General features: G+C 43.5%; 5 protein-coding genes and 1 pseudogene across 7 annotated transcripts in view; 3 read left to right on the plus strand and 3 right to left on the minus strand.

Moving 5' to 3' along the window:
• Nucleotides 1-12,749: 12,749 nt before the first annotated feature.
• Nucleotides 12,750-52,494, minus strand: LOC109252356 (uncharacterized). The gene is made up of 7 exons (XM_053898628.1): nucleotides 52,428-52,494; nucleotides 45,567-46,455; nucleotides 35,008-35,129; nucleotides 34,090-34,152; nucleotides 30,721-30,893; nucleotides 30,191-30,307; nucleotides 12,750-14,263 (listed from the first exon to the last, which is right to left on the minus strand). Exons 1-7 carry the CDS (start codon nucleotides 52,453-52,455, stop codon nucleotides 13,301-13,303), a joined length of 2,355 nt encoding a protein of 784 aa, XP_053754603.1. The 5' UTR covers nucleotides 52,456-52,494; the 3' UTR covers nucleotides 12,750-13,300.
• On the minus strand, nucleotides 29,459-30,993 carry LOC109261583 (GTPase IMAP family member 4-like; annotated as a pseudogene).
• A 21,085-nt stretch (nucleotides 52,495-73,579) lies between the features above and the next one.
• On the plus strand, nucleotides 73,580-82,988 carry GIMAP5 (GTPase, IMAP family member 5). Its single transcript, XM_019424747.2, has 3 exons — nucleotides 73,580-73,712; nucleotides 78,357-78,405; nucleotides 80,533-82,988. The coding sequence occupies exons 2-3, from the start codon at nucleotides 78,363-78,365 to the stop codon at nucleotides 81,417-81,419; spliced, it is 930 nt and encodes a 309-aa protein (XP_019280292.1). The 5' UTR covers nucleotides 73,580-73,712; nucleotides 78,357-78,362; the 3' UTR covers nucleotides 81,420-82,988.
• Nucleotides 82,989-107,901: 24,913 nt separating this feature from the next.
• Nucleotides 107,902-130,227, minus strand: TMEM176B (transmembrane protein 176B). 3 transcript variants are annotated; one of them, XM_019424758.2, is made up of 8 exons: nucleotides 130,034-130,227; nucleotides 120,442-120,548; nucleotides 112,301-112,509; nucleotides 110,466-110,576; nucleotides 110,051-110,107; nucleotides 109,598-109,828; nucleotides 108,574-108,693; nucleotides 107,902-108,239 (listed from the first exon to the last, which is right to left on the minus strand). In XM_019424758.2, the coding sequence occupies exons 3-8, from the start codon at nucleotides 112,502-112,504 to the stop codon at nucleotides 108,147-108,149; spliced, it is 816 nt and encodes a 271-aa protein (XP_019280303.2). In that variant the 5' UTR covers nucleotides 112,505-112,509; nucleotides 120,442-120,548; nucleotides 130,034-130,227; the 3' UTR covers nucleotides 107,902-108,146. The 3 variants fall into 3 exon arrangements, with proteins under 3 accessions (XP_019280303.2, XP_019280302.2, XP_019280301.2); XM_019424757.2 differs by lacking the exons at nucleotides 120,442-120,548; nucleotides 130,034-130,227 and adding an exon at nucleotides 115,514-115,644; XM_019424756.2 differs by lacking the exons at nucleotides 120,442-120,548; nucleotides 130,034-130,227 and adding an exon at nucleotides 115,514-115,641 and having other exon boundaries at nucleotides 112,301-112,512.
• Nucleotides 115,997-120,512, plus strand: TMEM176A (transmembrane protein 176A). Its single transcript, XM_019424751.2, is given in 8 exon segments — nucleotides 115,997-116,125; nucleotides 116,882-117,083; nucleotides 117,546-117,656; nucleotides 118,753-118,794; nucleotides 118,796-118,810; nucleotides 118,982-119,203; nucleotides 119,742-119,849; nucleotides 120,214-120,512. Coding segments are annotated over 7 exon segments (738 nt in total). The 5' UTR covers nucleotides 115,997-116,125; nucleotides 116,882-116,885; the 3' UTR covers nucleotides 120,256-120,512.
• Nucleotides 130,228-143,166: 12,939 nt separating the features above from the next.
• Nucleotides 143,167-144,179, plus strand: part of AOC1 (amine oxidase copper containing 1) — a 16,907-nt gene continuing 15,894 nt past the window's right edge. Inside the window, exon 1 of the mRNA XM_019424761.2 lies at nucleotides 143,167-143,430. The gene's annotated coding sequence lies outside the window, so the exon portion shown is untranslated. The remainder of the gene's footprint in view (nucleotides 143,431-144,179) is intronic.

The raw sequence follows: 144,179 nt of genomic DNA on the forward strand, positions 1-144,179 counted from the left end.
ATAAATGGACCGAGAAATCATGGCATATATACACAATTGGATATTAGTCATCCATTAAAAAAAACCCAAATCTTGCCATTTGCAACAGCATGGATGGATGTCAAGGGAATTATGCTCAGTGAAATAAGTCAGACAGAGAAAAACAAGTACTCCACCATCTCCCTTATATATGGAATGTAAAAAAGAAAAAAACAAGACAAGCTCATAGTTACAGAGAACAGGTTGATGGTTCCCAGGTTGAGGGGATTGGTGAAACCTGGGAAGGGATCAAAAGATAAAAGATAAAATAAAATGAATATATGTTATGACAACATACACATATATAGGCTAGTGGGAAATATCAAGACTTATTGGATATATTTTTCAATTGATGATTAAATCTACTGAAAGGAGATGAATTTTATTTTATGTAAATTAAAATTCAATAAAGCTGAAAAATTGCAGCACTTTAGTACAATTGGATGCATTTAGGATAATCCGTCATGGTAGATTTACATGATTTTTTTTAAGTTTATTCATTTATTTTCAGAGAGAGAGAAAGAGAGCATGAGCAGGAAGGGGCAGAGAGAGGGAGAGAAAGAATCTCAAACAGTCTCCAGGTTGTAGGGTGCAGAGCCCAACACAGGGCTTGAACTCACAACCCATCAGATCATCACCTGGGCCAAAATCAAGAGTTTAAATTTAAAATCAAGACATCTAACGCACTGAGCCACCGGGCGCCCCAACATGATTTACAATCATCTAAAACTGGCTACAAGCTGTCATCCTACCTGTGTCCGTGCCCCGTTACGATATGAATTTGTATCTTTTCTCATCCACAGATGGAGTCTATTTCTGCATCTTTTGGAGCTCAAAGCCTCAAAGGTTTTGCAGTTTGCCTTTTGACAATGTCTGCTTCTTTATGCATTTCTTGTCTCTGTTTTATAATTTGACACTTTTTTTCAACCCATGTCCTCCCTCTCATGAATTTAAAAATATCTGTAACACTTTATTAGAAATGACATAGTAAAGAGAAGAAAGGATGATTCCTATGCACCTCACAGCTCAGTTCCCAGAAAGTCTGTAGTCTACAAACAACATTGGCCCAGATCCCAGAACTTTCTCACAAGAACAAGCACGGTTGTTGTCAGTTTACCGGTGCACAGCCACACTTCTTTCTTGTCTTCACCACAATCATTTCCTGCTGCATCTCCTTCTGTTTTTGTCTTCCGGTGACAAAGGGTTGTGAGCACCTCACAGCACACAAGGCTGAGGTGCAAGGTCCATGCCCCCTACCCAGCCCTGCAGTGGAAGCCTGCAGCATTTTGGTACAATTGGATGCAATTAGCGTGATCAGTTGTAGTAGATTTACATGATTTTTCAAAGTTAATCATTTATTTTGAGAGAGAGAAAGAGGGAGAGATACCGTGAGCAGGAAGAGGCAGAGAGAGCAATCTACAAACTGGGAGAAAATTTTTGTGAGTCACATATCAGATAAAGAAAGAACTTGTGTATATACTTGATACACATCTGGCAAAGAATAGAATGTGTCAAGAACTCTGAAAATTCATTAATACAAAGACAGTCCAATTTAAAATAGAAAATACAAACATTTTCAACATAATTAAAGTATGTATACACCAGTGAAACCATCATAACAAGCAAGATAGCGAATGTACCCGTCAGCCAAAAAAGTTCTTCATGCACCGCTCACCTGCCCCTGTCCCTTAGGCACCATTTATGTGCTCTGCACAATATGCACAGCAAACTGTTCCTCATGTGAACATTTGAGTGGCCCGACCTAGATTCAGAGCTTCAGGTCCTTAAGAAGAAGGTTTTCTTACCATCAATGCCACCTTCTGCAACATGGTAATTGTTGATCCCAAACCCCAGAGAATGCAGTCCACCTTAGGAAGAATTTCAGATAATCAAGATACTTCTTAACAGGAAGAAAGAACTTCAGAACAATTGCCTCAGATATTCCATTTTGTATTTTTGTTCATAAACATAGACGAGGCCGAAAATAAATAAATAAAATAAAATAAACATAGATAGACCACTGTTTTAAAAACATACCAGAAATTATGCAACCTTACATCCACATTCACAAATGATTACAAATTCACTCTGGGTTGTTGTTCATGGACTATGTGCACAGCACTTTGGCAAATGATCGCTGCCTCTGGAACATGCATCTTCAGGGCTCATCACTCGCAACGTCTCTAAACCTCCCTCAGCAGAGTCCTCTTCAGAGTTAAAGGCGACAATGGAAGACAAGTCTCTAAAGTGTAGATTCTTTTTGCTTCCAAACACTAGCATGCTTTGGTCACTCAACCCCAATCTTGAAAGACAGATTCAGTCTTTCAAAAATGAAATTCATTCTCAAAAGGCCAAGTTGTGGTCTCTAAGTGTACTCAGAAATTTAGCCCCAGCCACGCCACAAGCTTGCCAGCAAAATCACCCACACAGATGTAAAGATCATGTCCATTCGCTGCTGTGCTCTTGACCGCCTGTCCTCTCCTCGGACACAAGGATGTGGACACTCCTTGGCACAGATTTTTAGCTGGTCAAGTCTTGGGTCTGATTGACCTTGAATAAGTAAGGCCCAGGGCCCAGAGGGACCCTGACCCACCTGAGATATTGGAGGCCCTACTCCACCTCTCTGAATCTCTAGATTCTCTGTGATTTACACATAAATGTCCCTCCCTGGTGGGATGTGGGAACTTCCTGTCAGTTCTCTGCATGAGCAAAGTGCCTGTCACCTGGATTCCCAGTGATACACTCATAGGAAACACACACCTCAGTTACAGGAATTAGGATCGGCAAGATCTTGGGGTTCTTCTCTACTGGAATCTCCTCTCCATCAAAGTCCTCCTGTGTGCAACTATGTGATTAAATAAGAGGGATGTCACAAGGACAGGGAGAGAAGACACTTATTCTTTCCTCCCATCGGCCCTTCAAAATGGCTCCATCCATGCCACCTGAAGGAAAACTTACACAGGTTCTGCCTTAAGCAAAAAACCTCTCCAATCACTATTGGTCACATTCATGTACTCAAATCATCTAGTGTAATAATCACACTCTCAATTTCACTGAGGGGTGGGGCGCCTGGGTGACTCACTCAGCTGAGCATCTGACTTCAGCTCAGGTCATGATCTCGAGGTCCAAGGGTTTGAGCCCCACGTTGGGCTGTATGCTGACAGTTTGGAGCCTGGAGACTGCTTCAGATTCTGTGTCTCCCTCTCTCTCTGCCCCGACTCTGCTCATGCTCTCTCTCTCACACAAATAAATAAACACTTGAAAAAATTTCAGAAGGAGTTAACATGGCAGAGAAGTAAGGGAATCTGAAGTTCCCTCGTCCCTCAAACACAGAAGTATTGAGGCAAGAAGGCTTGAAATTCCAGGAATCCAGGCTACAGAGTGACAGAAACATCTTCAGGGGCCCATGGGGACAATGTGATGGGCCACAGATGCATGATTTCAAACTGGGAGAGATAAAAAAGGCAGCGTAGGAACGGAGGGGAGGGATCCCCTTCTGCAGAAAGACAAAAGAAAGCGAAAGAGACGTTGCAGAAGTGGAAGGTTGTATTTGGACAAGAGAAAAAACTTGGGTTGGGGAACAGAAAAAAAATGGAGAAAGAACCAATTTTTAACTGCAGGGCTTTCTCCGGCCTCTTTGTGTACCTGGGGAGGAGGGAGCCGGCCCGAGCTCTGTAGCCCGCTCCCAGGCACAGTTGGAGAGAGCAATCCCCTCCCTGAGTGCTGTGGGAAGAAGGCAAATAGCCATTCCAAGGACTAAGGACACTGCAGGACCCCCCGCCACCCAGAGGCCCTTTGTGACCATACCCTGGAGTGACAGTACGCCAGAACTGGGGCACGTGGAGCAGGATCCTTTAAGACATTGGGGTTTGAATCCCAGCCGACTGCCTGGGAGACCCAGGATCCTGAAGCAGAACAGACTGCCCACTCGTGCTCCTTTGGCACTGTGAGGACGACCTGAACAGAGTGGTCTAGGATGCCTGGTCTGGGGAGGAGAGACTGGGGTGTCACCATTTTACTCCCCATCACCAACAAGGTGGGGCTTCAGGGAACAGACAATGGATCCACAGTGGAGGTGGACCTGCTCACACCAAAGCATGCCCCTCTGCACCTGGTAACTGTGTGTCTAACAGAGCAAGACTCAACACTGACTGAACCAGACAGTCCCTCCTCCAGACCAGCACAGGCACTGGTTACAAGGCACCATCAGGTATTGGTCCAGTAGTTTTGCATTCTCTGATTTGATTCTTGGTCAATTTTTATTTTATGTATATATATATATATATATATATATATATATATATATATATATACACACACACACACATATATATATTTCTTCTTCTTCTTCTTCTTCTTCTTCTTCTTCTTCTTCTTCTCTTCTTCTTTCATCTTTCATCGTTCTTCTTCTTCTTCTTCCTCTTATTTCTTCCCTTCTCTAGGTTGGTTATTCTGGTTGTTGGTTTGTTTAAGCAGACATTTTTAATCTATTCTCTTTATGCCTCTTCTGTATCTCCTTTATTTTCCTCTCTATCTCTCTCTATGGAGTAAGCCATAAAGTTTCTCTGATCTCTGGTCAATTTTTTTTTCTTTTCCTTTTCCCTGCCCCTGTCATTTCTCTCTTTGTATGATATAAGGCCTCCTCCACCACCACCCCCATTAAAATTTTTTTTTTTCCAGGCATACTTCAACAAACAAATCAAAGCACTCCTGGTGGAAGGTCGAAACCACCACTACGAATAGGGAGATAAAGTAATCAGAGTCTCAACAACAAAGAGCACAAAGCACACTCCAAAAATACCTCTTGAAGGGCCAGGCCCTGGACAACATTATGACCACCTGTTTTAATATAATAGTCCTCACAGGAGCAAGACCCATAAGAAGCTATACATAAGGGACAGAAAACTAGGCAAAATGATGAAACGGAAGAATTCTCCTCAAAAGAGATTCCAGGAGGAAATGACACCTAGAGAATTGCTCAAAACAGATATAAGCAACATAACTGAGCAAGAATTTAGAATAATAGTCATATTAGTGGGCTTGAAAGAAGCATAGAAGACAGACGAGGATCTATTCCCACAGAGATCAAGGAACTAAGAAATAGTCACAACGAATTAAGAAATGCTGTAATGAGGTGCAAAATAAACTAGATGCAGTGACAGCAAGGATGAAGGAGGCAAAGGGTAGATTAAGTGAAATAGAAGATAAAATTATGGAAAATGATGAAGCCAAGAAAAAGAGAGATAAGAACATACTAGACCCTGAGGGGAGAAATAGACAATGAGAAGATTCAATGAAACATAATAATATTCATAAGAGTTCCAGAAGAAGAAGAAGAAAAGAGAGAGAAAAAGGGAAGAAGGTGTTACTTGAACAAATTATAGCTGTGAACTTCCCTTATCTGGGGAAGGAAATGGACATCCAAATCCAGGAGACAAAGAGAACTCCTTTCAGATTTAACAAGAATAGATCCTCTCCACAGAATATCATAGTGAAACTAGCAAAATACAAACATAAGGAGAAAATTCTGAAAGCATCCAAGGACAAAGGGGCCTTAACTTACAAGAGTAGACACATAAGGGTAGTAGCAGACCTATCCACTGAAACTTGGCAGGCAAGAAGGGAGTGGCAGGAAATATTCAATGTGCTGAATAGGAAAAATATGCAGCCAAGAATCCTTTATCCAGCAAAGCTGTCATTCAGGATAGAAGGAAAGATAAAGGTTATCCCAGACAAACAAAACCTGAAGGAATTCATGAACACTAAACAATTTCTGCAAGAGATCCTTAGGGGGACTCTGTGAGTGGAATGCTGCAAAGACTACAAAGGACCAGAGACATCACCACAAGCATGAAACCTACAGGTAACACAATGACACTAAATCCATATCTTTCAATAATCACTCTGAAGGTAAATGGACTAAATGCCCCAAACAAACACATAACATATCAGAATGGATAAAAAAAAAAACCAAGATCCATCTATATGCTGCTACAAGAAGTCCATTTTAGACCTGAGGACACATTCAGATTGAAAGTGAGGGGATGGAGAACCATCTATCATACTACTGGAAGTCAAAAGAAAGCTGGGGTAGCCATACTTATATCACACGAACTAGATATTAATCTAAAGGCTGCAACAAGACCTGAAGAAGGGCAATATATCATAATTACAGGGTCTATACATCAAGAAGAGCTAACAATTGTAAATGTTTATGCTCCCAACTTGATTGCACCCAAATACATAAATCAGTTAATCACAAACATAAGTGATCTTATCGATAGAAATTCTGTAATTGGAGGAAACTTTAATTCTCCACTTACAACAATGGACAGATCGTCTGGGCAAAAAAAAAATCAATGAAGAAACAATGGCTTTGAATGATACAGTGGACCAGATGGACTTGACAGATATATCCAGAACTTTTCATCCAAAAGCAGCAGAATTCTTTTCGAGTGCACATGGAACATTCTCCAAAATAGATCACATCCTATGTCACAAAACAGCCCTCAACAAAAATAAAAGAACCGAGATCATACCGTGCATATTTTCAGACAACAATGCTATGAAACTTGAAGTCAACCACAAGAAAAAATTTGGAAAGCCTCCAAATGCATGGAGACTAAAGAACATCCTACTAATGAATGAATGGGTCAACCAGGCAATTAAAGAAGAAATTAAAACGTATATGAAAGCAAGTGAAAATGAAAACATGACAGTCCGAATCCTTTGGGATGCCGCAAAGGCAGTTCTAAGAGGAAAATACATTGCAATCCAGGCCTATCTCAAGAAATAAGAAAAATCCCAAATACAAAATCTAATAGCACACCTAAAGGAAGTAGAAGCAGAACAGCAAAGAAACCCCAAACCCAGCAGAACAGCAGAAGAGAAATAATAAAGATTAGAGCAGAAATAAAAAATGTAGAACCCCCCTGCCAAAAAAAAAAAAAATACAGTAGAACAGATCAATGAATCTAATAGCTAGTTTTTTCTTTTCTGGAAAAAAACAAAGAAAATTGATAAACCCCTAGTCGGGCTTCTCAAAAAGAAAAGAGAGAGGACCCAAATAGATAAAAATCACAAATAAAAGTGGACAGAACACAACTAACATCACAGAAATACAATTATCAGGGAATACTATGAAAAATTACATGCCAACAAACTGGGCAGCCTGGAGGAAATGGACAAATTTCTAGACACCCACACCCTACCAAAACTCAAACAGGAAGAAATAGAAAAGTTGAACACACCCATAACCAGTGAAGAAATTGAATCAGTTATCAAATCTAACAACAGATAAGAGTCCTGGGCCACATGGCTTCCTAGGGGAATTCTACCAGACATTTAAAACAGAGTTAATCCTTATCCTTCTCAAGCTGTTCCAAAAAATAGACATGGAAGAAAGCTTCCGGACTCATTCTGTGAAGCTACCATTACCTTGATTCCCAAACCAGACTGAGACCCCCTAAAAAGGAGAATTACAGACCAATATCCCTGATTAACATAAATGCAAAAATTCCCAACAAAATACTAGCAGATAAAATTCAACAGCATCTCAAAAGAATTATTCACCACGATTAAGTGGGATTCATTTCTGGGCTGCATGGCTGGTTCAATATTCTCAAATCAATTAATGTGACAGAAGAAAGGATAAGAACCATATGATCCTGTCAATAGATGCAGAAAAAGCATTTGACAAAATATAGCATCCTTTCTTAATAAAAGCCCTCAAGAAAGTCGGGATAGAAGGAACCTACCTTAACTTCATAAGAGCCATATATTAAAAGCCCACAGCTAATACCATCCTCGTGGAAACAAAGTAAGAGCTTTCCCCCAACATCAGGAACATGGCAGGGATGTCCACTCTCATGGCTGTTGTTTAACATCATATTGGAAGGCCTAGCCTCAGCAAACAGACAACAAAATGAAATAAAATGGACCCAAATTGGCGAAGAAGTCAAACTTTCACTTTCCGCAGATGACATGATACTCTACATGGAAAACCTGAAAGACTCCACCAAAAAGCTGCTAGAACTGATACATGAATTCAGCACAGTCACAGGATACGAAACCAATGTACAGAAATCAGTTGCCTTTCTATATACCAATAATGAAGCAACAGACTACTTTCTTACACCATACACAAAATTAAACTCAAAATTGATGAAAGACATAAATGTGAGAGAGAAAACCATTAAAACCCTAGAGGAGAAAACAGGCCATAACCTCTTTGACCTGAGCCCCAGCAATTTCTTGCTCGACCCGTCTCCAAAGGCAAGGGAAATAAAAGAAAAAATGAACTCTTGGGACCTCATCAAGATAAAAACCTTCTGCACTGCAAAGGAAACAATCAACAAAACAAAAAGGCAACCAATGCAATGGGAGAAGATATTTAAAAGTGACATACCAAATAAAGGGTTAGTATCCAAAATCTATAAAGAACTTACCAACCTCAACACCCAAAAAACAAATAACCCAGTGAAGAAATGGGCAGACAACATAAATAGACACTTTTCCAAAAAAGACATCCAAATGGCCAACAGACACATGAAAAGATGTTCAACGTCACTCATCATCAGGGAAATACAAATCAAAACCACATGGAGATGCCACCTTACACCGGCCAGAGTGGCTAAAATTAACAACTCAGGAAACAAAAGATGTTGGCGAGGATGTGGAGAAACGGTAACTCTCTTGACTGTTGGTGGGAATGCAAACTGGTGCAGCCGCTCTGGAAAACATTATGGAGGTTCCCCCCAAAATTAAAATGGAACATCCCTACAACCCAGCAATAGCACTACTAAGAATTTATCCAAAGGATACAGGAGGGCTGATTCACAGGGGAACATGTACCCCAATATTTATAGTAGCACTTTCAACAATAGCCAAATTATGGAAAGAGCCCAAATGTCCATCAACAGAAGAATGGGTAAAGATGTGATTTATATATACAATGGAATACTACTTGGCAATGAGAAAGAATGAAATCCTGCGTTTTACAACAACATGGATGGAACTGGAGGGTATTATGCTAAGTGAAATAAGTCAGTCAGAGAAAGAAAGATGCCATATGTTTTCTCTCATATGTGGAGCTTAGGAAACTTAACAAAAGACCATGGGGGAAGGGAAGGGAAGAAATAATTTCAACCAGAGAGGGAGGCAAACCATAAGAGACTCTTAAATACAGAGAACGAACTGAGGGTTGATGGGGGGGTGGGGGGTTGGGGAAAATGCGTGATGGGTTTGAGGAGGGCACTTGTTGGGATGAGGACTGGATGCTGTATGTAAGTGACAAATCATAGGAATCTGCCCCCAAAACCAAGAGGACACTGTATACACTGTATGTTAGCTAACTTGACAATTTATTGACAATAAATTGTCAAGTTAGCTATATATATATATGTATATACATATATATATATTTACAAAAACTTTAAAAAAATATTACTGAAGGGTAAATCTTCTACTGTCCCTGGCATCCCTGGCATGTGCCTGCTCCCAGAGAAGAACCTGCAGTGTAGACAGGGCTGCTTAGAGCTCTCCCCACGCTGCCATTCTCCTCCTGCCCTTGCCTTGGCTCTGATTCTTCATGGGCTGGAGGAGAAGAGGCAGAAACACTGAAGATGAGTCAAGTGTAGTCTGGCCCTGGTGGGGGGACAGTGGCAGCATTCTTAGTGGCTCTTTTCCCCATGGAACACTGTTAATAGCCTTCAGCGTCTCCTCTGGGAATCTGAAATCATAAGCCCAACAGAAGGCCACTCTCTCCTCTCCCATCGCTTGCTTCAACGTCTGTTCCTAGTGCCGGACTTCCAGAACTCTGATGCACATACAAGCTGCTGGGATCCCTGCTGGGCCCCTGGGCAAGTCCCCTTCAAACTGGCTTTGGGTGCCTCCCTCCCATGTGGCCCCATTTCATATATGAAGAACACATACTTTTGCCCCCCTGTTAGTGAAAGTTCTGACTGCGTCCAAGACCTCCACCACCATGTGTACGCTGCTCCCTCCACAGAGCAAAGCAACAGCCTTCATGTATCCCATGACCACCAGGCAGCAGAGCCAAACTCCGAAGGACACACAACAAGTCTCTTAATGTACACCGCCCACACCCGTCTGGCAGTATCAAACTCCAGAGGCCGCCTCACTAGGTTTCAGGAGAGAGAGGACCTCCATCTCTCTGGACATGGCACGCAGAGACAACTCCCTGTGGGGCCTCCCTTACATAGTCACACGGTTACACCTGGGCCACCTTCTGCCCTGGGGAGACGATTCTGCCGCAGATGAACTCCAAGAATTGACCAATACTAATTTGTCATTGTCCCTATAAATTAAATGTTCTCGTTTAAAAAGTCCTTTCCTCTTGGGATGCCTGGCTGGATCATTTGGAAGACCATGCGACCCTTGATCTCATAGTCATGAGTTGGAGCCCCATGTTGGGTGTAGAGATTACTTAAATGCTAAAACCTAACAGAAAAGGTCCTTTCCTCTTGACCCCTTCAAATATCTATCAAATTAGTTGAAGGACTAAACCGCACAAAACTGGTTCTTGCTTCTTCCTTTGGACATCCTATATGGATCTTCTAGCATATAGCTTTGGACTGCGGGGTATTGGCAATTAGTAAACATTCAACTGATATTAAGGGAGATATTTATGTTACCCCGAACCTTTCATATAGCTTTCTGACCCAGATTTCAAGTTAATACAGGTCATTTACATTGGACCCTAACTTTGACATTTGATATTGAACTTGTCACAAACCTAACTGAACGCTATTGCCCCTGAATCGATCCTTCCCCTGAAAATCTTACCTGTCACCCTGAACTTTCCTGTTTCTAAATATAAGCATGACCATTGTACCCATCACCCACATGGACACATCCTACACATCCTTCACAGTAGACTTCATACCCTAAATCTTTCCTCAGTTCTTCCTCTATAAATCCTAGTGTAAATTCCCCATCATGAGTCGTGACTATCACATATTTCAACAACAGAGATCATGCACACATTAAACGCTGGAAATTCCACAGTCTTCACCACTGAAATAGAACCACATTCAGAGAAAACTGGAATATAAAATACGGTAAGAGGAGTGAGCAATATTTCGATTGTCAAGTGAAGAGATAATGATTTATTTGATTTACTCGTTTTTTCTCTGGTTATCTCTTACCTTCTGAAATGGAATCTAAGGTTGGGAGAAAAGAAATCAGCTTACATAAGCTGCACATTCAAGTGGCCTGAACACAGGTTAATTGTATTAAGAATGCTTCTACATATCTCTGGGGGAAAATATCTTTTAAACGGTTCTGAAATGAAAAAGGACAGGGTGCGAATACTTTGCTCTCTAATCATACTAGAGTCACTTACAAGGAAGTAGTTTTGAACATGAGAAGTGCATGATGGCAGAGAGTACTTTGGTCTCACTTTGTCATTTGACACATGTTTTCTCATGAGAGGATTTTTTCTTCCGTGTTTTTACTGCATTCTGAATACTTATGATGAATCTTAAAATGAGCGGGTATTTAGAATCTTAAATTTTCCAGACTTAATCTCTAATCCGTCTCCCGAAAAGTCACTGATATGGTAAATACTCTCAGTCATGTTCACAGACAAAACAAAGGACAAATAAAAATTCTAATAATTTGGATTTGGGATGGCTGCAATCCTTGTGAGTGACTGAGAGTCACCCATCTAACTTTGAAGTTTCTCTATTATTTTAGCAAGACAGAACCTTTCATCTACTTACTGCAAATGTCACAGCAGGGAAGGGTAAGGAGAGATTTTTCTGGTGTCAGGAAACGAGCACTAGAGGGAATGAAAAACCATCAACAACAATAAAGATGCTCTGAAAGAGAACTGGGTACCATAAGATTTTTCAATCAGATTCTCACAGGAAAAAGATAGTCTGCTCTCATTAGGTACTTGGAGAAAGTTTAGAGAAGGGGCCTCTTACACACTGTGGACACAGGGAATTTGGAAACCACAGGGACGTTGATAGTATTGATAAGAAAATTGAGTCCCACCTGAAGGGGTGAACAAAGACTGGAATGCAGAAAAAGAGTTGGGTAGAAAGGCCACCAAGGGAGGAGCTGTGACCTTTGGCGTAGGGTTGCAGCTAGTCAGAGATGGCCCTGCAGAGATAGAGGTGGGGGAATGGACACCCCAGGCTTGCTTTTCTACTTCCACAGGGCCTCTGACTTGGACTTCCCATTGGCCAGCCAGGCAGAAGTCAGAGAGCAAGAGATCCCACCAATGTAGTGCAACTAGATCAGCCTCAGGGGGCAAAGAGCTAGGGTGAAGTGTGATTCTGCAGAGGCAAATGAAGACTATGTGGCCCAGATGGGATTTTTCAGATACAAGTGGAGACATTTTAAGTTAGGATGGTCCCTAAAAAAGAAAAGAGAGAAACACAATAAGAGAATCCTGTGACTTTCAGATCTTCATGAACCACAGAACAATCTTTCCAGAGAAACCCGATACCTCCCTAACATACTACTTGTGGCCATGCGGTGCAACGACGCATGTGACCAGTGGTTCAGACACTTAACATGTGCAGGATTTCTGATTTGAATTTTTCTGAGTCTTTGAACTCTATATGCCATTGCCTGATTATGCCAACTTTGTGTGAAGAGGGACAGGTGGCAAGGGAGGGGGCGGTGGGGACTGAGAGCTGGGAAGAGGTTTCATTCTGGTTAGTTCTCGCTGCATAACAAACCATTCTGAAGCTCAGTGGTTAAAAACAAAAGCCATCATTTATTTGTTCTCATAAAGCTGCAATTTGGGCAGGACTCAGCGGGAATGGATCATCTTTGCTTTCTGCAACTTCGTCTGAGATGGCGGGGCAGCCGGAGGGCCCGCTTCTGTGTTGCCTCACTTGCATGGCGGGCAAGTTGGTCTGAGTCATAAATGAAAGGTGAGCTGGGAAGTGGGCCAGTGACTTCAGGCCCTCTGCATGGGGGCCTCTCAAGAGGCAGCCTGGGCTTCCTCACAACATGACAGTCAAGTTCCAAGGGCAAGAACCCCAACAGGGCAAGGAAGCATTGTCCACATGTAACCTTAGAGTCACAAGGTGTTGCTTCAACCATCTGCTATTAATTGAAATGGTCCCAGATCTGCCCAGTTCCAAGGTAGAGGACACAGGCCCCGCAACTCAGTGGCAGGAGTAACAGGGTCAGGTTATAGGAAGAATGAGTAGAAGCTACTGTCACAGCTATCTATGGAAACTACAATCTACCACTATCACAAATCATCGTAAATTCAAAAGAAAAAATGAAATGGTCTTTACTACCAGAACATATGCCATATTTGTGAAAGCACCCTCATAATCCCATTTGAACCATCTCTAAATAATCCCATCTCAGCTTCTTTCCTGATGTTTTTTATTTGTTCAGCATACTTCATCTTTAGCCATTTTATTTTTTCCTCCCGTTCTTCCTGTGATTTATGAGCATATTCCTTTTCTACTAGTTTAATTTCATTATTTAATTGATCGGTGTAGATCTTCTTCAGGTCTTCTTCCCGTTGCTTCAGCCTCTTCTCCGTGTCCTCGTAAATGGCACTGGTAAAGTAAGCCCCTCCGTTGCTCTGCACCATCTTCTCTATCAGCTCCACCAGCTCCTGCACTTGAGCTTCCTTCTCGGCCTCTGAGGCTCTGTTGTTGAAGGCACAGTAGCGGTTCCCACACTCGCTGATGATGTTTCTTAGCTTCACATCTGAATGTGCCAAGAAGTCACTCAGGCTCTTCTCCTCCAAGTTTTCTTTGTGAGTGAACAACACGATCATGTGCTTCAACGCTGGCTTCCCAAAGGCAGCCTTGATCAATGCCACGGTCTTCTGCTCTTCATCCGTGTAGCGGCCCACCTGGAGGACCAAGACGATGGCGTGGGGCCCAGGACAGGAGTAGAGGACACACCGGCTGAATTCCCCACATGTGGTATCCAGCATCTCCTTGTTGTCAAAGAGCCCTGGGGTGTCAACAACAACAAGTTTCCTCCCCTTCCATTCCTTGGATGCTTTTTGACACTTGGGAGTGACAGCATGGGGAGCAATTTTAGACTCAAAGACTCTACTCCCCAGGATGGTGTTGGCCGTTGCGCTCTTCCCACTTCCAGTTTTCCCCACCAGAATAATCCTCAGAGTGTTGTCCTGAGGGTCGGCCATTTCACTACCAGGAGTCTCTGTGGTGTAAAGCAAAGGAAGGAGAAGAAAAAGAGTCAAAGAAGGTAAATGGAAACCATCACCTCGCTCCTATGACCTATGTGTTCCTCCATGAAATCCTGCAGTAGTCTACTATCCATGTTGGTCCCATAAAGACAGAAAGATGAGACAATTCAATCACCATGGAAAAACAACAAAGTAGTTAAACAGTTCCCCTACAAAAGAGTACCAGGTCCACATGGTTTCATGGGGATCTCACTTAACCTTTCTTAAACTATTCCTGATGACTTAAAACAGAAGGAAATCTTTCCAGTTCTTTCTATGACATAAGTATGATATTGATCCCAAAAGCCAACAAAGATTTCACCAATAAATAAAGCTACAGACATGTCTCATTTGCGAATACTAATGCCAAAATCCCAAATAAATTGTCAGACCCTAAAAAGTAATACCCCACAATTAAAGGTGATTTATTTCAGAAATACTAGGGTGGTTCAATATGAGAAAATGGATTCTTAAAACACATTCCATTTAGTAGATTTAAGAAGAAAAATACCTTGATGCAGAACAGACATTTGCCCAAATTCAACACTGTTTTAATAGATACTTCTTTAATGTGATTTTATAGAAATATAAATTTTAAAAAATTTGTCACCAATTTTTTCTCTGCAGCTAAATAGTTGACTATAAATTTCATTTGGATGAATGAAGAAAGGAAATTAGCCTGTACAGTCAAAAAAGAGAAGAACGATGAGGGAGGGCCAGCTCTACCAGATAGTAAAATATTTTAGCCCCTATAATTAAGGCAATAGGACGTGTGTGTAAACAGAGACAGATCAGAAAACAAAAACAGACAATTCAGAAATAGACCAAATTGGTCGACTATATTCATGAGTATCCAGTTCAATTGTATCATGTTACATTTATCGTCCATAAGGCAGCATCTCACAGCAACGGGAGAAAGGTGGACTAATAACCAGCATTGGGATAACTACAAAACCACACAGAAAAAGACAAAACTGCACCCTCATCTTCATGCCATTCACATGCTAAATACGTTAGAAATGTAAACACTAAAAATCAATCCACATAAATACTAGAAGAAACTCAGACATATCCTTTGTAACCTAGGGGCAGGGCAACCCTTTCTAAGATTTGAAAGATTGTAAGGAAAAGGATTCATACATCTGACTAGGTAAAGATCCAAAAGACAATGGGAGACAAGGAACACCACAGACAATTAAAATACGAATGTCAGACTATATCAAAGAGGGTTAATTCTCCTCTTATACAAAGAATACCTAAAAATAGAGAGACAAATATCCAACAGCTTGATAGAAAATGGAGCAAGAGATATGAATAAACAGTTCAAAGAAAAAAAAGAAATGTCAATGCTCCTCAACTATGTAAAAATATATGAACACTCACGTAAAGTAGAGAAAAATAAATCCAACATAGGAAAAGAAAAAAACTAAATATAACAAATTAAAATTACACTGAGATACTATTTCTCCACTTATGGATTTGGGAAAAATCGAAAAATTTGCTGGTATAATCTATCAATAAAAGTTTAGAGGAAACAAGTTCTCTTCTCCGTGGCTAATGAGAATAGAAAAACAGTCTAAAACCTTCAGAAGAGAAATTAGCAATATCATATAAATTACATATACATTTATTCTTGGATTGTGAGTCCAGTTTTAGGATTTATGCCTGTAGTGGTCAAGGGAAGATCACCCCTAAACCTGCAACTTTGGCATACTGACTATTTCAGATAAAAGTACCTTAAGATACAGTCTGTGTGGGAAGATTACTAAGACCCTAGTCTGTCCCCCTGCAAGCAGGAAACAAATCTCCCGTGTAAAAGGTGCCCTTCCTGTCCCAGGAGGTAAAGAGACACTCTCATGACCAGGGATGGGAGATTTAGAGCCAAGAAGACTGTATAAACAGCCCACTACTTTCTACTAATTTACTACGCCAGCCCAAAGTCTCTTTAGAATTCCTCCCTAACAGATGCTCCCAAAGTTAAGTTTTCCTTGTCTTGTCAATCCCTCACAGATCCATCATCTCTTTGCCTAAAAAGTATAAAAACTGCCTACCTTGGTCATTTCTCTTGGTTTTAGTTTCATTACTGAGCATCTGTGCACACTGCTTTTTTTTTCTCTTATTAATCTGCCTCAAGTGAATGTAATTCGTAGGGCAGCTGGAAGACCTTGAAGGGTAGAGGAAGAAGTTCCCCTTCCTTATGTCCCAGAGCTACACTGACAAAAACATAGGAAAAGATTAGGCATATGTTTATTCTCTGCGTCACTATTTGTAATAATTAAAGACCAGAATCTACCAAATGCCCACTAGTAGAGGTCTGATTGAATGAACCAAGGTACATACACACAGCGATGTATTATCCAACTGTAGAAAGGTATAAGAAATACCTCTCTATGCTGTGATTCAGAGATCTCCAGGATATTTCATAAAGCAAAAAAATAAAAGGCAAAGTGAAGAAAATAACATTTACTTTACTGTCATTTCTCTAGTGGGGAGGAACATGAACTGCAGGTACAAAATACAACATATATTTCATGCACATGAAAAAGCAATGGCAGATCATCTGAACCATCACCAAAGAAGTTACTGACAGAGGGATGGGAGGAATAAGGCGGGGGACAGGGTAGAAGCTGGGAACTACTTTGAGTATACTTAGATTTCATAGATTTGTCTTGAAAGCATGTATTTCCATCTTTTAGAGAGTTTGAATTACAGCTCTTTTCCTTTATGAAAGACCTACATGTGTACCTGCTGTTGCTGGCTGACATAAATTCAAAGAGGATTTTTCATTTGTACAAAAAAAAAGCTGAACACGAATACAGTGTTCCGCATTTGTTTCACAGCCAGTTGAGCTAACAGAGAGGCCGAGTGGGCCGTTGTCCACGCCAGCTGCCAATCACCTTCCCCGGGAACCTCACACAGGGGTTCACCATCCATCCACCAGAACTGTGAGCCAGATGAGCACGTGGGCTTTCTCTCAATTGAATTTGTGCATCTGTTAACAAGTTGTGTCTAAAAGTATCAGAAACACATAAGGGAGGTTATTTGGGGGAGATCTGGGAATGCGCACCCTTTTTCCATGTACATTGATGGTAATTGCTTCTCTCCTTTATGTCATTTTGTTTCATAAAAGATTTCATAGGAACATTCTGCTTGTGGATAGTGAGGAACATCTGTAAATAGCTTACATAATTATACAACAAAAACTATATTTTCAGATAACTAGTAAAAATCAAAAGCAAATGCAATACATAGTATTTGGTGTAATAGACAAACCACACAAAGAATTGGTCCAAGAAACTTGAAAATGCAGTTGCTTCATTGGCTATTGTCCTAATGGGATACAGTGTAAGGCCAAATAGGGGGAAAAAACGTCAAGAAAATCTTAAATTGTTTTCAGGAATCCTGTCCTATTCTTAGCTTTTTGTGCACATGTGTAGTTTTGAAGCCCAAGGACAAGCCCAGTGGCAATGAACACTCTTAGTGCCCATACTGTGCCCTTCAAATGCCATTTCCCACCAAACATTAAGAATCTTAGGAGAACGTACCGATTCCAGATCTGGGCCAAGAAACATGCAAGTGGATCCTAGACTATCTAGTCATACTAGTAATCGAGGATTCTATCAAAAACTATTCAGACCGTGGGATGCCTGGCTAGCTCTGTCAATACAGCATGCATCTCTTGATCCCACGTTCATGAGTTCTAGCCCCACATTGGGTGCAGAGATCACTTTCAAAACAAATGTTTGAGGGGAGCCTGGGTGGCTCAGTTGGTTAAGCAGCTGACTTCGGCTTAGGTCATGATCTCACAGTTCGTGAGTTCGAGCCCCACGTCGGGCTCTGTGCTGACAGCTCAGAGCCTGGACCCTGTTTCAGATCCTGTGTCTCCCTCTCTCTGAGCCTCCCTTGTTCATGCTCGGTCTCTCTCTGTCTCAAAAATAAATAAGTGTTAAAAAAAATTTAAAAAAAAATGTTTGGATCTTACCGAAAGGACTACAGGGCCAACTTGAAGAGGCAAGATGGACAGAGATGGGGTAATTTGAGTATCAATGAGAATAATAATTTCAATGGATTAAAATTCATCAAATATGTTGAAGTTCATGAATTCATAACAATACCAACATTCCGAAAGAAGTGAAGTGTTCTCTTTGGGGTATGCTAGGAAATGAAGTCATCGGTCTAAACATGGACAAAAAAGAATCAAGCATTCCTTTTGTCTTATTAACTACACCTTATGGAAATGAAAGTATGATTCAGGGGAACTTTCTTTTTAAAGGATTATGCCATCCAATCAATGAAGAAAGAATGATAGAATTATAATATTATAATTTGCCACCATTAATGAAACAAAGTTAGTCTAGGCTATCATTACTGTCTGCTACATTACAGAAAGAGACAGAAGAATATATAAGGTGCCTTCTCATGGACGTTTACAACTGCACCTATGAAATATTGCCACCCAAATAACCAGGCAAGCCTTCATATGATCAAGCCTCTCCTTAAATTTAAACTTATACAAAACACGGAAACTGGAAGAACATGTCATATGACGTCTTGAGAATTTAATGAGCAAAAAGTACACTGTCAATTCTCTTGGAAAAAGGACCAACCATTTCTTAACCAAAAACATTTTACAAAAAGAAACTGGAAGGTGAAAACTTATTTATCAAATTAAACTTAAGAGATATGAAAGAATCGAAATTTATGAACCGTATTTGGAGCTGATTTCAGTTTTAAATTCTAGGAGACGATCTGGGAATTGGACTACACCTGGTAATTTTTTTAAAATTCTAATTGCTTTTTGAACTCTGATTATGGTATATTTTAATGACCTTTATCTTCCAGACATACATATGTAAATGATTACTGATGAAGTGATAAAATTTTTAGTATTCTACTAAATTAATAGTTTTTAGTATTCTAATGTTTAAAGTGTATGTATGTATGTATGTACGTATGTATGTATTTAATCTCTACACCCAGCATGAGGCTCAAACTCACAACCCTGAGATCAAGAGTCCCATGCTCTTCCCACTGAGCCAGATAGGCGCCGCCACTCTAATTTTTGAAATGAGGAGATTGATGTGGCTCGGAAATGCTGAGAAAGTTGCCCAAGGTCACTGCGCTAATGGGCTTTGGGCAGAGAAGGGATCCAATGCAAATTATGTCTACCGTACCCTCATGCATAACCCTTGCACACTCTGGTCTCTTCTTGGTTCCTTCTCAGGCCCTTGATTCTACATTTCTCTTTACATTGGATCAGAAATAGATCATGGGAGGCCAGGAGAGGTAGATCACTCTCTGTCCAGAAACATGAACTGGTAGCAACCCTGGAATTAGGGAAGGCAACCAAAGGGCTTCACACACATTTGTTTTCTACAGAATAGTTCATTCTCTCCCCATGGCACCCCTTCCTTACCTCCTCTGTTACACTGTCGATCACACCATTTCTCTCTTACATGTTGGAAAGGACACAGCCAGCTGAATTCTAGACTTCTTGTCCCATTTGTGACCTGGGTATCCCGGGGAATTTCATAAAACCACACACACACCATCTGGGATTCAGATTTTCTTTCAGGAAAAGAGAGGGATTGGGACAGACTGGTCTCTAAATTGCCTTCCAGCTCTAAAGACCTGCCTTGAGGACACTAGTTTCCCACTAAGGGAAATGGATGGGGTGTCAGGCACCACTCACTCTGTCATGACAGCAACTGATGGAAGATATGCTGTTCAGCAAGTTTGTCCTGTTAAATAGGAGACAGGTGGACATAGGCCACTCTCTTTCCTTAGCCCCACCCTACCTTCTACTGAGACTCCTGTGGCAGCATCCTCATTGCTGGGCTGCTGGTACAGTACCTGCTCCCTTCTAGGAGCAGAACCCACACCCATGCACACCCCTATTTCCTGCTGCCCCTCATGGCTCCATTGCTCTCAGGCCAGGCTCACCTTCTTTTGAAGGAGCTGAGTTCCCCATTGTTCTCCAAAGAATCTGTTTGAGCTGCTGCTTTTGCTTTCACTGTGAGGAAAATGTGTTTCACCCTTTAAACCTCTGAGGCAGGAAGCTCAGATTGGGTGGAGCTAGTGAAGGAACTATTTGGCTTTAAAGAGACAGAAATATTGCCCCATACTTGGAGGAGTGCTTGAGTTTTACCAAGGTGTAAGCTTTTTCTCCATGTGCCTGCACTCACACCAAATTTTCCAAACCTATATTTGTTGTTTGGGGTTATACTGGTGGATCCCAAAGGCCCTTATTACATGACACAAATCATGCACACAGAGCCAGGCATGGTGTTGGGTCATCTTCCCTGCATGGAGTGGGTGACTCTGGCGTGATTCTAGGAAGAAGAAACTCAAATAGGTGGCTAGATGTGTCCAAATTTAGAGCCTGAGATACTTCCCAGTGATTCTATCATATGGGTTTTCATGATAGTCTTTCATGAAGGTCTCAAGTTACTCATTAAAAATTTACCAGCCTTGAGGTACAAAGCCAAGAGTCTAAACCATTGGGAGCCAAGAGAAAAAAAAGGAAGATGTGGCCTGGAAAAAGTCTTCCAATGACCATACACCTTCTCTAGTTTTCTTCATATGGTTCTTTCAAGCCCTAAAATATGCATGACCTGACAACAAAAGATGCACCCAGGGTGGAGATCAAACTTTCCCCTACAACTTTCCTACTTTCCTCTACCCCAGACCCAGGCACTGGTAGATTTTCCCAGATTTAGCCAGTGCACCCATTCCAACCTGCTCTGGAAACTTTGAGATGATAGGCAGATGGTCAAACCTCTCATGGTTGACCAGCTGTTCCAATTGTCTCCTGCATCATCATAAAATTATAATGTTTTTGATTATATATTTTTGTTCACTACATTGAGACATGGGATTACTTGATGCTCACACTTGAAGGTGGGTACTAAGAGAACTAAATGTGGCAGGAAGTAGTGGCCAATGGGGAGGCAACCCATGGAGGGAAGCAGCTAGATTTGGAAATTATTGTATTAATACTATATTATTGGTCCATATCATTAGACCAGTTATTGGTGCTAATGACTTGGAGGGCCCCAGGTAACTGTTTTCCAACTTGCAATAAAGACAGAGACCGGGCGGGACCAGCTATGTAATTTGCAAAGTCTGGCACAAAAGGAATATGCCAGGCCCTTTGTCAAAAACAAACAAAAAAAATTAAGAATTTCAAGATGACATCAATAGAACAGTAAACCCTTCTAAGTACAGGGCCCTGTGCAACCGCACAGGTCACATACCCATGAACTTGGTCTTGATGAGGCTGAATACATAAAAGTCTAGAGGAGAGCTAGAATCATATTTCCTGCTCAAAATATCTCTACCATTTCCTAGTTTCATTTCAAGCTACATATTCCTTGAGTGAAACTTGTCCTTGGATGTTTTCATGGTCAGCTAATTGCTTCTCCAGGCATTATGCTCAGGTATGCTGTTAAGTTCCCTAGAGGGAACAGGAGACTAGTTGACACAGAATCCATGGATGCCACAAGAAATCAGATGTGAGTCTCAAATGGTAACAGCCTTGTGATCATTGGTCAAAAAGGAGCATGTGGCCCCCATCAGTCCCATACTGAGCCCTAAGTTAGGAGTGATCTCCTTCTACAAGATTCTGGATAGAAGCAGTGTAGCCCCATATCTGTCTTGTTCAATGAGCCACGCTCCTGATCATTGAGGGCTTCCTTCCACTTGCACCTATGCTGTGAGCCACAGGACTCTCCACCGCTTGTCTCCAACTGCAACCCCGGAAACAGAACTTTCCACCCAGGATCTTGCTCCTTCCACATAGTCAGAAGCAGAATGATAAATGTGGACAAAGCCACAGCTTCCTTTTTTATGTTTTCCTTTCATTCTTTACATTTCACACACACACAGAAATGTGGATATAATGAATTTTCAAAAGGTGTGGGGTCATTAAGAGACATTCTTTGAATTCTATAGGAGTCTTCTTGTGGGGCTCAGGGTGTTTTCTGATGCTCAGATCTAGATAATCTCACAGCTCAACTTATTAAAATAGTGCAGAAATAATAACAGTAGTTTAAAAGAATTGTTCCCCCATTGTCCTGTTTCTTCTACATATCGTCTTTGTAACCTTGGTGGATCCGTCTCCTATTGCCTCCATAACAAATTCCTAAAACATTAGTAGCTTAAAACAATATAAACTTCATCTTCTACAGTTATGGAGGATAAGAGCATGGAATTAGTCTTATGGAGATAAAACCAAGGTCCTGCAGAGCTGGTTCTTTCTGGAGGCTCCAGGAGAGAATCCATCCCTTGCCTCTTACATCTTCTAGAAGCTGCCAGCTGACCTGGGCTTGTGGCCACACCACACCAATCTCTGCTGCCTTCATCACATTGCCTTCTTGCCTCTCCTTAGAAGGACCTTTCTGATTACATCGGGGACCCACCCAGGTAATCTGGAATAATCTCCCCATCTCAAAGTCATTAACTTAATCACACCTGCAAAGATGCTTATGGAATAAGGTAACATTCACAGGCTCTGGGGATTAGAGTGTGGCCTCTCTGCAACTCACTTTTCTAATCTTTAAAATGGAATACTTACTTCAGACGGTCAAGGTGAAACCAGATAAATTTGTACACATGAAGTGGTACTCAAACCATAGCGATCAATAGGTATTAGTTAGAAGTAGTAATAGAACCTTCTATGCTAGTCTCATAGATTACCCTTCTAAGGCTCACCTACACATCAGAGATGCTGTCTTAATCAGCTTGCACAAACATAATACCACAGCCTGGGAGCAGAAACAACAGGAATTCATTTCTCACAGTTCTGGAGACTGGGCAGCCCAAGCCCAATGTGCCAGCCAACTTGTTTCCCTGGGGAGGGCTCACTTCCTGATTTGTGGATGGCGCCATTTCACTGTGTCCATACATGAAGGAGCGAGGAAGCAACTCTCTGCTATCTCTTCTTACAAGGGCACTAATCCTGTCAAGAGGACCCCAGATTCATGAACTGATGGAAACCCACTTACCTTATCCCCAAATACCATCATGTTGAGGGTTAGGGATTCTGGAGCCTTCTCTCCTGGTGCCAAATAAAACTAGTCACTTCTCCTTTGTAACAATCTCTTTTAAGTGGATATCACTCAAGGTTTCCTGGTTTCTCCCCACTCACTCCACCCCCAAAGGGCACTGCATGAAAAGGAAGACTCAGCACTTCCACAGCCTGTCTACCAGGATAAGGGATCTGGATTATCTATACCCCTGCACTCACATGTCTTTAATGAAATTGTCTTCTGGCTCCACGGATGTGCAAGAAGAGCTGCCTCTTACACGATAATGGCAGCCATGTCACAAAAGAGATATAGGTGTTAGGTGTGACAGTGCACTTGGGGCTGAATCCCTCAAAGGAAACATTGACCAACCCTCATGAAATAAGGACCATGCCCCCCAAAGAGCCTTTTACTGACTTCCACGATGTTATATTCGGTTATGAACCACAACCATTCAGTCCTGTTCCCAAATAGGTCTCTGCTTCCTCCTAAGGCTTCTCCAAAGATCTGCCAAAAGTGACCACTCAGAATTTGTGTCTTCACCAGAGGGTCACAGTCTTGGAGCTTCAGGGGAAAAACTGTAGGACGTACTCTGAACTACTGTTGCCTCAAAGAGACTCTTCAGAGCAGGTTTCCAAGATGGCAGCACTGACTCAATGCTCAGACTCTGCCAGTGAGCAAAGCCAGGACTACTGGGACTCTCAGTCTGGAAGCATATGTACCTCAGGAAATCAGACGACTGACTCAATATCCAGCAGAGTGAGAAGTAATGACATAGGACTGAGTGAACGGATTCAAGATGTGCCATTGTGGTTATTTGTTTGCAATATTGATGGCATTCTGTTTGATGTTCTACTTGTATGGCTATTTGTGGAAACCTTATTTCTTTCTCCTTAAACAAATTAGTAGACTGTGTATTTGTAAACTCACAACAACCATTTTTAAACACTGCCTCATCTTCACCTACCCTCAAAATTGAGAAACAAATGCTTCTGCTGAGTTTCATTCACTTTCATGATGATAGAACCATTTGCATAAGTTTAATAAAAATCTGTCCTCTTGTTGACAGATACCATTGGAAAAATCGATTCTGCAGCAAGGCCATATGTACAGGGTGATATCTGAGAGTGATTGTTGTTTAATCAAAGACCATCAGACCACTGCTAAGGAGCAATTGTTGGTGTTACATGTGGAGCTAATGTCTCCAAAACCTTCATAAGAAAACTAATATGATGTCTGGCTTCCAGGATCCCAATCTCTAGGAGTAAGGAAGTCCAATCCCAGGTAGTACAGAAACCCAGGCAAATTTTGGAGACCTCAGGAAGAAGGAAATTCACTGAGATTTAAGGGTACAGCATGCAAAGTTTACTGGAGAAAGTGTTTGGGCCTTGGTTTCCTACTCCTAGGATAGAAGAATGGCAGGGGCTTTGAAAAGTCTGATTCAAAATTCATATTGAAAATTTCCAAAGGAAGTTTATCCTTTGAAATTGATAGTTGCTTAATATGATTAGGCTCTAGATTTCCCGAGCAAACTCAAGGAGGCTTTTCCAGTTAATTAAGATTCTTGCTGCATCTGTATAAATAATCAGGCCATGCATAGCAAAAACAATCTACTAGGATCAACAATACTTGTTGGAGACTGTTTATGATCACAAAGTAGAGAACGCTATGAAAATGTTGCAACTTAGAAATAGGCAAGAGAGATTACTGGAGTGTTCCATTGTTCGGTGTGGTGCTGTGCTTGATGATCCGCTGTGATATTTTACAACACTTTAAGGACAGAGAGGATTTTCGCACATCTCTGCCTTGGAGATACTCAGCGAATTTTCTGTCTGGTGGAATATCCAACTCAAAAATTACATGTTACTACTCTCTTGAACACATCAACCCTTGATTTCAAATGAACTTTGTGCTTCTGTTTGTTTGTGTGTTTTTTTGTTTTATTCTTTGCTTATTTGTTTGTTTTTAACTAGGTTTCACACCCAGCATGGAGCCCAAACTCAAGACCCTAAGGTCAAGCCCTGAGCTGAGATCAAGAGTCAGACGCTAAAGTGATTGAGCCACTCAAAGGAACTTTGATGCAATTATACTATCATACTGGTTCTCTAGTCAAGCCATGAGTTGAGCAAAATCTTTGATGTGTTTATACTTGCCCAAGAGGCATGATTTTGCTTTTTTTCAAAACTGCACTCAGACAAGAAAGAGAGGGAGAAATAGCATGATCCAAGCCTTGGAGGTGGAAATAACATTGGACACAGGCAGAGAACAGCTAACAATTTGGAGTACAGGAATCATTACCAGCCTTTACTGAGGGCCTACTGTGTCCCAGGCACTTGCCTCTCCATCATTATCACCTTCGATCCTTACAAAAGTGTAAACAGATATTAATGGGAACAACGATATCTAGAAGAATCTCATTCTTGGAAGAGAAGTTGAGACTGATTATAATGACTGTTGAATACCAGGCCAAGGAATGTGGATTCTAAGCCCTAGACAGTACAAGATTTCCAAGAAGCAGAGACCTAAGAAAACTATCCCAATGGGCTTAACCTGGTAACTGCAACGAGGACTGGAGAGGAAGAGATCAGGGGTACTGTACCCTCACACTGCACACACTGTCCCTCTCTTACCATCCATCCTAGGTTGAATTGTGTCCTCCTAAAGAAGTGCTAACCCATGGTACCTGAGAATGTGACCCTTTTTGGAGCACGGTCTCTGTGATGTCATGTCATGAAGTTAAGGTTGAGCCCTACTCCGATGCCTGGAATCATTTAATTCACAGTGAGGGAAGTTTACACAGAGATACACAGAGAGAACACCATGTGATAAAAGAGGCAGAGATTGAACTGAAGCACCTAGAAGGCAAAGAACAAAGCAGGCCAGCCAGCACCAGAAGCTAAGAAGCAGCAAAGAAGGATCCTTCCCCAGAGACTTCATGGAGAGTATGGCCCTGGGAACGTCTCGGTTTGGCGCTTGTAGCCTGTGCCAGTGAGACAGAAGCCATAACAATGAGAAAGTAATTTTCTGCCCTTTAAGCAACAGTTTGTGGTCATTTGTTACAGCAGCTCCTGGGGGAATTAATATAGATTTTAAAGCCAAGAAGTAGGGTCCTGCTCTGGTAATTACCTAAAATGTAGGAGTCGTTTTCAAATTGAGTAATGCATGGAGGCTCGAAGAATTCTGAGGTACATGATAAAAAGAAAGGCCTAAGAGGATGTCGGTGGTAAGATGAACATCCAGGTCACTTTCTGGTGAGGTCTCAGAGAGAGGTGGGGACCATGCTGCTGGACATTGGAGGGATGATGGCACTTGCTATAAAATGGCAGGGGGCAGGGGCAGGGAGGCAGCGAAAGGGATTGTATGCTTTTTCAATCCCTGATAATATTTATATTATCCAGACTCTAAATTCTGGTTGAAACATTTTGCTTATTTGTCTGAAGCATTTCCTCCTGTTCTTTCTTTTGGAGTGAATTCCTTCATTTCTTGATTTTGGATGAAAAAGAAATAATAAAAAAATAAAGATTAAAATTTAAAAATTTAAAACAACAAATAAAAAATCAAATGAAGGATGCTAGTTCCTAGGTGTGTTCTGGTCTGGTTGTTGAAAGAAACTCGATAGAATAGAGAAAAAAGGGTAAGAAAGGGGGGAAAAGGGAATAAAAAGAAAATGTTTGATTATTAAAAAACGAATACAATAAAATAGAATAGAGTGAAATGCTGAAAGTAAAATGGAATAAAAAATTTTACAAGAAAGTAGAAAAATACAGTAGATACAATTTGAAGAAAGATATTTTTTATAAAATCAGAAAATAAAAATAAATTTTTTCTCTTTCTATATTCAAGTATAAGAAAAGAAGAAGAAAAAAGAATGAATGGATGGACTAGCGAACAGAATGAAATATGAGTGAAATTATATCCAGTTTCCACTAGAAGTCAAACTATGGAGAAATCTATAGTCTGTAAACTAAGGTGGCGGAGAGACTCATGTTCCTCTAGAGCTTGATTGGCACAGTTGGATAGGGCTTGGTGTGACGACTCCGTTTACACTAGACGGCACTGCTTAGATTACTGGGGTAGATCACTGTGGCGCCTGTATCCATGAATGCACATGGGTGGGAGAGGTGTAAATGGTATCACCTACCTACCCAGTCTCTAGCATCAGAACTCTGTGCTCTCACTGACTGGCAATCATGCACCCCTCCTTTGTCCCTGGCTTCTGTCCACTCCCTGCCTCTACACTATCCAGAACCAAGTCAACAGCCTGCCAGGTGGTACCTCCCTTCTGAATTTTATCTCAGATGAGGCTGTGATTCCAAACCCCTCATTTCTGAGGGCCCTGTGGCTTGGACATACTCTGACCCCTCAGGGAGTGTCTTGCCAAGACTTGCTTGGGTGCTGGCTGCCCTTGCCCCCAGGAAAATTTGCATGACCATGTTGCTGCTGAAGCCCAGAGACTATGGCCAGGTGCCAACATTCCCAGAAAAAATTCACTCAATCTTGTAGCAGCAGCATGTAAGAGATTATGGTAAATCACACCACACATCTGGCATCAGGTTTCACTGCTTCCTAACACCCTTGCTCAACACCAGCAAATGGCTGTTCTCTAGGGTCTGCTGGGACCTTTGCCTGTGGGGAAGCTGCATAGCCTCTACCAAATGTCATCTTATCTGGGGAACCACATCTCCCCATGTGGCCAGAGACCCCTCACCCTTGGACCTTGCTGTCTATTCCTGGGGATTTGCCCTTCCCACCAGAACACCACCAGGCATTGAGCTGTATAACTTCAAACTCTGTGCTCCCATGTTTATAGACTGGCATTGAACTTTCTTCTTTCTCCTTTCTCTCTTTCTTGTTCAGTCCCTTATGTGTGTTTCCACTCTTTCTCTTTCTCTCCAGCTGCTTTCAGGAAGAATTTTTTCCTGTACTCTGCCCCCTGTCTCAATCCTCTTTCCACAAGCAAAAATAGTTCCCTAACATCTGAGCCTTCTCTCTCCACCAGTTCACCTCTCCATGCTGCATACCTGTGAAGTTCTGTGGCTCAAGTTATGAAGATTGTTGTGTTAATCCTCAGATACATTTTCTAGGTGTAAAAATGCTTTGGTGCTGATCTAGTTGAACTTCCGGGATGACAGAAGCAGAAAACTTCCAAAACTCTGCCATCTTGGCCCCTTCTCCTAAGTGACTATTTCTAAAAGGATTGTGAGCTTCTTGGTATTGTGCTTCTCTAATGCTTGAGATTAATTAAAAGTTCAGTCTACACCGGGACTTCTTGGTAGAACATGGAAATGTGCTTTGGGAAACCTTAGAATGGATAATGTGAAAAGTACCCAGGAGAAAAGTAGAAAAGGGGTAGAGACACCTCTTATTGTTATACGTATATTAAAGACAATTTTTGTTCCAGGAAAACCAGAAAGGTCTCTGAAGCCTTGGTTACACATAATATCTATCAGTGAATAATTAATGAATCCAAGGAAAAAGTAGTGTTTAACTGGCAGGGGGTTGAGAATTTGGCTGGGAATTTCCAAGGAAAAGGAGGAGAGATGTGCTGAGGATAAACCAAAACTAGCTCCAAAATCATCTCGAACTTTTACCAAAAAGTAAAACTCAGTGTTCTTAGAAGAAATAACAAAGGGGGTCACCCGAGTGGCTCAGTCCATTGAGCATCTGACTCTTGGTTTCGGCTCAGGTCATGATCTCACAGTTCATAGGTTTGAGCCCTGCATCGGGTTCTGCACTGATGTGTGGAGTCTGCTTGGGATTCTTTCTCTCTCTGCCTCTCCCCTGTTCATGCTCTCTCTCTCTCTTACTCTCAAAGTAAATAATTAACTAATTTTAAATTAAGTAATAAAAAAACAGGAAAGTTATTTCCAAGAAAAAGTGGACTCCAATCTTATAGAAATATGAGAGAAGAGAAAATTTTTATTTTAATAACAAGCAAACAATTCAACTGCGAGGCGGTGTAAGTAATGAAAGTCTGAGGTGATGGAGGTGAAGTGGCAACAGTTAGTTTCACATGAAAAGAAGAGAACTGGTTATTCACAAATATATTGCATTCAGGTCAAACAGTTGCTATCATACATCTGAATACAGCAAACAGTTGTTCTCTTCTGTGTTGAATCTCCGTCTTTCAACTGCTCTTTCTGGCATTTCACTTAGTTGAATTCTTAGAGGTCTATTTTCCAAAAAACTCTTTGTCCTTCAGTAGGCAGCTGATAAGGAACAATTTGAATGCTTCTGTAAAACTCTTACTACATAAATGTCCATTCATCTGGAAAGAATTCTATAAACATCTCCACCGATAGATTACCCAACACGAAGAACAAATCTTTCTAACAAATCATAGGGGGAAGGTGATCACTGTGTCCTAAAGGAAAAATAAGTGAGTAGAAGCAACAGAGGGAGAAGATCCACCAATCTAGAAAGAAACCAGATTTTTCTCGGGATAAATAGACAAAGTTTGGGGCCACCTTTATACCTTCTACTCTGGAGTTCCACAAATTGAGAATTCGTCCCTCCCCTGTTAAGTCAATCAAACATCTACCAATCTCCAACACTGAATCTGATTATACCCCTTAGTCCTGAGAGTCTGAGAGACAGAAGCGAGAGTGCTCCAAGGTTGGTGAATGAGTTCAGGGGTGCGGGGGCTGGGTGGGGGGGTGGCAGACAGTGGGCAGGGCCAGCGGGAAATATGCAGGAAATAGGGAGATCTTTTCATTCAGGTAAATCTTACATAAACAGGTGAGAGAAAACAGGAAAAACTATCTGCAGTGCTTCCATGATCAATTCAAGGTTCCTGCAATGAGTCTCACCTTCATATCTGGCGTTCTGCTGCTTTAGGGCATAGAAAGCCTCTTTCCCTGCCAATTCTCTCCATTTGTTCCTTTCATTTCTGCCGCTCCAGTTTATCCTCCAGCTTCCTGATTTTTTCTCCAAACTCCTCTCTTACCTGCACTCTCTGTCTCTCTAGCTGTGCTCCATAAAATTCTTGCATCTCTTGGATTTGTTTCTGAATCTCCTCTTTGGCCTTTTGGTACATCTTCTTAGTGTAGCATCGTCCTTCATTCTACGCCACAATGCGCTAGACCAGGGCCAGGAGCTGGCTTCTCTGGGCCTCCTGCTCAGCTCCTGTCGCACCATTCTTGTACACGCAGTAGTGATCACGGAACTAGCCCTCCAGCCCTCAAATGCCTTCAGGTGCTTCCTCTAAGTGATCATGGAAATTGATGCCATCCAAGTCATCTTTCCGGGTGAATAAGAGAATCATGTATCTCCTAGCTCTGAGTCCAAATATTTACTGGATCTTTTCCATGGCGTTGTGCTCTTCCTGCATGTACGGGACCAGCTGTCCCATCAGGGGCAGGGTGTGAGGTCCTGGGGAGGTCAGGAAGATGTAGCGAGTAAACTCTTTGCAGGTGTCAGCATCCTGTGCCTCGGTGTCAAAAATGCCTGGTGTATCCACGACTCAATTTCTCTTACCTGCCATCTGCTGCTCCCTTTCTTACAGGTCTTGGTGGCATATGTTGTGGCAGTGCTAGAAGGAAACACTTTCTCTCCAAGGGTGCTGTTGCCCATGGCACTTTTCCCTGCTCCGATCTTACCCACTAAGATGAGTCTCAACTGTGAATCTCTGCCATCTTGGTTTCTAAGCCCTGGGACATCAGGAAACAAAAGCCACAGCATTAGGAGGTAATCCCACTGCTTCCTCTCTACAGCCTCCCATTTCCCCTCACACACAACCCTCCTCTGTTGCCCCAGGGTCCCCTCCCATAAGTGACGGCTGCATTCCCAGGAACTCTATAGAAGACCCTTTTGGAGAAACCTATTCAAAGTCTATAGGAAGCCTGAAGTTCTCTTGCAATACTTGGGGAATGCCCAAGTACTTTCCAGGATTTCCTGGAGCTTCTTACTATTACTTTTTGTACCTAAGTAGCCCACAGAAGAGGAAACAAAATATTGTAGTTTACAAAGAGAATTCTGAGCTGCTGCTGCTGCTGGTAGCTATTCCTCATAAGAGCAATGCAGCAAGTAACACAAAATCTGTCTTTGGGGCATCTCAGTAGGAGATTCCCCTCCCCCATTTATATTCAGAATGGAACTTTTCTTCTCCCATTAAGAAGCCAGCTAGGCAGGTTACACAAGCCAACTCATCCTTGTAGGGTACAAAAGGGTACAAAGGGGTACAAAAGGCTACAAAAGGGTACAAAAGCGATCTGTGTGGAAAGACCAAGTGTCTTTTTCTATTTCGTGTGTGCAACCATCCTGTCAGGGGTTGTGACATGAGAGAGAACAATATAATTTAACTTTAAAGTTTAAAAGCTTAGCCTAGAATCCAGTGAAGTTTTTATATTCTAAAATAAGACATTACAGAATTATAGTCATAAATTACTGACATTTCTCCAAAGTTATTATAAAATCCCTTGATACTAAAAAAAATGAAAGAAAAAGAGTACCTGGGTGGCTCAATTGATTGAGTGTTGGACTCTTGATATTCGCTCTGGTCATGATCCCAGAGTCGTGGGATTGAGTCCCACATAGGCTACACGCTGAGCATGGAGTCTCCTTAAGATTCTCTCTCTCTCCCTCTCTCTCTTAATCTCTCTCCCTCTGTCCCTCTCCCTTTCTATCTCTCTCTTAAAAAAATGAGGGGCTCCTGCGTGGCTCCGTCAGTTGAGCATCCAACTTCACCTCAGGTCATGAACTCACAGTTCATAAGTTCGAGCACCAAATCAGGTTCTGTGCTGACATCTCAGAGCCTGGAGCCTGCTTGGGATTCTGTGTCTCTCTCTTTCTCTACCAAACCCCTGCTCTAGCTCTGTCTCTCTCTGACTCAAAAGTAAATAAGTATTAAAAATTTTATTAAAACCTTTTTTTAAAAAATGATCATATGATTCAGTAATGCCACTTCTGGGTATTTATCCCAAGGAAAAAACACTAACTGGAAAAGTTATCTGCATTCCCATGTTTATTGCAGCATTATCTACAATAGCCAGGATATGGAAACAATCTAAGTGTCCAGTGATGGATAAATGGACCGAGAAATCATGGCATATATACACAATTGGATATTAGTCATCCATTAAAAAAAACCCAAATCTTGCCATTTGCAACAGCATGGATGGATGTCAAGGGAATTATGCTCAGTGAAATAAGTCAGACAGAGAAAAACAAGTACTCCACCATCTCCCTTATATATGGAATGTAAAAAAGAAAAAAACAAGACAAGCTCATAGTTACAGAGAACAGGTTGATGGTTCCCAGGTTGAGGGGATTGGTGAAACCTGGGAAGGGATCAAAAGATAAAAGATAAAATAAAATGAATATATGTTATGACAACATACACATATATAGGCTAGTGGGAAATATCAAGACTTATTGGATATATTTTTCAATTGATGATTAAATCTACTGAAAGGAGATGAATTTTATTTTATGTAAATTAAAATTCAATAAAGCTGAAAAATTGCAGCACTTTAGTACAATTGGATGCATTTAGGATAATCCGTCATGGTAGATTTACATGATTTTTTTTAAGTTTATTCATTTATTTTCAGAGAGAGAGAAAGAGAGCATGAGCAGGAAGGGGCAGAGAGAGGGAGAGAAAGAATCTCAAACAGTCTCCAGGTTGTAGGGTGCAGAGCCCAACACAGGGCTTGAACTCACAACCCATCAGATCATCACCTGGGCCAAAATCAAGAGTTTAAATTTAAAATCAAGACATCTAACGCACTGAGCCACCGGGCGCCCCAACATGATTTACAATCATCTAAAACTGGCTACAAGCTGTCATCCTACCTGTGTCCGTGCCCCGTTACGATATGAATTTGTATCTTTTCTCATCCACAGATGGAGTCTATTTCTGCATCTTTTGGAGCTCAAAGCCTCAAAGGTTTTGCAGTTTGCCTTTTGACAATGTCTGCTTCTTTATGCATTTCTTGTCTCTGTTTTATAATTTGACACTTTTTTTCAACCCATGTCCTCCCTCTCATGAATTTAAAAATATCTGTAACACTTTATTAGAAATGACATAGTAAAGAGAAGAAAGGATGATTCCTATGCACCTCACAGCTCAGTTCCCAGAAAGTCTGTAGTCTACAAACAACATTGGCCCAGATCCCAGAACTTTCTCACAAGAACAAGCACGGTTGTTGTCAGTTTACCGGTGCACAGCCACACTTCTTTCTTGTCTTCACCACAATCATTTCCTGCTGCATCTCCTTCTGTTTTTGTCTTCCGGTGACAAAGGGTTGTGAGCACCTCACAGCACACAAGGCTGAGGTGCAAGGTCCATGCCCCCTACCCAGCCCTGCAGTGGAAGCCTGCAGCATTTTGGTACAATTGGATGCAATTAGCGTGATCAGTTGTAGTAGATTTACATGATTTTTCAAAGTTAATCATTTATTTTGAGAGAGAGAAAGAGGGAGAGATACCGTGAGCAGGAAGAGGCAGAGAGAGCAATCTACAAACTGGGAGAAAATTTTTGTGAGTCACATATCAGATAAAGAAAGAACTTGTGTATATACTTGATACACATCTGGCAAAGAATAGAATGTGTCAAGAACTCTGAAAATTCATTAATACAAAGACAGTCCAATTTAAAATAGAAAATACAAACATTTTCAACATAATTAAAGTATGTATACACCAGTGAAACCATCATAACAAGCAAGATAGCGAATGTACCCGTCAGCCAAAAAAGTTCTTCATGCACCGCTCACCTGCCCCTGTCCCTTAGGCACCATTTATGTGCTCTGCACAATATGCACAGCAAACTGTTCCTCATGTGAACATTTGAGTGGCCCGACCTAGATTCAGAGCTTCAGGTCCTTAAGAAGAAGGTTTTCTTACCATCAATGCCACCTTCTGCAACATGGTAATTGTTGATCCCAAACCCCAGAGAATGCAGTCCACCTTAGGAAGAATTTCAGATAATCAAGATACTTCTTAACAGGAAGAAAGAACTTCAGAACAATTGCCTCAGATATTCCATTTTGTATTTTTGTTCATAAACATAGACGAGGCCGAAAATAAATAAATAAAATAAAATAAACATAGATAGACCACTGTTTTAAAAACATACCAGAAATTATGCAACCTTACATCCACATTCACAAATGATTACAAATTCACTCTGGGTTGTTGTTCATGGACTATGTGCACAGCACTTTGGCAAATGATCGCTGCCTCTGGAACATGCATCTTCAGGGCTCATCACTCGCAACGTCTCTAAACCTCCCTCAGCAGAGTCCTCTTCAGAGTTAAAGGCGACAATGGAAGACAAGTCTCTAAAGTGTAGATTCTTTTTGCTTCCAAACACTAGCATGCTTTGGTCACTCAACCCCAATCTTGAAAGACAGATTCAGTCTTTCAAAAATGAAATTCATTCTCAAAAGGCCAAGTTGTGGTCTCTAAGTGTACTCAGAAATTTAGCCCCAGCCACGCCACAAGCTTGCCAGCAAAATCACCCACACAGATGTAAAGATCATGTCCATTCGCTGCTGTGCTCTTGACCGCCTGTCCTCTCCTCGGACACAAGGATGTGGACACTCCTTGGCACAGATTTTTAGCTGGTCAAGTCTTGGGTCTGATTGACCTTGAATAAGTAAGGCCCAGGGCCCAGAGGGACCCTGACCCACCTGAGATATTGGAGGCCCTACTCCACCTCTCTGAATCTCTAGATTCTCTGTGATTTACACATAAATGTCCCTCCCTGGTGGGATGTGGGAACTTCCTGTCAGTTCTCTGCATGAGCAAAGTGCCTGTCACCTGGATTCCCAGTGATACACTCATAGGAAACACACACCTCAGTTACAGGAATTAGGATCGGCAAGATCTTGGGGTTCTTCTCTACTGGAATCTCCTCTCCATCAAAGTCCTCCTGTGTGCAACTATGTGATTAAATAAGAGGGATGTCACAAGGACAGGGAGAGAAGACACTTATTCTTTCCTCCCATCGGCCCTTCAAAATGGCTCCATCCATGCCACCTGAAGGAAAACTTACACAGGTTCTGCCTTAAGCAAAAAACCTCTCCAATCACTATTGGTCACATTCATGTACTCAAATCATCTAGTGTAATAATCACACTCTCAATTTCACTGAGGGGTGGGGCGCCTGGGTGACTCACTCAGCTGAGCATCTGACTTCAGCTCAGGTCATGATCTCGAGGTCCAAGGGTTTGAGCCCCACGTTGGGCTGTATGCTGACAGTTTGGAGCCTGGAGACTGCTTCAGATTCTGTGTCTCCCTCTCTCTCTGCCCCGACTCTGCTCATGCTCTCTCTCTCACACAAATAAATAAACACTTGAAAAAATTTCAGAAGGAGTTAACATGGCAGAGAAGTAAGGGAATCTGAAGTTCCCTCGTCCCTCAAACACAGAAGTATTGAGGCAAGAAGGCTTGAAATTCCAGGAATCCAGGCTACAGAGTGACAGAAACATCTTCAGGGGCCCATGGGGACAATGTGATGGGCCACAGATGCATGATTTCAAACTGGGAGAGATAAAAAAGGCAGCGTAGGAACGGAGGGGAGGGATCCCCTTCTGCAGAAAGACAAAAGAAAGCGAAAGAGACGTTGCAGAAGTGGAAGGTTGTATTTGGACAAGAGAAAAAACTTGGGTTGGGGAACAGAAAAAAAATGGAGAAAGAACCAATTTTTAACTGCAGGGCTTTCTCCGGCCTCTTTGTGTACCTGGGGAGGAGGGAGCCGGCCCGAGCTCTGTAGCCCGCTCCCAGGCACAGTTGGAGAGAGCAATCCCCTCCCTGAGTGCTGTGGGAAGAAGGCAAATAGCCATTCCAAGGACAAAGGACACTGCAGGACCCCCCGCCACCCAGAGGCCCTTTGTGACCATACCCTGGAGTGACAGTACGCCAGAACTGGGGCACGTGGAGCAGGATCCTTTAAGACATTGGGGTTTGAATCCCAGCCGACTGCCTGGGAGACCCAGGATCCTGAAGCAGAACAGACTGCCCACTCGTGCTCCTTTGGCACTGTGAGGACGACCTGAACAGAGTGGTCTAGGATGCCTGGTCTGGGGAGGAGAGACTGGGGTGTCACCATTTTACTCCCCATCACCAACAAGGTGGGGCTTCAGGGAACAGACAATGGATCCACAGTGGAGGTGGACCTGCTCACACCAAAGCATGCCCCTCTGCACCTGGTAACTGTGTGTCTAACAGAGCAAGACTCAACACTGACTGAACCAGACAGTCCCTCCTCCAGACCAGCACAGGCACTGGTTACAAGGCACCATCAGGTATTGGTCCAGTAGTTTTGCATTCTCTGATTTGATTCTTGGTCAATTTTTATTTTATGTATATATATATATATATATATATATATATATATATACACACACACACACATATATATATTTCTTCTTCTTCTTCTTCTTCTTCTTCTTCTTCTTCTTCTTCTCTTCTTCTTTCATCTTTCATCGTTCTTCTTCTTCTTCTTCCTCTTATTTCTTCCCTTCTCTAGGTTGGTTATTCTGGTTGTTGGTTTGTTTAAGCAGACATTTTTAATCTATTCTCTTTATGCCTCTTCTGTATCTCCTTTATTTTCCTCTCTATCTCTCTCTATGGAGTAAGCCATAAAGTTTCTCTGATCTCTGGTCAATTTTTTTTTCTTTTCCTTTTCCCTGCCCCTGTCATTTCTCTCTTTGTATGATATAAGGCCTCCTCCACCACCACCCCCATTAAAATTTTTTTTTTCCAGGCATACTTCAACAAACAAATCAAAGCACTCCTGGTGGAAGGTCGAAACCACCACTACGAATAGGGAGATAAAGTAATCAGAGTCTCAACAACAAAGAGCACAAAGCACACTCCAAAAATACCTCTTGAAGGGCCAGGCCCTGGACAACATTATGACCACCTGTTTTAATATAATAGTCCTCACAGGAGCAAGACCCATAAGAAGCTATACATAAGGGACAGAAAACTAGGCAAAATGATGAAACGGAAGAATTCTCCTCAAAAGAGATTCCAGGAGGAAATGACACCTAGAGAATTGCTCAAAACAGATATAAGCAACATAACTGAGCAAGAATTTAGAATAATAGTCATATTAGTGGGCTTGAAAGAAGCATAGAAGACAGACGAGGATCTATTCCCACAGAGATCAAGGAACTAAGAAATAGTCACAACGAATTAAGAAATGCTGTAATGAGGTGCAAAATAAACTAGATGCAGTGACAGCAAGGATGAAGGAGGCAAAGGGTAGATTAAGTGAAATAGAAGATAAAATTATGGAAAATGATGAAGCCAAGAAAAAGAGAGATAAGAACATACTAGACCCTGAGGGGAGAAATAGACAATGAGAAGATTCAATGAAACATAATAATATTCATAAGAGTTCCAGAAGAAGAAGAAGAAAAGAGAGAGAAAAAGGGAAGAAGGTGTTACTTGAACAAATTATAGCTGTGAACTTCCCTTATCTGGGGAAGGAAATGGACATCCAAATCCAGGAGACAAAGAGAACTCCTTTCAGATTTAACAAGAATAGATCTTCTCCACAGAATATCATAGTGAAACTAGCAAAATACAAACATAAGGAGAAAATTCTGAAAGCATCCAAGGACAAAGGGGCCTTAACTTACAAGAGTAGACACATAAGGGTAGTAGCAGACCTATCCACTGAAACTTGGCAGGCAAGAAGGGAGTGGCAGGAAATATTCAATGTGCTGAATAGGAAAAATATGCAGCCAAGAATCCTTTATCCAGCAAAGCTGTCATTCAGGATAGAAGGAAAGATAAAGGTTATCCCAGACAAACAAAACCTGAAGGAATTCATGAACACTAAACAATTTCTGCAAGAGATCCTTAGGGGGACTCTGTGAGTGGAATGCTGCAAAGACTACAAAGGACCAGAGACATCACCACAAGCATGAAACCTACAGGTAACACAATGACACTAAATCCATATCTTTCAATAATCACTCTGAAGGTAAATGGACTAAATGCCCCAAACAAACACATAACATATCAGAATGGATAAAAAAAAAAAACCAAGATCCATCTATATGCTGCTACAAGAAGTCCATTTTAGACCTGAGGACACATTCAGATTGAAAGTGAGGGGATGGAGAACCATCTATCATACTACTGGAAGTCAAAAGAAAGCTGGGGTAGCCATACTTATATCACACGAACTAGATATTAATCTAAAGGCTGCAACAAGACCTGAAGAAGGGCAATATATCATAATTACAGGGTCTATACATCAAGAAGAGCTAACAATTGTAAATGTTTATGCTCCCAACTTGATTGCACCCAAATACATAAATCAGTTAATCACAAACATAAGTGATCTTATCGATAGAAATTCTGTAATTGGAGGAAACTTTAATTCTCCACTTACAACAATGGACAGATCGTCTGGGCAAAAAAAAAATCAATGAAGAAACAATGGCTTTGAATGATACAGTGGACCAGATGGACTTGACAGATATATCCAGAACTTTTCATCCAAAAGCAGCAGAATTCTTTTCGAGTGCACATGGAACATTCTCCAAAATAGATCACATCCTACGTCACAAAACAGCCCTCAACAAAAATAAAAGAACCGAGATCATACCGTGCATATTTTCAGACAACAATGCTATGAAACTTGAAGTCAACCACAAGAAAAAATTTGGAAAGCCTCCAAATGCATGGAGACTAAAGAACATCCTACTAATGAATGAATGGGTCAACCAGGCAATTAAAGAAGAAATTAAAACGTATATGAAAGCAAGTGAAAATGAAAACATGACAGTCCGAATCCTTTGGGATGCCGCAAAGGCAGTTCTAAGAGGAAAATACATTGCAATCCAGGCCTATCTCAAGAAATAAGAAAAATCCCAAATACAAAATCTAATAGCACACCTAAAGGAAGTAGAAGCAGAACAGCAAAGAAACCCCAAACCCAGCAGAACAGCAGAAGAGAAATAATAAAGATTAGAGCAGAAATAAAAAATGTAGAACCCCCCTGCCAAAAAAAAAAAAAAATACAGTAGAACAGATCAATGAATCTAATAGCTAGTTTTTTCTTTTCTGGAAAAAACAAAGAAAATTGATAAACCCCTAGTCGGGCTTCTCAAAAAGAAAAGAGAGAGGACCCAAATAGATAAAAATCACAAATAAAAGTGGACAGAACACAACTAACATCACAGAAATACAATTATCAGGGAATACTATGAAAAATTACATGCCAACAAACTGGGCAGCCTGGAGGAAATGGACAAATTTCTAGACACCCACACCCTACCAAAACTCAAACAGGAAGAAATAGAAAAGTTGAACACACCCATAACCAGTGAAGAAATTGAATCAGTTATCAAATCTAACAACAGATAAGAGTCCTGGGCCACATGGCTTCCTAGGGGAATTCTACCAGACATTTAAAACAGAGTTAATCCTTATCCTTCTCAAGCTGTTCCAAAAAATAGACATGGAAGAAAGCTTCCGGACTCATTCTGTGAAGCTACCATTACCTTGATTCCCAAACCAGACTGAGACCCCCTAAAAAGGAGAATTACAGACCAATATCCCTGATTAACATAAATGCAAAAATTCCCAACAAAATACTAGCAGATAAAATTCAACAGCATCTCAAAAGAATTATTCACCACGATTAAGTGGGATTCATTTCTGGGCTGCATGGCTGGTTCAATATTCTCAAATCAATTAATGTGACAGAAGAAAGGATAAGAACCATATGATCCTGTCAATAGATGCAGAAAAAGCATTTGACAAAATATAGCATCCTTTCTTAATAAAAGCCCTCAAGAAAGTCGGGATAGAAGGAACCTACCTTAACTTCATAAGAGCCATATATTAAAAGCCCACAGCTAATACCATCCTCGTGGAAACAAAGTAAGAGCTTTCCCCCAACATCAGGAACATGGCAGGGATGTCCACTCTCATGGCTGTTGTTTAACATCATATTGGAAGGCCTAGCCTCAGCAAACAGACAACAAAATGAAATAAAATGGACCCAAATTGGCGAAGAAGTCAAACTTTCACTTTCCGCAGATGACATGATACTCTACATGGAAAACCTGAAAGACTCCACCAAAAAGCTGCTAGAACTGATACATGAATTCAGCACAGTCACAGGATACGAAACCAATGTACAGAAATCAGTTGCCTTTCTATATACCAATAATGAAGCAACAGACTACTTTCTTACACCATACACAAAATTAAACTCAAAATTGATGAAAGACATAAATGTGAGAGAGAAAACCATTAAAACCCTAGAGGAGAAAACAGGCCATAACCTCTTTGACCTGAGCCCCAGCAATTTCTTGCTCGACCCGTCTCCAAAGGCAAGGGAAATAAAAGAAAAAATGAACTCTTGGGACCTCATCAAGATAAAAACCTTCTGCACTGCAAAGGAAACAATCAACAAAACAAAAAGGCAACCAATGCAATGGGAGAAGATATTTAAAAGTGACATACCAAATAAAGGGTTAGTATCCAAAATCTATAAAGAACTTACCAACCTCAACACCCAAAAAACAAATAACCCAGTGAAGAAATGGGCAGACAACATAAATAGACACTTTTCCAAAAAAGACATCCAAATGGCCAACAGACACATGAAAAGATGTTCAACGTCACTCATCATCAGGGAAATACAAATCAAAACCACATGGAGATGCCACCTTACACCGGCCAGAGTGGCTAAAATTAACAACTCAGGAAACAAAAGATGTTGGCGAGGATGTGGAGAAACGGTAACTCTCTTGACTGTTGGTGGGAATGCAAACTGGTGCAGCCGCTCTGGAAAACATTATGGAGGTTCCCCCCAAAATTAAAATGGAACATCCCTACAACCCAGCAATAGCACTACTAAGAATTTATCCAAAGGATACAGGAGGGCTGATTCACAGGGGAACATGTACCCCAATATTTATAGTAGCACTTTCAACAATAGCCAAATTATGGAAAGAGCCCAAATGTCCATCAACAGAAGAATGGGTAAAGATGTGATTTATATATACAATGGAATACTACTTGGCAATGAGAAAGAATGAAATCCTGCGTTTTACAACAACATGGATGGAACTGGAGGGTATTATGCTAAGTGAAATAAGTCAGTCAGAGAAAGAAAGATGCCATATGTTTTCTCTCATATGTGGAGCTTAGGAAACTTAACAAAAGACCATGGGGGAAGGGAAGGGAAGAAATAATTTCAACCAGAGAGGGAGGCAAACCATAAGAGACTCTTAAATACAGAGAACGAACTGAGGGTTGATGGGGGGGTGGGGGGTTGGGGAAAATGCGTGATGGGTTTGAGGAGGGCACTTGTTGGGATGAGGACTGGATGCTGTATGTAAGTGACAAATCATAGGAATCTGCCCCCAAAACCAAGAGGACACTGTATACACTGTATGTTAGCTAACTTGACAATTTATTGACAATAAATTGTCAAGTTAGCTATATATATATGTATATACATATATATATATATTTACAAAAACTTTTAAAAAATATTACTGAAGGGTAAATCTTCTACTGTCCCTGGCATCCCTGGCATGTGCCTGCTCCCAGAGAAGAACCTGCAGTGTAGACAGGGCTGCTTAGAGCTCTCCCCACGCTGCCATTCTCCTCCTGCCCTTGCCTTGGCTCTGATTCTTCATGGGCTGGAGGAGAAGAGGCAGAAACACTGAAGATGAGTCAAGTGTAGTCTGGCCCTGGTGGGGGGACAGTGGCAGCATTCTTAGTGGCTCTTTTCCCCATGGAACACTGTTAATAGCCTTCAGCGTCTCCTCTGGGAATCTGAAATCATAAGCCCAACAGAAGGCCACTCTCTCCTCTCCCATCACTTGCTTCAACGTCTGTTCCTAGTGCCGGACTTCCAGAACTCTGATGCACATACAAGCTGCTGGGATCCCTGCTGGGCCCCTGGGCAAGTCCCCTTCAAACTGGCTTTGGGTGCCTCCCTCCCATGTGGCCCCATTTCATATATGAAGAACACATACTTTTGCCCCCCTGTTAGTGAAAGTTCTGACTGCGTCCAAGACCTCCACCACCATGTGTACGCTGCTCCCTCCACAGAGCAAAGCAACAGCCTTCATGTATCCCATGACCACCAGGCAGCAGAGCCAAACTCCGAAGGACACACAACAAGTCTCTTAATGTACACCGCCCACACCCGTCTGGCAGTATCAAACTCCAGAGGCCGCCTCACTAGGTTTCAGGAGAGAGAGGACCTCCATCTCTCTGGACATGGCACGCAGAGACAACTCCCTGTGGGGCCTCCCTTACATAGTCACACGGTTACACCTGGGCCACCTTCTGCCCTGGGGAGACGATTCTGCCGCAGATGAACTCCAAGAATTGACCAATACTAATTTGTCATTGTCCCTATAAATTAAATGTTCTCGTTTAAAAAGTCCTTTCCTCTTGGGATGCCTGGCTGGATCATTTGGAAGACCATGCGACCCTTGATCTCATAGTCATGAGTTGGAGCCCCATGTTGGGTGTAGAGATTACTTAAATGCTAAAACCTAACAGAAAAGGTCCTTTCCTCTTGACCCCTTCAAATATCTATCAAATTAGTTGAAGGACTAAACCGCACAAAACTGGTTCTTGCTTCTTCCTTTGGACATCCTATATGGATCTTCTAGCATATAGCTTTGGACTGCGGGGTATTGGCAATTAGTAAACATTCAACTGATATTAAGGGAGATATTTATGTTACCCCGAACCTTTCATATAGCTTTCTGACCCAGATTTCAAGTTAATACAGGTCATTTACATTGGACCCTAACTTTGACATTTGATATTGAACTTGTCACAAACCTAACTGAACGCTATTGCCCCTGAATCGATCCTTCCCCTGAAAATCTTACCTGTCACCCTGAACTTTCCTGTTTCTAAATATAAGCATGACCATTGTACCCATCACCCACATGGACACATCCTACACATCCTTCACAGTAGACTTCATACCCTAAACCTTTCCTCAGTTCTTCCTCTATAAATCCTAGTGTAAATTCCCCATCATGAGTCGTGACTATCACATATTTCAACAACAGAGATCATGCACACATTAAACGCTGGAAATTCCACAGTCTTCACCACTGAAATAGAACCACATTCAGAGAAAACTGGAATATAAAATACGGTAAGAGAAGTGAGTGAGCAATATTTCGATTGTCAAGTGAAGAGATAATGATTTATTTGATTTACTCGTTTTTTCTCTGGTTATCTCTTACCTTCTGAAATGGAATCTAAGGTTGGGAGAAAAGAAATCAGCTTACATAAGCTGCACATTCAAGTGGCCTGAACACAGGTTAATTGTATTAAGAATGCTTCTACATATCTCTGGGGGAAAATATCTTTTAAACGGTTCTGAAATGAAAAAGGACAGGGTGCGAATACTTTGCTCTCTAATCATACTAGAGTCACTTACAAGGAAGTAGTTTTGAACATGAGAAGTGCATGATGGCAGAGAGTACTTTGGTCTCACTTTGTCATTTGACACATGTTTTCTCATGAGAGGATTTTTTCTTCCGTGTTTTTACTGCATTCTGAATACTTATGATGAATCTTAAAATGAGCGGGTATTTAGAATCTTAAATTTTCCAGACTTAATCTCTAATCCGTCTCCCGAAAAGTCACTGATATGGTAAATACTCTCAGTCATGTTCACAGACAAAACAAAGGACAAATAAAAATTCTAATAATTTGGATTTGGGATGGCTGCAATCCTTGTGAGTGACTGAGAGTCACCCATCTAACTTTGAAGTTTCTCTATTATTTTAGCAAGACAGAACCTTTCATCTACTTACTGCAAATGTCACAGCAGGGAAGGGTAAGGAGAGATTTTTCTGGTGTCAGGAAACGAGCACTAGAGGGAATGAAAAACCATCAACAACAATAAAGATGCTCTGAAAGAGAACTGGGTACCATAAGATTTTTCAATCAGATTCTCACAGGAAAAAGATAGTCTGCTCTCATTAGGTACTTGGAGAAAGTTTAGAGAAGGGGCCTCTTACACACTGTGGACACAGGGAATTTGGAAACCACAGGGACGTTGATAGTATTGATAAGAAAATTGAGTCCCACCTGAAGGGGTGAACAAAGACTGGAATGCAGAAAAAGAGTTGGGTAGAAAGGCCACCAAGGGAGGAGCTGTGACCTTTGGCGTAGGGTTGCAGCTAGTCAGAGATGGCCCTGCAGAGATAGAGGTGGGGGAATGGACACCCCAGGCTTGCTTTTCTACTTCCACAGGGCCTCTGACTTGGACTTCCCATTGGCCAGCCAGGCAGAAGTCAGAGAGCAAGAGATCCCACCAATGTAGTGCAACTAGATCAGCCTCAGGGGGCAAAGAGCTAGGGTGAAGTGTGATTCTGCAGAGGCAAATGAAGACTATGTGGCCCAGATGGGATTTTTCAGATACAAGTGGAGACATTTTAAGTTAGGATGGTCCCTAAAAAAGAAAAGAGAGAAACACAATAAGAGAATCCTGTGACTTTCAGATCTTCATGAACCACAGAACAATCTTTCCAGAGAAACCCGATACCTCCCTAACATACTACTTGTGGCCATGCGGTGCAACGACGCATGTGACCAGTGGTTCAGACACTTAACATGTGCAGGATTTCTGATTTGAATTTTCCTGAGTCTTTGAACTCTATATGCCATTGCCTGATTATGCCAACTTTGTGTGAAGAGGGACAGGTGGCAAGGGAGGGAGCGGTGGGGACTGAGAGCTGGGAAGAGGTTTCATTCTGGTTAGTTCTCGCTGCATAACAAACCATTCTGAAGCTCAGTGGTTAAAAACAAAAGCTATCATTTATTTGTTCTCATAAAGCTGCAATTTGGGCAGGACTCAGCGGGAATGGATCATCTTTGCTTTCTGCAACTTCGTCTGAGATGGCGGGGCAGCCGGAGGGCCCGCTTCTGTGTTGCCTCACTTGCATGGCAGGCAAGTTGGTCTGAGTCATAAATGAAAGGTGAGCTGGGAAGTGGGCCAGTGACTTCAGGCCCTCTGCATGGGGGCCTCTCAAGAGGCAGCCTGGGCTTCCTCACAACATGACAGTCAAGTTCCAAGGGCAAGAACCCCAACAGGGCAAGGAAGCATTGTCCACATGTAACCTTAGAGTCACAAGGTGTTGCTTCAACCATCTGCTATTAATTGAAATGGTCCCAGATCTGCCCAGTTCCAAGGTAGAGGACACAGGCCCCGCAACTCAGTGGCAGGAGTAACAGGGTCAGGTTATAGGAAGAATAAGTAGAAGCTACTGTCACAGCTATCTATGGAAACTACAATCTACCACTATGGCAAATCATCGTAAATTCAAAAGAAAAAATGAAATGGTCTTTACTACCAGAACATATGCCATATTTGTGAAAGCACCCTCATAATCCCATTTGAACCATCTCTAAATAATCCCATCTCAGCTTCTTCCCTGATGTTTTTTATTTGTTCAGCATACTTCATCTTTAGCCATTTTATTTTTTCCTCCCGTTCTTCCTGTGATTTATGAGCATATTCCTTTTCTACTAGTTTAATTTCATTATTTAATTGATCGGTGTAGATCTTCTTCAGGTCTTCTTCCCGTTGCTTCAGCCTCTTCTCCGTGTCCTCGTAAATGGCACTGGTAAAGTAAGCCCCTCCGTTGCTCTGCACCATCTTCTCTATCAGCTCCACCAGCTCCTGCACTTGAGCTTCCTTCTCGGCCTCTGAGGCTCTGTTGTTGAAGGCACAGTAGCGGTTCCCACACTCGCTGATGATGTTTCTTAGCTTCACATCTGAATGTGCCAAGAAGTCACTCAGGCTCTTCTCCTCCAAGTTATCTTTGCGAGTGAACAACACAATCATGTGCTTCAAGGCTGGCTTCCCAAAGGCAGCCTTGATCAATGCCACGGTCTTCTGCTCTTCATCCGTGTAGCGGCCCACCTGGAGGACCAAGACGATGGCGTGGGGCCCAGGACAGGAGTAGAGGACACACCGGCTGAATTCCCCACATGTGGTATCCAGCATCTCCTTGTTGTCAAAGAGCCCTGGGGTGTCAACAACAACAAGTTTCCTCCCCTTCCATTCCTTGGATGCTTTTTGACACCTGGAGAAGACACCATGGGAAGCAACTCTAGACTCAAAGACTCTACTCCCCAGGATGGTGTTGGCCGTTGCGCTCTTCCCACTTCCAGTTTTCCCCACCAGAATAATCCTCAGAGTGTTGTCCTGAGGGTCGGCCATTTCACTACCAGGAGTCTCTGTGGTGTAAAGCAAAGGAAGGAGAAGAAAAAGAGTCAAAGAAGGTAAATGGAAACCATCACCTCGCTCCTATGACCTATGTGTTCCTCCATGAAATCCTGCAGTAGTCTACTATCCATGTTGGTCCCATAAAGACAGAAAGATGAGACAATTCAATCACCATGGAAAAACAACAAAGTAGTTAAACAGTTCCCCTACAAAAGAGTACCAGGTCCACATGGTTTCATGGGGATCTCACTTAACCTTTCTTAAACTATTCCTGATGACTTAAAACAGAAGGAAATCTTTCCAGTTCTTTCTATGACATAAGTATGATATTGATCCCAAAAGCCAACAAAGATTTCACCAATAAATAAAGCTACAGACATGTCTCATTTGCGAATACTAATGCCAAAATCCCAAATAAATTGTCAGACCCTAAAAAGTAATACCCCACAATTAAAGGTGATTTATTTCAGAAATACTAGGGTGGTTCAATATGAGAAAATGGATTCTTAAAACACATTCCATTTAGTAGATTTAAGAAGAAAAATACCTTGATGCAGAACAGACATTTGCCCAAATTCAACACTGTTTTAATAGATACTTCTTTAATGTGATTTTATAGAAATATAAATTTTAAAAAATTTGTCACCAATTTTTTCTCTGCAGCTAAATAGTTGACTATAAATTTCATTTGGATGAATGAAGAAAGGAAATTAGCCTGTACAGTCAAAAAAGAGAAGAACGATGAGGGAGGGCCAGCTCTACCAGATAGTAAAATATTTTAGCCCCTATACTTAAGGCAATAGGACGTGTGTGTAAACAGAGACAGATCAGAAAACAAAAACGGACAATTCAGAAATAGACCAAATTGGTCGACTATATTCATGAGTATCCAGTTCAATTGTATCGTGTTACATTTATCTTCCATAAGGCAGCATCTCACAGCAATGGGGAGACAGATGGACTAATAACCAGCATTTGGATAACTACAAAACCACACAGAAAAAGACAAAACTGCATCCACGTCTTCATGCCATTCACATGCTAAATACATTAGAAATATAAACAATAAAAATCAATCCACATAAATACTGGAAGAAACTCAGACATATCCTTTGTAACCTAGGGGCGGGGCAACTCTTTCTAAGATTTGAAAGATTGTAAGGAAAAGGATTCATACATCTGACTACATAAACATCTAAAAGACAGTGGGAGACAACGAACACCACGGACAATTAAAATACGAATGTCAGACTATATCAAAGAGGGTTAATTCTCCTCTTATACAAAGAATACCTAAAGGTACAGAGACAAATGTCCAATAGCTCGATAGAAAATGGAGCAAGATACATGAATAAACAGTTGAAAGAAAAAAAAGAAATGTCAATGCTCCTCAACTATGTAAAAATATATGAACACTCACTTAAAGTAGAGAAAAATAAATTGAACATAGGAAAATAAAAAAACTAAATATAACAAATTAAAATTACACTGAGATACTATTTCTCCACTTACAGATTTATTTGGCAAAAGTGCAAAAATTTGCTGCTATAATCAGTCGGTAAAGGTTTAGAGGAAACAGGTTCTCTTCTCCACGGCTAATGAAATTGAAAAACAGTCTAAAACCTACAGGGGAGAAATTAGCAATATCATACAAATTACATATACATTTATTCTTGGATTGTGAGTCCCAATTTTAGGATTTATGCCTGTAGTGGTCAAGGGCAGGTCACCCCTAAACGTGCAATGTTGGCATACTGACCATTTCATACAAAAGTAACATAAGATACAGCCTGTGTGGGAAGATTGCTAAGACCCTCTTCTGTCCCCCTGCAAGCAGGAAACAAATCTCCCATGTAAAAGGTGCCCTTCCTGTCCCAGGAGGTAAAGAGACACTCTCATGACCAGGGATGGGAGATTTAGAGCCAAGAAGACTGTATAAACAGCCCACTACTTTCTACTAATTTACTACCCCAGCCCAAAGTCTCTTTAGAATTCCTCCCTAACAGATGCTCCCAAAGTTAAGTTTTCCTTGTCTTGTCAATCCCTCACAGATCCATCGTCTCTTTGTCTAAAAACTATAAAAACTGCCTGCCTTGGTCATTTCTCTTGGTTTTAGTTTCATTACTGAGCATCTGTGCACACTGCTTTTTTTTTTCTCTTGTTAATCTGCCTCAAGTGAATGTAACTCTTAGTACAGCTGGAAGACCTTGAAGGGTAGAGGAAGAAGTTCCCCTTCCTTATGTCCCAGAGCTACACTGAGAAAAACACAGGAAAATATTGGCATATATTTATTCTCTGTGTCACTATTTGTAATAATTAAAGACCAAGAATCTACCAAATGCCCACTAGTAGGGGGCTGATTGAATGAACCAAGGTACATACACACAGCGATGTATTATCCAACTGTAGAAAGGAATAAGAAATACCTCTCTATGCCGGGATGGAGAGTTCTCCAGGATATTTCATAAAGCAAAAAAAAAAAAAAAAAAGGCAAAGTGAAGAAAATAATATTTACTTTACTGTCATTTCTCTAGTGGGGAGGAACATGAACTGTAGGTACAAAGTACAACATATATTTCATGCACATGAAAAAGCAATGGCAGATCATCTGAACTGTCACCAAAGAAGTTACTGACAGAAGGATGGGAGGAATAAGGTGGGGGACAGGTTAGAAGTTGGAAACTGCTTTGAATATACTTCGATTTCATAGATTTGTCTTGAAAGCGTGAACTTCCTTCTTTTTGAGAGTTCGAACCACAGCTCTTTTCCTTTATGAAAGACCTACATGTGTACCTGCTGTTGCTGGCTGACATAAATTCAAAGAGGATTTTTCATTTGTACAAAAAAAAAGCTGAACACGAATACAGCGTTCCGCATTTGTTTCACAGCCAGTTGAGCTAACAGAGAGGCCGAGTGGGCCGTTGTCCACGCCAGCTGCCAATCACCTTCCCCGGGAACCTCACACAGGGGTTCACCATCCATCCACCAGAACTGTGAGCCAGATGAGCACGTGGGCTTTCTCTCAATTGAATTTGTGCATCTGTTAACAAGTTGTGTCTAAAAGTATCAGAAACACATAAGGGAGGTTATTTGGGGGAGATCTGGGAATGCGCACCCTTTTTCCATGTACATTGATGGTAATTGCTTCTCTCCTTTATGTCATTTTGTTTCATAAAAGATTTCATAGGAACATTCTGCTTGTGGATAGTGAGGAACATCTGTAAATAGCTTACATAATTATACAACAAAAACTATATTTTCAGATAACTAGTAAAAATCAAAAGCAAATGCAATACATAGTATTTGGTGTAATAGACAAACCACACAAAGAATTGGTCCAAGAAACTTGAAAATGCAGTTGCTTCATTGGCTATTGTCCTAATGGGATACAGTGTAAGGCCAAATAGGGGGAAAAAACGTCAAGAAAATCTTAAATTGTTTTCAGGAATCCTGTCCTATTCTTAGCTTTTTGTGCACATGTGTAGTTTTGAAGCCCAAGGACAAGCCCAGTGGCAATGAACACTCTTAGTGCCCATACTGTGCCCTTCAAATGCCATTTCCCACCAAACATTAAGAATCTTAGGAGAACGTACCGATTCCAGATCTGGGCCAAGAAACATGCAAGTGGATCCTAGACTATCTAGTCATACTAGTAATCGAGGATTCTATCAAAAACTATTCAGACCGTGGGATGCCTGGCTAGCTCTGTCAATACAGCATGCATCTCTTGATCCCACGTTCATGAGTTCTAGCCCCACATTGGGTGCAGAGATCACTTTCAAAACAAATGTTTGAGGGGAGCCTGGGTGGCTCAGTTGGTTAAGCAGCTGACTTCGGCTTAGGTCATGATCTCACAGTTCGTGAGTTCGAGCCCCACGTCGGGCTCTGTGCTGACAGCTCAGAGCCTGGACCCTGTTTCAGATCCTGTGTCTCCCTCTCTCTGAGCCTCCCTTGTTCATGCTCGGTCTCTCTCTGTCTCAAAAATAAATAAGTGTTAAAAAAAATTTAAAAAAAAATGTTTGGATCTTACCGAAAGGACTACAGGGCCAACTTGAAGAGGCAAGATGGACAGAGATGGGGTAATTTGAGTATCAATGAGAATAATAATTTCAATGGATTAAAATTTATCAAATATGTTGAAGTTCATGAATTCATAACAATAATAACATTCCGAAAGAAGTGAAGTGTTCTCTTTGGGGTATGCTAGGAAATGAAGTCATCGGTCTAAACATGGACAAAAAAGAATCAAGCATTCCTTTTGTCTTATTAACTACACCTTATGGAAATGAAAGTATGATTCAGGGGAACTTTCTTTTTAAAGGATTATGCCATCCAATCAATGAAGAAAGAATGATAGAATTATAATATTATGATTTGCCACCTTTAATGAAACAAAGTTAGTCTAGGCTATCATTACTGTCTGCTACATTACAGAAAGAGACAGAAGAATATATAAGGTGCCTTCTCATGGACGTTTACAACTGCACCTATGAAATATTGCCACCCAAATAACCAGGCAAGCCTTCATATGATCAAGCCTCTCCTTAAATTTAAACTTATACAAAACATGGAAACTGGAAGAACATGTCATATGACGTCTTGAGAATTTAATGAGCAAAAAGTACACTGTCAATTCTCTTGGAAAAAGGACCAACCATTTCTTAACCAAAAACATTTTACAAAAAGAAACTGGAAGGTGAAAACTTATTTATCAAATTAAACTTAAGAGATATGAAAGAATCGAAATTTATGAACCGTATTTGGAGCTGATTTCAGTTTTAAATTCTAGGAGACGATCTGGGAATTGGACTACACCTGGTAATTTTTTTAAAATTCTAATTGCTTTTTGAACTCTGATTATGGTATATTTTAATGACCTTTATCTTCCAGACATACATATGTAAATGATTACTGATGAAGTGATAAAATTTTTAGTATTCTACTAAATTAATAGTTTTTAGTATTCTAATGTTTAAAGTGTATGTATGTATGTATGTATATATTTAATCTCTACACCCAGCATGAGGCTCAAACTCACAACCCTGAGATCAAGAGTCCCATGCTCTTCCCACTGAGCCAGATAGGCGCCCCCACTCTAATTTTTGAAATGAGGAGATTGATGTGGCTCAGAAATGCTGAGAAAGTTGCCCAAGGTCACTGCGCTTATGGGCTTTGGGCAGAGAAGGGATCCAATGCAAATTATGTCTACCGTACCCTCATGCATAACCCTTGCACACTCTGGTCTCTTCTTGGTTCCTTCTCAGGCCCTTGATTCTACATTTCTCTTTACATTGGATCAGAAATAGATCATGGGAGGCCAGGAGAGGTAGATCACTCTCTGTCCAGAAACATGAACTGGTAGCAACCCTGGAATTAGGGAAGGCAACCAAAGGGCTTCACACACATTTGTTTTCTACAGAATAGTTCATTCTCTCCCCATGGCACCCCTTCCTTACCTCCTCTGTTACACTGTCGATCACACCATTTCTCTCTTACATGTTGGAAAGGACACAGCCAGCTGAATTCTAGACTTCTTGTCCCATTTGTGACCTGGGTATCCCGGGGAATTTCATAAAACCACACACACACCATCTGGGATTCAGATTTTCTTTCAGGAAAAGAGAGGGATTGGGACAGACTGGTCTCTAAATTGCCTTCCAGCTCTAAAGACCTGCCTTGAGGACACTAGTTTCCCACTAAGGGAAATGGATGGGGTGTCAGGCACCACTCACTCTGTCATGACAGCAACTGATGGAAGATATGCTGTTCAGCAAGTTTGTCCTGTTAAATAGGAGACAGGTGGACATAGGCCACTCTCTTTCCTTAGCCCCACCCTACCTTCTACTGAGACTCCTGTGGCAGCATCCTCATTGCTGGGCTGCTGGTACAGTACCTGCTCCCTTCTAGGAGCAGAACCCACACCCATGCACACCCCTATTTCCAGCTGCCCCTCATGGCTCCATTGCTCTCAGGCCAGGCTCACCTTCTTTTGAAGGAGCTGAGTTCCCCATTGTTCTCCAAAGAATCTGTTTGAGCTGCTGCTTTTGCTTTCACTGTGAGGAAAATGTGTTTCACCCTTTAAACCTCTGAGGCAGGAAGCTCAGATTGGGTGGAGCTAGTGAAGGAACTATTTGGCTTTAAAGAGACAGAAATATTGCCCTATACTTGGAGGAGTGCTTGAGTTTTACCAAGGTGTAAGCTTTTTCTCCATGTGCCTGCTCTCACACGAAATTTTCCAAACCTATATTTGTTGTTTGGGGTTATACTGGTGGATCCCAAAGGCCCTTATTACATGACACAAATCATGCACACAGAGCCAGGCATGGTGTTGGATCATCTTCCCTGCATGGAGTGGGTGACTCTGGCGTGATTCTAGGAAGAAGAAACTCAAATAGGTGGCTAGATGTGTCCAAATTTAGAGCCTGAGATACTTCCCAGTGATTCTATCATATGGGTTTTCATGAGAGTCTTTCATGAAGGTCTCAAGTTACTCATTAAGAATTTACCAGCCTTGAGGTACAAAGCCAAGAGTCTAAACCATTGGGAGCCAAGAGAAAAAAAAGGAAGATGTGGCCTGGAAAAAGTCTTCCAATGACCATACACCTTCTCTAGTTTTCTTCATATGGTTCTTTCAAATCCCAAAATATGCATGACCTGACAAGAAAAGATGCATCCAGGGAAGAGATCAAACTTTCCCCTACAACCTTCCTACTTTCCTCTACCCCAGACCCAGGCACTGGTAGATTTTCCCAGATTTAGCCAGTGCATCCATTCCAACTTGCTCTGGAAACTTTGAGATGATAGGCAGATGGTCAAACCTCTCATGGTTGACCAGCTATTCCAGTTGTCTGTTGCATCATCATAAAATTATAATGTTTTTGATTATATATTTCTGTTCACTACATTGAGACATGGGATTAGTTGATGTTCACACTTGAAGGTGAGTACTAAGAGAACTAAATGTGGCAGGAAGTAGTGGCCAATGGGGTGGCAACCCATGGAGGGAAGCAGCTAGATTTGGAAATTATTGTATTAATACTATATTATTGGTCCATATCATTAGACCAGTTATTGGTGCTAATGACTTGGAGGGCCCCAGGTAACTGTTTTCCAACTTGCAATAAAGACACAGACCAGGAGGCACCAGCTATGTAATTTGCAAAGTCTGGCACAAAAGGAATATGCCAGGCCCTTTGTCAAAAACAAACAAAAACAATTAAGAATTTCAAGATGACATCAATAGAATAGTAAACCCTTCTAAGTACAGGGCCCTGTGCAACCACACAGGTCACATACCCATGAACTTGGTCTTGATGAGGCTGAATACATAAAAGTCTAGAGGAGAGCTAGAATCATATTTCCTGCTCAAAATATCTCTACCATTTCCTAGTTTCATTTCAAGCTACATATTCCTTGAGTGAAACTTGTCCTTGGATGTTTTCATGGTCAGCTAATTGCTTCTCCAGGCATTATGCTCAGGTATGCTGTTATGTTCCCTAGAGGGAACAGGAGACTAGTTGACACAGAATCCATGGATGCCACAAGAAATCAGATGTGAGTCTCAAATGGTAACAGCCTTGTGATCATTGGTCAAAAAGGAGCATGTGGCCCCCATCAGTCCCATACTGAGCCCTAAGTTAGGAGTGATCTCCTTCTACAAGATTCTGGATAGAAGCAGTGTTGCCCCATATCTGTCTTGTTCAATTAGCCACGCTCCTGATCATTGAGGGCTTCCTTCCACTTGCACCTATGCTGTGAGCCACAGGCCTCTCCACCGCTTGTCTCCACCTGCAACCCTGGAAACACAACTTTCCACCCAGGATCTTGCTCCTTCCACATAGTCAGAAGCAGAATGATAAATGTGGACAAAGCCACAGCTTCCTTTTTTATGTTTTCCTTTCATTCTTTACATTTCACACACACACAGAAATGTGGATATAATGAATTTTCAAAAGGTGTGGGGTCATTAAGAGACATTCTTTGAATTCTATAGGAGTCTTCTTGTGGGGCTCAGGGTGTTTTCTGATGCTCAGATCTAGATAATCTCAAAGCTCAACTTATTAAAATAGTGCAGAAATAATAACAGTAGTTTAAAAGAATTGTTCCCCCATTGTCCTGTTTCTTCTACATATCGTCTTTGTAACCTTGGTGGATCCGTCTCCTATTGCCTCCATAACAAATTCCTAAAACATTAGTAGCTTAAAACAATATAAACTTCATCTTCTACAGTTATGGAGGATAAGAGCATGGAATTAGTCTTATGGAGATAAAACCAAGGTCCTGCAGAGCTGGTTCTTTCTGGAGGCTCCAGGAGAGAATCCATCCCTTGCCTCTTACATCTTCTAGAAGCTGCCAGCTGACCTGGGCTTGTGGCCACATCACACCAATCTCTGCTGCCTTCATCACATTGCCTTCTTGCCTCTCCTTAGAAGGACCTTTCTGATTACATCGGGGACCCACCCAGGTAATCTGGAATAATCTCCCCATCTCAAAGTCATTAACTTAATCACACCTGCAAAGATGCTTATGGAATAAGGTAACATTCACAGGCTCTGGGGATTAGAGTGTGGCCTCTCTGCAACTCACTTTTCTAATCTTTAAAATGGAATACTTACTTCAGATGGTCAAGGTGAAACCAGATAAATTTGTACACATGAAGTGGTACTCAAACCATAGTGATCAATAGATATTAGTTAGAAGTAGTAATAGAACCTTCTATGCTAGTCTCATAGATTACCCTTCTAAGGCTCACTTACACATCAGAGATGCTGTCTTAATCAGCTTGCACAAACATAACACCACAGCCTGGGAGCAGAAACAACAGGAATTCATTTCTCACAGTTCTGGAGACTGGGCAGCCCAAGCCCAATGTGCCAGCCAACTTGTTTCCCTGGGGAGGGCTCACTTCCTGATTTGTGGACGGCGCCATCTCACTGTGTCCATACATGATGGAGTGAGGAAGCAACTCTCTGCTATCTCTTCTTACAAGGGCACTAATCCCATCAAGAGGATCCCAGATTCATGAACTCATGGAAACCCACTTACCTTATCCCCAAATACCATCATGTTGGGGGTTAGGGATTCTGGAGCCTTCTCTCCTGGTGCCAAATAAAACTAGTCACTTCTCCTTTGTAACTATCTCTTTTAAGTGGATATCACTCAAGGTTTCCTGGTTTCTCCCCACTCACTCCACCCCCAAAGGGCACTGCATGAAAAGGAAGACTCAGCACTTCCACAGCCTGTCTACCAGGATAAGGGATCTGGATTATCTATACCCCTGCACTCACATGTCTTTAATGAAATGGTCTTCTGGCTCCACGGATGTGCAAGAAGAGCTGCCTCTTACACAATAATGGCAGCCATGTCACAAAAGAGATATAGGTGTTAGGTGTGACAGTGCACTTGGGGCTGAATCCCTCAAAGGAAACATTGACCAAACCCTCATGAAATAAAGACCATGCCCCCCAAAGAGCCTTTTACTGTCTTCCACGATGTTATATTCGGTTATGAACCACAACCTTTCAGTCCTTCTCTCAAACAGGTCTCTGCTTCCTCCGAAGGCTTCTCTGAAGATCTGCCAAAAGTGACCAATCAGAATTTGTGTCTTCACCAGAGGGTCACAGTCTTGGAGCTTCAGGGGAAAAACTGTAGGACGTGCTCTGAACTACTGTTGCCTCAAAGAGACTCTTCAGAGCAGGTTTCCCAGATGGCAGTACTGACTCAATGATCAGACTGTGCCAGTGAGCAAAGCCAGGGCTACTGGGACTCTCAGTCTGGAAGCATATCTACCTCATGAAATCAGACGACTGACTCAAGATCCAGCAGATTGAGAAGTAATGACATAGGACTGAGTGAACGGATTCAAGGTGTGCCATTGTGGTTATTTGTTTGGAATATTGATGGCATTCTGTTTGATGTTCTACTTGTATGGCTATTTGTGGAAACCTTATTTCTTTCTCCTTAAACGAATTAGTAGACTGTGTATTTGTAAACCCACAACAACTGTCTTTAAATATTACCTCATCTTCACCTACCCTCAAAATTGAGAAACAAATGCTTCTACTGACTTTCATTCACTTTCATGATGATAGAACCATTTGCATAGGTTTAATAAAAATCTGTCCTCTTGTTTACAAAGATACCATTGGAAAAATCGATTCTGCAGCAAGGCCATATGTACAGTATGATATCTGAGAGTGACTGTTGTTTAATCAAAGACCATCAGACCACTGCTAAGGAGCAATTGTTGGTGTTACATGTGGAGCTAATGTCTCCAAAACCTTCATAAGAAAACTAATATGATGTCTAGCTTCCAGGATCCCAATCTCTGGAAGTAAGGAAGTCCAGTCCCAGGTAGTCCAGAAACCCAGGCAAATTTTGGAGACCTCAGGAAGAGAGAAATTCACTGAGATTTATGGGTACAGCATGCAAAGTTTACTGGAGAAAGTGTTTGGGCCTTGGTTTCCTACTCCTAGGATAGAAGAATGGCAGGGGCTTTGAAAAGTCTGATTCAAAATTCATGTTGAAATTTTCCAAAGGAAGCTTATGCTTTGGAATTGATACTTGCTTAATATGATTAGGCTCTAGAGTTCCTGAGCAAACTCAAGGAGGCTTTTCCAGTTAATTAAGATTCTTGCTGCATCTGTATAAATAATCAGGCCATGCATAGTAAAAACAATCTTCTAGGATCAACAATACTTGTTGGAGACTGTTTATGATCACAAAGTAGAGAACGCTATGAAAATGATCCAAAACTTAGAAATAGGCAAGAGAGATTACAGGAGTGTTCTATTCTGTGTGGTGCTGTGCTTGATGATCCGCTGTGATATTTTACAACACTTTAAGGACAGAGAGAATTTTTGCACATCTCTGCCTTGGAGATACTCAGCGAATTTTCTGTCTGGTGGAATATCCAACTCAAAAATTACATGTTACTACTCTCTTGAACACATCAACCCTTGATTTCAAATGAACTTTGTGTTTCTGTTTGTTTATGTTTTTTGTTTTATTCTTTGCTTATTTGCTTGTTTTTAACTAGGTTTCACACCCAGCATGGAGCCCAAACTCAAGACCCTAAGGTCAAGACCTGAACTGAGATCATGAGTCAGACGCTTAACTGATTGAGCCACCCAAAGGAACTTTGAACCAATTATAGAATCAAACTGGTTCTCTAGTTAAGCCATGAGTTGAGCCAAATCTTTGATGTGTTTATACTTACCCAGGAGTCATGAGTTTGCTTTTTTTGAAAACTGCAGATAAAAAGAGAGGGAGAAATAACATGATCCAAGCCTTGGAGGTGGAAATAACACTGGACACAGGCAGAGAACAGCTAACCATTTGGAGTGCAGGAATCATTACCAGCCTTTACTGAGGGCCTACTGCGTCCCAGGCACTGACCTCCATATCATTATCACCTTCGTTTCTTACAAAAGTATAAAATGGATATTAACGGGAACAATCATATCTAGAAAAATCTCATTCTTGGAAGAGGAGTTGAGACTGATTATAATGACTGTTGAATACCAGGCCAAGGAATGTGGATTCTAAGCCCTAGGCAGTAGATTTCCAAGAAGCAGAGACCTAAGAAAACTATCCCAATGGGCTTAACCTGGTAACTGCAACGAGGACTGGAGAGGAAGAGATCAGGGGTACTGTACCCTCACACTGCACACACTGTCCCTCTCTTACCATATTGTAGGTTGAATTGTGTCCTTCTAAAGAAGGGCTAACCTCTGGTACCTGAGAATGTGACCCTCTTTGGAGCACGGTCTCTGTGATGTCATGTCTTTAAGTTAAGGTTGAGCCCTACTCCAATGCCTGGAATTGTTTCATTCAGAGTGAGGGAAGTTTACACAGAGATACACACAGAGAACACTGTGTGACAAAAGAGGCAGAGATTGGAGTGAAGCACCTAGAAGGCAAAGAACAAAGCACGACAGCCAGCACCAGAAGCTAAGACACAGCAAAGAAGGATCCTTCCCCAGAGACTTCATGGAGAGTATGGCCCTGGGAACGTCTTGGTTTGGCACTTGTAGCCTGTGCCAGTGAGACAGTAGCCATAACAATGAGACAGTAAGTTTCTGCTCTTTAAGCAACAGTTTGTGGTCATTTGTTACAGCAGCTCCTGGGGGAACTAATATAGATTTTAAGGCCAAGAAGCAGGGTCCTGCTCTGGTAATTACTTAAAATGTAGGAGTCGTTTCAAAATTGAGTAATGCATGGAGGCTCGAAGAATTCTGAGGTACTTGATAAAAAAGGCTTAGATTGCCCTTAGAGGATGTCGGTGGTAGGATGAACATCAAGGTCACTTTCTGGTGAGGTCCCAGAGAGAGGTGGGGACCACGCTGCTGGACATTGGAGGGACGATGGCACTTGCTATAAATGGAAGGGGGCAGGGGGCAGGGGGCAGGGAGGCAGGCTAAACTGAGGTGGGCTGCTGGGTGGAGAGTAGACCATGTAAGTGATGAACTTGAATATTTAGCTGAGGAGAATTCCGAGAACAATGTGGAAGGTGTGGCCTGGTTTCTCCTTGCTGCTTCTAATGAAATGCGTGAGGAAAGAGAGTGGTGGCTTATCGCCAGCCAAAGAGCACCAAGATGGCCAGCTGCCAGCAGAGCCCAGGAAGAAGCAAGCAAGGTCCTCCCCTCAAGGCTTCAGAGAGCGCACGCCTCTGCGGGCATCTTGACTTTGGACTCCAAGAGCTACCACACAATCCATGTCTCAGCTTTTTCAACTGGAGTTTGGACGACCTGTCGTGCAGTGCTAGGCATCCAGTATGTCCCCTCCACCTTGCCCCTGCCTGCTTTCTTGTCCCATCCTCTGAGAAACCCAAAGGTCTCCCCTTCTGTGGCACGGTGTGAACAGGGCAAATCTTCTACACTACGTTCTTCCTCATTCCCGCCACATTTCTGGCCCAGATAGACCCCAGGTCTCCCTGATGAGAGAGAGCTTGGGGCTTTCTCAGAATTTAGATTTCAGTCCTCTAAAGAATTTTCTTTTTGGAAACAATTATACAACACCAAAACAAAAACTAACAATTGTTTCTTTTAAAGAGACACCAGGAATTTAAGGCCTGGGAGTGCGGTTAAGGCCTCCTGAACTCTTAAGGCAAACAGGCAGACTGTCAGGGCGCCACGAGCTGGGGGGTCACAGGTAAAAGCAGACCCCAGTCCCAGCAGCAAGAATCAATTCCTCACTCTTACAGAATACCAACACCGTACAAAAGGACTATTTTGTCTTAATCAGCAAAAATGTCTCCTTAATATATGAAAATCAGTCAGAGGAAAAGTGTGTGGGCCTGATTCTGCCTCGATCAAGATCTATGGCTTGGAGAAAACCCAAACACAAACAGACCCCACAAAACCGCAATCCCCATGTGCCCCAGTATCTTTATGTATAAGAAGTCCCAGATTGTCTCAGTCAATGCCTCCTACAGAACAGCATCATGCGAGACTATCTGGGCCTCTCCCAGTGAGGACGAATCCCAAGACTCTGCGCCCCTCCCCCCCCCGGCATGATTCATGAGCCTGGGCCCACTTACCCACACAACTTCTCAGGTGTTGGTTGGCTGTAGGTATAAATCTCCAGGTGGAACAGGGGCCTGTGGCCCCCAAAGGGAGACCCTGAGGAGGGCCCAGTCCCAAGACTCCCGGCTGGAGGACCCAGGTGTGAATACGAGTATGGACCTTCTTTCCCAGGGCTTTGGTGTCCCTGGGCCATCAGAGTAATGGACACTTACAGATGGTTATGGACATCACCTTTATTTACCAGCCAGCACCAACAGCCATGAACACAAGAAGCAAAGGCACAGGCATGTTTCACCCCGAGTTCTCTGCTACTCTCCACACACACAGCATCCTTCCTCACTCATCCGCCTAGACTTTCCAGTCCCACGCCTCCAAACCCCACAGCCTTTGCTTGGATGGCCCCTGGATTCTTAGCCATTCCTCGGTACCAATGGTGGAAGAGGCGGCTTGGGAGAATGGGGGTCAGGGAAAGAACTCACAGGCTGCCAGGACCAGCTGACAGCATTCAGTGATCTGCCCTCTCTGGGATTTACAACAAAGTTGGCACGGTTTCTGCTGTTACCTTCATTTCTTTCTTTGGGTTTCAACTTGACATCTTTTACTGCTTCACTCATATCTTTGTGGAGTGTCTCGAGTGCTTTATTACAAATGATAAACACGGTAAGTAAATCTTTAACGAGGGATAAAGGAAAGACTGTTATATTTATGGCACCATATCACAGCACAGTTTTTTCTGTTATTGTTTCCCACAGTCCCTTGCATTTTCAAGAAATGGGCAACAGGGTGATTTCTCGTAAATTCACTCATGCACAGAAAAACATACATCTTACTTCAACCCCAGCAATTTCCTGCCTCACCTCTCCCGAGTCTGTCTTCCTCATCAGGCCACAAAGGCAAGGTCACAGGTTCATGTCTTCTCATTTGTGGCTGCTCATGTGCTCAAAAGGGACTGGGGCAGGAAGGCAGGGCCAAGGAGGAACCCCACCATGGAGATCTCACTGGCCTCTGCACAGGATACTTTTCCCATCTCTCCCCAGGCTGGTGCTGGCCTGAGGATGAGGTGGACATCTTCCTGGGGATCTCCAACCAGGACCCATTCAAAGCAAGCACAGCAGCTAGATCTTTTGACCCTGACGTGGGCTGAACAAGTCAGTTCTGCTCTTTATTAGAACAGGTGCACACGGATGCTGCTATCTTCCAAAATTTTGACCAATTTTTCTACTGGTTGTTTGTTCATTGAATGATTGATTGATTGATTGATTGATTAAAGTTTATTTATTAATTTTGAGAGAGAGAGAGTGAGGAGGGGAGGGACAGATAAAGAGGGAGAGAGAGCATCCCAAGCACACTCCCTGCCAGCACAGAGCCCGACACAGGGCTTGAACTCACAAACAGTGAGATCATGACCTGGACTGAAACCAGGAGTCAGATGCTCAAGCAAATGAGCCACCCAGGTCCTCCCAACTTTTAAAAAATTTTTCGCTCAAAACATAAATAACTAACAAACAACCGAGCAGCCTTATTATTTTGACTATTATTTATTTATCAGGAAGATATAGAACGTGAAAGTTGCACTGAAATGACTCATGTCCAAGCTGTGAAAGAATATAAACGACTCTTTGGAAATACAGGGAGAGGCCAGCGTCTCTCTCACCCTCTGCAAGTTCACCATATCTGTAATTAGTAGGACAGCGGACTCCGTTTAAAGACGGCTGTCTGTAAGACGGTGGTAACTGCTGCCTGACTCCCTTTTGACGCTGTTTCGTTTAACTATAATAAGACACCACAAGGGGAAGGCAAAACGAGGCAAACTCCAGGCAGCCAGCAGGAAGGAAGAAGGGGAGTGTTGGCAATGTGGCCAGAGTTTGACCCAAAACTAGGACAGGCTTCCATATGCCCTGGAGGAACCCTACAGACCTAGTACTGGTGGGACAGCCATAAGTGGTGCAACGTACACATTTTTTAAAATATATTAAAGTCTCTTAAAGTTGTTCTAAGATCATTCAGCAAATGAAGAAAGACTATTTCAAAAAAACAAAACGTCTACTAAATAGTAGTAAGAACTGCATTCTGGCAGGTATGGCTAAGAAGCTGGGACTCCCTATTCCCTCAGCCTTCCAGCAAGAGAGCAGTATCTTAGGAGGAATCAGCTGGCGGTCAGTAGGTTTAACCGCTGGGCATAGTATGAACAGACAGAGTGGTTAGGGAAAGACGCACACAGTGGGGCTAAGACTACTGTGCAGACCCAGGCTGCACCCTCTGAGGACAGACACCAGAGGTTTCACCCTGCAGGGGAAGCAGACTTCACCAGGAGAGTCCAGCCAAACACGCAAACCCCCTGCACAAAGTTGCAGTGAAGCGACCAGAGCAGATATCCTTGTCTTATCTCTGATCACTGGGGCAAAGCTCTCAGTCTTTCATCAAGTATGGTACCAGTGGTGGAAGTTTTCACAGACGCCCTTCACTGAGTTATGGGCATTTCTTTCCATTTCTAGTTTGTTGAGGGGTTTTATTATGAAAGGGTGTCAGGTTTGTCAAATGTCATTTTTGAATCAATGGTGATGAGATATTGTCTCTGTAGCCTTTTTTACTTCTCTAAGTGTGATTTCCTTTAGTTCTTTCAATATAGAATTCCTGCTTGGAAGCCCTGTCTTTTAATTCAATATCCAGGGCCTCTGCCAGGCAATTCCTGTGGCCTGAGTTTTTCCAGTATATGGGTCACACCTTCCGGTTTTGTTGTACGTCTTTCAGTTCTTATTAAAAACTGGGCATTTTAGGTAACATGGGTAGTGAATCTGGATACTGATTCCTTTTCTGCCTTTCTAGGCCTTGATTTGCTGCTGTCTGTGTGTCCATAAGAATACAGAAATTGCTTTTTTAAACAACAAAATAGAAATTCTGCAGCTGAAAAATATAATAACAAATGAAAATTTGACTAGTGGGGCTCAACGATAGATTTGAATGGTTAGAACAAAGATTCAGTGAATTTGAAAATGTAATAATTATAAACACACATGAACTTCACAGTTGAGCCCCAAAACACAGGAAGCAAAAAATAACAGACGTCAAGAAGAAATAGACAATTCAACAACAAGCTGTAGACTTCAATGTCCATGTTGAACAATGCGTACCACAGCTAATCAGAAGGTCAAAACAGAAACAGAAGATGTGACCCACAGATAAACCAACTAGACCTAACACTAGAGCACTTTACCCAACGAAATAGAATATGCATTCTTTTCAGGTACACAAAGAACGTTCTCCTAAATATAACCAGTAGGCCATAAAATTAGTCTCAGTAAATCTAAGAGGCTTGAAATCCTAGAGTACCATAGGGGGTAAGCTCCTTTACATCAGTCTTGGCAATACTTTTTTGGATTTGACCCCAAAAGCAAAGGCAATGAAAGACAAAATGAGCAAGTGAGACTACATCAAACTAAAAAGCTTCTGCCTAGCAAAAGAAACCATCAACAATACAAAAAGGCAACCCACTGAATGGGAGAAAATATTTGCAAATCATATATTCGATAAATATCCAAAATATATAAAGAACTCATATAATTCAATAGCAAATAATGATCAATTCAATTAAAAAAGGACAGAGGAACTAAATAGGCATTTTTGCAAAGACATACATATGGCGTATAGGTACATGAAGACATGCTCAGTGTCACCATCATCAGGGGAAATGCAAATCAAAACCACAATGACGTGTCACTTCACACCTGTTAGAATGGCTATCATCAAGAAAACAAGAAGTAACAAGCATTAGGGAGGATGTGGAGAAAAGGGAAGCCTTGTGCACTGTTTATGGGAATGCAAATTGGCACAGCCACTGTGGAAAACAGTAAGGAGGGTCCTTCAAAAATTACAGGTAAAATTACCATGTGATCCAGCAATCCCACTTCTGGGTATTATTCCAAAGGAAAGGGAAGCAGGATCTCAAAGAAATATCTACACTCACAAGCTCCCTGCAGCATTGCTCACAATAGCCAAGATATGTAAACAAGCTAAGTGTCCACCTATGGATGAATGGTTAAAAAAGATATATATATATATGTATATATGCACATATATATGTATATATGCGCATATATACATATATATGATATGCACATATATGTGAACTTGATATGGAACTTGAGGGCATTATCGTAAGCAAAATAGGTAGGACAGAGAGAAGCAAATACTATATGATATCACTTTTACATGGAATTTTATAAAGCCAAACTGATAGAAATGGAGAGAGAAATCAAGAGTAGAATGGTGGTGACCAGGGGCTGGAGGATGGGGGGATGGGGAGACATTGGTCAAAGAGTACAAAGTTCCAGTTATAAGACAAATAAATTCTGAGGATCTAATGTGCAGCACAGTGATTATAGTTCATACCACTGTATCATATATTAATAGTTACTAAGAGAGTAGATGATCTTAAATGTTCTCACTCAAAAAAAGAGTAATGGTAAAGATGTGATGTGATACAGGTGTTAGCTAATAATACTATAGTGGCAATCATTTTGCAATATAGAAGTGAATCAAATCAACACATTGCACCTTTTAAACTTAAACAGTGTTGCATTTCAAGTAAATCTCAATAAATCTGGGTAAGGTAGGGGGTGGGGATAAGGTGAAGGGCCGTGAGTTAGGTATCTTCACTAGAGTGTTTAACTGGCAAGACTGGGTAAAAATCAGACCCCCGAACATTAGCTTTAGATTAAATGAACCCCCTCACTACACACAAGGAGAGTTGACTCCAGAAACTGTAAGTGAGTTAGGCAGATCACAGAGTTGACTACTGACCTAACCAGGTCCAGGGCCCATAGCACCGTACCTTGTTGTAACCTTTTCTCCACATAATATCTAGCTATTTTACTCACCTCTCTCATGACCCTCCAGAGAGGAGAAACAGAAACTTGGGTCAGAGATACCAACTGAGGCTAGACTAAGCCTTGTATGAAAATTTCATCCTCTTCCTGCCATCTAATCTTTAATAGCTGAAAAGACCTCCTTTTCTTTAAGAATGTTAAGACTGGCAGAAGGGCATAATTCTCAGTCATATGGGATCTACCCTCTTGACTGACTCACCTTCCAAAGGCCCCAGCTCCTAAAACCATCCTCTTGGGCACGAAATTTTCAATATATGAAATATGTTGGGGGACACAAACATTCAGACCAAAGCAGACACTGACCCTCCTTAATACTGTCCTAGTTCTTATACCCAGCTAGATCTAGCCCTTTGTGACCCTTGGATGTTTTATTATCACCAGTGAAAGTGATGTCAGGGTCATACATATTAATGTCTACTTCTGATACATCAGTTTATTTCCTTTACAATAATTTACTGCCAAAAAAGAGAAATAACTATAGTGAAAATAACACAGTTCCCAAGTTTCTAGCATTTATTATGGCTGATGTCTTTCCAAAGTGAAGTCGAAATTTGGGTAATGTCTTCATTGTGCTTCTCAAATAGATTACTATGCAAAAAAAACAAAACAAACAAACTAAACAAAACAAAACCCAGAGGTCGTCTCACACAATGGAGAAAGAGGGAGCCACAGGTGCACTGGTGGAAAGCCTCAGACCCCGACATTCCACTGCTATGGTGGTCCCATGGAGTTCAATGGGGGAAGGCCAGCCCATGAAAGTGCTTGACCGCCACATCATTAGAAAATCAGATGCCATCCTTAGGTTGTGTAACCAAACCCAAAGGGTTTCCTTATTGCTCTGTCAGAATGTGACAAAACACTTTCAAGGAAGTTGGCTCCTCTCTTCAAATCAGCCATGCTCTAGTCCGGAGGTGTGGTTGCAACAGGAGGCACCTACTCACCTGGCCCAGGGTTCAGGGGCTGGAAGGAAGGTGGTGTTGGCGGGAAGTGGGGGGCAGCTCCACGTGGAGAAGGTGGGGGACCCCTAGGGCCATCCCAGTTCCACGTGGATTAGAAGGGCCCGCGCACGACTGTGCTTAGATGCCACTAGTTCCTGGGGCGCCAGAGGGGGGGTGGCACGTTGGACTTCGGGGTTGTGGTGAGCTGGGTCAGGAGGTCTGAGGGCCCCGGTGGCCCTTGCAGTGAGCTGGGCTCGGTGAAGTGCCTCTGGGCGGAAGTCCGCCATTAATCTCCGTCTTTAGGGTCCTCAGCAGCCCTGCAGGGCTCACATGGGGGCTCTGAGCCATGCGGGATCCCTTCGGTAACCCGGCAACTCGGGAACCCGCAGGGCAGCAGGGAGGGGGCCGGGGATGGGGGGACGGCCGCTGTCCCCAGCTCTGCCTCCAGGGCTGCGTGTGCATGAGCACTCACTGTGGGGCTGACTTTAACCCGTCATTCTTTCATTTCACGTTGTCTTGTGCACACGTGTCCACACACGCCCTCCAATTGTTGTTTGTTTCTGTCTTGTTTGCATATAGAAATGAGTTTTAAAGTAAATATAAGTATTAATGGCTTTTAAATTCGCATACGGAAATGTATGCTTAAATCAAAGGAAGGCTTCGACACCCACGGGTAAAAAGCCCTACTTGGGACATCGCGAGGGCGTGTTAGAAGGAGTAGCAGAGAGAGCAGGGTGTGGCACGTGGCACCGGACTTGTGTCTGTCTCAGAGCCATCCCTATGCACCTGCTCCAAGAGGTGGGGCCAAAAGGGGTTCCGTTTCTTTATTGACATGATCACATTAATGTTCATCTTGATAGCTTTCGTGTATGATGAAATAATATGATGAAACCACTTTGTAGGTTAAATTCCATAAAACTGTGATACAGAATCATCAAATCCAAGAGGTAACTTTTAGTAATAGTAAATACTCATGAATTAAAAAAAAAGATTTCATAAACAGATACATTTCACACTCATACATACTCCACAGGTATTATTCACAATAATAAATACTGCACATTATTGTGTGTATATTCCTGGGAGCTAGTGGAACTATAAGGTAGGATATGATTAGATGCCAGATACAAAGTGCAAATGTGGAAAGATTTTGATCTATATCTATGGATATCTATATACTAATAGTGTATTGAGGAACCTACAACGTATGTGAAAGTCAGGCATATGACAACACCCAGAAGTTGTAAGTACACTAGTGTAAGTTCCTTAAACGACATGTGAAGTGGTCTAATACTACTTCCATGTAGACTGTGATAAATGGTCTAAACATCCCAGAATAAAAAGCAGGGACTGTAAGATTGGATTAAAAAGCAAGGCCAACACATGCTATTTAAAAGAAACTCACTATAAATATAACAAGTGCATTACTTTTTTATCGGTGCCTAACAAATGACCTCCAACTTAGCAACTTGAAACAACATACGCTTATTGGCTCCGTCTCTGGGGGTCTGGAGTCTAGGCAAGGCCTGACTGGGTCCTGTGCTCAGAGTTGCTCGAAGCTTCAGTCATGGAGTCAACTGCTCAGTGGTGTCCTCTGTGGAGTTCAGGGCCTTTTTCCAAATTCATTCAAGTTGGTGGCAGCATTGAGTTGCTTGTGGTTGTAGGACTGAGTTCCTCCTCCCAGAGGGTCACCCTGGCTGCCCCTCTTGATAGGCAGTTCTCAATATGGATATTCAATATGGATATTCTCTCCAGTGGGAGAATCTCTTGCTTTTGAATATTTTTTGATTAGGCAGGCCCACCTGGTATAATCCCACCCCACCCCCTTTTTTCTAAAGTTTATTTAGAGAGAGACAGAGTGCGAGTGAGGGAGGGCAGAGAGTGAGAGAATCCCAAGAAGACTCTGCACTGTCAACGCTGAGCCGGATGGGAGGCTCCAACTCATGAAACCATGTGATCGTGACCTGAGTTGAAACCAAGAGTCAGACGCTTAACAGACTGAGCCACCCGGGCTCCCCTATAATCCCCCTTTGACTAACCCAAAGCCAACAGATTAGGAACCTTAATCACATGACAGAATGCCTTCACCTCTGCCATGTAAAGTGACATCCGTCCTATTCACAGGTCTGCCCATGCTCAAGGGGAGGGGATAGTCCCGGTCTTGTGCTCCAGTAGCAGGGGCATCTTGGGGCCCATCTTAGAATTCTTTCTACCTCAACAATATAGATGTGTTAAAAGCAAAAGGATGGGGAAAGAAATACCATGAAAACACTAATGAAAAGAAAGCTGAATCACTATATCAATAGAAAGGTAGGCTACAAACAAAGAATACTATTAAAGATAAAGACAGACATTATAGAAGGATAAATATGTCAATTTACCAGGAAGACATAACAGTCCTAAAAACACATGCACCTAAAACTTCAAAATACATGAAGCAAAGGCGACACAAATCAAAAGGACAGACAAATCCAAAAGTATACTTGGAGACTTTAACCTCCTTTCTTACTATTGGGTAAAACACATAGACAGAAAGTCAGTAAGAATACAGAAGGCGAGGGGCGCCTGGGTGGCGCAGTCGGTTAAGCGTCCGACTTCAGCCAGGTCACGATCTCGCGGTCCGTGAGTTCGAGCCCCGCGTCAGGCTCTGGGCTGATGGCTCGGAGCCTGGAGCCTGTTTCCGATTCTGTGTCTCCCTCTCTCTCTGCCCCTCCCCCGTTCATGCTCTGTCTCTCTCTGTCCCAAAAATAAATAAAAAACGTTGAAAAAAAAATTAAAAAAAAAAAAAAAAGAATACAGAAGGCGTAAGACTGGATACTTTCCCATTAAGGTGAGGAAAAGGCCAGTATGTCCCTCCTTATTATTCCAGTTCATCATCATACTGGACATCCAGCCAGTGAACCAAGGCAAGGAAAAGAAATGTGATAAAAACTGGAAGGGAAGTAATAAAGCTCTCTTTCATCAGAGATGATGTGATTATCTATGCAGAAAATCCCAAAGAGGGGAAAAAAAATATTCTAGGACTAATGAATCAGCTTAGCAAGGTATGATAATGCAAGATCAATGTGCAAAGACTGATTATATTTCTGTGTACTAGCAATGAACAATTGGAAATTAGAATTAAATAATCAGTACTATTGTAATAGCATTAGAAACCATGAACTACTTTGGGATAAACCTAAGATTTTTATGCTGAAAACTATGTTGGTGAGAAAAATCACAGAAGACCTAAATAAATGGGGAGATATCTCGTTTGTGGATAAGAAAATTCAGTATCATTAAGATGTCAATTCTCCCCAATTTCATCTATAGAGCAATACAATCCTGATCAAAATCTGAGTGGGATTTTTTTGTTCACGAGCTGCTTCTAAAATTTATATGAAAAAACAAAGAACAAAAACTATTTTGAATAAGAAAAAGTTGGAGGATTCACACTCTCTGATTGCAGGATTTGCTATAAATCTATACGCATCATAACTGCAAGGTATTAGTAAAGGTTACCATACATATGGATCAGTGGGACAGAATAGAGTCCAGAAACAGACCAATGGAAATATGACCAATAAATTCTTGGCAATTTTTACAAAAATTGAGAGAGAAAGAGAAAGAGATAGGATAATCTTTTCAAGACATGGGGATGGATGGCATCGATTTGAAATAAAAAATAATCTTGATGCATACTTTACACTGTATAGTAAAATTAACCATGTGATTTTGTGAGTGGCATTCCTCTACTCTGGGCATCAGTCTCCTTATCTGTAAAATGAAAGGGAAGAAAAGAAGAAGAAAAACTTCTGGATGAGCTCTGAGATCTTTCTAGCTCTCACCTCCCATGGCTGTCTTTCTTGCCTTCTGTCTACACAGAACTTATTCACTGCGTTAAACTTGCAGATGAAAAAATGTATACATGCACGTCTCCCCAAGGCTAATGGCAGCAGAGGCTGTGGGTGTCAGAAATACACAAGCTATGGCCTCTCATGACTTCTTATGTTGTCACTGAACTGTTTCTAGCACCTCTTGTGCAAATCAACCCCCTTTACCACCCCCCACAGAGGAATCGGTTTTGCATTCACTTTTTACCTTACCCAGTGCTGTGCTTCCTATTATCTGAAGGATGGATTGGAGAAGTTTACTTTCCCTTTGGATAAAGGCAATTAGCTAACAGGTGGTCCTCCAAATTACCAGGTGAATTTAGGGTGAACTGTGTCTAACAAATAATACAGTCAAGTCTTCTTACTTGAGGAATAGTTACAGTTTATCCTGACCACATATGCAGTGGGCTGCATCTGCTTGGCTACATAGCAGGCTACAATTTCCTTGTCTTTGCAATCTCTTTGAGGATCGCCTGTGATGCACATCACCTTCTGGTTTAATGCCTGTTCCAAGATAAAACTGTTTTCTTTCTCTTCTCTTTTGATGGAGAGGTTTTCTGAATTAGCAAGAGATTCTTTCAAACTATATTCCCCCCCAAATCTCAGGCAATGATTATTAGGTGACGCTAAGCCTAACTTCAAATATGAGCAGAAAGGAATCTGGAGATTCTCTAGGATAAGACTGGGCTCTGCTTAAACATGTATCATGCTCTGATCTTTCTTTGCAACATAATTGTTTTTGATTGATTGGTTGATTTTAATTTCAGTATAGTTAATATACAGTGTTGTGTTAGTTTCAGGTGTATATACAGCAATTCAACAATTCCATATATCACTCAATGCTCATCATGATAAGTGTACTCTTAATCCCCATCACCTATTTCACCCATTCCCCCCACTTCCCCTCTACTAAACCACCAGTGTGTTCTCTATAGTTAAGAGTCTGTTTCTTGGGTTGTCTCTTTTTCTTTGTTCGTTTGTTTTCTTTCTTAAATTCCACATATGAGTGAAATCATGTTATTTGTCTTTCTCTGACTTCACTTACTGTTATACACCCTAAAGCCATCCATGTTGCAAATAGCAAAATTTTGTTCTTTTTATGGCTGAGTAGTATTCCATTGTATATATACACCACATCGTCTTTATGCATTCATCTATTGATGGACACATAGGTTGCTTTCATAGTTTGGTTATTGTAAATAATGCTGCAATAAACATAAGGATGCAAGTATCCCTTGGAATTAGTGTTTTTTTGTAATTTGGGGGGTAAATACTCAGTAGTGCAATTACCAGATCATGGGGTAGTTCTAGTGTTAATTTCTTGAGGAACCTCCATACTGTTTTCCACAGTGGCTGCACCAGTTTGCATTCCCACCAGTAGCGCACAAGGGTTTCCCTTTTGTTCCACAACCTCACCAACACTTGTTGATTCTTGAGGGTTTTTTTAATGTTTATTTATTTTTGAGAGAGACAGAGCATCAGCGGGAGAAGGGCAGAGAGAGAGCAAGACACAGAATCTGAAGCAGGCTCCAGGCTCTGAGCTGTCAGCACAGAGCCCTATGTGGGGCTCAAACTCACAAACCGTGAGATGATGACCTGAGCCAAAGTCGAATGCTTAGCGGACTGAGCCACCCAGGCACCCTGCTCCTTGAGTTTTTTCCTTTAGCCATTCGGACGGGTGTGAGGTAATATCTCAGTGTGGTTTTGATTTCCATTTCCCTGATGATGAGTAATGTTGAGCATCTTTTCATGTGTCTGTTGGCCATCTGGATGTCTTCTTTGGAGAAATGTCTGCTCCTGTCTTCTGCCCATTTCTTCACTGTGTTATTTGGGTTTTGTTGTTGAGCCATATAAGTTCTTTATGTATTTTGGATACTAACCCTTTATCAGATATGTCATTTGCAAATATCTTCTTCCATTCACTAGGCTGTCTTTTAGTTTTGTTGATTGTTTTCTTTGCTGTACAGAAGCTTTTTATTTTGATATAGCCCCAATAGTTTCCTGAGGCAAGAGAACCAAATGCAAAGTAATTGTTTTATATTCATTACTCTAGTCTGAAATGTGCAATCAGTTGACAAATAGAAGAGCCACAGCCTCCCAAACCTGCCCCAGGAATCAATGGGCACGTAAGCGCCAAACCCCATTAAGCCCCTTAAGACTGGCTTGTCAGAGGACAGGCAAGGGGTAGCCAGCACGCGGGGTCTGGAAAGCCCTTGAAATCACGTCCTTAGAGTTGTTCTTTCAGCCCCTCTGTGGACCAGCACAGCCTTTCCGTCCCTGATAAGCAGAAGCATTCTAGAAACAGGAGTCTGGGTACCATCGGTGCTGAGGGGAATGCCCCACTGGGCCCTTCCTGGGTCACTGGAGGTGTTTCTTAACCTGGGGGTCCTCCACAGTCTTCAGAGCCTCTACCTCCAAATTCCATTTATTCTAACAAGTCCTAAAAAGGAAATGGGAGGATGTCTTCTTTAGAGAAGTGTCTATTCATGTTTTCTGCCCATTTCTTTACTGGATTATTTGTTTTTCAGGTGTGGAGTTTGGTGAGTTCTTTATAGATTTTGGATACTAGCCTTTTGTCTGACATGTCATTTGCAAATATATTTTCCCAGTCTGTCGGTTGCCTTTTAGTTTTGTTGATTGTTTCCTTTGCAGTGCAGAAGCTTTTTATCTTCATGAGGTCCCAAGACATCCTGATGGTCAACAGACACATGAAAACATGCTCAACGTTGCTCCTCATCAGGGAAATACAGATCAAAACCACACTGAGATACGACCTCACGCCGGTCAGAGTGGCTAAAATGAACAAATCAGGAGACTATAGATGCTGAAGAGGATGTGGAGAAACAGGAACCCTCTTGCACTGTTGGTGGGAATGCAAACTGGTGCAGCTGCTCCGGAAAACTGTGGAGGTTCCTCAAAAAATTAAAAATAGAACTACCCTATGACCCAGCAATAGCACTGCTAGGAATTTACCCAAAGGGTACAGGAGTGCCGATACATAGGAGCACTTGTACCCCAATGTTTATAGCAGCACTTTCAACAATAGCCAAATTATGGAAAGAGCCTAAATGTCCATCAGCTGATGAATGGATAAAGAAATTGTGGCTTATATACACAATGGAACACTACTTGGCAATGAGAAAGAATGAAATATGGCCTTTTGTAGCAACGCGGATGGAACTGGAGAGTGTTATGCTAAGTGAAATAAGTCATACAAAGACAGATACCATATGTTTTCACTCCTATGTGGATCCTGAGAAACTTAACAGAAGACCATGGAGGAGGGGAAGGAAAAAACAAAAAAAAAACCTGGAGAGGGAGGGAGCCAAACCATAAGAGACTCTTAAAAACAGAACAAACTGAGGGTTGATGGGGGGTGGGAGGAAGGGGAGGGTGGGTGATGGGCATTGAGGAAGGCACCTGTTGGGGTGAGCACTGGGTGTTGTATGGAAACCAATTTGACAATAAATTTCATATTATAAAATAAAATAAAGTGAAGTGAAATGAAATGAAATAAAATAAAATAAAATAGTAAAATAAAATAAAATAAAATAAAATAAAATAATATTGGGTGGGGAAGGCAATGGGAGGAGGCATGGCGACCCCAGCAGGCTCAAACAGGAATTGTCCCTTTATGGAAGCCACACGGCCACCCACTCGCTCGCCGCTCTCCAGGTGCTGCGGACCCCAAGGGACCGTCCCTGTCTGGGCCGGCGGGGGCCAGGCTCCCTGATCCCCTTTGCCTTCTGGAGCCAAGGCCGAGCCCTGGAGCCCGCGGCCTCCCCCGCGGTTCCTCCCTAAATGCACCCGCCCCGCTTCCTGCTGCGCCCTCATCGCCCTGAGAGCCGCCCACGTCCCCGCCCTCACCCCACCCCCCATCCCCGGGAGCCACCCGCGTCCCCGCCGCCCCGAGAGACGCCCCGAAAGCCGCCCGAGAGCCGCCCCGAAAGCCGCCCGAGAGCCACGGGCCCCCGAGAGCCTCCTGCTGCCGCGTCCCCGCCACCGCGAGAGCCACGTCGAGCACGCAGCCCGCAGCGCCGCTCCTGGTAAGGGGACGGTCCCAAAGTCTTTAGGGGGTCTGAGGGCCCAAGGTTTAGTCCCACCCAGTTCTGGTGTGATCTCACCCAGAGTGCAGGACTTGTGGGTTCGCCCCTCAGTGAACCGGGATGGTGATGGTGGGAGTTACGGGCTCAGGGGATTCGGGGTGGCTGGAAACAGGCTTGGAACCACTCAGCCTGCGCTCACAACCCAGCACATTTCATGGCGCCACAGGCCAGTTGTCCACTTCCTGGCCCCTGTGATCCTCGTGAGCCTCGCAGGGTTTCTTAAAGCAGGACTATTGTCCTCCCCTTTGACAGATGAGAAAACTCAAACGCCCCAGGTACCCTAGCCAGGTAGGGACACACGTCCAGTTTCAATCCCTTAACCTCCCCACCACCCTCAATCCCTGACTTGTGCCAAGGCCCAGAAAGGTCTGGGAGAAGAGGACGCATTCCTAGCGTTGCAAAGGGCAAATGTGGGATTATTATTCCCTCACCCCCACGCACACCAGTCCCATGGGCCAGGTGTTCCAAAAAGACCCCTCAGGGGACATTGTCCCATGACTTTGATCAGAAGCCATTCCATTCTCCCCCAAATACCCCCCCCCCATCTTTTGTATGACACAATATAGGTAGGACTCTATTCTAGGGCAAACATACTATGCTCAGGGCATATGGGAACAATCCTTTTGTCTGCTAACCCTTGGTGGGAGTTGTGTCACAACCTCACAGTGACAGAAGTACAGAACAAGTGAGCCAAACCAGGAAATAAAGGGACTGGGCAGATGAGTGAAGGAGATATTTGTGAACTAGGCAAGAAATATTTTTTATCTTTCCCAGAACAGCATTAGAGAGCCTGCTTTCTCATGGTTTGATAAAATGAAGTAGCATCATGATAAAATCAGGCTCATACAATCTTAAAATCAGAATGTACATTATGTTTGCTTTCGATTCCTACCTAGGCTAGATCCTCCTACCATCCCAGTCTGATTCTGTCATTTCTGCTTACATGCTGCCTGCCACTCTCTCATGATACCTCGTCCCATTTTGGAGGAGGTTAGCAGAATTTTCCTTTTGGAGAAGAAATCTGCCTTAGTTCCCAAATCACTCACTTTTGCCTATGCTGAGGTTGACACGTACCACATTCTTTCAGGTATTCAGTGCTTCCCCAGCCTTTTCCGAGGCTTTATTCCATCCTGTTAATATTTTGTCTGTGACTCATTTTAACATTTCTGTCAATATCCTTCAGACTTGCCTCTGGACCCTTTCTTATTTGTTAATATCTGCCTAAAAATCCATCCCTCAGGGGGAGGTATGTCTCCCCCCGCAGCCTGACCCACTCAGAAGATAGTTCAGAAGAACCACTATACTGCATTTCCACTAATGTAACCTGAGTTGATTGGCCTTTTGAGACAGCCACACTGCACCATTTGGGTCACACTTAATCAAGTCAAGCAAAAACACCAGATTATTTTAAACGAAACTACTTCAATTCAGAGCAACTCCTGCCTCCTGCAAATTTTTTTGAACATATATATATATATATATATATTTTTTTTTTTTTTTTTTTTTAAGAACATGCGCTCAAGATTTTGCAATAGGGGCGCCTGGGTGGCTCAGTCAGTTAAGCATCCAACTTCAGCTCAGGTCATGATCTTGAGGTCCGTGGGTTCAAGCCCCGAGTCGGACTCTGTGCTGACAGCTCAGAGTCTGGATCCTGCTTTGGATTTTGTGTCTCCTCTCTCTGCCCCTCCCCAACTCACATAGTGTCTCATGCTGTCTCTCAAAAATAAATAAATGTAAAAGAAAAATTTTAAAGATTTTACAATACAATTCTCCATGTTGATTCTAAGGCAGACATCCAGCCTGTCAACACCAGTTGATGTTCTGACTGTGGGATGCTAACATTGTATGCAGTGTTCCAAGATGATGGTGGACTTGTTTGGAATAATCTCTTTTACCCCCTGTGGAATCAAGGAGGATATGCAAGCAAAAGGGGCCTTTTTTATATAGCTTAGCTCCATGGCAGTTGGGTGACCTTGGGCAAGTCATCTGATGCTCAATTTCCTAATATTTTAATAGAAATTTCAAGACTATTTGATCACATCACAGGGAATTTATTTCTTTATTTTTTTGTTTTTATTTTGAGAGAGAAAGAGAGAGAGAGGGAGGGAGGGAGGGGCAGAGAGAGAGAGACAGAGAGAGAATCCCAAGCAGACTCCATGCTCAGCATGGAGCCTGACGGGCTCAATCCCACCACCGTGAGATCACAATCTGAGCTGATATCAACAGTTGGACATGTAACCGACAGCCACCCAGGCACCCCTCACATCACAGGGAACTTAGAAGAACAGTTAGAATCGTGGACATGAAAGAATTCTGAAGGTTATAGATGGCTGCACAGAGGATGTTCACAATGATGAAACCCATCATCAACATCCTCACCCCTATCATCATCGTCTTTACCGAATCAGTAGATTGATTCCAGCATGTTTTATGAGGTTCCCAAACCTCAGAAAATGTCATCTAAAAATACGAAAGATGTCAGAGAACTTGAGGAGTTTTAGCAAAAGCTGTAATATAATTTACTAAAAGCAAAGGACAGCATGTGAAAGATGGTGAGGCAAATGGTCTTCTCTGGGCTTAAAGAAGGGAGGGGAGGAAAAGGAAAGAGAAGGAAAGGAAGAAGGGAAAAGCAGGAAATTGTCTTAATATATTCTGATAATGTGGAAGAGGATGGTTTCCCCTAAGGAGGGCCAAACAAAACAAAACAAAACAAAACCAAAAACAAACAAAAAAAACACATCCACTGCATGAGTAGAAAAGCATGCAGAAGTTATTTCCATATGACAGAAGCCACCTGAATAGCCAATGAGCTATGAAAAACACTTTTGATTCTATGGCAATTAGTAAAATTCGAGTTTAAACCAATTAAGATATCCTTATTTATGCCCAGAAGAGCGACAAAAAATTAAGTCTAATATCACCAAATGCCAGTGAAGGTTTGGGAATTCTCATACGTGGCTTGTGCCAATGTGAGTTAGCACAACCATCCTGGGGGCATAATTAGCAATACCTAGTCAGATGGCAGCTGTTTATCCCAGGTAAATTGCTGCACGTGTGCACAAGAGGACATACATGGGGATTCTTTTGCAGCATTGTTGATAGTACAAGCACATAGCTTGAAACAGCTCAAAGTTTGTTGATAATTGATAAAATGTTCCATAAACAAGGTCATCTACATAAAAAGCTTAAAATACAAAACCAGTACTATACATTATCTATAGAGACATGTGTATGCAGAAGTATAAATAGGCAAACGAGAATGATCCACAAAATCCTCAGAATATTGTCTTTCAGAGGACAGAGGGAGGGGCAATAAGACTGGGGAGCCAAACAATGTTAATGAAACTACATGTGTAATGTTTGACTTTTCAAACAGAATAGCTCCAGTAAAAATGCCCAAATATTTACATTTGTTCATTGCAAATGGTAGCTACTTCATGCATTTCTCCACTTAAAAAATGTGTTTCAAAACCGCATAATCTTTAAACCTGGATAAAGACATAGCTCCAGTAAAAATGCCCAAATATTTACATTTGTTCATTGCAAATGGTAGCTACTTCATGCATTTCTCCACTTAAAAAATGTGTTTCAAAACCGCATAATCTTTAAACCTGGATAAAGACAAAGAACCTCAGAGTTCATCTTCATTATATTGCATGTCTCGTGCCTGCCTTATCTAATGCTTACTTACCTTTCCTAATACCAAGAAGAATGACCCAATAATCTGCCTCATTTGAAGGAAACATTTATGCCAATCCTGGTGCCGATTTCTGATTAAATCCGCTGAGATACAAAAATGGAGATTATCTGGGGACCAGGACCTCAGAACCCACCAGGAAAGAAGTTGGATTAAGATCTGAGCAGGCAATGAGTTTATCTTGAATTTGTCCTGAATGTTGATTCTGTCCCTTCAGTCATGGCACCACCTTCTCTCCACCAAACTCCCTGGCGTGGGGCAAGGTGGGGGATGGGGTGGTAAGGAAGGTGCTGGGGCTCGGCCCTCTACAACTACTTCCTCTGCTGTCAGTGCCTGAAGGTAACCTTGTTCCCATCCCGCTCTCCCACTGGAAGGAACATTGTGCTTTCCTCTTTGCCAATGGAGTATCTGACACAGTTTCTGGGAGCAAAAACTCTCAGTACTTCAAACAAATCAGTGTTATTTACAGAAAGGCAGGGTTGTTGTTTTTTTTCTCTGTATCCTAGCAAGTTTGCCTACTTTGATTCCAACTAATAATAATGCCCCACTCCTGGTTCCATAGAAGAATGCTTTCTTCATTTCATGCCTTTTCAAGTTGGAGAAAGAAAAACCAACTGATTCCATTTTAAAAATCTTTCCTAATTTCCTATAAGTTAAAAAAAAAAAAGCAACAGTGCATTGCGTTAACATAACCTAACTTAACTTTGCCTGGCTTGCATAAAGTTATTCATAGATGTTTGGAAGTATAATATGAGTTAGAAAATTAGCAATGGAAATGGCTCATCCTAGGATAATTATTCTTAGTTGTCTGAATTGAAAGTGTTCTCAGGCCTTAGCAACTCCCATATGGACACTTGCTTTCATTCCTTTCCTGTTTTTTATTCCAGAAGAGAATGGAAGGGCTTCAGAGAAGCAGATATGGAACTATGACTGAAGGTAAGAAAGCCTTGGTGTTTGCAGGAGCTCCAGGCACCCAGGAGCATCACTGTTCTGTCTCCACCGACTCTCACCTCAAACACGGGGACAGAAACCCAGTTACTTTAAACTGAGAAGGTGCCTGGGTGGCACTCTTTGGTGTAACACACTGTCCAGAGAATGAAAAAATATAAGCTACAGACTGGGAGAAAATATTGGAAAAATCCATACCTAATTATGGTATATTCAAAAAAGAAATCTTCATGGGGCGCCTGGGTGGCTCAGTCGGTTGAGCGTCCGACTTCAGCCCAGGTCATGATCTCGCGGTCCGTGAGTTCGAGCCCCGCATTGGGCTCTGTGATGATGGCTCGGAGCTTGGAGCCTGCTTTGGATTCTGTGTCTCCCTCTCTCTCTGACCCTCCCCTGTTCATGCTCTGTCTCTCTCTGTCTCAAAAATAAATAGACATTAAAAAAAAAAAAGAAATCTTCAAACTTAATACTAAGACATCAAAAATGAAATAAATAATAAATTAAAAATGGGTGATATGAAGAAACATATCACCAAAGACAATACACATAAAGAAGCACCTGGGTGGCTCAGTCAGGTAAGCATTCAACTCTTGACTTCGGCTCAGGTCATGATCTCATGGTTTGTGAGATCCAGCCCTGCCACAGGCTCTGTACTGACAGAGCGGAGGCTGCTTGGGATTCTCTCTCTCTCTGCCCCTCCCTTGCTCGCGCTTTCTTCCTCTCACAAAATAAGTAAACATAAAAAAAAATAAGCTGAAGAAGAAAGAGACAACTGTCACCTGTTCTTCCCCTTCCCTGTCATCATCATGCCCAGCACACTGTCGCCTGCACATGATTGGTGGGAAATGTGGAGGTGAAACTTCACGTCAGGGTTTGGAGGATTTGGAACCAGGCTGTGAAAACGATTTCTCTTTCCTTGTCTGCTCCCAACTGGAAAGAGGAAGAGTTCCCGTAGAGATTTAGTAACCCTGCATGCTCCAAATGCTTCAGGAGAGGAGGAACCAACACTGAGTAGAAGGAATCAAATAACAGATTTTAGGAGCCTGAAATGGCCTTAATTCATTTGAACTCATAAAGACTCTAAAAAGTCCTCGGGTTCTCACCCCCCTCCAACCCTTGAAGGTTTTAGCTCTTGGCTCGTGTCACCCCACCTCCAACACCTCCCTGTGCAGTTCACTCAGCCAGTTTCCTGTGTAGTTCACTCAGCCAGATATCTCCAACACATGTGCTTCTAATGTCCTTTCTTCCACTTTTCTTCAGCCTCCCATCCAGGGGCATCTCCCAGACTTTGTCCTTGACGTTAACGACCTTCTGTCATCTCAGTTTCAAGCCTCCAACTGCCCACCCACAGAGCAGACATCCAGGGACATTCAGCTAGTCCTTGGCAGGAGGTCACCGAAGCTCTGACAGCTGAGATGCACTTTACGCCTGAGGTTCCTATGTGTGCATTGAGCCTGGGGATTTGTGGGTGGAAAAGAGGTGATAATGTTTTCTCATTCGTGGCTTCTCATCCTCTGCCTCCTTCTCATCTCACATTTATCTAGCATGAAATTGACCAAAGCACCATCTATGGAAAAGCCCTGGGATCACATTCCTTTAAAAAAAAGCTGTATTTTCCCTGCTGTAGATGAAGTGCTTAGAGCATTCTTCTCAGTGGAGTGGTCCCTCCCTTGGCTGTGGGTCCAAGCTTCTAATTTCTAACATAGGCTTTCTATGATCCAAGAACATCCTAAAGGATACGAACTTTCGGGGCGCCTGGGTGGCTTGTCAGTTAAGCGTCCGACTTCAGCTCAGGTCATGATCTCACGGTCCGTGGGTTCGAGCCCCGTGTTGGGCTCTGTGCTGACAGCTCAGAGCCTGGAGCCTGTTTCAGATTCTGTGTCTCCCTCTCTCTCTGACCCTCCCCTGTTCATGCTCTGTCTCTCTCTGTCTCAAAAATAAATAAACGTTAAAAAAAGTATATTTAAAAAAAAGGATACGAACTTTCATATGTATTTAGATGTGACTGTTTTGGCGACAGGAAGGTCCACGAGTTTTCATGCGATTCCATGAAGGTCCCTGCCCTGGAAATCTTAATCGCTAACTTAGTAAGACACACACAAATTGGTTTTTTTATAGGCAGAGGGGAAGATAACTGGTTTGCAACATCGTCCTCACTGAGGATCATCCTGGTGGGCAAGACAGGCAGCGGGAAGAGTGCCACAGGGAACAGCATCCTCTGCCAGCCAGTGTTCGAGTCCAAGCTGAGAAGCCAGCCTGTGACCAGAAAGTGCCAGGCAGAGACAGGGACCTGGGATGGAAGGAACATCCTGGTGGTTGACACACCCCCCATCTTCGAGGCAGGGGCTCAGACCCAGGACACGTACAAGGACATCGGGGATTGCTACCTGCTCTCTGCCCCGGGGCCCCACGTGCTGCTGCTGGTGACCCAGCTGGGGCGCTTCACCGCCCAGGACACGGTGGCGGTGAGGAGGGTGATGGAGATCTTCGGGGAAGAAGCCATGAAATACATGGTGGTCCTCTTCACCCACAAGGAGGACTTGATGGGCGAGTCCTTGGACAATTACGTCGCAAACACGGACAACCATAGCCTGAGGAGCGTGGTCCAGGAGTGCAGCAAGAGGTACTGTGCCTTCAACAACAAGGCCACCGGGGAGGAGCAGGGGGAGCAGCGGGCCCAGCTGATGGCCGTGGTCGAGAGGCTGGAGAGGGAGAACCAGGGCGCCTTCCACACCAACAGCCTCTTCTTTGAAGCCCAGATGCTGCTGCAAGATGGGGGCAGTGCCCACGGGGAAGAGCACAGGCGCTTCCTGACCAAGGTGCAGGAGTATGTGGGAAAGCAACAGCGAGCCCTGAAAGAGAGAGGCAGTAACTGGGCCTCCAGGGTGCTCCTCAGAGTCAAAAACTGGGTGTTTTCTAACCCTGGGATATCTGCCTTCCTTGTTATATGCTTTCTGATTTTTCTTGCCGTTTTAATTAACTTGTGTATTACTCATGCACACTGAGCGTTTTCAGATGACTTCTGCAGTCAGCTATATTATTTTTTGAGTCCCCGTCTCTGTCTGTGTCAGATTCTTTATATGCTTTTTTACATAATTTCACTTCAGTTTCTCCTCCTTGCATTAGACATGCCACCTTTTCTTTTTTTTTTTTTTTTTCAAGTGCTTTTAGGTAAATAAAATCCAAAGGAAAAAAATTTTTTTGTTTTTGTTAAAAATTGTAGCAGTAAGAACAAAAAGGATGAGAAACTAACCGTCACAGGATGTCTGCAGGAAGGAAGGTGGTGGACTGTGAAGCTGTGCGGATGTCCTACCTCTGGGCCCTATTTTGTGCAACGATGCTGTCGAGGGGAGACACGTGTTACATTAAAAGCCGGTGGCAGAATTCTCTATTTTATTCAGAAACATGCTCTGATTTCATTGGAGTTGGTCATAAAAGACGCCCATCCCCATCCCCACACCTTCGAGAGAGGATGATGAGGTTGTTGAGGGGACTTGGGGGGACTTTCCAAGGCAAGAAGAGGTCCGGGACGGAATGCACAAGAGGGGTCTGGCATGATGAAGGAGAGAAAAGGGGTCACCACAGCGGGGTGGGGCTGAGCCTTAGGAAAAGCAGTCGCTGAGAAATTCCAGTGACGGGGAAATGAAGGAACTGTAATGTCTTAAAGCAGGGGTTGGCAGGGCCAGATAGTGAATATTTTAGGCTTAAAAATGGTCTATAGTCTGCTCAGCTCTGCCCTGGCCGCCACAGGCAATGCGAGGCTACATTCCTATAAAACTTAATGAACAGGGACATCTGAATGTCATGTAACTTTCCTATGTGGCCATGAAACATAATTCTTCCTTTTTTTTTTAATTTTTTTAATGTTTTTGTTTATTTTTGAGAAAGAGAGAGATAGAGCATGAGCAGGGGAGGGGCAGAGTGAGAGGGAGACACAGAATCTGAAGCAGGCTCCAGGCTCTGAGCTGTCAGCACAGAGCCCAACACGGGGCTCGAACTCACAGACTGTGAGATCATGACCTGAGCTGAAGTCGGATGCTCAACCGACTGAGCCACCCAGGCGCCCCTAATTCTTCCTTTGATTTCTTCAACCATTTTAAAATGTGAAGGCTTCTCTTCCCTCACAGGACGTATGAAACACACAGCAGGCCAGAGTGGGTCCATCCTATGGTATATTTCCTGTTGCTGGTCGAGCTGTGTTATAATGCAACATCTTAACCTCAAACCCAGGAAAGGCCAGTTCAATCATGTGTGTTGTCCGTGGGACTTTGGGAAAAGGGTCGTGTCCAACTGTTCGATGGTAGTAAAGAGAAGAGGGCAGACACTGGGGTGGAATCTGAGCAGAGGTCATGAATTCAGCAGAAACAGGAAATCAGATGAGGGCGTGTCTGGTGGCCCCTCCCCTGCCATCTTGTTGATAGCTGCCCCTCCTTCTGTGCTCCTTTGTACCTGTGAGGGACCTGCAGTCACCCTGGGCAGCCTGCGACTGGATGTGGGGTGAGTCTCAGGAACTCGATGTGATACCCAAGCATCATTCTCCAAGCCTGTATTGGTAATAAAGGTGCCATATTGAACCTTACAACTGTATCACGTAACTGACTCCAGACATGTTCCACGAGTGTTAAGTTTAAGCTCCTCAAGCCCTGGACACACTAAGGAACTTTGAGTTTTCAGGCCAAGGACCACCTCCTGAAGGCAGTAGTCCCAATTTGGCCAGCCTTACTCGGTCTCTCCTTCCTTGAGTTAATCTGGTCCAGCTCCACATGCGTTTACTACGTGAGTACTGAGTGCCGGGTTCTATGTGGGCACCAGGGATAGAACATAAACGGTACATGGCTCCTGCTTCACGCACGTGACTGCGTGGTGGAAGGATGAAAGGCACATGGAAGTGGGTCTAAGGGAAATTTACTGGAGAAATAAGGTGTCCACCAAAAGGAGAGTACACAGGCTCCCTAGATAGGCTGCCGTGCGCTGTCTAGGAACATGCTGGCCTCTCTGGGCAGTCACTTTGGGTTGGGGGAGGCCACTGTCAAGGACGAAGAGGTGAATCAACATGCGGGAGGCTTGGGGCAGGGAGAGACAGGGCTGAGGGGGGGTCCTGGGCATCACCTCCAGGGCTCCATGGCTGTCTCCTACAGAAAGGAAGTCACTGGAGGCTTTTAAAGAGCTTAGTATATTTTAAGAAGTTCCCGTAGCAGCAACGTGGTGGTTGGATTATATAAATGTAAGCCCGGGGGCAGGGACAACATTTAGAAGAGAAGATTTCCATCTCAGCCGTCAGGGCCTGAGCTGTAGCAAAAGAAATGGATGGAAAGGAGAGGATGTCCATGGGCAACACTGAGGAGGGGCAGAATCAACACCAGGTGGTCCTAGACAGCAACACAGGCTGTCTGCTTTTTCCAAAAGCAGGACATTCCTAGGAAATCCTTTTGAAAGCCAACATGGCATAAAGCAAAGAAACAATTACTGTTAATTTATATGAAAATTTTTTGAGCATTCCCAGACCCACAAAATAACCATTCTTCAGGCACATGTCGCTAACAGGTGCACAAAATCAGTTGAGATAAAGCCCAGAGCTCGGGAGGCTGGATGCTGAGACGCTGTGTGGAGCTCCAGGGGAAAGCACTGACAGGGCCGCCCTCACTGCCTGGGGTGCATCTGCCCCTCCAAAGTCTCATTGCAAAACCAACGCTGAAATCTATTTTCACTTTTTGCTGTTTGTCATAAAAATGAAAATCCTCTTCAGATTTCTTTCACTAAGCAAAACAGGTACTAATGTAAGTCTTTCATAAAAAATCTTTTTAATGTTTATTTACTTTTGAAAGAGACAGAGACAGAATGCAAGTGGGTTGGGGCAGAGAAAGAGGGAGGCACAGAATCTGAAGCAAGCTCCAGGCTCCGAGCTGTCAGCACAGAGCCTGACGTGGGGCTCGAACTCACGAGCTGTGAGATCATGACCTGAGCCGAAGTCAGACACTCAACTGACTGAGCCACCCAGGCGCCCCTGTAAGTCTTTTATAAAAGCAAAGTGGCGTACCATGAACTTTCAAAAGAAGGAGATTCCTGTATCAATCAGGGAGGGAACCAGATTTCTGTCTGGGCCACCCTGTGACATGTAGCTCCCTTCACTGCCCTGCACCTTCAGAGGGAGAGTGGTTTGAGCAGAGCAAGGTGAAGACTTTGGATCTGAATGTGCCAACCTTGAAGCCTTCTGAGACATCAGTACAGATCCAGGAGACAGTGGATGATCTGGCCTCCCTTCAGGAAGGCATCTGGATGAGGCATAAACAGCCCAAGAAAGTGTCGGCTGCAGCAGGGTTACAGGAGAAGAGCCTCCCTCCAGGCGTGCGGCTGGTCCATCCCCAGACTCCCGGTCCAGCCCCCGGGCTCACACAAGGGGTCTGTGTCATTGCCCAGTAATCCAGACTGCATCCCACCTCTGTTGCTCTACAGGGGGAATAAAGCTGGAGAGCTGGCCCAAAGGTATTTTATAGCAGAGATGAAGAAAGGGTTTTGTTAAACATTTACTCACATGGAAATGTTTGCCCAAAGAAATTCCTTGGAAAGTGTTCAAAGGTAAGCTCTGTTTCTCCCAAAAACTGTAAAGGAAACACACAGAAGACTTGCCAAGAGAGGCTCATATTTCCCCTACTCTCTCCCATTTTATCAAAATCATCCAACTAAATGGAGTTTTCACGTTACTCAGGATTCGCTGAATGTCTACTATGGATCAGACACGTTAGTAGTAGAGGGAGGCCTTTCCCAATTCTAGGAATAAGAAAAGAGAAACCAGTTCATCTGTTCTCAGTGCCCTGTCCTCAGAAGAAGCATGGTAACAGGAAAGATCTGAGAGATTTAAAGATTTTTTAAAAAGGAATATGGAGAATTCTTCATTAGTTCAAATATTTCCAAGTGTAGTTCCAAAAGAATTGAAGCATCAGGAAATTTGTAGGTTGACATTTCTGAAATCCAGAGATAGGGTGGGCTTCAGGACTGGCTGGTTCAAGGCTCAGGTTTGTTCCATCTCTCTGTCTGCTTGGAAGTGTTGCCTTCAAGATCAGGATGGATGCAAGATGGCTGCTGGGGTTCCAAGCATCACGCTTACATCCAACAACGCCTAAAAGAAAAGCAGCGATGTTCTGAAGAGGGCTCTGCACTGACAGGCTAACAGCAGTGAGTCCAATGTGGGGCTTGAACTCACACACTGCAAGATCATGATCTGAGCCAAAGTCAGACGCTCAACCGACTGAGCCACCCAGGTGCCCCTGAATGTCCAGTTTGAATAAGAGTTATCCAGATTGAACCACAGTACTGGGTATTCAAGTCAGGCCCTGCTTTTATGTCAAAGCAAGTGTGGGTCTGCTGGATGGAGATCAGCCCCAAGAATTTTCTGTCATCCTGCCATCCATGAAGGGGCCTGTCTAATCAAGTGTGATGGTTAATCTTAGGTGTCAGCTTGGCTAAGCCATAGCACCCAGTGATTTAATCAAACACTGATCTAGGTATTGCTGTGAGAGTATTCTTTGGATGTCCTTAAGATTGCCTGCCAACGTGGGTGGGCCTCGTGCAATCAGTTGAAGGCCTTAAGAACAAAAAGCAAAGTTTCCCAGAGAAGAAAGAATCCTGCCTCAAGACTTTAATTTCCTCTCCTGCCTGAGTTTCCAGATTGCCAACCTGCCCTACAAATTTTGGACCTACCAGCCCCCATAATTACATGAGTCAATTCCTTAAAGTATATGTATTCATATATATGTTCTATTGGTTCTGTCTTCTGGAGAACACTGACTAATACATCAGTCTAGCCCAGTTCCCCCTATTGAAAGTTGGAGAAGGAACAAACCTGAACATAATTCTCATCTTTGTCTGGTTCTTTTCAAGGATGGAGTTTGAAAGATGGAGTTTTTCTTTTGTTTTGTTTTTTTGTTTTTGTTTTTGTTTTTGTTTTTGTTTTTTTGGAAGACGTGATTGCATGGGTGGTGGCAATGCTGGAAGCTGATGTTTTTGAGATAACAGCTTATTTTCGATGTTGAGGATTTTGAAACCAAGGTGCTCTGTTTTCCCACATACTGACTGCCCTTGGATCGTCTTCGGTGGTGGTCTCCAGAGGGGGAGCACGGCCAGGAAGGGGGCTGGTGTGCATAGACTCGCAGAGAGAGAACCTTGGAGTCAGGTGACATCATCAGTTCTTTTACCTGTGGGGGGGGGGGGGAGGAGGGACAATGCACTGCGGGGTCCCTAACACGGCAGAGACATGAAGCCCTCTTTGCCCAGGACCGCAGGATGGAGGGACGGTGGGACTCAAGGGGCTGCACCTGCCTGGACCCCTCGGTGATTCTTGCCCCGTGCGGGGGGTGGGGGGGGGGGCCGCAGAGTGGGGAGGGGGGTGACCGCCCTCGGCCCCTAGCCCGGAAGCCAGACTGAACGGAAGAGAAGTGAAAAAAAGAGTCCCTCTCCAGGCCATCTCAGGCTTTCTCAGCTTCCTCAATTGTTTAGGCGGAGCGGGGGAGGGCGGATTTTTCCTTCCCCAGTCACAGTGCTACTCCTCCAGTCCAGCTGCCATCTGGGGCCACACGGCTGTTGCCTCTCCTCCCCACTCCGTCCCCGCGCGTCGCTGTGCCCTGGGGGCCACTCAGTCCCCTCCAGACATCAGGCTTCCCCCCTGCTCAAAACCGTACTCAGGGCTGCCCATCCAGCCGCCACTCATCTCCAGCCATCCGTCCTCCCATCAATCCGTTAATAAATGTTATTAAGCACCTCATCCGCTTGGTGGACGGCGGGGGGGGGGGGGGGGGGAGTGGGGGGGGTTACACCAGAGCTCCTTCCTGCCAGGAAAGCACCTCTAAGAGAAGGAGAGTGGAAGGGGGTCCCCTGCATCCCCCTTGGGGAGCCCTGCGTCCTGCAACACTCCAGCTAGTGGTCAGAGAGAGCGCAGGGAGAGGAAAGGTGGAGCCACCTCTGGGGGAAGTGCAAAGTGATCTGAAACTCACTGTGGTTTACCCAGAGTAACAGTAATGTCATCCCTCCTTCCCCCACTGGAAGGGCTGGAGACCGTCCGCGCTGATGTGGGAGCAGAAGCAGGTGCATTTGTAGGAAACCGCCAGTGAAAGGGTAGAGGCTGGTCATCTCCCAGGAATAGAACCCTGCTGCTTATAACTACATTCTGGCTAACGATGAGGTTTAAATAAATTTTTAAACAATAGCCTGTGTTTATCAGAAAAAAAAAAAGTTTTACCTGAGCAGATCACTTTGAGCCATACCCCCTGAAATCTTTTTCCCTCGCTTTAGAATGGAAACTGTTTCCACCAAGTTGGGTGGTGTATTCAACAAAAACAAGTGATGGAAAGGAAGATTAAAATCAAAAGACAAGTTTTCAGGGGTGCCTGGGTGGCTCAGTTGATTAAGCATCCAACTCTTGGTTTCTGCTCAGGTCATGATTCCACAATTTGTGGGTTCGAGCCCCACATCAAGTTCTGTGCTGACGGTGCAGAGCCTGCTTGGGATTCTCTCTTCCTCTCTCTCTGTCCCTCCCCCCACTCAAAATAAGTAAATAACCTTTTTTTTAAAAGGCAAGTTTTCAGCCTGTTTTTCAAAGGGCATCCTATGAGTTCCAGGGGAAAAGTAGGGGAGGAAGTTCAAGCATCTTTCCTTGCCCAGCAGCGGGGAGGGCACCCTACATGTGCACCCAGGTATGGGTGCAGCAGGGGCTGTGTGTATATGTGGAAACGCTTTTGCACAAACACAGGAAATAAGCTTGTATCACCAAAGGGCTTTTCATTGCTCTGAGCTCATTCTGTTCAAAATTTTAGGTTCTGAAAAATATAATATCAGTAATATTTTCAGTTTGCTCTTATTGAGGGCTTTAGGGTATATAATCCTTGACCCTAATTATTTAAGAATAAAGATAAGGTTTAGAAAGATCAAATGTCCAGATTGACACAGATGTTACTGGTGGACCTGGGACAAGAGGGACAGGGATAGACAGAGACAGAGGACAGAGATAGAGGGAAATGGGGAGAGACAGAGATAGGGAGAACCCTGTTATCTGGTGGGCCCTGGGATATTTTGCAAGTTCTACAGAGGGTGTCTGAGCAATCTTCCCCTCCCTCCTCTCCTGTGCAGCTCTCTCATTGGCTTCTGGTCTCTTCAAACACACACACACACACACACACACACACACACACACACACATGCACACACACACACGCAGTGAGAGAAGAAAAAACTGGCCGCCACAAATTCTGTCTGGTGAGGGCAGGTGTTAGACCGTGTCCCTGGGAACAGGAAAAGAACAACAGGTGTGTTTCCTCAAAAAGCCATTCTCCAAGTGACCCAGAAGCCCTCGGAGACTCCAGAGGAGAAGAGTTTTCTGTTTTGTTCTGCTTTTAGTAACGGCTGCATTCCTTTCTCCCCACCACAGCTTCACAATGCTTCTGTGCAAAACAAGTTCTCTACCCAAGTTAGTCAGGAGAATGGAGACCCAGAGAAGCCTATCAACCTCTGAGTCACCCCAAACCAAGCCAGCCGCTGCCTTTCACTGGATCCCAAATGTAGTGGTTCTGGGAGAAATAAAACGTTCAGACTGGATATGCATCTCCCTATCCCTGCCACATACCTCTCTGGGATAAAGATAGTTTCTTATACGTAATTCGGGATGGCAGTGAAGGCTGAGCTCAAGGCCAGCATCTTGCTGAGATGGTCTCTGGCTCTGCCCTCTCTCTTATTTCTCTGCCAAATGCCCTGCACTTGGGTTGCTGGTGCTCTGACCTGAGGGGTAAACAAGGTTTAGTAGGTTTCTTCCCACACAGGTGGATTCGTACATGCACAGAAACCAGGGCGACATCCGGTCCCACCCCACGGTGTGATTGAGGCAAAGCGACAAGCACTGAAGGGGTCAGGGGTGCTCTGGGCCCCTCACGCTGCCCTGGGCAATGCTCCACCTCTCCCTGTGCCCACTGGCCCTGCTGCAGAGCACCTGAGTCCTGGGTAGTTTAAACGCCCTTCTGGAGACATCCTTAGGTTGCGTGGGGCAGAGTTCCACTGGTGGCTTGCACGTTTGAGTTCAGACTGCTTCTTGAAGAGCACCTAGAAGCAGGAAAATGAGACACAGGTAACTCTTGGTTCTTGGCTTAGTTTAGAGAGAAGGGCAATCATAATGCAGATAAACACAATTCACATTTTGTGATAAAAGCCATGCGTGACTTACAAAATATTCTCCCATAATAATATTGTAGTCTTCACTTCCCAAATAATAATGGCTATTACACTGAATGGGGTGGGTATTTGCCCTCTTGCTATGGAGGACAGAAAGGCATGTGTCTAATGCATAGAAGATATCATTTTCTTTCACCAGCTAGAAATACCTCTGATATCTCATTTTTGCCAAGATTAAAAAAAAAGAAAAACAAGGCTCCTCCAAAACAAAAATAATTAGTTTTTAAAGGTTTATTTTTTTTAGAGAGAGAGAGAGAGAACAGGGGAGGGGAAGAGAGAGAGGGAGACAGAGGATCCAAAGCGGGCTCCACGTTGATAGCAGAGAGCCCCATGTGGGGCTTGGACTCACAAAACACGAGATCATGACCTGAGCCAGAGTCAGATGCTTAACCGACTGAGCCACCCAGGTGCCCAATAATTATTTTGAATAGAACTTTATCAGCTCTAAACTGCTTTATCACGAATTTTATTTTATTTTTATGACTGAAGCCAACTCATTTAGTTGCCTCAGCATATATTTTGTAAATAGTTAACATGCAAGAAAGGGACCTTGCTCAAAGGTATCAAATGCATGGTTTTCATGGTTGAGGTGAACATGTAAACTACCCAGGCTAATACTCCTGTGTCTCCACCAGAGACAGAAGACTGGATCTCAATCAGCTACTTTCTGTGCCTCAGAGAAAATACAAATTAACCATTGAGGGAAAAAAAGAATCTTGATTCTGTATTTAGGCATTTCCTCAGCTACTCTGTAGACTGAGGTGGGATGGCCTTCTATTTGGGACGGTTTCCTTTTCCTCTACACATTCTCTTCAAAGACTTGGTTGATTTTTTTTTTCTGTTAAATTATATGTATTTTTCTAGTTGATTCAAGAAAGGCCTTTATTTCTGATTCAAGAAAGCAAAATATCAGCCACTCTCTGTTACACCTGCTAAACAATCTTTTTTTGCCCATTTCTTTTCTGCATTCAGAGTTTATAGCCATTCGGTCTCTTCTTTTCTCTCAACATTAATTCATGGAATTGCAGTGACAGCACTTCAAACACTGGTGAGAGAAATGTCAGCAATAAAGAGGGGGGGAAATTGTTCCTTTCCTCCTACAGCTACAGAGAAAAACAGCAAATATTTGGTCCTACAAAGAAGTCTGTGAGCTCGTCATTGTTTGAAAATTGTAGCTCTGTCCTGGGCGTCACCTCCAAAAGTCTGGAGAATTATGGTTGTTCTTCTTAATAATAGTTTCCCTATCAGTGAGATGTATACTGAAATCTAGTGATTCCTGAGAGATCTAAATACTTAACAAAATTTCTTGGAGAGATCCAAAAGAGATCGCTGATATTTCCCTCTTCTATCACAGGCACGCAGGTAATACAATAAAACAAAATAGAATAATCAGAGTTTGGAAATCTTAATGTGGTTTAAATTCACTGTGTGCTAAGTAAAACAGAACTGTCAATGGTTGTCAAATGTCTTGCAAATACCACCCCCTGCTGTTTGTCATAAGTTAGTTATGGTGCATTTTTAACTAAGTCCAGAATACAACTGTTTTCTTTACGGTTTCTGTCACTCTTAGAAAGTCCTCCCACTCCCACTTCCTCCCTTTATTTAAAAATATATTACTGGGCACCCAATGGACTAAACAGGTGATGGGCATTAAGGAGGGCACTTGTTGGGATGAGCACTGGGTGTTATATGTAAGTGATGAATCACTAAATTCTACTGAAATCATTGTTACACCATATGTTAACTGACTGGGATTTAAATAAAATTTTAAAAATAAAAATTAAAAAAAGGATCAGGAAAAAAGAACGAATATAAGCTAAAATAAACAAATAAATAAATAAATAAATAAATAAAATAAAAATATACTACTGGGCACCTGGGTGGCTCAGTCAGTTAAGCGTTCAACTCTTGATTTCAGCTCAGGTCATGATCTCATGGTTCCTGAGATCAAGCCCCCCATTGGGCTCCCCACAGTCAGCTTGGGATTGTCTCTCTCTCTCCCTCTCTCCGTGCCCTTCTCCTGCTCATTGCGCATTTTCTCTCTCTAAATAAATAAATAAATAAACTTTAAAAATATATATATTACTTATGTCCATGTAAAAATCTACATGGACATAAGTAATATATATATATATATATATATATATATATATATATATATGGCATCTTTATATTTATAGCTGCTTTATTCATAATTTCCAAAATGTGGAAAAAAACAAGAGATCTTTCAATAAGTTTCACTTAATACACTGTGGTACATCAGATAATGTAATATTGTTCTGTTTTAAAAAGAAACGAGCTATCAAGCTATGAAAAGACGTGGAGGAAACTTAAACGCAGATTACTAAATGAAAGAAGCCAATATGCAAAGACTACATACCATATGCTTCCAACTTTATGACATTCTGGAAAAGGCAAAACTATGGAGACAGTAAAAATCACTTGGTTGCCAGGGTTTGGGGGATTGGATTAATAGGTGGGGCTAGAGGATTTTTAAGGCAGTGAAACTACCTTGTATGATATGATATGGTGATGGTGGATACGTGTCATTATGCATTTGTCAAAACCTATACAATGTACAACACTAAGAGGAAACCCTCATGTAAACTGTGGACTTTCATTAATAATAATGTATCAACACTGGCTCATCTATTAAAACAAATGTACCACACTAATGATAAGCATATGAATATGTGGGAACACCAGCATTCAGGCCATAGAAAGCATAAATTGCCTCTGTCAGAAAAGAAGAAAGTTCTCAGAAAAGTAATTTTGCATGCACCTTAAGAAACTAGAGGAATGAAAACAAAACAAACCCAAAGCAAGCAAAAAGGCCAAAAAAGGATAAAGATGAGAGCAGAAATCATGAAATTAAAAACAGAAGAAACAATAGGGAAAAATCAATGAACCCAAAAGCTGATTCTTTGAAAAAAGCAATAAATTAATAAAGCTCTAAAAAATATTTGCCAAGGGGAAAAAGGGAGAAGACACAAACTACCAATATCTCCAGTAAAAGAGGAGACATCACTACTGATCCCACCGAAATTAAATAGTCATTAGGGATATACTATGAACACCCCTATACCCATAGATTTGACATCTTAGAAAAAATACACTTTCAACAGTCTTCACTTCTTTGAAAGACACAAACCACCAAAACTCAGTCAAGAAAAAATAGCCTAAATAGTTATATATCTCTCAAGGAAATTAAATCCATACTTTGAAACATTCCGAAAAAGAAAAAGAAAAAGAAACTCCAGGCTCAGATTATTTCACCATCTAATTCTATCAAATACTTAAGGAAAAATAATATCAACTCTACACAACCCTTTCTAGAAGTGGAAAAGAAGGGAATACTCCCCAACTCGTTTAGGAGGCCAGCATTATCTTCATACCAAAATCAAAGAAAGACATTACAAGAAAAGAAAATCCTCATTTATGTCTCATAAACATAGATGCAAAAATCCTAAACAAAATGTTAGCAGGTGAAACCCAGCAATATCTCAAAAGGATGAAAATGTGTTTCATCACAGAAATGCTAGGCTGAATCAATCAGCATTCAAAAATCAATCAATGCAATTCACCATGTATATAGACTGATGAAGAAAAATCATGTCATCATCTCATTAGATGCAGAAAAGAATTTGACAAAATTCAAGAAACATATTAAAACTCTCTTACACTAAGAAAAGAATTTCTACATTCTGATAAAGGGCATCTACCAAAAATATTATATTATAGTACCATGCTAATATATTAATATATTATAATGTATATATTATATTACATTACATTGCATTACATTATATATAATAGTGAAACACTGAATGATTTAGCCCTAAGATGGGAAACTCAGCAATTTTGAAATTGTAGAATACTATGGTCCAACCAATTAGCAAATATACTGCAGCTAACAAGAGCCAAGTTTCTCACTGTCAAAGCAAGAAATTACAAATGAACAAAGGAAGAATGCTAGAATAAACCCTCTTGCTGGACTGGAGTCAGAAATACCAATATGAATTAGTGACTGTTATTTTTTAATAGAGAAACAAATATATGTGTGTGTGTGTGTATGGATCAGTAACACAAACATCCCAGGAGCAACAAGAACAGTCAACACACAGATCTCAGTTTCCAAAACCATTCTCCAGTGAAAAGGAACCAGGACTCCTTAGAGAAGTAGCTGATTCCAGGGCTGGGACAGGGAAAATACAAGATGAGCCTGAAGTGTCTTATAGTGTCAAGAAGTTAAGGAAGTGAGCTATTTTCAGAAAGAGTTGTGTTGTGTAGAGTTGATGTTTTTTCCTTAAATATTTTATAGAACTGAACAGTGAAATAATCTGGGCCTGGAGTTTCCTTTTTTTTGGGAATATTTAAAGTATAGATTTTATTTATTTCCTTGAGAGATATAGGACTCTATGAGGTCATATCAAAAGGATACAACAGGCAACCTGAAGAGTTCCCAGTGGCCAAGGCCTTCTTTTTATAGATAGAGTATAGCTAATAAACACAGAGGCATGATAAAGTATTATTATTTTGCAACACCAATAAATAAATTAATGGATCTAGGCAATGATCATCGATGATTATAGGTATCACTAAAAGAGATACAAGTGGACATCACATGCCTCCAGGAGGAAGTGTACACATTACTCATAAGTTGCAACGCATGGACCTTATGTGGTCCATAGACTATAAACCAAATATATCCTTTGAATATAGATTCAAATAAAATGCAAAATAAAAATCATGACAATTGGGGAAGACTGAACACAGCCTAGAAATTTAATATTCCATATTCGCTTCTTAGATGTGATATTAATAAAAAGAAGAGTCCTACTGCTTTAGAGTGATGTGCTGAAATGTTCACAGATGAAATGATAATATCTAGTATTGGTTTTCAAATAATCAGGAGAGGAAGGGATAGGGTTTAGATGAAACAGGATTGCCATGTATGGTAGTAGTTGACGTTTAATGATGGATACTTGGATGGATACTATTTTTTCAACTTTTCTCTATATAGAATTTTCCACTCAAAATATATTGACAAAGCTTTGTCAAAGTTCACAAAATTTCCATTTACCCAAACATTTTAGATATATTGGGCTAAACAGGATAACTTCCAGTCTCTCAGTGAGAAAGTAAGAGAGACAGTACAGTAATTTGATACATCTTGGTAAAGCTTTTTTGGTATACTTCCCAGAGACTGCGAAATCTCACGTCTCCAATGACTGGCTGATAAATCCTTTTGCAAGTCAAGCAGTTTACACTATTTTGTGCTCAACAAAAAGGAAGGCAGATGTATCCATTAACAGACAATTAAAAATTAATGGCAGATCGCTATTGTAGTTTTGGCATTCATCTTGGAAGGAGTACTAAAATTGAGTGGCATTGCCATAACGAAATTGTTTCCATTCCTATTTATTTATTTATTTATTTATGTGACTGAGGTTTCTCAATGCCTGCATTGGTTAAAACAAAATATTGGAATAGAATTAATCTGAACATTGCCCCCATTCCTGCAAAGAATAATAGTCATGCACATATACATATGAAAGAAATGGGGGGAAATGTCATTCATCCCATTGAGAGATGCATTTCCAAAATAGAATTCTGGGGTTTGTTTTCTATAAATGTGGTACGTTTGTGTTGCTTTGATCAATTGTATACAGATAACAGCTAAGAAATAACCAAATACAGAAGACATACTTCTGTATTTCTAGCTACATAAGCTATTCAAACTTAAAGCTCTATGGTCACATCATTTTCTTCAATTTTCATATATATTTTTATAGCAGAAATGTAGGTGACTAGGGTGATCAGAATTTCCCAGCATAAAAATCTATTATAATGAAATACAGTTCAGTGGGGCAGGTAAGTGAACAGTGAAGGAGAAAAAGGAAGAGTGTAAATTTTCTGACTATTAAAAAAGAGTTTGCACATGTATTATGTATTTTTTATTTTTCTAAATGCTTCTTTCTTTATTAAGAGAGAGAGAGAGAAAGAGTGTGTGTGTGTGTGTGTGTGTGTGTGTGTGTGCGCATGAGTGGGGGAGGAACAGAGAGAGGGGGAGAGAGAATCCCAAGCGAGCTCCACGCTTCACAGAGCCTGACATGGGACTCGATCTCACATATTTTTTCATGTATTTTTTAAATAGTTTATAGGTATTCAATTTCTGTGTTTTTATATTTTTTTAAAGAAGTAGTAATATTATTTTAAAATGTTAATATCCACAATGTGCTAGAAATTGCATTCTTTGCAAGCACTCAGGATGAAAAAATTTTAGAAGTTCAGTTTAAAATGCTCAAGAGAACACTTAGAGTTTTAAAATCCTTTCAGTGAAGGAGCGTCTGGGTGGCTCAGTGGGTTATGTGTCTGACTCTTGATTTCAGCTCAAGTCATGATCTTGCAATTTGTGAGATCCAGCCCCACACTGAGCTCTGTGCTGACTGTGTGGAGCCTGCTTGGGATTTTCTCTCTCTCCCTCTCTGTCCCTCTGCAACTCATGCTGTCTCAGTCCCTCTCAAAAACTTAAATAAATAAATAAATAAATTTCCTTCAATGAATAGAAAAGCAAAAATGTTAGAAGACCATTGCCCTAGATAAACTCTTACATAAACACATGATGATATATTTTTATAAAAAAGCTCATTAAGGTTAGAACCTAGAAGCAACCCAAATATCCATCAACAGTAGACTGGATGAACAAATCACAGAAGACACATACAATGGAAAAATACACAGCAGTAAAAATGAACAAAGTACAGCTATCAGCATCAACCTGAAAAAAATCTCATATACATTATGTTGAACAAAAGAAGCACTTCCCAGAAGAATATGGAGTCTGATTCTATTTTTGTCAAGGTTAAAAATGGACAACGCTAAAAATATGTATTACAGCAACAGACATAAATTTTACAGTAAAACTCTAAATAAAATCAAGGAATGATGGTCACAAAGGACAGGGTAGTGATTACATCAGGGTGAGAGGGAGGAAGAGCTATGTGACCAAGAAGGAAGAAATTGGGATGAAGAGCCTCAAAGTCAATGCTCTATTTCTTACACTGGATTCATTGATATTCTTTACATTATACATACACTCACATACATGACATACTTAACTACAAAAATTCAACCAGATTGAAAAGCACGAAACAAGATCTGAACTAATAGAAAAATGTACTATCTTCTTGAATTAAAATACTATATTATAAAAGTATACATTCTTCAAAATGGATAGATATTTAATGTAATTCCAACTGAAATCCCAACTTTTCGTGTGCAGAATCACACAATACTTTAAGGCCCCCACGGGATGAAAAATGCCTAAGTATAATGAAATCAGTCTGATATTGACATAAGAACAAACAAATAATTCAATATAATAATATACATAGGACAGAGTGAACCCCAGTTAATAATGGAATTTAATATATGACAAAGGCAGGGAAGTAACAGTTTATGTAGTCAGAGTTGCTGACCTGAATGGTTTTCTAACTAGAAGACAATAAAGCTGAGCTCCTACCTCACACTATATATAAATCTAAGAAAGATTAAATTCTCATGTATAAAAAAAAGCAAAAATATTAAAATAAAAACAGGAAACTGTACAATCCAAGTTGGGTATACTTTCTTAACCAAGACATGGAAACAGAAGTTATCCAATAAATAAATAAATAAATAAATAAATAAATAAATAAATAAAAGATAGCTTTAAATATTTTATTATGACAAAAATGCCATAAATAAAGTTAAATGAGAAAAATAAAACCACCATATTTGAAAAAAGATGAAAATCTGGGCTCTGTGCTGACAGCTTAGAGCCTGGAGCCTGCCTTGGATTCTGTGCCTCCCTCTCTCTCTGCCCCTCCCCTGCTCCTGCTCTGTCTCTCTCTCTCTCTCTCAAAAATAAATAAACGTTTTTAAAAAATGAAAATTTAAAATCTGTTCTAAAAAGAGCTCACAAAAATCCAGGAAGTGTGCACCATATGTGTGGGCTGTTCCAAGGCACACAATAAACACCCGATCCACATATGAAAACATACTCAACTTTGTAAACAGTAAAGGAGGTGAAAGTTAAAATATCAACTTGCAAACACTGGAAAGGGTAATAATATCCACGACGGGCACAAATTAGTGGTGAGGTTAAGGAGAAGTACAAAGGATGCTTTAATGGACTGCCAGTGAAATGTAAATTATTACAGCCTTTCTGGAAAGCTTTCTGATGATATTGATTGCATTTTGAAATATTTATGCCCTTCAACGAGCAATCTTATCCAAATACTTCCTCTAAGAGCAATAAAAGCTCTGGTCAGGGCCTTCTAGCAATGCAGCAGTGTTTCCAGAGACAAAAATACAGGATGCGGAGTCAAAGCTCACCAGTGGGGAGATGAGGGGTATATTACGCAGCCATTAAAAAGGATGCTACATATGCTATTTGGATGTTCTTCATTTCCCTTCTGCTTCTCTTAGAGCCTGCTTTTCTCTCAGCTCATTTAGCCTTCTACTTTCCTCAGGTACCTGGTCAACCCTGGGTTTCTCTTTCCAGGGCTTCCTCCCCACAGCAGCAGTCCAGTCAGGGACTCCCAACCCCCAAAACAGCTCAAGAAAGGGGACCACTTGAAATCTCAGCTCTCCCAAGAGACTCAGTCATTCTAGAGAAGGGCTTTTCATGGTTTATGAGTTTTTGTGCTCTTTGGCCAGCCCTCTGGGTCCTTCTCTGTGCACGCTGGGTCAGCCCACAGATTGTAGGATGCCATGCTGTTGTCTCGCTTTAAAGAAGTAAAATGACACAAGCAGATGGGTTTAGTGAGAAAGCCAGATGGCTCGGGGAGCAGAAAGAGGATGTAGGGGAAGTCTTCCTCCAGTTTTTAGAAGCTTTTATAATATTTAATTCAAATTACTTTTTTGATTGGAGAATGTCCAAAACATAGGAACAGGTATACAATAAAAATCTCCCTCCTACATGCTCAGTTTCTCCCCCTTGAGGCAGCCAATGTCACCAGTTTTGGTGTTTCCTCCCCAAACCATCCTGTGCATATGTACATAAATATCCATACATTTACATATATATGCATGTGTATATTTGCCTACATTGTAAAGAATATATACGATCTGTTATGCTACACATATGGTTTTGTAACCCAAATTTGCTCATCAGGGAGTGGTAACTTAGGGGAATGGTGTCAGTATAATGTGACAGTCACGTTGGTGCATATGTGATTTTCTCCCTGGTGTTACATAATGTTTTATCCCACCAAGTAACAACAATCAAGCAAGTGCCCGATTCACTCCCAGAAATAGTACCCAGCTCAGGACTCTTTGAGGGCACCACCCAGCATCTGGGAGCTAGAGACTCCTGGGCACCAACTTAAATGTCAGTTACTTATCTCTGTCTCTCTGCCTATTTTTTTGAAAGTTTATTTATTTATTTTTGAAAGAGAAAGAGGGAGTGCAAGCAGGGAAGGGACAGAGAAAGAGGGAGAGAGAGAATCCCAAGCCCACTTGGCATTATCAGTGCAGAGCCTGACAAAGTGGGGCTTGAAGTCACAAACCGTGAGGTGATGACCTAGCCGAAATCAAGAGTTGGACACTTAACTGACTGATCCACCCAGGCATCCCTATCCACCTGTTAATTGGACCTGTTTCAACAGCAAGTGGCTTTTAGGGAAAAGATTACTTACTTGGTCACATACTAAAATGATCAAGAGTCACTCTGGCTTCAGGCACTGCTGAATTCAGGCCCAAGCAATATCGTCTGGAGTGGGGTTTTTTTCCACCTCAGCTCTGACTCCACAGCTTGTCTTCATTCTTAAGTTCCTAGGGTGGACCGCCCATGGTGACAGTATGGCCACCACAGCTCCAACTCTACATCCTTCCAGGTTCAAGTTCAGCATAAAGAGCAAAAGTCTTTTCTGGTAGCCCTAAGACTTACCCTGATGTGGCCAGTTTAGGTGTGCCCACTCGTGAAACAATCACCATGGTCTCAAGGAAATGATCTGTGGCCTAATTTGGGGTCTAAGTTTGGGTTACATACTTCATCCCTGGAACTGAAGATAAAGCCCCACCATGAACACATAGCCAGACAATGAGGAAAAGGAGGATCCCCAAATGGAAATCCAGGGCCGTCCTTAGGAAAAGGGAGAATGAATGCTGAGGCCACCTGATTCTGAGATTCCATACTAACACTCACCCATTGGTTCCCAAAAAGTATTTTCCCCACCTCAATGTTTCAACCAAGAAAAGGTGGATAATTTGAGAAAGCCTCCAGATGGTTCTGATGTATCTCCTAGTAGGAATGTTCTTCTAACCCCACACTGGAAATCGCAACCCTACTCAATTACCACCCAAACATGTCCCACTAATCCCAATGCAAATTGAATGTAAGTGGCTCAAACAAACTCTATGCACAGCTAGAAAAAATAATCCATTCCATTTATTGATCCATCCAACAAATATTTAGAAGCTGTCCTCCCAACTCTCCCTACTATCACTCTTGTATATACAAAACAGGAAGGTTTGTTTACCGTTACAATTCACTGCTGACTTCCAAATTTACATTTACAGACCAAACTGTCCATCCACAGGAGAGTGGCTGAACTAAATGTGTTATATGCATACAAATGAATATTATTCATGGTCAAACAGGAAGGGAACTCTGACACATGTTACAACATAAATGAACTTTGAAACAAGCAGTCACAAAGAATAAATATTGTGTGATTCCGCTTATATAAGGCACCTAGAGCATAAAATTCATAGAGGCAGAAAGTAGAATGGTGGTTTCCAGGGGCTGGAAACCAGGGGGCAGGGGGTGTGGGGGTTGGGGGGAGTTAGTGGCTCATGGGGACAGAGTTTCCTTTGGGGAAGATGAGACATTCCAGAGACAGAGGGTGGGGATGGTCACACAACAATGTGAATGTACTTAATGCCATCAAACTGTATACACTTAATACTGATTAAAATGGTAAAAAAAAAAAAGTTGTATATAAAAATAAATTAGATATCGTTAGTGAGAGTAGGTTAGGAGAAAACAACAAAGACTTCAAACCTTCAAACTTTGGTATTATTTCCTACAGACAATAAAATAAATAATGCAGTAAGCTTTTAAAGAAATATAAGACATCCTCAGTGGCATGGCTGAGGAACAAGAGAGGATCAGGAGAGCCAGAAGATTTGGGGCACCTGGGTGGCTCAGTCGGTTGACTTCGACTCAGGTCATGATCTCATGGTTCATGAGTTCGAGCCCTGCGTCGGGCTGTCTGCTGTCAGTGCAGAGCCCGCTTCGGATCCTCTGCCCTCCTGCTCTCTCTGCCCCTCCCCAGCTCATTCTCTCTCCCTCTCTCTCTCTCTCTCTCTCTCTCAAAAATAAACATTAAAAAAACAGAAAAGAGGAAGATTTGAAAAAGAAGTGAATATAATGTCTAGAGATATTTAATAAGAATTTTAAATGTAATAGAATAGTTAAAAGCCGATTGTTACAAGGACGCCTGAGTGGCTCAGTAGGTTGAGCAAGACTCTTGATTTCCGCTCAGGTCATGATCTCACAGTTCATGAGATCCAGCTCCCCTCTGTGCTGTCAGAGCAGAGCCTCCTTGGGATTGTCTTTTTCCCTCTCTCTCTCTCTCTGCTCCTCCTCTGTTTTCATGAGTGCGCTCTCTTCCCCCTCCCCCTTTCTCTTTCTCTCAAAAATAAAGCAGACTGTTATAACTTAGGCGGTAATGAGTGAACGTGATAAATAATTATGAAGAATTTATCCGGAATGAAACAAGTAGAAACAAAGAGATGAAAAATGGAAATCAGGAAGGGAACAAGGAGATCAGGGGCTGGAGTGTGAAGGTCTAATGCATGTCTCATTTTGATTTCAGAAGGAATTACAGGGGAGAACCCGAGAAAAGGACTGATCAAAGACATAATTCAGAGGTTCCCAGGTTTTAAAAATAAAAGTGTGGGGGCACCTGGGTGACTCAGGTTAGTTAGTTAAGCATTGGACTTCAGCTCGGGTCATGATCTTACAGTTCAGTTCATGAGTTTGAGCCCTGAGTTGTGCTCTGTGCTGACAGCTGGGAGCCTGGATCCTGCTTCAGAATCTGTGTCTCCCTCTCTCTCTGCCCCTCCCCCCCAAAAAAATAAACATTTAAAAAAGTTAAAATAAAAAAAATAATATAAAAAGAAAAGTGTGAATTCCAAGATTCAGAATTCTTTAAAATAATTCCTCAGGAAGGCTTTTTCAAGGGAAAACAAATTCATATGCACCAACACATTTTGAAGAAAATCTTGAAAACACCAAAGAAAGGGAAAAGATTTTAAGGAGCAACCAGAATCAGTTGCATTTAGCAAAAGCTAGAATTGTATGTCCAGTGAAACTGTTTATCTTGAGCTGGGTATAATAAAGAATATTCTGATAAATACAAACTAAAAAGGTTTACCACCAAGAGACCTTTACTTTTTTTTTCTGTTTTAGTATTTTATGCATCTTTTTTTTTAATTTAAATCCAATTTAGTTAACATATAGTATAATAATGATTTCAGGAATAGAATTTAGTGATTCATCACTTACATATAACACCCAGTGCTCATCCCAAGTGCCCTCCTTAATGCTAATCGCCCATTTAGCCTGCCCCCCCAACACCCTGCCAGCAACCCTCAGTTTGTTCTCTGTATTTAAGAATCTCTTATGGTTTGCCTCCCTCTCTGTTTTTATCTTATTTTTCCTTCCCTTCCCTTCCCCTATGTTCATCTGTTGTGTTTTTAAATTCCATATAGGAGTGAAATCATATGATATTTCTCTTTCTTTGACTGACTTATTTCACTTAGCATATTACACTCTAGTTTCATCCACATAGTTGCAAAGATTTCATTCTTCCTGATCACCGAGAAATACTCCATTGTATGTGTATGTATATATATATATATATATATATATATATATATATATATATCTCACATCTTCTTTACCCATTCATCAGTTAATGGACATTTGGGCTCTTTCCATACTTTGGCTATTGTTTTTTTTTTTGTTTTGTTTTGTTTTTGTGTGTTTTTTTTTTAATTTTTTTTTTAACGTTTATTTATTTTTGAGACAGAGAGAGACAGAGCATGAACGGGGGAGGGGCAGAGACAGAGGGAAACACAGAATCAGAAGCAGGCTCCAGGCTCCGAGCCATCAGCCCAGAGCCCGACGCGGGCCTCGAACTCACCCACCGCGAGATCGTGACCTGAGTCGAAGTCGGACACTTAACCGACTTAGCCACCCAGGCGCCCCTTGGCTATTGTTGGCAGTGCTGCTATAAACAGGAGAGTGCATGGGCCCCTTCAGATCAGCATTTTTGTATCCTTCAGGTAAATACCTAATAGTGCAATTGCTGGGTCGTAGGGTAGCTGTATTTTTAATCTCTGAGAAACCTCCATACTGTTTTCCAGAGTGGCCGCACCAGTTTACATTCCCACCAGCAGTGCAAAAGTGTTCCCTTTCTCATCCTCGCCAATATCTTTTGTTGCATGAGTTGTTAATTTTAGCCATTCTGACAGATGTGAGGTGAGACCTTTACTTTTAAAGAAACTTAGAAAGGATGTAACTTAAGAAGAAAACCAGTATCAGAAAGAAGGCCTGAATTACAAGAAGAAAAGGAGAGCGTTCTGTTCTTAGTAAAAAAATAAGCAAATCTGAACAAACATTGAGCACACCAAAAAAATAAGATATCCAATTTGTGAGATTAAAATAAATCAAGATAGAACTTAAAATTCAAGACAAGAATGGCATGTAGCAAGGAATCCTCTAAAGGCATTGTATTTTTCAGATAGAGGATAGGATATTGATCACCTTTTGGTCAAGTGCGCAAGTTTGTTGTTGTTGTTATTTGGGTTTTTTTTTAAGATGTCAAGGGAATCCACTAAAAACAAAAACAAACAAAAACAAAACATGAAATCCTCATGAATGAGGAGGGGGCGCCTCAAGAGGGGAGAGAGAGAAATAAACTCAGCCAGAAAATACTGACGACGGCCACAGCAGCCCCTAGCGGTGAAAACGAACAGTTGTCATGTCTCCTTCCTACTTTCAGAAGGAATGTTTAAAATAAAGTCCACGGTTTTTCCTAAACTTTCATGGCACATTTCGTGTGTGTGTGTGTGTGTGTGTGTGTGTGTGTGTGTGTGTGTGAGAGAGAGAGAGAGAGAGAGAGAGAGAGAGAGAGAGAGAGAGAGAGAAAGTTCTTTGGACATGAGGCTCCAGGGCTTTCTTTGTGCGATTTGAGACAATGGGGTTTGACCTTGTTCTCAGAAATGTATCTGAAAAGACTGTGTTTTGTAAGGGCCAGAAATAGTTAAGGAAGATTCCCATTGCCAGAAAGACTTCCCCTTCCCACCGTCTCGGCGCTCTGTCTTTTGGACATACTTTTCCAGGAAGTTTTCCCATTTGCAGCAAATGGAGCAGAGGGTGGGGGAATTGCCTGGTGCCTCCCAGAGTGGGGTACAGTTCCTTCCGGTCCCTCCCAGTCTAGCATCCTGGTCTACACTGGAGCAGGGGAGCCAAGCTCTGACCAGTGAAGTTTTAAATAATGGACGGTGGGGAGCCTGGGTGGCTCAGTCGGTTAAGCATCCAACTTCAGCTCAGATCATGAAGTCACCGGTCATGGGTTCCAGCCCCCGTACCCGGCTCTGTGCTAAAAGTGCAGAGCCTCCTTGGGATTCTCTCTCTCTCTCTCTCTCTCTCTCTCTCCCTCACTCTCTGTCCCTCCCTTGCTCAAACTCTCACACACACACTCTCTCTCAAAATAAATAAACATTTAAAAATAAACAATAAATGGGGCGCCTGGGTGGTTCAGTCGGTTAAGCGTCGGACTTCAGCTCAGGCCACGATCTCGCGGTCCGTGAGTTCGAGCCCCGCGTCAGACTCTGGGCTGATGGCTCAGAGCCTGGAGCCTGCTTCCGATTCTGTGTCTCCCTCTCTCTCTGCCCCTCCCTCATTCATGCTCTGTCTCTCTCTGTCCCCAAAATAAATAAATGTTAAAAAAAAAAATTTTTTTAAATAAACAATAAAAAACTAATGAAAATGAATAGGACTGGGTCTTGAACACCAAATGTGAGACCATGTGCAGGTTTTGGAATCTGGAACCTGGCCCTGATGCTGAAGGACCTCATATCCAATGAGGAAATGACGAGTTGACAAAACACAGTTAAAAGCAGTGATTAGGAAATAAAAATAGAACAATTTCCTGTTTATACTCTGGTTTTAAATCCTTCAATAAATGTAAATAAAGCTTAGGATTACTTGCCTCACCCATGTCAGGGTCATGAGGTCATTTCCATCTATATATACAGTTTCACCACCAAGACCAAGCTGTGCAAATAGACGAATAGCTGTTGGTTTTTCTAAGTAAACAAAAGCAAGGGGAGAGGGGTTTCACATCTGATTCCCTACAGAAAAGAAAAAGATTCAGAAACATCCAGGGCTAGTCACAGAGTGAGGAGAGGGAGGGCAGGGGAGGCAGGAATAGAGGAAATGGGGGAGGGGAGAGAGATGAGATGGAGGGAGCTCCACCCTCAGAGACTTAGCAACTTCCGGGGGAAGTTGCCAGACTCCGACAGTAAGAGACCATTTCATGCAACAACATCCAAAAAACCCCCCAAAAAACCGCCTCATCAAGTTGACATTTATTTACCAGAATGAAAAATGAAAACCACTTCTATCTGATCTGGCCATAAATGGACTGGTTTAGAAACACTGATGCACAGAAACTAATAGCATCTGACAAGCTCATACAAAGAACTAAAACAAAAAGATTTAATTCAAGGGGCCATGTTCCGTATCTGAATTCTCCCCAGCAAGGTGTCATTATCTATCCCTATGCTTCTCAAAATGTGTTCAGCACATGAAACACCACCTGTACATCTTGTGAAAATACAAATTTTTATCCAGCAGGTCTGGGGTGGGGCAGGGTTTGTATCTCTAGCAATCTCCCTGAGTTGCCTATGACACAGGCCAGTGCATCTGGGGGCAGATTGACACTTGAGGCAGCAAGAATATAGGCTCCTGGGGCTCCTGGGTGGCTTAGTTGGTTAAGTGTCCGACTTCAGCTCAGGTCATGATCTCACAGTTCATGAGTCCGAGCCCCGCATTGGGCCCTGTGCTGACAGCTCAGAGCTTGGAGCCTGCTTCTGGTTCTGTGACTCCCTCTCTCTCTGGCCCTCTGGCTTGTGCTCTGTCTCTGTCTCTCTCTCTCTCTCTCTCTCTCTCTCTCAAAAATAAATAAAAACATTAAAAAATTAAACAAACCAAAAAAAGAATATAGGCTGCCGTCAATCACCCAGTAGAACTAGCCACTCTCCCCACTGTGGTCCCCTACACCAGGGGATGGCAAACTTTTTCTGTAAAAGGTCTGCTAGTAAATATGTTAGGCTTTGTGGGCCATTCAGTCTCTGTTGAGGCCACTCCACTCTGCCTTTGAAGCAATGTGTAAACAAATGGGTGTGGTTATGTTTCAATAAAACTTTATTGACAAAAACAGGTGACAGATGGGACTTGACCCTCAGGGTGAAATTTGCCAACCCCTGTTCAGTACTCTGAACATATTTCTGTCTCATCTCTGTGACCTTTTCTTCCACAAGCTTATTTACACCCTCTATCAAAGATGAGGTGGTAAGGGGCCCTGGGGTGACAGGCACAGACCTTCCATTCTGAACCCCCATGTGCAGGGCCATCCTTCACTCATGTTAGCAGCTCTACATCTGTTCAGCACAACCCAGTGAGGCAGCACTGTGTGGTGGGTGAAGGTTGAGGCTCTGAGCCAGTCTGCCTGGATTTGAAGACCAGTTCTTCCCGTGGTCTGCTAAGGAGTGATAAATCCCACTTCACAGAGATTTCATAAAGCCACATGGAGGTACAAGGCCGCTGGCTACGTTGGAATCAGATAGCCAGACTCACTATGACTTGTTAACTCTACAGACCATAACCTGCTTTCTTACCCTTCAGAAATGCTTACACCTATATATTTATAACATATTTTTATAGGTGTATAAAGAAAGTGAAAAAAGGGTCTCCTGGGTGGCTCAGTCAGTTGAGCATCTGACTTCGGCTCAGGTCATGACCTCGCGGTCTGTGAGTTCAAGCCCCGCGTCGGGCTCTGTGCTGACAGCTTGGAGCCTGGAGCCTGCTTTGGATTCTGTGTCTCCTTCTCTCTCTGCCCCTCCCTTGCTCATGCTCTGTCTCTCTCTCTCTCTCTCTCTCTCTCTCTGTCAAAAATAAATAAAACATTAAAAAAAATTTTAAGTGAAAAAAAATTTTAGCTATTTTCCTTTCTTTTTATTTTTATTTTTATTTTAGAAAGAGAAAGAAAAAATGCACAAGAGGAGAGAGAGGCAGAGCGAGAGAGAGAGAGAATCTTAAGCGGGCTCCACACTCAGTGAGGAACCCAATGCAGGGCTTAATCCCACAACCCTGAGCTGAAATCAAGAGTCAGATGCTCAACCGACTGAGTCACTCGGGCACCCTGAAAATGAAAAAAGTTGTAAAAATTCCTCATATCATTTAAAATGAAAATGAAAAATAATAGGTATGTGCATGTGTGTGTGTGTGTAAAGGGAAAGAACTAACAAATTACTGCAGAAAGAAGAGAAAGAGAGGCGGAAGGAAGGAAGGAAGGAAGGAAGGAAGGAAGGAAGGAAGGAAGAGGAAGGAAGAAGGAAAGAAGGGAGGGAGGAAAATGTCTTGTTCCAGGGGCACCTGAGTGGCTCAGTCAGAGCTTGGAGCCATCAGTTAAGCATCTGATATAGGCTCAGGTCATTATCTAGCGGTCCGTGGGTTCCAGCCCCAAGTCAGGCTCTGTGCTGGCAGCTCAGAGCCCGGAGCCTGCTTTGGATTCTGTGTCTCCTTCTCTCTCTAACCATCCCCCACTCGTGCTCTGTCTCTCTCTCAAAAATAAATAATAAAAAACATTAAAAAAAAAAGTCTTGCTCCATGCCTCACATAGTCCCATAAATCCCAAAGAAAGTTATAGTCAAAATTACAGATGCTTAAAGACACATTCAATAGGTAAAAAGATTCTAAGTACAGTATATGAGAATTATTTTCACTTTACACTGAATAGAAGGAAATCAAAAAAAGGAAGTTTGCCACTTGGGATATAGAGCAGAACATAATTAAATTTAGTCTTAGTGGGACTTTGTTTCCATGTCACAAACTGGCCCTCATTTAATTCAATATGTATCAACACAGAGTAAGTCGCTTCACAGCACACTGTGTGCATAAACAAAGGGAGACCACATCTTTTCCGGGCAAAATGATTTTTCCTGTTGTTTCTGTTTAATTAGCGCTGGAGAAAATGCGACAACACCTGTTCAATGACTTGAGGCCACTGCAATGGGAACAGTGGGGAGAGGAGGAGGGCCGGGACAGTGGCCTAAAGAGAGGCAAGTGTGAAGGGCAGGTCAGCAAGGAGTCCTGGGGAGTGGGTGCTGTCCTCCCCAGTAGCGCTGGGCTACTCCCATCAGGGACATGTGGGAGCCCAGGCAGGGTCTTTGGCGGCTCACAGGATGATGGCATCCATGGTCTTCTCCTTGGAGGGAGAGGGAGGCACTGAATTCTCTCCCAGTAGCTCCTTCTCTGCCCCTTCCTCATCCTGAAAAAACCAGGGAGAAGTCAATAATTGTGGGAGAAAAGACAGGACCTTGTTCATAGAACTTGAAATTGGGAAAGGAAAGAGGAGGGGAAGGAAAAGATACAGAGGAGGGTGAGCTAGCCAGAGATCTGGGACAGAAAGGGGCAAAGGAGGGCCTGGAGAGGCAGAGGGCAGAGGCCAACCCAGACACGGTGCTGGCACATGCTCCTCACACAGCAAAGGGCTCAGCCAAGTTCCAGAAAGCAGCTGAGCTGTGCTCCCTGATGACCCTCCATGTTCCCAGAGCTTCACCAAATAGACCCATTCTTTCCTCAGTGCATCCTCGAAAACTCACCAGGGGCTGAGAGCTCTGGCCACACAAGCTTCGAAGACCCACGCTCAGGGAAGCCAAGGATACAATGACCTGCAGGACACAGACAGCCAGGAGCAGAGCACGGATTCCTAGGAACAAGTTCTAGAGATGAAGGAAGAAAAAGAGATAGTCAGGAGTCTGCTCCTCTGATTCTGCTCTTACAACCATCTTATCAACCCAGCCAGGTATCAGACTCTGTCCAACCAACTACTTCCCACAAAAACGGAGTGCATTTTCCAACTACTGGACAGCGACAGCTCTACGCCATAGTGGTCTGCAATGTGACCTTACCACACCTTATGAAGAGGCAGGTCTATTTCTCCACCCCTCGAATCTGGAACAGCCTATAATTGTTTTTGAACAATAAAATACAGTGGAGGGTGACACTATGCCTGGCAGTTTCCATTTCCTGCCTCTTAAAATATGCACAGTGAGATACTTCCTGTTGGAACCTAGTTGCCATGCCATGAGAAGCCCAAGCCCAAGCCGCATGCAGGAGCCATTGTAGGCTCTCTGGTTGATGGCTTCAGCTGGGCTCCCAGCCATGTGAGAGCCATCTTGGAGATCCAGCCCAAATGAGCTCTCAGACGACTTCACCCCCAACTGACATCCGACTACAACTGCATGAAAAAAAACCCAAGTGAAGACTGCCTGAGTTCAGCCAACCCACAGAATGTAAAAAGTAATAACAAGTTAGTTTTAAGCCACAACATGTTGGGTGTTGTGTTATACAACAATAGGTAACTGGGACAGGGGCACACCAGGAAAGCTAGAAGGGTATTCCATGATGTCCTCTCTTCAGTGTCTCCTCTTTGCTCCTCATTCCCTTTGATTCAGGGAATTCTCATGCTATGAGGGTCTGAAATATGTCTCCAGCTAAGTTAAAACCTCCTGAACCACAGACCTAGGTCCACGCTCAAAAAGCCTACATCTTTGCCCTCCGGTGCCCTAGCTCCTTGGGAATAGAGCCTTGTGATGGATCTCTGGAAGACTGGACTCTTCTCACCATCAGTATTTGCATGTAGGTTTTACATCTATCCTCTGTCCAATGTGACTTGTGACTTCTTTGCCATGTCTCTTGGTACCCAGTGGTTGTGGCAGCAGGTTCTGGGTAATCACACACATAGTTGATGTCATAGAAGCCATCACTTTGCCAGGTTAAGCTATTCACACAAAGGACAACAGCAGCCATGGCTGTGGCGACACCAGCCAGCATGAGCAGACCTGATATGCAGCCCTAAAAGGGAGAAGTGCAGGGGCTCAGACCCTCCTTATTAAGGATAGAGCCATAAGGTCCTGGCTCCAAACTTGTCTCTTCTTCTTCACTTCCTGGCCCAGAAATCCCTCCCCATCCCCCCAGTAGCAAAGATCCCAAGGTATCAGGGACCAAAGGGAAGAAGACCTAAAACTAGGGCAGAAAAACAGACATAGGAGGGGACAGAGGACACCCAAGACTCACTGAAAGTTTTCCCCGGTGCTTCTCATAGACAATGGCCCCAGCTCCTGCTACAATAGCCTGGAAAGACAAGACACAGGAAAAGGCCTCCAGTTTACCCTCCTGAAATGACCCCTCATTCATTCCCAGGACTGCTGATTTGAAGCAGGATCCGAAGGACTGACAAAGAAAGTAAGCATATGGACACTTGTGATGGGCTCCATTACAGCTGCCCCATCCTTCCCAGCCTGGCCTTAGGGAGGGATGTAGAGAGTAAAAGGGTTTTGCTTGTCCCTTAAGGCACCTTCCTCATGGCAAAGGGCATTTGGATCCGGGTGTTTGGTTTCTTCCCCAAATCCCTGACCCAGATCCAAAGGAACTTTCTCCTCACCCATAACCACTTGCCTCCCACTGAGCTTACAGCCCCTTCCTTACTCACCACAGACCCTGCCCAGAAGGCGCAGCCTGAGGCACACAGCTCTATCCAGGGCCCTAAGCACAGCAACACTCCAAGGGCACAGCTCACAGCCCCCAGCAATATCTGGGTCACCTGAAAGACAAGGTGAAAAGCCAGGTCCCTTTCCACCAGTCCACAGGCCCCAGGAATGGCCACCCAGCTCCTACCTAGCTGTCTTTCCTCTCCTTTTCCTGTCTTGACCTCTCTGCAGCTCTGATTCTAGAAGGTTCTGGCCCCTTTACATCCATGAACCAGCAAGCATATCATGGCTCTTCATCATCCCTATGATGTGAATTCTTATCATTACATTTTCCTAAATATCACACTTTGTCATCCTACCTGATGATTCTCACTTTTTTCTCCTCATTGTCCCTTGGGAATCCCATCATCCCATCCAAGATGGGATGAAAGGACTCCCTTCAAGAGAAAAAAAGAGTTGTGTTGGCTGATAGCTTTCAGTGGTCAGCATTTTCAGGGTCCCCTCATCTTTCAAGCCATGGGCACACTCTTTGGGGATGGCCAACTGGCCACTGGTGAAGCAGGGCAGTGGTATGAGGGCCACTTTCATCCAACATGGCATCCGATAATGGGCAGTCCTTGCTCTGGAGCCCCGTACTGGGCTGGCAGAGACCTTATCGGGACTGCATCATGCTCTGGTGGCTCCCTTTGCCAATCTTGCTCCCTCCTTTTTCATTCCATAGCTGTCACACTGTGACATTGCACATTGAACTCTTGACTCAGCACCTGCTTCCTGGAGAACCCAACAGTCTCTTGGACGTCAACACCTACACATCCCGGCAGCATTTCAGATCTGTCATGTCCAAGTTCCACACCTCACTTGCACCCCCAGTGTCTTATTCTCCTGACTTCCAGGACCTCACTGCCCTGGTCACCCACACTCCAAACCTCAGCATGTTCTTGGATTCCTTTCCTCCTTTGTACCCCAAGCCCACCCACTCCCAAGTAACAGAGACATCATTTACAGATAATGTTGACTCCTCTGTTTCTTTGTCATTTCTACTGTGACCCAGGCAGGTGCAGACCCTCCACCCTTCCTATCTGGACAATTCCCAGCTGTGAGGCAGCCCAGAGTCCAGGTTCCTGCTCAGAAGCCACCCACAGCCTTCCCACCACTGATGCTGATTCAGGACAACTTCTCACCTTGTCACTCAGGGCTCTCAGCAATAGGGCCCTAGGCTGCATTTCCAGTCTGATCTGCCAGAAACCTCATTCTCTTTACTCTGACGGGACTTGCCCGATGCATACTCTCTTCTCCCTCCTTGCTCCTGCCATTCTCCTGACATGGGATTTTTTTTCTTCCATCTTTCACCTCTGTCTACATGCACTCTTCCTCCATTCAAGGTCTGGCTCAGATGCCAACTCCTGCAGGTCAATTCCCAAGGATCTCACCTGCTTTACCTTTAATTCTAGTTATGCGTATAGTGATCTGATCCCCTCTGATGGATGTTGAGCACTTTTAAGTTACAGCCTAGGGATTCTCTGTAATTCTCCCTGAAGTGCTTATCATATTGCCTCACATCTGCAGGCCCTCAGTTCACATGGGTTCCATTCAACTGAGCTAACAGCCCCCAGGGATTCTTCCACGTATCCCCCACCTCCAGCTGGGACAGCCCGTGCTGTACCAAAGAAGAGGCCCATCATTCTTTTCCATCTAAGTGTGTGGGGAACCTGCTAAAACTTTCTTTTCCCAAAAAAGATGGGATACAATTAGTAAGTTCTCAAGAGGAGTCAACCCACTTTTTTTTCCATCCTATGGAAGGAGAGTTACCAACCTCTGCAGTACCTGCCACTCTTACCCCCAGTGCCAGCTGCCCATAGCTCATCCTGGCCTTGAAAGGGCTAGTGTCCAGAGGATGAGAAAAAAGCTCCTTCAGGGAGGCCCCAGCTTTGAACAATTGTGCCAAAGATGATTCCTGGTAGATGTGGATGTTGATGTGAGTGGGCTGAGACAGCGTAGAGGCCACATAGACTCCATTCACAGTCACCATATTTTGGGTCATCCTTCCTGCTGGGAAGAAGATGTATGGAAGTGAGGTCTGGGAACCAAGTAAGATAAAAAGGAATATGTCACCTGAGTGAAAGGAGAGAAAACGGTCCCTTGTCAACATCCAAAGGGTCTTTCCAGAGCAAGTATCAATGTCACCGTGGCCTTAATCTGCGATGCAAATCCAAATCACCTCTAGAGTTCTTCACCACGTATATTCTTGGGTCTCTCCCCAGAATTGTCTGATATGGTTTGTCTGGGTCTTGGGTTGGACAAAGAAAGGAATCTGAATTATTTACTTAGTATACATATTTACACATGACACTTCCATATGGTGAAAAAATTCAAAAGATATAAAAGGGTATACTTTTAAAACCCTCCCTCTCCTCTTGCTCTCCCACCACCTAGTTGCCTTCTAGTCAGAAACTAATATTATCATTTTCTTCTATATCCTACAATGACATTTTTTTGCACACAAAAACATATAAAAATATTCTCTTCCCCCTTTGTCCACAAATGGCAGGATACTACATACACTGTCTGCACAATGATTTGTTCACAGAACTGTATTCAGAAATGATCCTTTCTCACTCATTTGTCCAGCTGCAAAGTATTCTGTTGTAGGAACACATCATGAATTTTAAGCAGTCTTCTATTGATAGACATTTATTTTCTCTTGCAAACAATAATTGTCTCTTACAAACCAGTGAATAATTGGTTACAAACAATTGGCAGGTAAATGGGATAAGCATTTGTCACTTGAATAGATACTGCCCTCTATGGAGCTACCCCATGAAATTCACACTTAGGAGCAAGATGGAAGAAGCTCCACTGCCCCTCTCCATGACCAGAGGAAGGTGTCAGCAAATCTTTAAGTCTTTTTCGAATGCATATCAGGAAAATTACATTTCATTTTAGATTTTAATTAGTTTTATGTAATATACTGCCCCCTTCCAGTGTATATCTCAGCGACATTGGACAAATTCATACATTTGTACAACCCCAACTACAATCAAGATAGAGAACATTTCTATGTTGCAAAAGGTTCTGCAATGTTCCCTGCCCAGTAAGCCCCCCAACCCCTGGCCTGAGGCAACCACTGATCTGCTTTCTGTGACTATTCCAGTATAATTTCAATCCATAATTCTCTTATTATGAATGATATTGGTCATTGTTTCCTATGTCTAAGAGCCATTTTTTTCTCTTCTTCTGTGAGCTCTCTGTTCATATCCTATGTCCTTCTCATTTTTACTGTTTTGTTTTGTGTAGGAGTTCTTTGCGTATTCAAAAAATTGCCATCTGTGATATGATTTCCAAATATTTCTTTACAATTTCACGTTTAAATGTCAATCCATCTGGGATTTATCTTGTAAGTTGGAATGTATGGGTCCAAGTTGTTATGGGGTTTTTTTCCCCAGATGGTTAACTTCTGAAGGATAAGGTCTGTTTGAAGAATATATTATCTTTGTCCTACTGGTTCAAAATGTTCCCTTGAGCAAAAACGAAATTCTCATTGGAATTCAGGGCTATTCTAGTCTTTATACTCCACCCATTGGTGTTTCTGATGAGTCGGGTACCATTGCCACAATTTTACTTATGAGTATAGGGTTTATGGAGTGCCTGGGTGGCTCAGTCAGCTGAGTGTCTGACTCTTGATTTCGGCTCAGGTCATGATCCCAGGGTCATGGGATGGAGCCCTGTGGGCTCCGCGCTGAGCATGGAGATTGCTTGAGATTCTCTCTCTCCCTCTGCCCCCTTCCCTGCTCCTCTCCCTTCTCTCTCCAAAAAAAATTTAAAAAATTTTTAATGAGTATGGAGTAAATTTATTTTAAAAAATTAAATGAGGAGCACCTGGGTGGCTCAGTCGGTTAAGTGTCCGACTTCAGCTCAGGTCATGATCTCACCGTTTGTGGGTGCGAGCCCCACATCGGGCTGTATGCTGAACGCTTGCTCAGAGACTGGAGCCTGCTTCAGATTCTGTGTCTCCTTCTCTCTCTGCCCCTCCTCCACTCGTGCTCTTTCCCACTCTGTCTCTCAAAAAACAAATAAATGTAAGAAATTTTTAATTAAATGAATATGGAGTAAATCTTTAAAAAGAGTATGGAGTAAAAATGAGGATATTTAATTGAGTCATTTCATAACCCTTCATGTTATTTTTTTCTTTCATGGCCATTTTTGCTAGGTTACTTCTCCATATGCACTTTGGAATCAACTTGCCCACCTCCAAAAGCAACCCTCCATAGTAATTCTAATGGGCATCCTACTTCAGCATCAATGATGGAAATCATAATCATATCAGTAACAATTCTAACAACAACAATGATGGCAATCCTAAAGTCTTCCCTTTGTATTCTATGTTCTTTTCAGAGAAGTGCCATACTTGCACCTACCTGGTCTTTTTGGAGGTAAAAAGGACAGGTGTTTGACAGTTCTGCAGACACACAAGGAGGTTCAGACTTATTGATAGACATACATAAGGACGTCCGGCTGGATTCCAGCCAGATCTCCCCTGTGGTCCCAGGAGCCAGCATCACAGAACAGCCCTCTCTGAGCCTCCTGGGAACCACCACTTCCCCCAACACATTACAATCCCAGCTCAGCTGAGCCCCCTGCTCTACCTCTGGACCAGGCCAATCCCATGAGAACTCCCCTCCCACACCACCAGACCCCTGCCACATCAGGGCCCTCCACTTTCCAGCTTCACTCTGAAGGACTTCTCACCACCAAACCACCTGAGTCTCAGCCACTGCACTGGCAATGAAGGTAGGGTGAGGTCTGGTGAGGTGATAGAGAGCCAGGCTGCTGCAGCCAGTACATGTCCCTCCCTTCCCCAGGTCACATTCTGTCTAGGGCATCCCGCCACCCCCAAGCAGGTCCTATAGGAACTGGGAATGGGGGCAAGCAGCATCCTGTGAGATAGGATGGGGGCTTTGGGAACTGGCTTTGGAGACTCTGCAAGAGAAAAATGTCCTGTGGTGAGAGTCTCCAGGGAAGGGGCCACCTGGCATGTGGGGGCCCTGCTCACCTGCTGTCCTCTGGGAGCCCCTGCCAGCGGGTAGGAAGGAGAAGAAGAGCAGAAGCCAGGGGTAGAGGGAGGAGGGCCTGACCTTCAGCACCGCAACTTCCCAGAAAAAGGCTGAGGCAAAGGGGCCCCTCTGGGGGGGGGTCCAGTCTTGAGTAGATAACCAGGCTGGTGAGGGGTGGAGGAAAGAGACTGCGCGCATGGGAGTGCACACACATACACACACACACACACACACACACACACTCACAGCACTGGCAGATCTGTGTTCAGAAAGCACCTGCCCAGGTGGCCATTAGGGAGAGGAAAGCTTCCCAGGGTTTCCCTGGGCTGATCACCTCTATGGACTCCCAGGCCACCCACCTTGCCCCCATGCTCTCCAAGCTGGAGCCCAAGGATGTACTGGCAGCTGGAAACCCCCCACACAGGGGCCCTTCTGCCTGGGCTGTCTTCCAGAGAGGCTGCGGCTAAAATTCAGCCTGCCCCTCCTCCACCCTGCCCCTCTGGTGTTCTATCAACCTCTTCCTCCATCCTCCTGGTGCCCAGCTCCAGCTCAGCCCTCCCTGTTGGCACACTCCCTGCCGTCCCCCATCCGGAAACCCAAAGAGAGAGCAGGTGAGGCAAGCCCACAGCCAGGCAGCCCTTTCCCAGGACCCCTCCCCACCGGACTCCCATCCGCCCCCTCACAAGCCTCCAAAGCCTGGTCCAGAACTTGCTGAGGATGGTGGGAGGGAGAGACCAACTGCTTGTGGAGAATGGACTCCAGGAAGGTGGCAGGAGCAGAAGGCAGGTGTGTCCCTGTTTGATACCAAGTCAGTCTGGCCTTGACCTCCACCTCCACAGGCACACAACTTGGTCCTTCCTTGTGTGTGATGTGTGTGGGAGTGGGGAGCGCACCTTGAAAAGGCTGTGCAGAGCTGAATGGCTGTTGGTAGAGAGGGAGGTGTTTAGGGGCTGAGGGGGGTCCCCGGACCCTCTGTGGAGCACCTGCGGCAACAGAAGTTCACCTGGCAGCCGGTCACTTGGGTTCTTCCCAGGAGCCCAAGGGCTCTGGGTGGGGACCGCGATGGCACATGCAAGTTGGGAAAAGAGTCTGGAGAGGTGAGGAATCCAGGGCACTGCTTGGTCCGGACCTCAAGGCCATGGGAGGATGGGGGGACAGCAGGTTGAGGGTGAAAAGGGAGGCTCCAGCGGGCTCAGCATTTGCCACAGCACCAGGAGAGTTAGGCTCTGCTGACAGGACACCTCTCAAGAAAGGGCCAGGGATGTTGCTCTGTGATCAGGGACCTCCACCAATCCCAAAGGCCAGTGAAATCTTTGGAAACATTCTGCCAATGCTCTCCCTGACACTACCTTCCTCCTCCCTCCCAGAAAGATGTCCACGGGCATGGGGACAGTAGAGAGTGATGAGGTGGCCCCTGGAGCCCTGCAGCCCACCCACATCGATGTGCACATCCACCAGGAGTCAGCTCTGGCCAAACTCCTGATAAGTGGATGCTCCTTGCTTCGTTCCCCCATCTCCAGCGCCGTCTCCCAGACCAGGAGCAGGAGCCGTATACTGGTGGCCTCCTGGGTGAGTAGGGGCCCAGAGGGGTGCCCATGCTCCCCACATCAGGAAAAGAAGAACTTTCTTTTGCTGTGCACACTCCTTACCAGCCTCTCTGAATCAGATGCTGAGCCAGTTTTATCTTATTAGAAATCAAGATCTCCTGTGCTCCATTTCTGACTTTTTTATGTACTTACTGGCCTTCTCCATAAAAGCTGTAGGCAGAGTGGGCTTTGGGCTAAAAGGGTGCGGGAGACATGGCCATTTAAAGTCCCACGTGGTGGAGCCCTGAGCCATCCTCTCCCCTCCTCCAGACCCAGCGTGAGCTGGCTCTCCCTCCTCTCTTCTCCCTTCTCCATTTCTTTTCCATGGGGGGTTCCAACTGTTTATACCTGGAATCCTCAAAGCTGCCTGAGACTTGGGGGCAGAAGGTTGCTCCTGGGCCCAGGCATCTGGCAATCAGCTCTTAGTTCTTCTCTTTTCCTCCAGGTGGTACAGATCGTGCTGGGGGTGTTGAGTGGGGTTCTAGGGAGTTTCCTGTACATCTTCTACTCTTCCCCCTTGTGCAACTCAGGAGCTGCCATCTGGACAGGGGCTGTGGTGAGTGCGGCAAGGGGATGGTTGACAGGCCAAGAAGGGGCAGATTCACCTCCTATCAGAGGTGATAAACCACCACCATCAGCACCAGCAACATCATCCATGGTACTATAAAATGTCAGCAATCAAAAAGTCCCTCAGTTATTCTAGGCTGAGAATGCAGATGAAAAAACAGCCAAGGAAAGTGGTGGTCTGTCCAAAGTCGACTTGCCAGCTATCCTGGTTTCCTGCCCCGGCCTTCTCCCACCAGGTGGGCCACTTCACCCCAATTCAGCAAACATCAACCAAGGCTCTAGGACATAGCTGATTTCCAGACACTTGCATTGAGATGAGGAGGAAGAACATACTAGAGAGTGTATACTCTACAAGATAAAGTCAACTCTTCATCATTTCCTGGTGCCCTGTGCGGGCCCTGTACACAGTGGGAATCCAATAGGGGTCACTGAATGACAGTGATGAATGTCAAGAGATGGGTGTGTGCAACAAGGGCTTGGGGGCAGGTCATGGTAGCACTGAGGGGCCCTTTGGCATGCCCACACTCACAGAGTAATAGCAAAACACACGCATTTATTGAGAGAGGAGCCAAAAGTAATCATCCTCATCTACCCAAAGGCAAAACACTCAGATTAGTTCTAGAATTGCAGGTAGGATTCAAATCCATCTGTCTACCATGATGTACTAGATGTCCTGTTCTATCAGCCCGGGTTGTGGGGTTGCTGAGCACCTGCTGGGACGGGTGCCTGGACTAGAGACCACCCAGAGACTCATCCTGCACTGAGAGCTTCTCCAATATCCTAGGGCATCCACCATCTGGAAATTTCACAAAGCACCATTGCTTTAAAAGGAAGGTTTTGGAGAAGGGAGGGAGGGCTCTCCAATGTCCCTAAAACAGAGGATGCTGCCACCTCGAGAGTTTGATCCTGGCCCAACCATCACCATTAGCTTACTACAGATGACAAAGCTTAGCTCAAAAATTCAGGCCCACCTGCAGTGTGCCAGGGAAGGACCAGCCCATGGCTGGCTCTGTCTGATGGGGTTACTGGCAGCTGAAAGGCTTGTATCTGCTGTGTTAGCCCTGCTCTCATCCATCTCTCCCCAGGCTGTGCTGGCTGGAGCTGTTGCCTTCATTTATGAGAAACGGGGGTGGCATCTACTGGGTGAGTTTGGGGAAGGGCAGGAGTGGGCACCAGGCCCAGAAGCTGGAGGCCACCCAACCAAGCCTTCTGCTCAAACACACATAGGCTACATGGGCCTAACCCTCTCTCCCCAACTGGGCTCCCAGAGACACTGAGTCTCCAAGGTCTCTCTCTGCCTCCTCTGCTCACCAGGCCTTGCTGAGGACCCTGCTCGCCCTGGCAGCTTTCTCCACGGCCATTGCTGCTATCATCATTGGGGCTGATAATTTCTATAAGGGCTACTTTGATTTTGGAGACTTTATCTGTGATGTCTCCTCGAGCACCTGGTACAGGGGCACCCCGCCCCCCAGCACTCCGAGTCCAGAAGAAGTCAGAAGGCTGCACCTGTGTCTCTCCTATCTGAACATGCTGAAGGTAGGGGGGCAAGAGGGAGGGGTGCAGCTGGCAGTGGGCAAGAAAGACCAAGATGGAACACAAGAGTAAGGCTGTGTTACCTGTCCCACACCTAGCGTGACTAGTGTCACCACCAATGTGGCATTAAACAAACTAGAAATAATTCCTGGGATTGTGGGTGTTATAGATTTGTGGAAAATACAAACACTGAAATAATAATAAATGAATTAACCTTGTGAGTGTGCAAAGTACTGCAAAGGCATTAAATGCATGTTCTCCCTTGATCCTCTCAAGCCTTGGGGCTGCTGGGGCACCAAATCATAGCCCAAGCCCTTCACTGTCGGAACAAGGACACTGAGGTCTGATAAGAGGGGTTTCTGGCTGCTCTCTGCATGCTGGACTCGTTTACCCCCCATGCACAGCTCCTTCCTCAGCCCCTCAAGAAGCTACAGACTTGAGGATGAAGGGGTAGAGAGAGACCCTAGGTTGGAAATGCATGACAGCACAGAGCACAGATGGCAGCACTTTGGTGGTGACAGATTTGGTCCTCTGTCCCCAGGTCCTGTTCATAAGTTTTCAGGCCATGCTCTTGGGGGTTTGGGCTCTGCTGCTTCTGGCATCTCTGGTCCCCGTGTGTCTGTACTGCTGGAAAAGGCTCCGATGTAAGGTGAGTCCCTAAAGTATGCTTCTGTGTTTGGGTGGAGAGACTGTCCAGAGGAGACAGAGATGGAGAGCCCATGGCTTGAGGAGGAGAAAAGAGCCCTTACAGCGAGTCCCAAGGGGCATCATGCCTGTCTTTCTACACCATTGGTGGCCCAGTTCAGAGAGCCTCACTCCTTGATCAAGTGGTCCCCACGATAAGGACCCCAGGAAGGCAGGGAAGTCCACATCCATGGTGAGATTCTAGGGGTCTTTGCGTCAGGTACCATGAGGCTAGTGTTGGATCTGGTTGGCTCCAGAACTAAGCTGCCCTGGAGGAAAGGATTTGCACCTTCTCTCCCTGGGCTATCTTGCCCCTCCGCCTCCCTTAGGAAACAGACCAGAAGAAACTGCTTCATGTGAGTGAAATCTAGCCTTGCTTTTCCTGAGTGTTCAAGCCTGGACTCTTTCTGGACTGCATGTTCCTGCCTCTGGCTCCTGGGAGAAGGACAAGATTGGGGAAAAGAGATTCTGCAGCAGCTCCAGCTATCCTGCCTCCACTGCCGTGCCCACTGCCTTGCCCCACTGATCGTGACAGAAGCCTCTTCTGGCTGACTCACCTTCACCATCCCGCTCTGCTTCCCATCCCTCCTGAGCAGTGATGCTAATAAATGTCCTGCTGTTGCTCCCAGCTTCTTGCACAATTCTTCCAGGGAATTTCTCTTGGCTGGGAGAGGTGGAGGAGAATGAGCTGATGCAAACCTAAGATGCTCCTCCCTCTCCCAACCTTCCATCTGGGTCTGGAGTCACTGGCCATGAAAGTAGCCTCTCTTTGAGGATGGTTCTGGAACTGTACATCCAAGTGCCTGTGTACAAAGGATGAGGCAAGCGGGGGCTCTGAGCCCTGCTCCCTACGATTCAGATTTAACAGAGTGAATGCTGGGCAAACTGAGAATTAGTTTTGTTTTTTGGGGGAGGGAGAGGTTGTTGTTTTTTGGTTTTTTGGCTGTTTGGAAAAAGTGAGAAACAGAAGATGTAATCATTTTGGAAATTATTTTCTTTTAAAGACAGTTGAGAAAATAGAAACCCTGAATAGTTGCCCCATGAAAAAAAATACCTAGAGCTTCTGGAAACTATATGAATCATATATTTTTAAATTCATGGCTAACTTGAATAGGCTACAATAGAAGTAGGAGCACGAATTCAGAGAGCTGAGTCTTGATATTATGATCTGCCTGTCTGGGACTTCTATGAGCACCCACACATTCAGTGCTGCCTTGGAAGGATCCATAGAACTTGGCACAAGGTTGTACTCATGGCTGTATTTATTACAGCAAAAGGGTCCACAGCAGTATCAACCAGGGGCAAAGGTGTATCAGGTAGACTCGGGAGGAGTCTGGGTTCAGGCTTCCGATATCCTCCTACCAGTAAGGGAGGGACAATAACACAGTTCAAAGGTGGGGGAAGGATAATCAACTATCCCCCAAACTTGGAAGGCACTTTGAGACTGGAAAATGAAGGAGGCACTCCATAGCATTTACACAGTTTTATTCAGGCTAACATACTTGCAGGGGGTCCACGAAAGCTGCAAAGTTACTCTCCACAAAGTCCAGACCTCAGTCCACAGATTCTGTCGTGAGATCAAAGGGTTCACATGCACCTCAGATGGTTTATATGCCCCTAATTGACAGATACCCTTTTATATTAGGTCTTGAGGCACCACCCGGGCATCAGGAAAGGGAAAAACTATGTTATCTCTAACAGATGTATGGGGGGCCAAAACAAGCCTCCTCCATCCCGACATTGGCTGGCATTTCTAATCTAGCAAACATGAACAAGATGGGGGACCAAAGATGGAGTCACTATTATCAGCACTCCTACAAACACATATGCAGTGTTTCTGCTCAGAGAAGCCCACTGAAGTCTCAGAGCCCAGGGTTTTTCCTGGAGGCTGTTCACGTAGACAGTCTCTCCACTTGCACAATGACCACAGTTCAAGGCTCTCAGAAGAAAAGCAGGTGTCCACCTGAAATCACATTGTACAGTCCGGGAAAGTTGATACAATGCAATTCAGTGCTTCCAGCACACAAAACAACCTTATCAGTATAAGAACATTCCAAAAACCAAATTCTGAGAAGGCAGCCCAGAGCTAGTCCTTCAAACAGGGCCTTGCAAGGAGCAGCCTCTATGTTAATATTTCCTGCTCACTGCTGTGGAGGCATCTATCAAACTCTGTAACCCAAAACTGCAGTTCATAACCATGCTAAAGACAGCCATCAAATCCTAGAGTCACTTAAATTGGGGAGTCAAAGTGAAGAATCCTGTATATAAATCTGCAATTTCAGGGAAGAACTAGGGGGAAAATCCACCCTATCAAAGTATGTGACGAGCAAACTCTTGGTGAAAGAAGTGACTGGAGACCCATGAAAGCAAATCTACTCTAATATAGACTTGGGGCTTGAATTCCTACTGCTTGGGTGATCTGAGACCCTGAGAAAAGAATTCAAAGTCCTCAAGATGGTAGTGACCTTAGACACCTGTCAGAAACCAATTGCAAATTCTGTCAGGAGAAATTCACCTACATCCTTGGACCTCTAAGAATTCCTAAAAACACTGTTTCATGGAGAAAGAAAGGAAGAAAGAAAGAAGAGAGGAAGTAAGGAAGAAGAAAGGAAGAGAAAAGAAAAGAAAAAAGAAACTGAAATTCAGCATAAATTTACAAACATCAAATCAGGAACACAAATCCTTCAGTCATTGCTATTTTCTTATCTAAAAATAGCATGCTTAATATGTTTAAAGAAATTTTAAAAAGGAATTAAAGTATTGGCAAAAATAAGAGCTTGGCAAAAATTATTAGATTTTTTAACCCCAAAGACAACCTCTAGAAATGAAAATTATAGTCATTAGAATAAAAACCCTAGTAAACAAATTAGACATAGCTGCAGAGAGAAATACTAAGCTAGAAGATAGGTCTAAAGGATTTATCTGAAATGCAGCTCAGACAGAAAAAAAGAAATGGAAAATAGAGAACTACTTAAGAGATATTTAGATTTGATGTATGGACAGAATTCCAAGAGGAAGAAAGAGAGAGAAAGAAAGAGAAAAGTAAATAGAGAGAAAATCAGACATAAAGGCTGAGGAATTTTCTGAATTAAGAAAACACAAGAGGGACACCTAGGTGGCTCAGTCACTAAAGCATCCAACTTCCGCTCAGGTCATGATCTCACAGTTTGTGAGTTCAAGCCCCGTGTCAGGCTCTGTGCTGACAGCTCAGAGCCTGGAGTCTGCTTCCAATTCTGTGTCTCCCTCTCTCTCTGCCCCTCCCCCCACTCGCGCTCTGTTTCTCTCTCAAAAATAAAAACATTAAAAAAAATTTTTAAACAATTACACATTTTATATATAATACAAATATTTTGTTATATAAGAATTAAATTGCTCTGGCTCTGTTAAAATCAGACTTTAAGGCAGAGAGCATTCCTACAGAAGAAAAGGCCACTAGTAGTCAATTCAGCAGAACTTGTTCCTTCTCCCATTTTATTCATTCTCTCCCAGAAGCAGGAACCTGTACTTCCAGCTGGAAGAGCTGTCTTATAACGAGGAGGGTACCATCCACAGGCTGGAGACGGTGCAAAGGAAGACCGAAGGAGCCTGTGCCTTCCACAGCATGATTGCATGTGCCAAACCAGCCTTGGATTGCTTACCTTTTAATATCTGTCTATGAAAAAAATTATTTCCTTACTGATTAAAAAAAAGAGAAAATAACTTCTTAAAGAAACCATTTACAATAACAAGGAAACTGTAAGTTACCTAAGATGAAATCTATATATTCAAGACATTAATAAAATTAATGGAAACTGTTTATGAATACCTAAATAAAAAGAAATGCATACACCATGTCAACAAAAGGGAGGACTCCGTTCTGTAAAGATGGCTTCTTGCTCCAAATTGACTCATTAATTCAATGAAATTCCGGGGCGCCTGGGTGGCGCAGTCGGTTAAGCGTCCGACTTCAGCTGGGTCACGATCTCGCGGTCCGTGAGTTCGAGCCCCGCGTCAGGCTCTGGGCTGATGGCTCTGGGCTGATAGCTCGGGGCCTGGAGCCTATTTCCGATTCTGTGTCTCCCTCTCTCTCTGCCCCTCCCCCGTTCATGCTCTGTCTCTCTCTGTCCCAAAAATAAATAAAAAACGTTGAAAAAAATTTAAAAAAAAAAATTCAATGAAATTCCAATCAAAAACTCAACAGCCTTTCTTAGTTCTTGCTTAGCCAATTCTCAAATTGATACACATCAAAAGACCAAGAACAGGGACGTATGGTGGCTCAGTTGGTTAAGTGTCTGACTCTTGGTTTCAGCTAGGTCATGATCTCACAGTTCATGAGATAGAGCCCCGAGTTGGGTGCTGCGCTGAGCATAGATCCTGCTTGGGATTCTCTCTTTCCCTCTCTCTCTATCCCTCCCCTGCTCGTGCATGTGTGGAAGTGCACGTGCTCTGTCTCAAAATAAATAAATAAGCTTTAAAAAAAAAAAGACCAAGATCAGCAGACAATCTCACTGTCCCATGAAACTCAAGGAGTTGGACTAGGGGCGCCTGGGTGGCTCAGTTGGTTAAGCATCTGATTTTGCTCAGGTCATGATCTCATGGTTTGTGAGTTGAAGCCCCACATCGAGCTCTGTGCTGACAGCTCAGAGCCTGGAGCCTGCTTTGAATTCTGTGTGTGTGTGTGTCTCTCTCTCTCTGCCCCTCCCTCTCCCTCTCTCTCAAAAGTAAATAAGCATTTAAAAAAAGGGGGTGGGGGGGGTGGGGGTGGGGAGTTGGACCAGGTAGGCATTCAAACCAGACAGCTCCCTGGCTTGCAGAGTCAAAACAGAGACAACAGGGAGAATAATGCAGGAATGGACAAGTTTTGGGTCAGAAGTAATAAGACCTGAGCACAAATCCCAGCACTGCCACTTACTAGTTCCTCAACATTGAGTCAGTTACAATTACCTCTTGAGCAATATAGTCTTTTCACTTTTAAAATGAGGACAATTGCAGGGCACCTGGGTGGCTCAGTTAGTTAAGCGTCCAACTTCAGCTCAGGTCATGATCTCACGGTTTGTGAGTTTGAACCCCACGTCAGGCTTTGTGCTGACAGCTTGCTCAGAGCCTGGAACCTGCTCCAGATTCTGTCTCCCTTTCTCTCTGCCCCTCCTCTACTTGCACTCTGTCTCTGTCTCTCTCAAAATTAAATAAACATTAAATTTTTTTTTAATGGGGACAATTGGGGCACGTGGGTGGCTCAGTCGGTTGAGGGTCTGACTTCGGCTCAGGTCATGATCTCATAGTTTTGTGAGTTTGAGCCCCGCATCTAGCTCACTGCTGTCAGTGCAGAGCCTGCTTCATATCTTCTGTCCTGCCCCTCTCTCTTCCCCTTCCCCGCTTGCGGTCTCTCTGTCTCTCTCAAAAATAACTAAATCTTTAAAAATTAAAAAATAAAGTAAAACAGAGGCAATTGTACCTAAAATCCATGGTTAATGTAAGGATTGAGTGATAAATATAAATATAACACTGTCTAAAAAATTGGACACCCCACAGTACAAATTTGTCGAAGCAATGTGGATTACTAGAGACAAAATTGGGGAGAACAGAAAGTACTCACCAATCCCCAAATCCTCTCTCCTCTTTCCCTCAAAGGTGGTAAAATAACATCCCCAAATGGAAATACTATCCCCTCCTTTGAACTTCTAGATTTGCATTAGGGAGACCAGAGCTAAGCCATCAGTGGACCTGAACTGTGCAGGCACAGTAGAAGGTGTGGTCTGCTGTGCCTAGAAATAGCAATGGGGTGCCCTTCCTCAGAGATTAGTATTGTTCTCCAGTTTTCATTTTTCCTTTATTCCTTGTAATAGGCCCCCTGGGTGTTAACTGGGCACATAACTTCTCAGAATGCAGACTAGATTTTTCAATCTCTTTTCCAGCAAAGTATGATCAAGTCACTCAATTCTAGGCAATGAGATTTAGGAGAAAGTAGTACATGCAGTTCCCTGCAGCACCCGTTGAGGGGTTGTGTCCTCTTCCCACTGTGCCCTCTTTCATGATGTTTGGAATGCAGGTGTGATAGCTGGGTCCAGAGCAAGCCTTCTTAGACCAGAAGGTGATTTGGGACTGGAGTCCATTCATTGGAGAACAACAGGACAGAAAAAGTGTAACCCATAGTACAACATACTCAATCCTGGGCTGCTCGCCTAAGTGTTTGTGTGAGAAAGAAACTTGGGTTATTTTACATATTCTGTCACTTACGGCCAGATGTTACTCTAATTAATACAATTCCCCTCAAAAGAGTGAGAGCTAAGCCTGTCTAGTCAGCATATTGTGGATAAAATCCTTCATCTAAAGAATGAGTATGTTGGGCACCTGGGTGGCTCAGTAGTTCAACATCCAACCTTTGATTTGGACTCAAGTCACAATCTGACCACAGTTCATGAATTCGAGCCCTGTGTCAGACAGGCTCTGTTCGAACAAAGCAAAGCCTGCTTCTGATTCTCTGTCTCACTCTCTCTGTCCCTCCCCCCACCTTTCAAAATAAATAAATAAACATAAAAAAAAAAGACTGAGTATCTCCCAGAGCAGAAGCTGGAAAGCACAACTTGATTATAGCTAATTGAAAGCTGATTATATATCTTTTTTTATAAGTTTATTTATTTTGAGAGAGAGACAGACAGAGCACAAGGGGGGAAAGAACAGAGAGAGACAGGGAGAGAGAGAATTTCAAGCAGGCTCCACGCTGTCACCACAGAGATCATGAACTGTGAGATCACGACCTGAGCCGAGATCAAGAGTCTGACAATTAACCGACTGAGGCACCCAGGTGCCCCTGGTTATATATATTTAAAGAAGCATTGTTTGGGCCTACGTGGATAACATGAGTCATAGAAGAAAAGTGGGGTATGATCAACCAGAATCAGACCAAAGACTGAAATGGTCAGGTTCTTATTTTACTTGAATTGTCTGGATCCTGTGCATGTCCCCTTAGTATCCTACCACCTGGGTATGCTGAGGACGGTCCTATCACCCCCTAAAGAAGGGCTCTGCTTTGCTCTATTCAAGCCCAGTGAGTGGGAGGTGAGCTATGGTGACCCACTGACCATATTCTTTCTGGCCCATAATACAACCCTGGCAGCAGCCTCAGATCTGGTGACTTCTACATTTCCCTAGACTTGCTCCTAACTCTGTACCGACTTCTGTCAGAAAGGGTTCCCATGACTTGCTGGAGGGCAATCCAGTCTCTGATCTTCATGCAGGGATGGCCGTCTTGACCATTCCTGACACACCCAGCTTCGTACTTGCCCCTCAGTACTTCAAAATAAAAGAATGTGTTATTTATACCTACATATCTCAGAACTAAAAAGGAAAGCAGGGAGATGGACAAGAGGAAAACCAGGGTAGGGGAATCAGGAATGGGGATGGGGAAAGTGTGTCTACAGAGAATTGCATAGAGGTCTGCGGTAGTGGTCATAGTTTCTTCTTAACCTAGGTGGTAGACGCATTATGATCATTATTATTATAAAAATTGCACATAAACATTTTCTTCCCCCTTCTGTTTGAATGATATAATCACAATAAAAAGTACATATCAGGACTTCCTTTGCTTGAGTTAATTTCAAAACAATATGAAATAATGACTAGTGCAAAAGTCATTCATCAAATCTATTGATGTAAAACCTATCAGCAAAAATTGAATGGAACTTTGTTCTTCAGGATGCCCAACTCAGAAAAGTATCAAAACCTGTAGGAACAATGAGAGACAGCTGCCTGCTCAAGGATGATGAGTCCTTAGGAATGATGGGGGTGACAGGCCAACTGTGGTCCCAAAAAACCACTCTTTTTGTCAGGGTCCATGAAAAAAATTGACGGCACACTCGAAGTGGATCATTTGAGAAGTGTTTGATAAAGGGGCTACGTACAAGGGTGCCAGCAAACTGTAGGGAACTGTATGTGATCATGCCCTACTGGGGTCCTTAACCTAGGGGGATCACGGAGGGTATCATTACTTCTCGGCCCGAAAGATGAGGAAAGGAAGCAATTGCTGTGTTTCAGCCAGACACCGAGAAAGTTGACAGAGATGGTACTTGATTTGAGCTGTCCCCTTCCCAGAGAGACACAGCCAGCCTGAGATGAACTTTCAGGGAGGAATCCTGGCAAGTAAATACCCAAAGTACCCCCCTCTGATCTCTTGCTATTGTTTCCTATTGGCCAAACCCAGTGGGAAGTCATAGAACACGAGAGCTTACTGATGTGATCAATACGAGACTCTCCTTTGGGGCACACAGAAGGCTAGAGAAAGGTGGAAAGACTATCTGGGGAGGTAAATGAAAGCTATCCAGAAGAATGACTTTTGCTTGTGTGATAAATATGGTTGAAAACTTCTCAAATTTGGTGAAAGCCATAAAACTCAAGATTCAGGGAGCTCAGTGAACCCTACACAGAACAAACTCCAAGAAGCACAAGCACAGACATATCAGGATCAAACTGCTAAAAACTAAAGACAAAGGAAAAATCTTGAAAACAACCCAACAAAAGTGACCCATTACCTACAAAGAAGAGTGATCCAAATTTCTGTGGTTTCTCATCAGAAAACATGATGGCCAGAGGAAGTGGCACAATATTTTTTTGTAATTGTTGAGTACAGGCACAATGTGGAACAGAAACTGGGACTAAACAAGGTGTAGTGCAAGGGAGTTTTGGGGGTGATGGTGCTATTCTTTATCCAGATCATGGTGTTGATTACATGAATCTATGCGTGCATTAAAACTCACAGAACTGTTCACAGGAAAAAAAAAGTCAGTTTTACTATAATAATAATGAGATAAATTTGAGGTAATTTGCCTATCTCTATCTCAAAGTCTCAGAGTCATTTCCAGATGTATATCTTCATTTTCCCCATCAAAACCGATACCTCAAGGGGCGTCTGGGTGGCTCAGTTGGTTGAGCATCTGACTCTTGATCTTGGATCATGTCCGATCTCATAGTTTGTGAGTTCGACCCTGCATTGGGCTCTGTACTGACAGTGCAGAGCCTGCTTGGGAGTTTCTCTCTCTCCCTCTCTTCCCCTCCCCTGCTTGTGCGCTCTCTCTCTCTCTCTCTCAAAATTAAAATAAAATAATAAAATAAAATAAAATAAAAACCAAATACCTCAAAACTGATCTTAGCTGTATTTTCAAATAAACAAATTGCTTTTGGGTTTTGTTTTGTTTTAAACAAAAAGCAGGAATGACTTGACTTCTGATTTCCTGCAGAAGAGAAATCCAAAGATCCCGGGACTCTGTGAGGCTGTTGGGGCAGAAGAGGGGGGAGTGGGGGGAGGGCTGAGGAAGAGCTGTGGAGGTGACTTGTAAATGGGCCAGGTTTTCCTCAGAGACTCAGATCTGCCAGAAGCAATAAACAAAGGAGGTTGCCAGATTCTGACAGTAAAAGACTTCTGTGCAGGGCAAACTGAGTTGACATTCGTTTATCTGAATAAAGAATGGAAAGAATTTACATCCAGCCAAGCCATAAAAGGACTGATTTAGAAACACTATGGAAGAGAAATTCATACCATTTTTAGCTTGAGGAAGAAAGCAATTCACCAGGGCCTTTATTTCAACTTTGCAGTTGGTTCTTATGACGGTATGCTTTTCAAACTTAATGACTGAGTTCAAAAACAAAATTAAAACAAGATTCAATTTAAATTCAAATCCCCGAAACAGAAATCCCCCTTACAAGCCACACAGATGTGATTAACCTCGCCACCTAGTGGCTACTAAAAGTTCTGTTCAGAAGAAACTAGAAGAGTAAAAAGTAACTTTTTTTCACACAATTCTTTGAAAACTAGGAGTGCACTTTTGAACAAATATCTACTAATATCTCCATGTGGCAGGCACTGTGTATGGTGGAAGTGAAACTAAACAGGTTGGACAGTTCCCTGCCTTGCCCAACCCTGGTGACACTGAGGAATAAGATCCAATAAGTCATGACATTTTCCCCCTCCTCTATCAGGCATGTCCTTACGCCACCTGCTCCTCCTGAGCCAATTGGTCAGAATCATGTTATTACATTCCCAATGCTCCAGATATAGAGGGGGAGGGGTGCTTCCTACTGCTCTACTGTCTCCAGCCAGTTTTTTCCCTGTCCCACCTCATCTGCTCCAGGGACACAATTCAGGAACCAGATATCCCAGTTCTGAGTTGGACTCACCCTGTCACAGCCCACCCCGCCTGAGCATCCACGGAGATGTTAGCTCAGTCCTGCCCCAAATGGCACACAGATCGGCTCATTGAGAAGACCTTCCACACTCATAAGAATGGTGGGGGAGCAGCCTTCTTGGAAAGCTCTTCTTGGAAGATTGGGATCCATGGTAGAAGAACCCCAGGAGTGGTCTCTCTCCTCCACCCAACCCAGCCAAGTCTTAGGTGTCAAAGGAATCTGTCTACCCCACAGTGGAAGCATTGTGACCCAGGCCCCAGAACAGAACGTCCTGGGAACACAGCTCCAAGCCCCCACAGTCTGGTCACCTTCAGCACGAAAGACAAGACGGGTTTCTGAAACAGGACATAAAAAGTATTAGCCATGTAGAGGAAAAACTGAAAATCCAACTACATTAAAATTAGAAACTTCTGACCCTCAAAAAATAAATGAAGAAAACAAAAAGATTATCCATATAGTGTGATAAAATATTTATCAATACATATAATTAACAAAGGTCCAGTATCCAGAATGTATGTGTTCAGTTGGACCATATGAAACCACCTGTTTTGTAAGTCAAAAATGGTCAAATACTAGAGATTTCGTATGGTTTAACCCAACAAAAAGAATTCTTCCCTCTCTCTCTTTCTGTCCTCCTCTCGCCCTGAATACATAAATAAATTCAAAAGCGGGAGGGGGGGGTGGGAATCTGGGTGGCTCAGTCGGTTAACTGTCCAACTCTTGATATTGGCTCAGGTCATGATCTCACCGTTTGTGAGTTCGGGCCCCGCATCGGGCTCTGCCCTGACAGTGAGCAGCCTGCTTGGGATTCTCCCTCCCTCTTGACCCCTTCCCCCCCACACACAAAAACTTTAAAAAAAAGAATTCTTACAAATCATAAGGCAGACAACCCAATTTGAAAAATGGTCAAAGATTTGAGCAGACACACTACATAAGAGGAAATCCAAATGATGAATAAGCTTACAAAATGTGCTCAACTGAGGCGCCTGGGTGGCTCAGTCAGTTAAGCGTCCAACTTCAGCTCAGGTCATGATCTCACAGTTCATGGGTTCAAGACCTGCATCAGGCTCTGTGCTGACAGCTCAGAGCCTGGAGCCTGCTTTGGATTCTGTGTTTCCCTCTGTCTCTGCTCCTCCCCTGCTCACACGCTGTCTTTCTCTCAAAAATAAATAAACATTTTTTTAAAATCTTTTAACAAAAACAAAAGCAAAATGTGCTCAACTTTATCAATATTCAGGGCGAGGTAAATTAAAGCCACAATAACATAACTTAAAATAATCATCCATATTGGGCAAAAATATTAAAGTCTGACAATATTGGTGAGGATGTGTGGGGCAATAAACAGTTTCCCACACCACTGGCAGGAAAGTAAACTGGCACCAACTACCTTGAAAAACATGCATGAACTAGAAAAATTGAGATACATGGCTTATGGGACCACCACTGCATTCTGAGGCATACACTCAGGTACACATATTCACCAGCACCAGACATTTATAGAAACATTGTTCGTAACATTCCCAAACCGAAAAGAAGCCTAGTATCTGTCATATCTAGCGTTGATAAAATGGAGATATAAATTGTTGCAAACTCCCAAAGTAGAAAATGAGATAGCAATGAACAACCCACAACTATATGAAATTGAGCGAAATGTGCAAGATACCAAAAAAAATGCCTTCCGTGAGATTTTATTTATACAAAATTCAAACCAGGCAAAACCAATCTATAACCTCTAGGGACACACACACAGACAGCAGAACACTAGTCTGGAGAAAAGAAGTGGCTTGACAAGAGTCAGCACACATGCCTCTTGTGGAGTGAGGGAGAGGAGGGCACGTCATTATGAGGATATTGGATATGCTTTCGGGGCACTGAGCAATGACTTGATTTAGAGGTATGTAAGTTTGCTTTATAATTAATCACACAACCATATTTATATGTTTAATGTGTATTTATATATATGCTAGATTGTACAATTAAAAAGAAAGACAAAGCGCCTGGGTGGCTCAGTCGGTTAAGCAACCGACTTCGGCTCAGGTCATGATCTCACAGTTCGTGAGTTTGAGCCCCACATCAGGCTCTGTGCTGACACCTCAGAGCCTGGAGCCTGCTTCAGATTCTGTGTCTCCTTCTCTCTCTGCCCTTTCTTCTCTCTCTCTCTCTCTCTCTCTCTCCCTCTCTGTCTCAAAAATAAACATTAAAAAAAAATTTTTAAGAAAGATAAAGAAGTCACAGTTCTGCCAAACTCAAAGCTCTTTCAACAAATCTTAACAGGAATGCACAGTCCATTGAAGTGGTAAGTGACCTGGCTAGAAATCTATAGATTATAATCTGACTTGAAAATAAGAAATGATATGACCCAGATCCAAGAGGGAACGCTAACCGACCACCTCCTTGAAGTTCTAAAATCCCTATTTTGGATGATAAATAAGATTCAGAGTGTCCCATTACTGTGACAGATATGGATGCAGACACATCTAAATCAGGTACTCTAGTTGTTTAGAAGTCTCAGCAAACTGAAAACACACTCCCCACAATTGAGAACCACAATCTTAGAGATGAATTCATACGCGGAGCAGCACTTTCATGGAGAAAAAAGTAAAATCAAATCAGGGATGCCTCAACGTCCCAAAACGTTTAAAGCCAGAAAAAGGAAACGCGGTGAAAGAAGCTGAGGCTAGATGTAAGGACTGAATGAAATGATATGCCACCGTAGCTGGAAACTCCTCATTCCATTGCTGAATTCCTAAAGCGTCGCGTGGTTTGGATGAGATGAGAGGAATTTAGAAGGGTGGTGCTATCCCGAGTAGCATACAAGCCTATCCCTGCCATGTAGGGGAAATCAGCCCCTGGCATAGTGCCTGCCCACGGTGGGCATGCATTCAACATTTGCTGAGCGCAACCAAAACCAGAACAGAAGCATTTCTGAACTCCGCGAAGCCGCGCTACCCGGACACGAGGTGGCGCTGTTCCCCATCACGGGGTGGGAAGGCGGGGCTTAGAGACGGGGTGTGGCCATGTTCTCGTAGCCAATGGACAACCTGCCTGCTGTTCACTCTCTTGACAGCCAATGAGCAGGGAGCTGTGGCCTCGAGAGAGGAAACGCCCCGACGCGCGGTGGGCTTTTACTCTGACCCCGGAAGCAAGGGAGCTTCTGCACTAGCGGAGGCGGGCGCGGTGGGATGTGGCCTTGAAGGACGCCCCCGCCCCTGAGGCCGTACCCGGTCCCCGAGCCCCATCCTCCGCCGCCAGTCCTGACCCGCGGCACCCTGCAGGACGAACCTCCAAGGGCTGCCCCGGGAGCACCCACCCTTTCCGGAGGGCCTGGGATCAGGCGGGGGAGGGACCACCCCGCTGCGCGCCCAGCTCGTATTTGCAATCACTCTGACCCCACTTGCCCCCATCTACGTCTGTCTACAACCCTTTCGCAAGCAGGCGACCCTCCCTCGCTCGGGAAGCCCCCAGCCGACACTTCCACCCTGCGTGTTCTCTGTAGCCCCCCCTACCTCCCCAACTAGCACGTAAACCCTGAAGTCAGGACTGGCTCAGGTGTGTTTGCATCTCCCGGCAGTCCTTACCAGAGGGCGGGGGCTCTTACACATTACCCAACTCAGCCTAACTCCTGGGACAATGCTGGTTCCCTGTGCCTGATCATAATAGAATGAGGCTTTCCTGTCACTCCATTACCAGGGAAGGAAAAGTGGATCGCAGGGGGAACAGAGTGACTCCAACTACTTCTGATTAGTCTTGTCCATGATTCCGAACATGATGTTTTCTGCCTGAAGGCGCATGAACTGAGCCCGCCTGAGGCACATAGGCTGAATTTGGGTGCTCAGAATAGAAGAGGAGGAGACCAACTAGGTTCAACCTTAGAGACTTGGTTTAGGAGCCTCCTTCCTAACAGAGCATGTGGCCAGACCTGAAGTCAAAAATAAAAGTGGGGTACTTAAAGTTTATGCTGAGCGTGCAGTAAAACATGGTCTCACTCCTGACTGCTGTGAGCTACAGAAACTAGCCCCAGGTTCTAATGGTTTCAGAAGAGAACGCTAGCTCACCATAGGAAGGCCTCCACAGAATTCGCTGGGAATGTCCAGGAGAGCCTAGATATCAAGTGTCTGTCTCTAGGAGCCCTGGTGACTGCTGTGCCAGGACTAGGAATGGCTCCAGACTTCCTCACTTGCCACTGTGGTTTTTCTGGTTGAAAAAGGTGAAGCCAGAAGAAGAAAGGAAGTACTGTGCTCTTATGGATGTGAGTGCCTTGCTTCCTCCATGCTCCGTCTCAGGGACCTAGACCCAGTCTGTGGACAGGAGACCGGGATTCCTAAGTGCCTATTTTCTTGATCCTCCAGATGTACTTCCCACCCTTTCCACCCTGCCCTGTACCCTGGCAGGCTGGCCTTTATGGACTGCAGTCATGGACTCCCTTGTGCCATGGATTCAGTCTGCAAGTAGCCCTCACAGGTAAATGAGATCAAGGTATTCGGTCCCCTGGCTTCCTCCGTCCAAGACCCTAGTTTGACATGGCAGTGTCCTTCTACCAAAGGCCACAGATCTTGTCAGGTGGCTCTGTCCTACAAGTCTCCCTCTTTCTAGAACCACTTCTCCCTCCTTCAGGTCTAGGGGTGAACATGGCTTCCAACTGGGGTGCCTGGGTGGCTCAGTTTGTTAAGCATCTGTCTCTGGATTTCAGCTCAGGCCATGATCTCACAGTTGGTGGACTCAAGCCCCACTTTGGGATCTACTCTGACAGCTTAGAGCCTACTTGGGATTCTCTCTCTTCCCCTCTCTCTCTGTCCTTCCCCTGCTCATGCTCTCTGTCTCTCTCTCTCTCTCTCTCTCTCTCTCTCAAAATAAATAAACATTTTTTTAAAAAATGGCTTCCAACTGCTGCTGGCCTCAGGGTGCTTCACTGTCCCTTGATGATTTCCCTTAACCCTGCCTCACCTTTGAAAATAGTCCCTTCTTTAAAGTCTTTTCATTCCCCCTGGGAGAATGCCATCTGTTTCCTAACAGGCCCCTAGCTGACATGCTGAGTTTTCTTTTACTCTCCTTTGATCCTGGAGTCAACCTCATTCACTAGACAAATATAATATCTACAATATGCCAAGGATGCGAAGCTACACACTAGGGTTGCAAAGATGAAAGACAGAGGTTACAGACAGTCAATGTCATGGACAATGATGACTGTGTTGGAGGTCAGTGCCGGGCGGGGCACAGCCTGGGATGGAAATGGTCAAGGGGGCATCACAGAGGCACAGGCAGCCAGGCAAAGATAGGGGACAGGTTAGAATGGTTCCAGGCAGAAGCAGCATAAAGATATGGGGTGCAGGGGGGAGCTGCAGGCAGCTGGACATTGCAAGAGCGATAGGAGTCCCAGGTGGCAGTCACTGCAGAGGTCATAGAAGCCAACCTGCGGAAGCCCTTGGATCCCAGTGGGGGCATCTGGAGGACTTGGACGGGACAGTGGATGGTCAGATCTCCATTATGGCAGAGACCAACAGACTGGAGGAGGCAAGTTTGGGAGTAGGGAGGCCAGGAAGGGTCTCCTGCAGGAAGGGAGGTGAACCATAATGCCCACAGCAGGGGGACCAGAGTGCAGACAAAAAATCAAGTGTCTGCGTGCTGCTCACAAGACACACAGGGGCGGGGGCTGCCAGAGAAAGAGGTCCCAGTCTGGTGGGACTGTCAGATGCCTGGCTGGGCCATTTGGGTGGATGGGGGGGGGGCTGGTGCCATTCTCATGATAAAGGAGGCAAGAAACCTGTGCGGATGATGTGTTCTGCTTGGACTTTGTTGAATTTGTGGTACCAATGGGATAAGCAAATGAAGACACCCATGAGGAAACAGGATATAGGTCTAAAGCTCCGAATAGCCCAGACTACAGTAAGACACTTAATAATCATTTTAAAGACATTAGAGAAATGGCATAAGCCACGAGTACAGATAAGCTTCCTACTGCAATGCTATTTGTTGAGAAGTGGACCAGTGAACAGTAAGTACAACACTGAACATTTCTTCAAAACTGACTACACGCCAGGCACTATATCAAGTACTTTCTGGCGAATACCTTTCCCTCACTTACGGTAGCCCTCACAGCAACCCTATGAGGCACTGACTGGCGTTATCCCCATTTTACAAATGGGAAGCCAGCCTCAGAGAATTTCGGTGATTTGCCAAAGGCCACACAGCCAGGAAATGTCATAACTGATGGTTGACTCCTGATCTGGGCTTTTTCTACATCATTTTCCTGAATGGACTCCTCTGTGATTCAGTCTATAGCAGGATTTTATTTTTATTTCTTCATGTTGCTTGCCTCCAAGAACAAGTAAGCCATAAAGATACGGCTAGAATTGCCTGCCCTTTTGCTACAGACTGTGAGCTCTCAAATCTGTACCTGTTTTAGTTTTGCCACCCCCACTAACTGAGGCAGACACAGGGGGAGGAAGCCCTTCAACTAATACTAACTGCTCTCTCCTAACCGTACTCCAGATGGTTTGTGTTTCAAGTCAAGTAAACAGCTGTTCAGAAAATTCAAGCAGGGTGTGACTTGTACAGAGAGGTAAAAAGGCAAACCCACTTCTGTTACTCCCTGTTTAAAGCATTCTGTTGGCTCCTCAATGCCTCCAGGATGAAGTCCACATCCGGCCCTCATCTACCTCTCCAGTTGCACCAACTACTCCCACCACAAACCAAACAACCTAGCTGCGCAGACCTGCTCACCATTCCTGAACATTCCAGCGAGGGTCAGTCGACTGCCTTTTCCCCCAATCTTTTACTGTGAAAACTGTCAAACATACAGAAAGTTGGAGGGGAATTTACAGCACATGCTCATATATCCGCCACTCAGACTCTACAATTAATGTTTTATGAGCTCTGCCTTATCACATAGCTATCCCTCCCTCTATCCATTTTGCTTTTTATGCATTTCAAGGTAAAGTGTAGACATCTATACACGTCCTCTAAATACTTCAGCATGCACCTTATTAACTAGAGTTTCACATTTGTCTTTGGTTCTTTTTTTTTTTTTCCTCTTCAAGGCAGAATTAACATAGAGCAAAAGGTACAAATCCGAGAAGCATGTATCGGTTTTCTTGTTGTCGTAACAAATCCTCACACATTTAGTGTCTTAAAACAACACAAATTTATTCTCCTGCACAGAATTCTATCGGTTAGAAGTCCAAAATGAGACTGGACCAAAGTCAAGGTGTAAGCGGTTTGTTCCTTCTGTAGGCTGTAAGCAGACAATCTATTTCCTTGCCATCTTCATCTTCTAAAACATTCCTTGGCTCGGGACCGCCTCCTCCCCACATCCTCAAATAGCTCCAACTCTGACCTCCCACCTCCCTCTCTCGAGGACTCTGTGGTCACACCTGGATAATCCAGGATAAACCCCCCATCTCAGTGTCATTAATTTAATTCCATCTGTGCTGTTCCTTTTGCTACAAAGTTATTCATTCACAGGTTCTGGGGATTAAGATGTGGTCATCTTGGAGAGCCATTTTTCAGCCTGGCACATGCACCATTTAATGAGTTCTTACAAATGCATACACCTGTGTAACCCAAACCCCTGGCAAGCCCTGGAACATCCTGATATGCCCCAGAAAGTTCTCTCATACTCCCTCCTCACCAGTCCCCTCTCCCACTCCCACTGCTCAGGGGCAACCATGGTTCAGATCTTTTGGCCTCTTTTAGAACCTCCTACAAATGGAATTGTACAGTGTTTTGTCTTTTGTTTCCAGCTTCTTTCACTAGAACGATGTCACTGAGACTTATCCATGTCGCGGGTATCAGTATCAGTCTGTTCCTTTTTATTACTGAGCAGCATTCTATCATATGAACTGGCCACTATTGGTTTATCCATTCACCTGCTGGTGGACTTCGAGCTGTTTCCACTTTTTGTCTGCCTGTACTTTTGGACCAGCTGCTGACAGTGCTCCTTCGGCCCGTAGTAACTGCCTGCCCCTGCATAAGCTCCTCTCACACACAATCAGCACCACATTTACTGGCCTTCCAGGTCCTCCTTCAAGGTCCAGTACCTCTTTCAAGACCCCCTCGGGAGCCTTTGGTAAACCACTGCCCCACCCCCGGAAAAGTGGTCCATCCCTTCTCTGTACCCCGGGCACACATCGGTCTCCGCATCTGACCATGTGTGACCCTTACTTGTCTACAGGCCTGTCTCTCCCCACTCAGGACCACATCCCCAAGAGCAGGAACCAGGGCTTTCATATCTGCACTTGGAACCATCCCTTAGGGTCTGCATGATGTCTTTCGGTCACTGTTTTCCCAGTGAGTGACACCCAGAGCGGGGTGTCCAGGTTGTGGCTGGAAACGACAATGCTAAAGAACGCAGATACCAGAAAGGACTCTCAAGGATGTGACTGGAAACCACAACGTTAAAAAACGCGGATTCTGGGAAGGACTCTCAAGGATGTTGTTGGAAACCACAATGGCAAAGAATGCGGATGCCGGAAAAGACTCTCAAGGACAAGGCAGGTTGGACAGTCTCTCGTGAGACCTGGCGGCACCGTGGAGGTCACACAACTGGAGGAGGAAGACAATGAACATCCTGGGCCCCTGTCCATGACAGCCTGAGGGCAAACCCAGGAAAAAGCTGAATTGTGGCCCATTTCCTGAGCAACAGAAAAACCCAGGGATTAGCGACACTCACAGAGATGTTCTTGGCATGGAAACCCGTAAAGGGATTAGCCAACCTGACACCCAAGAGGCACAACATAGCCAAGACCTTGCTTCTTTTGGCAAGTGTCAGAGCCCCATGGCAGAGAAGCCTTTTCTGCCCTGAGCGCTCGCAAATCCCCAAAGCTGTGGAGGCCTACGGAAAACATTGGCTAATCAGCCCCTCCAAGTCTAGAAAACCCTCGAATTGAATCCAAAGCCAAGGTAGCCTGCTAACAGACCTGGACATCCACACTGGGCAGACCATTCATCATGTGCACTAGGAAGTCAGCGCCATGCCTCTGGGGAATGCGGTGGGGCTCCAGCCAGCTGGTGTCATTGGGGAACCTTCTCATGTACGGAACCACCAGGAGTGCCTTGTGGAGCACCGCTAAACCCCTGCTGTTGAGGGGCCCTTCAGCTACCTGCTCTGCCTGGTCCAGAATGGGGACCAGGAGCTTGAAAAGGTGCCGTCCCATGTATGGAATCCGAATTTATCCAGGACAGATTCCAGTGGCTTAAAATCAGAGATTAAGCATCTATTTAGGTGCGAGAACATCTAACCCTTACCCAAAAGAGCTAATTTTTCAGACTTGGGCTCTGCCTTCTAGGAAACATTATAATGCCATTGAGATGGTAAGAGATAAACTTGAATAAATGATATACTCAAATATTCGAAGGATTTTTTTTAATAAATACAAACAAAAGCAGGAGCATACTCAACAGTGCAATGGGACTTTTTGCTGACACTCACCCCAACGTAGACACAAAAGCTTCTTTCCAGAAACCAACACGGAAGGGCTACCCATGCTGCTGAAGTGGGCTCAAGACAGGACTCTTCTACAGGACAGTGCCCATTTGCCCCCTTATGGGGCTCGACACCACTTTTTCATAGGGAAAAACCTCCCTGTTAGGGAGACAGAGAGACCTGAGTGAAAATCCTGGTTCTGCCACCGACCAGCTGTGCCTTGGGATGATGCCTGTTTCCAGAATCATCTCTAGGATTAAGTAAGGCCAATGCACATAGGGTCTCTGGCACAGTGGAGCCTGGGCCTCTGTGAGAGGTGGGTGTGGCAGTAGGTATTCACTCATTAGCAAGACACAGACCTTCCCGTGCGTGCTCTTGTGAAAGGGCCTCTCCTCACTATGGAGAGGAGCTGACCAATGGCCTCTGTCTCCCATGTCATGTCCTGACTGAAAGGCCCTTGTCCCTGCCCTGAGAATACACAGCAGGAACTCTTGCCTCGTTTCCCCTTCCCACAGCTCACTCAGGCTGAGGATTGTAAAACAAAACTGCCAGATCCTGGTGGCAGAGGACAGGAGGACAAGGGTGAAACCGGGTGCACGGAGCATGGGGGGGCTGATACTGCACAGCCAAGGCCCACAAAGCCCCTTCTCCTTCTATCCTCCCTGAGCCCAGCCCCATCGTGGCTCTAAGATCTTGATTATCAGTCTGGCTATTAATCTGAGCTGGCTGCCTGGACCTCGTTCATCCCTGTACTGATGTGGATAATGCGTGATGATATATCATCTTTTCATCTTTAGCAAAAGGAAAACAATAATAGAGGTAGAAGTAGTAACGATAATAAAAAATAAGAAGTCTTGGGATGCCTGGATGGCTCAGTCGGTTAAGCATCTGACTTCGGCTCAGGTCATGATCTCACGGCTTCTGAGTTTGAGCCCCGTGTCAGGCTCTGTGCTGACATCTTGGAGCCTGGAGCCCTGCTTCAGATTCTGGGTCTCCCTCTCTCTGCCCCTCCCCTGCTTGCACCGTGCTCTCTCTCTCTCTCAAAAATAAATAAACGTTAAAAAAAATTTTTAATAAGTAGTCTCTAAGCTGGGGCACCTGGATGATTCAGTCAATTAAGCGTCTGACTCTTGGTTTTGGCTCAGGTCACGATCTCACGGTTCATGAGTTCGAGCCTGGCATCAGGCTCTGCACTGACAGCTCAGAGCCTGCTTGGGATTCTCTCTCCCTCTGTCTCTCTCTCTTCCCCTCCCCAGCTCATTCTCTCCCTGCCTCTCTCTCAAAATAAATAAATAAATGTGGGTTGTTTTTTCTTTTTAAGTCTCTAAGCTGGAGAGGAATGAAGGACCTGGGACACAAGTTCAATGGCAGAGGAGCTTGACACGCTCTCCTGCTTTTCCTGGTGCCACTTGTAGACTGGAGCATGGGTTCTCAGGCAGCCCCAGAGCTTCCAGACCCATGTGCTATAACTTCACAAATGGCTGTTTGCTTGCCTGGCACTCCTTGCTTCAGCAAATGGGGAGCTATATAGGAGGAATGGGGCAAAAAGCCCAAATCAGTAAAAATAATGAACTGGAGCCAGCAAGGGTCAGGCTTGGAAGCAAAGGCTCTGAGACTTTGGCCTCAATCACCTGTTACAATTTTGCTGCTGCCACCATCTGCCTGGAGCCTCTCTTCCTGACCCCTGACCTGGGTCCCTCTGCAATTCAACCTCACCCCTTAATCTTATCAACCCTGTTCATCTACCTTCATTCCGGCACTGAGCTAGCCTGGCTGCCCTCTACCCTGTCTCCCTGCCCTACCCCCTCTTTGACCTTCTATATCCAGATTTAACCCTTGATCCTCTAAAGCAAGGACCAGCTATATAAATTGCACAACCCAGTATCAAATCAAATTGTGGGGCCCTTGTTCAAAAGTTAAGAATTTCAAGACAGCGATAGTAAAGTATAAGTTAAGGGCAGTACCCTTCTGAGTGTGGGACCCTGGAAGACCACATAGGTCATATGTCCTTGAAGCTGAGCTGACTCACATCACTCTCATGTGTGTTCAACCTAAGGGGCCTATGACACCATATAAAGATTTCTCTTCCAGTTGATCACCCCACACCCCATCTGTGTGGTCATCTTAACAGTAACCTGGTTGAGGGACCGCATCAAACTAAAAAGCATCTGCACAGCAAAGGAAACCATCAACAAAATCAAAAGGCAACATAAAGAACAAGAGAAATTATTTGCAAATCATATATCTGGCAAGAGGTTAATATCCCAAATATATAAAGAATACATACAACTCAATAACAATAAAATCTGATTCAAACCTGAGCAGACTACCTGAACAGAAACTTTTCTAAAGAAGTGCTCAACATTAGGGAAATGCAAATTGAAACTACAAGGAGATACCACCTTATACCTGTTAGAATGGCTATCATCAAGAAGACAAGAGACAACAATGTTAGGGAGAATATGAAGGGAAAGGAAGCCTTGTGCACTGTTGGTAGGAATGTAAGTTGGTGAAGCCATTATGGAAAATAGTATGGAGGTTCCTCAAAAAACTAAAAATACAGGGGCGTCTGGGGTGGGGGGGTCAGTCGGTTGAGAGTCCAATTCTTGATTTTGACTCAGGACTGATTGCAGGGTCATGGGATCAAGCCCTGCACTGAGCATCAAGCCTGCTTAGGAATCTCTCTCTCTCTCTCTCTCCCTCTCCCTCTCCCTCTCCCTCTCCACCACTTGTACACATACTCTCTCTTTCTCTCTTTCTCTGTAAATTAAAAAAAAGATTTAAAAAAATAAATGTAAATACAACCACCATATGATCCAGCAATCTCACTTCTGGGTATAAACCCAAAGGAAGTGAAATCAGGATCTTGAAGAGATCTCTGCACCCCATGTTTTTTCATAATTATTCACAATAGCCAAGATGTGGAAACAACCCAAATATCTTTCACCCAATAGATAAAGAAGATGTAGGGTGTGTGTGTGTGTGTGTGTGTGTGTGAATATTTTATATTCCAATGTGTGTATGTGTGTGCATAGGCGTGTGTGTAAACATGGAATATTTTTCAGCCACAAAAAAGAAGGAACTCCTGCCCTTTGTGACAACGTGGATGGACCTTGAAGGCATTATGCTCAGTGAAAGAAACCAGACAGAGAAAGAAATATTGTATGATCTCATTTATATGCAGAATCTAAAAAATCCAAACTTATAGAAACAGAAAGGAAAATGGTGGTTGTTGGGGGTGGGGAGAAGGGGGAGATGTTGGTCAGGGGGGTGAAAACCTCCAGTTTTTACCCAGAACAAACAAGTTCCGGGGATCTAATGCACAGCCCTGGGATTATAGATAACAATACCATACTATATACTTGAAAGTTGCTAAGAGAGGAGATCTTGAATGTTCTTACCACACAAAAAGAAATGGTAGTTGTGTGATGCAATGAGGGTATGCTAAGGTTACAGTGGTAATCGCATTGCAACATTTAAGTACATCCAATCAAAGGTGTTGTGCATTTTACACTTATACCATGTTGTATGTTAATGATATTCCGATAAATCTGGGAAAAAATAGTAACCTGGTTGAAACCTCACCCTGGAGCAGGGTTTTTTTCTTAGATTGCCAACAGCAATTAACCAAAACTCTTCTGACCTCTGGACTTCTAACGTGTCTTCTACCCCCCTTTGCCACATGATCCATTCACTCTGAAAACAAAACAGGAGAACCCACTGTCTGTATGCCAGGCACTGTATTGGGTTCTGTAGCTTTGAAAAAATGGAGATGCTGACTTGAGTCCCTGCCCACAAGGAGGTGGCAGAGGAGGCCAACCTGTGACCAGAGACCTGCCCGGTGACAGAAGAACACAGTAAGAGAGCCAGACGCGTGCCCTGGATGCAAAGGGAAACCACAGCTGCCTGGAGCGTGTAAAACAGGTCAAGAGAGGGCCGTGGTGCTGAGCCTTGACTGCCGGAGCCGGTAAGTGAAGGAGGAGAGAGAACAAAGGGGCCAGGAGCGGCCCCCCAAGCCAGGCTAGACAGAAGGAGCAGGGGGCGGGAGGCACTTTGGAGGTGAGTGGTGTTCCAAGAACAACAGGAAGATTGAGCTGGGTGGTCAGGGGTGTTTCATGCCAATAAATAAGTTTACATTTTACCCAGTAGGAAGCTGGAACTCCCCAAAGCAGGGAAAGGGCCACAGTCAGAGTTGTGTTCTCACAAAAGCATGGAGAACAGGTTGGGAGATCCAGGTGAGAGTCGGGGCGGGGGGGTGGGGGGGGAGGCCACCTGCTTCCAGGTACAGAGCAGGAGGGCTTCACACAGACCAATGGCTCTCTGCAGGAGGGCGTTTTTGCCCCCCAGGAGATAGAGGGGTACCTCGGAGATATCGCGGGTTCCGTTCCAGACCACTGCAGAAAAGCTAATATTGCAATAAAGTGAGTCAAGGGAGGTGTTGGTTTCCCGGTGCACGGAAGGCACGTTTGCACCACACTGCGGCATGTGAAGTGTGCCCCAGCACCGCGGCCAAAACGACAGTGGACACACCTCCTTGAAAAGCGACTTTATTGCTGAAACGTGCTAACCGCCGTCTGAGTTTCCAGCGGGTCCTAATCCTCTTGCTGGAGGGGGTCCTGTCCGACGGTGACGGCTGCTGACCGGGCAGGGTTGTGGGCGCTGAAGGCGGGGTGGCTGTGCAGCATCTGAAAATAAGACAGCGGGGACGTTGGCCAC

The sequence above is a fragment of the Panthera pardus genome, unplaced genomic scaffold (assembly GCF_024362965.1).
Source record: "Panthera pardus isolate Hobbes unplaced genomic scaffold, ASM2436296v1 HiC_scaffold_9, whole genome shotgun sequence".
Lineage (NCBI taxonomy): Eukaryota > Metazoa > Chordata > Mammalia > Carnivora > Felidae > Panthera > Panthera pardus.

Excerpts from the sequence above, each read along its gene's own strand:
- LOC109252356 (XM_053898628.1), bottom strand. The coding sequence starts at position 52,455 with ATGGGGAACTCAGCTCCTTCAAAAGAAG. Across the intron at positions 46,456-52,427 it reads CTCAGCTCCTTCAAAAGAAG|AGACTCCTGGTAGTGAAATG; the intron begins GTGAGCCTGGCC and ends TTTACACCACAG. Across the intron at positions 30,308-30,720 it reads AAGGGAGCAGCAGATGGCAG|AATGAAGGACGATGCTACAC; the intron begins GTAAGAGAAATT and ends ATTGTGGCGTAG.
- GIMAP5 (XM_019424747.2), top strand. The coding sequence starts at position 78,363 with ATGGAAGGGCTTCAGAGAAGCAGATATGGAACTATGACTGAAG. Across the intron at positions 78,406-80,532 it reads ATATGGAACTATGACTGAAG|GCAGAGGGGAAGATAACTGG; the intron begins GTAAGAAAGCCT and ends GTTTTTTTATAG.
- TMEM176B (XM_019424758.2), bottom strand. The coding sequence starts at position 112,504 with ATGACCCAAAATATGGTGACTGTGAATGGAGTCTATGTGGCCTCTACG. Across the intron at positions 109,829-110,050 it reads AGCACCGGGGAAAACTTTCA|GGCTGCATATCAGGTCTGCT; the intron begins GTGAGTCTTGGG and ends TCTCCCTTTTAG. Across the intron at positions 108,240-108,573 it reads GCCAGAGCTCTCAGCCCCTG|GATGAGGAAGGGGCAGAGAA; the intron begins GTGAGTTTTCGA and ends TGGTTTTTTCAG.